The sequence below is a fragment of the Ictidomys tridecemlineatus genome, unplaced genomic scaffold (genome assembly GCF_052094955.1).
Source record: "Ictidomys tridecemlineatus isolate mIctTri1 unplaced genomic scaffold, mIctTri1.hap1 Scaffold_190, whole genome shotgun sequence".
Lineage (NCBI taxonomy): Eukaryota > Metazoa > Chordata > Mammalia > Rodentia > Sciuridae > Ictidomys > Ictidomys tridecemlineatus.
This window is the reverse complement of record NW_027521631.1, coordinates 1-128,907: the sequence shown is the minus strand read 5'-3', so window position 1 is coordinate 128,907 and position 128,907 is coordinate 1. Positions and strand designations below refer to the sequence as shown.

Below are 128,907 nucleotides of genomic sequence, written 5' to 3'. Positions count from 1 at the left end.
GGCATTCGAGGGAGAACAGAAATAAAGTTTGTTCCTTCTTGAGTGGCTCGTGATTTGTGCCCAGCCAGACTGCGGCAGCCACCAAGGCATCCTGACTGAATCTGCAGGACACCTGGGGTCACTAGGGCCATAGGCCAAAGGCTTTAGCTCTTGCTGTGGGTGTTCTCCAAAGTCTGTGGGAAACTGTGGTCCGAGGTGCCCAGCCCTACAGTGTATTTTATAAAACATGAAAATCATTCCTTCCAAAAAAACAACATACGATGTAATAGCCAGCTGTTCTGCTCCGGGGTCAGGATGTGAGGGTGGCCTGCTGTCACCACTAGGCAGCTCTGCACTGGTCCTGGTCTCTGCCTCTTCTCCCCTGCCTGTTATCTGTCATACTCACCTGAGCAAGTGAATGTCAGCAGCAGAAAATTTATGTTGCTCTACCCTAGAGGCAGGGCTCAAGCAGACTCTGTGTCCTTGCCACCTGTGTCCTTGAGTCCCCTGGGGCCAGAGATTTGGGTGCCTGTTCCCTTGCTAAGAAGGGATCTAGAGCGTGGGTGGAACAAGCCTGGTCCTTGAAGAAGCTGGCCGTGCTGCAGCTCAGGATGACCTGCAATTTGTTCCCAAGGCCCCACAGTGACACCCTGAGACAGGCATGGGCTGTCAGAGGCTCTGCAGCCTCCACCTGTGCCTACAGGGGCAAGAATCTGGGTGCTTCCAACCGCCTGAGTGACCATAGAAGCACACACAGAAAACTCAGCCCACATCAGCAAGGTCCAGAGCAAACCTGAAGGACCTTTCCAGAGTCCCCTCCCAGCAGGGTCCCACAGGATGAGCCTCGTTCCTCCAGCAAGGAGCTGTGACCACTTGTGTTCAAGTTGCGTGTCAGGCTGCGCTTCAGAGGCTCAAGGTCCAGGGCTGTCCTGGACGTGGGTCACTCGGGCACCTCTGGAAGCAGGTGCTCAGCATGAACCACATTGTCAGTGACAGCAGTAGGGTGTACTACACCATCCTGCACAGAAGGGGTGCCACACTCTAGAGAACCAAGTCCCACGTGTCATGGAAGCCTCTTTCTGAGAGTGGCAGCCCCAGGCCTGCTCCATTAACTCCTGCACAGGATCCAGCATGGGTAAGTGAGCCATCAGGTCCAGAGAAACCTCAAGGACAAGGTGTCCTGGGAGTGGAGCCACAGCAGGCCTCAAAGTCACCCTGGGGTGGGGAGCATTGTGAGGCTGGGTGGTTCATGGGGAAGACATGTGCTGTAGTGAGCCAGCGGTTCTACTGCGGGGCCAGGACAACAAGGGCAGCAACCCCAGCACCTGCTGGGCAGCCCTGCTGGGCCCCCATGGCAGTTTGCTATGGTCCTGGTGTGTGAACAGCTCAGGACCCTTTGATTCAGGGCTGACCATCGCTCCTCTCAGCTCTTCTCCCCCTCCAGCCTCCTCCAGGGAGGAAGCCACACCTCACAGCAGGCCAGGGACGCTCAGTGGGTACACCTTGCCCCTGAGGCTGAGGGCAGCAACCCCAGCCTGCCTTGCCCTGGGCAGCACTCTCCTCCTTAATTATGGGATTACTGACAGGAAGGTCTGACAACACCCACCTCCATTCTCAGATGGCACCACTGGACTGGAGACAGGGGGGTCCTGTAAGGGGGCCATTAAGAGATGACTGTAATTTAAGATCTCCTTGATCAAGTGTGTCAATCATTTGGAAGGTTCTAGGCCAGGGAATGTTTTGGATTGTAAGGGTCCGGCGGAGCGTCGGAGAAAGAGACCACAAGTGACTGGCTTCATGAAAAACACACAAGGGGATTTTTAAATTTAGGATCCAATTCAGCGCGCTGAGACTCTAGGCCCACTCAAGAAGCAAGAGCAGCCCAAAGCCCAGAGCAGGAGTTGAACAATGCTTAAGTACACTTTTTGGGGAGGACTGGGGGGGGGGGCTTTGCATACATCACAGTCTCCTTTAACAAATCACCTTACACCTCGGGAAAATCAAACAATAATTCTTAGACTTGATTAGTACATTTATTGGCGGAAACAGGGCTGGCTGGAGTGATAGGTCTTTCCTAAGGAGGGGGTTACATTTAAACTGATTGGTTTGGACCCTGAATATCTACGTGAGGAATTGCACAGGACTCCAGGCCATAATTCAACTAAATGGCCAGTGGAGCCTTGTCCTAACTGCCTCAGGAATTAACCCATGCTTTGCAGTTTAGAAACTTTACCCTTTCAGGATTAGCTATCAAAATCTAAAGTTGGGGGCTGGGGCTGAGGCTCAGTGGTAGAGCATTCGCCTGGCAAATGGGAGGCACTGGGTTGGATCCTCAGCACCACATAAAATTAAATAAATAAAATAAAGGTATTGTTTCTGTCTACTACTTAAAAAAAATTAAAAAATCTAAAATTCAGGAATCCTTATAGACCAAATTTTCAGATCCTCCTAATTCAGGCAGAACTGTGCCCTGTGGCCATGCCCCCCAGCTGCCATCCCCGGATAGTAGCAGAATCACCCCAGGGGCACCTGTCTGGCCTGTTCTCCACCAGCCCCTGCTTCCCCGGCTCTGAGGCCCCCTCGAGAGGGAAATGTGGGAAGTGCATTTCTGATCCCTGCTCTTTGGGCCCTCCAGTCCCAGCCTGGGCTGCTGACCCAGCCCTGTGCCACCAGGCTCTCCTTGAGTTTCACAAACCTGCCCCACACCTGCCTTGGCATAAGGGAGCCAGCAGATGATGCCTTCTGAGACCTCTCCTGTCTACTCACACCCATTTCCTTATTACAGGAGTCGGGCTAATGTGATTTCCTGAACATCTATCACATTAATCCACTGGCTGTCACCTTGTTTTTTGAGCCAAATGAAAAACATAAACTAATCTTTAATTTATAACAAACTAGTGACACCTGAATTTCATTAAACCACGTGGGACTGAGGACACCTTTGCCTTCATTCCAAATGCATGGGGGCAGGCCCACGGGGCACCATGTTTTCTCAGCAGGTGGGATGCTGGCCAAGCAGCTGTCACCAAGGGAGGAAAGTTGGTCATGCCCTCTAAAATCTCTCATATACTCCAGCTTTTATTTGAGAAAACTTTTCTCATTTTGGAAAGAAATACCCCAGTAACCTTGGCTCTGGAAATACTGTGACAGCCCTCTGGGAACACCTTCCATCACCAAGTCATCTCTGCCCCTTCTCCTTCCACAAATTATTTCATCCGACTCCGGTAGGTACTAGGAACCATAGTAACACTGCTCACCCACCTGGAGCACAGGTTGTGCATAGCCACTGCCACAGCTGGTCCACCTGCTGACAGGTTCTGCCTCCTCACACTCAATCCTTGGCAGAGACAAAACAAAACCAAAATGCACTTTTGACTTTCTTTTTTGACTTTTTTTGACTTTTTGACTTTCCCTAAACAACGATTTATGTAGCACATGCATCGTAGTGAGTATTATAACTAATCTGATGGTTTGAAGCCCACGGGAGGATTTACACAGGTCCTGTGCAAATACATGGCCACTTTACATAAGTAACTTGAGCAGCCACACATTTGGCTTTCTGAGGGATCCAGAACGTGTCTCCTACAGACACCGAGGTGGCGGGGAGGAATGAAGCCTGAGCTCATGTACCCCTGCGTCTGTCATTGTGCATCACACACACTGGCCTGCATGGCCACAGCTGGGAGGAGCGTGTCTCTGAAAAACTCTAAGCTACTAGAGCCCCATGTCCCCCCAGGTGCAGGTAGATAGAAGGCCTAGAGGGGACATCACCTTGAAAAGGGGAGAAGCTCATCAGTTCAGCTGTGACAACCACTCCAAGCCCATCTGCCAGGGGATGGGGACTAGAATGTCCCAGGCAGGCACTAAGAGCAGGTGACCAGTGGGGGCAGCCGAAGGAAGATGGGGACAAGAACACTGGGCCATTAAGCAGCTGCGGTTGCATGGCCTCCAGCTAGATCCCCAGGGGCATGGCCTGTGTTCCCGCCTGCTGCAGTCACTCAGTGGATCATAGCGTGATGCTGAAGCCAGATTTAAAGTTAGGTAGTCAGTGTAGTTAGGTAAATTGGGTCTAATATCGAGTGAAATCCAAAATGGAGGCCATGCTGGGAATGACTCAGGGAAAACACAGGACAATTCATGGAATGTTAATGAAGTCCCAAAAAGGCCCTATGCCAAAGTCCATCCCAAAGAAGTGATAATGAAGTCCTTCCTGATCAGATTACTTCTTTGGCCCACCTGTGTCCCACCCCTTGGGCCCTCCAACCTACATTCCATCACCAAAACTATAAAAAGGGGAGACAACCGCACTTCCACAGATTCCACCTCTTCGGTCCCCTTCTTCCTCCGGGAGAAGTCTTTTCTGCTGTCCTTTAATAAACTTCTAATTTCTACTCTGACCTTGCCTCGGCGTGCTTCTTTGGTGTTATTCTTCAACATCGGGGAAGCAAGGACTCGTCACCGGCCAATAGTCACCGGTCAACAACACAGGACCTGTATACATATGCACAGGACCACGTGTATACATATGCACAGGACCACCCCTCTGTGTCTGCAGGGCCCCTGAGATGTCAGTGACTGTGAGCTAATCTTATTCTGGGTTCTGAGCACCTTCTCCAGCCATCGCACCTACCATTGTAGTTTCCAATCTGGTGAAGGGAAAAGAAAGACTCCTGTGGGGGTGTGGGTAGCAGAGGGCTCTTGTCATCAAAGACCCTTTGAAACAGCCAGTTATTAAGGCTATGGCAGTCCAGAGGGGGACAGAAGTGTGACTTCAATGCCCCTGCTCAGAGGACCCCTCAAGCCCCTCCTCAGACCTGGGTTCTGTATCATTAATTAGTTGCATAGCTTTGAGACATTTCTCTATGGATTTTAAAAAAATGCATTTGTAAATTAAGGAGCTTGTCACGCTATTTATTTATTTGTTTATTTTATTTTTGGTGGTGCAGGGGATGAACCCAGGGCTTGCTTGCTGCCACTGAACCACATCCCCAGCCCCAGTATCAGACTTCAAGAAAAAGTAGAGCTCTTTTGATTGAAGTCCAGGGTAGGAGCAGGGGCAGTGTCCTTTCTCCACTTTTACATAGTAGCCCTGCCCTTCACAATATCCTGAGGATTCCTGTAGAGCAGGGTTTGAAAACTTTCTTATTTATCTTTTTTTTGTGGCGGAGATGGTACCAGGGATTGAACTCAGGGGCACTCAACCACTAAGCCACATCCCCATCCTTTTTTATATTTTATTTAGAGATAGGGTCTCACTGAGTTGCTTAGCACCTTGCTTTTGCTGAGGCTGATTTTGAACTCATGATCCTCCTGATTCAGCCTCCCAAGCTACTGGGATTACAGGTGTATACCACCAGGCCCAGCTTTATTGTTTATCTTAAGGTACCTATTTATCCACATTCTATCTCTGCAAATAGCCAATTTTTTTCAAGCCTGGATCCTGTCCTAACTCTGAATTTACTTCATTTGTGTTCATTTAGCTAATTCAGCATTTCATTATACATAGCCTTATTTTCTTCTCTGGTTAATTATATAAGTAAAACTTGTCTCAAGAACCTTGAGAGCAGAAACCTGCTTCTAGAGACAGAATAGGCATTTAGGATTAGGGTTAGGTTGGGTTAGGGTTAGGGTTAGGGTTAGGGTAGTTAGGGTTAGGGTTGTTAGGGTTAGGGTTAGGGTTGTTAGGGTGAGGGTTGTTAGGGTTAGGGTTGGGTTGGGTTAGGGTTAGGGTTAGGGTTAGGGTAGTTAGGGTTAGGGTTGTTAGGGTTAGGGTTAGGGTTGTTAGGGTGAGGGTTGTTAGGGTTAGGGTTGTTAGGGTTAGGGTTAGAGTTGGGGTTGGGGTTGGGGTGGTTAGGGTTAGGGGGTTAGGGTTAGGGGGTTAAGGTTTAGGGTTGGGGTTGGGGTTAGGGTTTGGGGTTTAGGGTTAGGATTAGGGTGAGGGTAGGGTTTAGAGTTTAGGGTTAGGGGTTGGGGTTAGGGTTAGGGTTGGGTTAGGGTTAGGGTTTAGGGTTTTGGGTTAGTGTTGGAGGTTAGGGTTAGGGTTAGGGTTAGCATGTATTATGATTTTATTCCTTTTTATTGGTGAATTTACAGTATTACATTGTATGGCTGTCTCATGTTTTATGTGCCTATTCACTCATTAGTTGGTTGACATTTGAATTTTGGTTATTATCAATAAAACTGCATTGAACATTCATGTCAATATTTTATGTGGACACATTCTTCATTTCTCTTGAATAAATACCTATAAGTAGAATTGCTGAGTCATATGTTCAGTTTGTAACTTTTTACAGTAGCTGTCAAATTTTCCAAATTGGGTGTACCATTTTATATCTCTACCAGCAGTATGAAGGGGTTTTCTGTTTCTCTGTATAGCAGCATTTATTATTATTTTTTTGATTGTAGCTATTATCAGTATACTTAACTATAGGTTTAATTTACATTTTTCTAATGTCTAATAATGTTGAATGTCTTTTCATATGCTTATTTTTCCCTCTGTAAATCTTGTTTGTGAAATGTCTGTTCAAATCTTTTACCTATTTTTTAAATTGAATTATCTCTTACCTATTGAGTTGTAGGTGTTCTTTACATTTATGTGGTGCTGAGGATCGAAACCAGTGCCTTGTGCATGCCAGGCGAGCACTCTACCACTGAGCCACAACCCCAGCCCTGATTATTAGTATTTAAACAGGAGTTGAAAGCTATACTTTTTTTTTCCTGACAAAAATCCTGCTTAGGGGCTGGGACTGGAGCTTGGGCTTATTGGTAGAGTACTTGCCTAGCATGTGCAAGGCACTGGGTTCCATCCTCAGCACCACATAGAATAAATACATAAAATAAAAGGTATTGGCTCCAACTACAACTAAAAAAATAACAAAACAAAACTATTTAAAGAAAAAAAAGAATCCTGCTTAGGTTGATAGCCACACTAAGCAAATTATATGTAGAAATATTCAAATAAAGAAACTATTACACTATAACTTCCCTGAACTCAGGGATGTATAGTTGACATTGCTAAGGGTGTATAGACCATGAATTCCTTTAAGAGTCCACATAGGTCAGCAAGAGTTTAAAAAAAAGAAAGCAAATCCAGAAAAAGGACAATGGGCCATATTTATTTGTACCTTCTCCTGCATAAGAATTCATAAAACTGTGAGACTGTGAGTAAGTGAATGACATTTTAGGAAAATATATTGTGTGGTTTCCAGCTTTGGAAGCAAGTAAGTAAATGGATGAAAATTTGACTAAGTAACATGGTGGAGCTATCTTAGCAAATGTTAAGATTTCTTGTAAGAATTTATTGCTTAATGATAAAGGATGCAGACTTTTCATAAAGAGGATAGAGACCATTGAGAATACTACTTGATCTTTAAGGATATGATTGCATAGAGTAGAACTCTTATCTAGTACTTGTTTTTTGGAACTGTGATGAACTCTCTTTTTTAATTGCCTTTTTCTAGCTAGCACTTGCTGCCATTCCTACTCCTATACCTCAACCAAAATAGCAATCTTATTTTCAAAATCTTTTGCTAGCTTTTTTCTTGCATTTTTTTAGCATATACCATAAAACTCACTATTTTAATGTGTACAGTGAAGTGGTCTTTAATGTATTCACAGTGTGTTATAACCATCACTATTGTAATTCCTAAAAATTTCTCCTACTCCCAGAAGAAACTTCATACCTGGTGTCAATCATTCTAAATTTCTCCATATCCTGGCAACCACTCATCTGCTTTCTTTCTCTATGAATTTACCTTTCCTGGACATTTCATGTAAATGGAATCATATAACATGACCATTTACATCTGACTTCTTTTATATAGCATAATCTTTTTGAAGTTCATTCATACTGTAGCTAGCATATTATCTGAGTTTCATTCCTCTTTATGACCGAATAATATTCTACTGAATATATGTACCACGTTTTGTTCATCCATTAATTGATGGACAATTTGGTTGTATGACTTTTTGATTATTACAAATAATGCTGCTATAAACATTTGTGTACATGTGCTTTGTGCGAACATTTATTTTTAGTTTTTTGGATATATCCATCTAGGAGTTGATGGAGCATACAGTTCCTCTGTATTTAACTATATTAAACTTTTCCACAACGGCTGGCACCAATTTACATTCCCATCAGCAATGCATGAGGGTTCCAGTTTTTTCCGTACTCTCCCTACACCTATTATTTTCTTCATCTCTCTCTTTTTTTTTAAATTATATCCATCTGCATGGGTGCTAAGTAATTATTTTATGATTCTGATATGCATTTCCCTGATGTCTAATGATACTGAATATCTTTTCATGTGTTTATTGGCCATTTTTATATCTTGTTTAGAAACATGTCTAATCAAATACTGTGTCTAAAATTGGTCTTTTTTTCCCCTCTTTCTTCATAAGAGTAAATTTTTGCCTTTTACTGTCTCAGAAATAGCTTTGGATCTTCACTGTTGAGCTTGGACTAGCATCATAAATTCATCCTGGAAAACTCACTCAAGGCCTACCTGCCATTTTTAGATATGATGATAACTGGGCAAGCAGTATTTTCTGTTTTTGATTGGTGGACGGCTTTTCTTTATTTTCCATTAAAAATGTTTCAAAAGCATATTTTGATGGAGTTATTGTCATGGCTGTAATTTGGATTTGGGCAAATCTTATTGGGAAATTAATTATGATAGAATGATAACGTATCTATGGTTGATACTCTTATCGGTGCTCACTGGAAGTGTTAAAGTAGAATCTAGAAAACTATTTATTGGTTGTTTATAGAAGAAATTAGTGCATAATAAAGAAAGTTGAATTATGTGCTTTTTGAGATTCTTTTCAGCTTTAAGATTCTGAAATTTGTCCCAGTGAAATGGTATGAAAAGTATCTTATTGCATCATTATTTTGTACAAACTTTTTTTTGTAAAAAGTTTGATTCTCAGGGTAATGTAGATTTGCCTTGAAAATGTGGAATTACTTCAAAAACAGAACGAAGTATTATGTACTTTATTGTTTTTAAGAGATTTAATTTGATTTACTTTGTTGCAGTTGAGATAGTTTGCTTTCAGTCCTTAAAAAAAAGTTTTCTTACAGATTAGCAAGACATCTACAAAAAGAGGCCCAAGCTCAACACAACAATTCTGAATTCACAGAAGAGCAAAAGGTACCATCAAATAATATCTAGATATATTCAATTCCAAATGAAATTGCTCTTGAGTCCATTAAGCAGAAAAATAAACAAAAAACTGTTATATTTAAGTAAAAAAAATCAGATTGATCATGCTTTGCCTAACATTAAGTGAACATTTATACAGATATATAACTTATCACTTAATGAATTTCTTTTCTTAACTATTTAGGCCTTATTTAACTCTAACGGAAGTCATCCACACTTTAGTTGAAAAGCATGGGTAACCCATAGACTGGAGTTTGTTCCGAGTCACTTGGAAAAACAGAAGGATTGGGAATAAGTGCATTCCACCTCAATGCTTAACTCTGAATTTTCATAACTCTTTATGTATCACCTCTCAAACCAAAAAGGAAAACACACACAAAACCCCCAAAACCAAAAAACAAATGGAAAAAAATTAGGTCAAGTCAAGAACTTGGCATACAGATCTGTCAGCTAAATAAACATATAAGATTGCAAAATGTTTCACTACTGTTCTTTCTTCCTTGAATTAAAATTTTTGTATGTCAAGTTGATTCCCTGATAGAGATTATGTAAAAGGGGATACTTTAAAGTAACTTATTCTAAAAGAAGAGAAGAAATGGGAGGAAACAACACCCATTTTCTCCTGGCTCAGAGTAAGTAGTGTTAAGTCAATTTTTAATCTTGTAGATAGTGAAAAATATGTGTTAGTCTTTTCTTCATCTCTTTTTTTTGAATAAATTTTATTTTATTTTTATTTATTTATTTATTTATTATTGGTTGTTCAAAACATTACAAAGCTCTTGACATTTCATATTTCATACATTAGATTCAAGTGGGTTATGAACTCCCATTTTTACCCCAAATACAGATTGCAGAATCACATTGGTTACACAGCCACAATTTTACATAATGCCCTATTAGTAACTGTTGTATTCTGCTACCTTTCCTATCCTCTACTATCCCCCTTTTCCTCATCTCTTAAGAAAAGGCAGTGTGAAAACCCTGGTGACCTAATTCAGTCTTATTAATACTTTTCTTTTTTTGCACAAGGGGAAATGGGAGTAATTTTTTGCATAACTTTTTAATTAAACTTAAGCAAGTTTTTAATCCATAGGCCTGTGTTTATTGATTCTTAGTTCCAGGAGTTTGGGGAGAAAAAGCCCCCAGAGGGTTAGCTGTATTTCTTGCCCAAATATATTTGTATTTTTAAAATATTTAAAATCTACTTAAAAAAAATTATGTTACTACAATTTGAAAGGGTGTTTTTCGTTTTTCCTTAGTAAGTGCTAATATCCACAATAGATTTAAGAGACTTAGGATGTTAGTCCTGGAAAATAATTATCACAAAGGAAATAGCTGATATGCTTAAGGAAAGGAACAAAGACTATACACTATCCCACTTCTGTAAGATTTGTGAAATCTATCTAGGAACTGATTAGGAAGTGATCAGCTGGCATCATTGAATTAAGACTTAAAATATCTAAATCTTGATGAATAGAATCTTAGATATCCAGGTACATAAATTAATAGTTAATGAAGTATGTTATGAATATGAAGACAATAAAAAATGTAAAAAAGTTTTAATGATCCCATATTTTAGTCACCTATTTGCCTTCAATTAGTTAGATTTCTCCAGCATTTGTTGCTCAGGAGTAGAACCTGTGAACCACATGGCCTGAGATTAAAGTCTTTTGACCTCCTAAAACATTTTAAAATTACAAAACAAACAGGTTAATATCAAAAAATGAACCTTGTTAAGTGATGAGGAAAAAATTAACTTTTTCTTCATTTTCTTTATTATTCTGAGACTAGAGTTGTTGTTGATAATGCTATTGATTCTTTAATTTATAGCTGTCCAGCTTGTCTTTGGTTATAAAGACCCCCAGATCTTGTACTCCAAAAGATCCAGGAGGCTGCAAGACCTAGGGGAGAGAGCTGAGACCTAGAGTCAGAAGACTTAAGTCTTGCATCCTGGCTTTGGCTCTGGGGCCTGGTTTTCCTTATATAAGAAATGAGAGATTAGAGAACTCTTAAGTGACTTTAAAAGGTCTTTCCTTCCTAAAACTCCAGTGACCTCTACCTGTGAAGTGGTCTGTACCTCCTCCTTTCCTGGAAGCCTGATTTCTGAGGAACATATTATTTATAATACCTGCCCAGGAGGCATTTCTGGCTGCCAGGTGTAACTGCAGACCATATCTAATTAAATTATATATAATTAAATTATATATAATTAAAATAATATATAATTAAATTATATATAATTAAATCATATCTAGACCTATCACCAAACCAAACTTGATTTAGAATTGGTTGTGGCATATTAGTTTAGAAGAGAATATATACTCATCTCTCTCCCACTTCTCAGCCCTTTGTCTTCTGATTCTCTTCTCTAAAATCTGCAAGGTGCTAGAAAAGGAATAATAATTTATTTAAAGAAGTATAGATCTCTTTTGTAAATTTTTTAAATTGTAGATGGACACTATATCTTTGTTTTATTTATTTTTTTTATGTGGTACTGAGGATTGAGCCCAGTGCCTCACACATGTGAGGCAAGTGTTCAACCACTGAGCTAAAATCCCAGTCCCTATAGATCTCTTATAAATAAAAATTCTTGATTTTAGTAACTGACAGTTAAAATTATCTTGGGATTTATAGCATTTTTTTTCCTACAGAAAACCATAGGCAAAATTGCAACATGCTTGGAATTGCGAAGTGCAGCTTTACAGATAAATGGATTTTTTTAAATGAATTATTCTAAATTGTTCTGATAAGATATTAGACATTCATGCCCAAAGCAATATTATCTCAGAAGGGTTTTATAACAATTGGAATTGATCAGTTGAACTCACACTTAAATGATTTAGTTCATACTTTGTAAACGGTAGAAATAAAAGATATGATTCTAATTTTTTCTGTTTCTATTAGCTTGAATATTCCAAAAATCAGTTTGGAACTTTTTATTTTCTACCTTTAAAACAAGAAATATATTTATTTTAAATATTTTATTCTTGCCATTTAAAAGACATGGGGTGCAGTGAAATCTTTGTAATGAAAAGATATAATATGCATATTTTAAATTTAGTCCACACAGTCCCAGGAAGAATTTAAACTGGAGGACCTGAAGAAGCTAGAACCAAGTAAGTTTTGTTTTATATTTTTTAGTGATTTTTTTTAGGAAGAGAGTTTTATCTGTTGTGAATATTAAGATTGTTTAGCACAGAAAGTGATTGGATTTATTTCTCTTATTTTTTGGTGCTTTTAAAATTCCTACAATATTTGTATTTTTAATTACCATTTGGATTTAATCTTTATTATAGAATATATATGTTGTACTTCATCTAAATATCCAAATTAACCTTTAATTTGTCTTAATGGCTTTAATAAGATTATAATTATTTTGATAAACATTTTCAGTAGAGTCCAGTAGAGAATATAAGGTTACAGTTATTAATGCCCATTCACATTACATGTTATTGAAAACTACAGTCTGAATGTTGGGAATGCATTACAAAGTGTTTTTTTGTTGTCTCCATTTTTTCCCTTCTTCAAAATTTTAAAAAGTAAACAATTCCTTCAGTTATCTTGTTGGTTAGGATATTCCCAAATAAAGCCTTTCTGCTGTTTCAAATGATTGCTCTCTTAGAACTGTCTGCAGTATGGGCAAAGGCACAGTGTGAATAACTGAATGAATGTAAGTTAATGTAGCCTTTTTAAAAAAACTTTTTTAGTTGTAGACAGATACAATACCTTTATTTTATTTGTTTGTTTTTATGTGGTGTTGAGGATCGAATCCAGTACCTCACACATGCAAGGCAAATGCTCTGCCAACTGAACTATAACCCAGCTCCTGTACTCTTTTTTTATTGAGATAAGATTGCACATCTCAGTGCATTTATGTGACTAGGGAATAGTAGATTTTATTTATCCAACTAAGTAAGATTTTTAAGTAGGGAATCATAAAATCAAAGCATTTTCAAACAGAAAGGAGTCTCAGACTTGTGATCACATTCTCTATTGAGGAAAGAAATGAAATGATTTGTTTGTCCTGTTTCACTTCAATCTCCAGTAACTGAGCAGGGCCTAAATCTCAGAACATTTGTCAGTGTATCTCAGTTCACACTAGTGCAATCCTTTTAATGTAAACATGCTTTGAGTAAGAGATAAAATATTAATTTAAGAACTAAAGAGAGCCTTGCACAGTGGCGCATGCCTGTAATCACAGCCGCTCGGGAGGCTGAGGCAGAAGGATATCAAATTCAAAGCCAACCCTAGCAAAGCAAGGCACTAAGCAACTTAGTGAGACCCTGTCTCTAAATAAAATACAAAATAGGGCTGGGGATGTGGCTCAGTGGTCAAGTGCCCCTGAGTTTAATCCCAGTACCCCCTGCCAAAAAAAGAACTAAATAGAATGTTCCTATAAATTCCACAAACTGCCAATATCTAATTCATTATAGCAATTCTAACAAAGACATATATTATTGAGATAGCTGAAATGTGATTGTATTGCAGATCCAGGATAGAAAAAGGATTCTCAGAGTATACTGAAGGGGATCTGATTTTCTGTTGTTTGGGTTGGAAAAGAGAAGTTAACAACAACAACAGACAACAACAAAGGAATGCATAGCAGATTTGTTGTGATTCTGGTGGCTTTTCCACAGTTTTAGATGATCATATTTCATTTCTTCAGAACACCATTCTTCTGAATATGGCAAGAATTCTGTCATTTTAATAGTTTTGGTTTCTTTATGTAATCCAGATCATAAAGTTTTGTTTTCTTTGTGGTTCTGGGGATCAAACCGATGACCTCACACATGCTAGGCAAGTATTTCACCACTGAGCTACATCTCCAGCCCTAGATCATAAGAGTTGGAGATGTTATAAGAGACACAACTTATATTCAGAAATAGTTCTTATGCCTATATCCAATGTATATAAGGATACTAATCAATGTAATATTTCTCACAAATTTTGGGGTTTTTTTATACCTAAAACTTTATTTCTCAAAAGCATTAATAAATACTTTGTATAAGATTGAGATATAATTTATATAAAGCACAATTCACCAATTTAACGTATCACTCAATTTTTTTAGTAAATTGGAAGAGTTATGCAGACATCACCACAATCAATTTTAGGACATTTTCATCACCACAAGAAGAAACCCTATTCCCATGAGCAGTCATTCACTTCTTGCCATCCCCCTAAAATCCCTTCCAATTCCCAGCCCTATGAAACCATTAGTTTGATTTCTGTCTATAAATTGTCCTATTGTAGACATTTTATTTAAATGGACTCATATGATATATGATCTTTTATGACTGGCTACATATAAGATTATTTTGAGAAAAACACATTGATGGCTTTAAATAAAAGATTGCAACAGTTGTTTATATGGTGGTTCTACTGAAAATTATGTTTGTGTGTGAGTGTGTGTGTGTGTGTGTGTGTGTGTGTGTGTGAGAGAGAGAGAGAGAGAGAGAGAGAGAGAGAGAGAGAGAGATGATGCAGGGGATTGAACTAAGGGCTTTGGGCATGTTAGACAAGTGCTTTACCATAAACTATGTCACCAGCCCTCAGTTTTTTATGATAAAAATTATTAGGATTTTGGCTTCTTATTCAGTCACTATTTCCTATTAGTTGTTTGTTTCCAAACAAAATTTAAGAATCTTATAGATACACAAAGTGGCCGTAAAGACTGTGGATGTTTATTTCATATATTTATTATCTCTTCTCTTTCTCTGAGCATACTCAAGTACTTCTATTGCCTCACAAGATCTTTCATTAATTGCCTTTTTTTTTTAGAATAGCATCTATATGCTAAGCACTCGAATCCTCTCAGTAACATTCTGCTAAGGACAACACTGACACTAGCTTGTAAATCCCAGCAATGAGTTTTAGGGTCACCTGGATTGGTTCTTTCACTATGCTGTTAGTAATACCTGTAGTGGTGCTGTACTACATCATTCCTAAGTACAGCTCTCCAGTTCAAATTCCTAAGAAATTATTGACCCATGTATTAGTCGAAGATCAGGTTAAAATCTATTACTTTTTTGGCTTTTTAAAAAAGATTTGGAATAGAAATGGAAAGAGTATTTTGGAGATTCACTTTATTATACTTTATATAATGTTTTTCATTTGTACTTTTCCCTTCTTGATAGTTATCTTTTTAGATGATTTTAATTTGCTGTTGCTTCTCAAAGAAACATAAGTGAGTATTCTGTATTTCAGTAGGGTAGACTCTGTAATTTGGAATTTATCCAAGCAGGGCACTTGTTGTGAGTTAATTATTGAGTTGGAATTAAATATTTTCTACAAATTGGTATTTAGTAATATTTCAGATTAAGTATACTTATTCAAGCTTTCTTTTTAAAATGTTAAGCCTCTTCTAAGGAAAATAGTGAATTCTAACTTTTAATATGTTGAACTTAACTGGTTTCCTTTCTTTTAAAAAAAGTTTTTTTTTTTTTAAATTTAATGCGTGTGTGTGGTGCTGGGGATCAAACCCGGGGCATTTCCCATATAAGGCAAATCCTCTACCACTGAGCTACATCACTAGCTCTTGGCTGGTTTATTAGGCTGATGTATTCTTTACTTGAACATTTTGAAATCTTTTAAATTCTGCTGAAAATACTAAAACTATGATTGTGAAAGTCTGAGCCATTTTTTCTTATGTTAATTGCAGTAATGTACTGCTGCTTACTCAAGCATATCTCCCCACCACCACCCTGCAAAATTCCCTTCTGTTAAGCCACCCTTCAAGGCTTCACAGAAATCCCACCTCTCCCTGAAAGCTTTCTCTGCTGTCTCTATAGAGGCAAAATTAAACTCTGCCTCCTCTCCTGTATAGAATCATTTTAACTATCCATTGTCAGATTCTCACATGTGTTATTTTCACTTGTATTTGTTTTAGTCCTCAAAGAGATTTGAATGAACTCTTCCCCCACCCCAGAGCCTATTGAATGCTTTAAGTGTAGTATGAACTTGGCAAGATTGTGTTGAGTTAAATAGATTTGAATGTTTTGAAGGAATCTTTTCCTATAATTTAAAAAATAACCTTTCAAAATTGAGGCAGCTGCCCATTTTCCTACCACGAAAATGAAACACGTCAGTCACCAAAAGCAAAATGCATTTTGATATTTGCCTGTGTGTCATCTTTTGAGGGTTAGCTTCAGGAGGTTGGTAGGTCTGTGCTCCAAGAGAAAGGCTGGGAGTGCTGAATTTTCCATGGTGGAGTAGCATCAGATGTCTGCCATGTAGTGATCCAAAGTGTGTAAGTCCTACCAAATCAGCCAATGCTTCATACTTATGATAATGTCTTTTGTAAAATTCAAGCTCCTCCTCAATTCCTCCTAAGACATCATTGCTAGTATTGGTAGAAAGAAAACTCTATGTAAAGTTTAAGCTATTTTAAAAGAACAATAGAATCTGTTATTCCATAGTTGTTGAAAATGTAAACCTATAATACAGTTGTATAAAGTAAAACAGAATTTGTTTTAAAGCTATTTAAATTTGTTCTAAAGCTATTCACATAAATTAAATGTTTCATAGTACTTTAACTTGTAAAAATAATATAACAAAGCTATTATTCTAAAGCAAATACTTCCTCTTCAGAGCTTTGATACCAAAGAAATGAAAATACTATTTAATTATTCTGTTACAATACAAATGCAAGATAACCACTGAGCCACATCCCCAGCCCTATTTTGTATTTTATTTAGAGACAGGGTCTCACTGAGTTGCTTATGCCTCACTTTTGCTGAGGCTGGCTTTGAATTCTTAATCCTCCTAAGCCTCTGGGATTACAGGTGTGCACTACCACACTCAGCCAAGATATTCTTAATAACCAAGATATTTTTCAACTTTTTTGTTTGTTTTTGACATACTGGGGATTGAACCCAGGGGTGCTCTACCACTGAGCTATATTTCCAGTCCTTTTTATTTTTATTTTTTAAAACATTTTTAGTTGTAGATGGACACTATACCTTTATTTTATTTATTCATTTCATGTAGTGCTAAGGATTGAACCCATTGCCACATGTGCAAGGCAAGCACTCTACCACTGAACTACAACCCCAGCCCTTTTATTGTTTTATTTTTATTTTGAGACAGGGTCTCCCTACATTGCTTAGGCAGATGAACTTCTAGTCCTCCTGACTCAGGCTTTTGGTACCTGGGATTACAGACACATGCCACCATAACAGGATCAGCTTTTAAAAATTATTGTTATATACATTTTTAATGGTTGATTTTTTTTTGCTCATTTCATTAAACTCTTATTAAAATATGATCATTTCTGTGTGTTTGTTTCTGGTATGAGTGAGACATGATCTTTTTGTTACCTGCTCCCCATTCTTGGTATCTATTCCATTGTTGTGTAAGTGATCAATATTTATTAATATTACTTATTAATATTGAGTTGATTTAATAGTTTAGTAACAATGATCATGCAGAAGTATAGAAAAGATGTTCTTGTATTAAAAAATAAACAGTACTTCTTAGTGAGATAAGAAATATTAGGATTCTAGTCAACTAGATCAAAAAGGTCATGGAGAGAGTGAATGTCCATTTTAGATTTTCCCTTGCCATTTTGTATACATTTATTTAGGCTGTAATTCTCTCAATAGCCTGTAAAGGAAGTAGCATTCTCATTTTAGAACTGGGGAGATTAGAGTATTTATGTAAATGTTCAAGTTATTGTTGTAATTGTAGGGCTAGGTTTTGGTTTAAACCTTCTACTTTGATCTCCTGCTGCTTCCCCTTTGCTTGTCAGACTTAAGTTCCCACAGTCCTTTCTGTGCCTTGAATAAGGCAAACTGTTTCCTACTTGGAACCTTTGTTGTTGCTCCAGCCTGTTCTTTAATACCTGGGAAGCCTTATGCTAGAGCCACTTATGAATGATTCCTCTCATCTCAGGTCTTGGCTCAAATGTCTTCTTACAGTTTAGTTTTGAAAGGCACCCTGTCTACCTTAGCTACTCTACCAGGTTCTCTCTGCTTTTACACAGCATCCTGCTTGTATCCTTCATACCACTAATCACATCTTACATTATCTTGTTTATTTGTTGGCATATTTATTGTTTACTTTTCCTTAGTAAGGTCTAAGGTCCAAATATGAGTTCTTGATTACTGTGTATCTTTAGCACCTAAAACAGTGATTGGAACATTGTGAGTACTCGGTATGCATTTGTTGAGAAGAAGAAAGAGATAAAGGATGAAGAAGAGCTAAAGGGAGAGAGAATAAGAGTGAGTAATGAGAATCTGGGTACAAGTTTCCAACTTCTTTCTCACTGTATGATTGACTCCTATTGGAATAAGTAATGTAATTACAACCTGTTCTTTTTGAATTTCCTTATTTAGGAACCCAATATGCCATACTCCTTTTAACTGAAATCTGCAAGACTCCAAAATTAAAGTCTGAGTAATTAGAGTAAAAACCATGGGTTGCCCAATTAATAATGCTAAATATTCACCTTAAAATAATTGCAGGTAGTCACTAGGAACCCATAAATTGGGAAATGAAACAATAAATTTCATAAAATACTTTTCCAGATACAGATAGAATTGTAGAACATCTGTCTGTAGGCTTACATGCCAGAAAGTAATCAACCAGGACACAAGAAGTGATAGCATTATGTTGTTTGATGACTTCCCTGAGGAGAAAGTCTGCTGTGTGTGTGTGTGTATGTGTATGTGTGTGTACACACGTGTAAATATATATATATATATATATATATATATACAAACACATATATATATATATATGCATGTATATATGTGTGCACACATATACAATAAATTTCATCATAAAAGGAATATTGGAATTATAACCTTGCTGCTACAAACCTTACCAGTGTGATAAGTATTGAGGGAAATCTATTTAGGATAAAGAATAAGATGTGATTATCTATTTCTCTTTAATTAGTCATCTTCAGTATCAATCTTTTAATTAAAATACTTCAGGAGAAGAGGTATTCTCTTTCACTGGTACCCCATATCACCTAGGACCTTGTACATTGGAGAACTATTTTATGGTTCATTTTCTATGAGGGCTCTGAGACTTTCCTTGGAGATCTTACAGTACTCTGAAAATACTGGTACCTGCAGTCCACTATGGACATTTTTATTTTGCTAAGACACTCAGTAGTCAATTGCAGAGTCTTAAAATGATAGTGAAGCTCGGAATTTAAAATACATATATTAATGTGTGCTTAATACACTATAAAATATGATTAAAAGTATCAATTTAAGATATAACATATAAGACTAACTAATATATAAGACTTACATAACATGTAAGACTAAGATATAAGACTAATGTTTGTCTATGTCTTTATTCTAGTCCTAAAAAATATTCTCACATATAATAAAGAATTTCCATTTGATGTTCAGCCTAGCCCATTAAGGTAAATAAATAAGCATCCATATTTTGTCTTCTGATTTTATTATCTATTTTATGCCTGTTTTTCAAATATTTCTGTATTTTTTCCCTATCAAATTTGGTATTGGTGATATGACTGGTAGCAATGAGATGATTGACATTGACATTTATATCAACATCAACCTAATAATCAGCATCTTATCTGGGAAGTTAGTGGCTATGAGGGTTAGCTGGTGTATTAAGTGGAGTAGCTCACTAATTTTTCTGTCCTTTTTTATATAGGAGAATTTTAGCCCCTGGTGAGGAAGAGCATTTGGAATTTGAAGAAGATGAAGAAGAAGGTGGTGCTGGAGCAGGGTCTCCTAATTCTTTTCCTGCTAGAGTGCCTGGTGGGTACAAAAAATGTACACTATATAATTCAAGGTCAGGTGTTTGGAACTTACTTTTGTACTTGTTAGTGGCGGGTAAAACATCTCCAGGTTTGCCAATCTTAAGCAAATTATCATGGCCATTCTGTTAGCGGTAGCTATCGGTTTATTGTGAAAGTATCTTACTATTTGTGTCAGGGATCCTCAAAACATCCCATGTTTAGTGATTGGCTAGGAATACCCACAGGACTCAGCATATAGCTGTACTCACAGTTGTATTCTGAGTCATTACAACAAGAAAACACAAGAACAAAATCAGCAAAGGGTAAAGGCACACAGGCAAATTCCAGAGGAAACCAAACTTCTAAGAGTCCTCTCCCAGCAGAGTCAAATATGTATTTGATTCTCTCAACATTCTTTCACACCTGTGAAATGAAAAAATATTGTCTATTGGGGAAGCACTGTAGAGATTCAGTGCAGAAGACACTTATTGGGGTTAGCATGAACCAAAACTACAGACTCCAGGAAGAAAGCAAGTGTTCAGCACAAACCATATTGTTTGCATGGACGGTTTAGGCACAGTGATCTTCTTAACAGGGCATCATGGGAATCCTGCTGAAATCCAGGTTCCCAGATGCTAGCCATAGACCAACATTGTAAGTAGGCTTTCAAGAGTAACTGTTTGCTATGTTAATTCTTTTCTTTATATATCTAGCTGTTCTTTAAATAATCATATATGATTGTGAAACCTGGACCTGGAGGAATAGATACTAAACAGTTGCCCTTAACAGGGAAATAAAGAATACATAGCAAGTCCTTTTTATTTTTGGAAGATCTTGACAAGGTTGTAAAATACCCTAGTCAAGCACCCTGAGTAAATTATTTGCCTCTTCTACTTCTATACTTTCTTCTGTTCTTATACAGTGCACAGTTTTTACTTCTGATGAATTAGTTCATTTTTGGAAGTGTAGAAATAGCACTGTACTATTGTGATGCATTTTTTAAAAGACTCTATGCTTTATGGTATAATTAAATATAATATACATATCATCCAGAAAACTTCATAATTAAAGTCATATTCCAGTAATTTAAATACTCTTTGGTAGAAGACGTTTGAAATATAAACAGTATAGGCTTAGACCAATAAGATACCTGCGCTTTTGAGTCTAACATCTGCCAATCAGTAGTTAAGTGACTGTACTTAATTCTTTATAAAAGGAGATGTTGACAATGTCTAATTCATAGGGTTACAATGAAAATTAGGCACCACATACAAATCATTTGGCATTATACTTTTCATTTGCTGGGGTAGTGGTGGCTACTGTATTTTCATTATCACCTATAAATGATGCTAACAGTCCTACACCATAGGATTATTAGAAAAATTACAATCACTATAAAATGTTATTGTTAGTGTTTCTTTGGTACAAGGTAATTATTTCCAATCTGCTTGTCTTTATGAATAAAGAGCTATATTTTACTTGTTATATTTGTAGGAAATTCAAGATTGCTGAGATGATGAGGTAAATAAATTTGCTAAAATTTTTCTGCATTTTTTATTTCCTTTTCAAACCACATGCTGTAATTGAAATAGATTCCAGTTCTATAAATTTCTGGGTTTGGTTATTTGTTCACTAGTTATACTTCTGTAGCAAACAAGATCCTTAAAGCAGATGATGTAAGTCATGAAATGGACAGGTCTTTATGGGGTTCAGGTTGCTGAGTTGAAAAGAAACTCTGTAAATTAAGTCTATTTGCTATGAAAGATTAAGCCCAAAGTAATTAGATTTTTTTATTCTGATATAGCATTTTGGTATTTTATTTCAGAGATACAGAAAGCTCACTAAACCTTTCTATTCCATGAATTATTTTCCTCAAAGTAAGAAAGAGTACATATAGTTCAATTGGCTATATTTGATTTTTGATCATATTTTCCAGGGCCTGTGTCATTATAAAATTGAAAATGTCATTGAAGGACAATTTGACCTTTAACTTAATTGTAGAATGGGAAAAAATTGTTATACTGTGGACATCCAAGATTTCATTCGTGATAAGGCTGTTGTGTCTACATTATCATGGCAGGGTGCTTCTAAGAATTATAACATTTTTATTACCTTTATTTTATGTAATTTATATAATTGTAAGTTTGTTGTACTTTTTTTTTTTGGTACTGAGGATTTAACACAGGGGTACTTTACCAGTGAGCCACATCCTCAGCCCTTTTTATTTTTTTATTTTGAGACAGTATTTCACTTAGTTGCTTAGGGCCTCACTTAGTTGCTGAGATTAGTCTTAAACTTGGGATCCTCCTGCCTCAGCCTCCCAAGTCACCTGGATTCCAGGCTTGTGCTATAGCATCTAGCTTATTGTGATCTTTTTAAAAAAAGATTTATTAAGGTGTCCCTTACATATATAAAAGGCATCTTTTTTAATGTACAGCTTTATAAGTTTTGACAAACACACATGGTAAACACTACTACTGTTAAGCTAATGAGATAAAGTATAATATATGAATATGGTATGATCAAGAGTAGTTTATTCCCATTTAAAATCAAAAATGGATTTTTATCCAACCTTTCTTGAAAAGAATAAAAAATTGTTGAACCTTTCTTTGACATTATTATCATTTTCAAAGCCTTCAATTCTCATAAGACAGTAACTTTTTTGTACTGCTTTAAACACTAACTGGCTTAAGTCCAAATAGTAGTTTAATTTTCTTAAGGTAATCTCAGTAGATTTCATTTAAATAGAGGATAAAAATTTATAACCTATTATTTATTACCTGAAAATTTATTTATCATGTTGAATATTAAAGCTTCTAAATGATAAACCAAAGTAATACAAATTAAAAAAAAATAGCTGGCCAGGATTATATGCTTATAATACTAGCTACTTGAGAAATTGAGGCAGGAGGATTGCAAGTTTGAGGCCAGTGGGGGCAACTTAGAGAGACTTTGTCTCAAAATAGAAAGAACTAGGGATGTAGCTCAGTGGTAGGGTGCTTGCCTCACCTGTGTGAAGCCCTACATTCATTTCCTAGTACCACGTGCACAAATAGCCATGTCACAATTTTAGACAAAATTTAAAAAAAACGTTTCTGAGTGACCTAAACATAAGCCTAGCAATCTCAACATTATTCTAGATTTGTATTGGTTATTCATCTTTTATATAGTCTTAGATATGTACAAAAAATGTTTTTTTGAAACTCAAAATGAAGAGTGAATCTTACTTCTTTAATATCAAACCTGTACTTGTTTCTTTCCTGCATAAATATTCAATTCTGAGTTGAACTTGAGAGTTAAGCAAATATGTATTTCATTTTCAGCTAAAGTGCAGTTTTTTTCTTACCCATGCATATAGGAAGTTGAAAACTGCAACAAAATATTCATTGCTGTTCCATGAATATTAGGGCATCCTTATTTCACAGAATTTCAGAATATATTTATGGTTAAACAGTAAATACCACCAAAGTGTGCAGATAGACTCTGGCTCTCCGAGCACATCCTTTCTCTCAAAGTCTCAAATTCTCAGACTGAGCCAAACAGTCAGAGCCAGAGTCCCTCATCCAGTCATGTACTTATATTGAAAGGAAAGGAAAGTACCATTCAATGTTATCTGGTAGTTCTCCTAGCTGTTTTTCAATAGTTTTAAGGCTTGTTAATATTCTATTACTCTCAAGCAGTTTTGAAAGATTTCTTTTTTATAATTTGTTTCTACATGTTTGTTTGTAGTACTGGGGATTGAAGTCAGGGATGCTCTACCACCTAGCTACATCCCCAGCTCTTTGATTTATTTTTTTATTTTGAAACAGGGTTTTGCTAAGTTGCCCACGCTGGCCTCTCTTGCCTTAACTTGCCAAGTTGTTGGGATTACAGGCATGCAGCACTATGTCTGGCTCAGTTTGTTTTGTTTTGTTTGTTTTGTTTTTTAATCCATGAATCTTGTCACTTGAAGTCAAAAGGTTTTCTCCAGAGATTTGCAGAAATTGGTTCAGAGGAAATGTCTATTGAGTAGGCTCTTCATCAAGGCTCTAAGCAACATCTGGCCTGCTTTTTCTTTCTTTTTTTTTAAAGAGAGAGTGAGAGAGGAGAGAGAGAGAATTTTAATATTTATTTTTCAGTTATTGGCGGACACAACATCTTTGTTTGTATGTGGTGCTGAGGATCAAACCCGGGCTGCAGGCATGCCAGGCGAGCGCGCTACCGCTTGAGCCACATCCCCAGCCCCAGGCCTGCTTTTTCTTGAAAGTCCTCTGGCCACTCAAATTTTTAACCCAACACCTGTAGTAACTCTTCCTTGCATGCTAAATGGCATCTGTGTATGAAGCATATACCCACTGATTCATCTTAGGTTTTGTGAGAGTATTTATTATTTTTTTCCAGATATGATGGTGACACTTAAGAATTCAGCCATTATCCAAATCACATATTTCTGAACATAGAAAAATACATATTTCTAGTACCAGTCAATAAAGAAAATAAAAACAAGAATATACTCATATAACCTATATACAAACAACTTTAATAAAGTATAATTTTTGACAGACCTAGAAATATTATTGTTTGAATGCTAATGACCCCTAAGATTTTTATCAAACTTTTAATATAATTTCAAAGTGAATAAACTTCTTATGATTTTACTCTTTATCTTGAAAGGTTGGAGCAGTTCCTCAACTACTAATCAGTTACCAACCAAAAGAAATTGTGCATGTGTTTTCATATTTTCACACAATTTGTATGTGTGTACAAATTGCAGATGTGCAGTACAAATTGCAAAATTTTTCTCTTGCTAGATTTTTAAGACCCATTTCATGTTTTGTGCCATTTACAAAATGTTATGACCAAATAATGATTTGACAATACCATTATTTTAAATTATGTTAAAATTATCCCAAAATAATAGAAAATATTATTTTATATATATCCTTTTTATTGGATTTTAAAATTACAAAGAAATGTGCACTTAAAAATGTGTGTGACAGACTTTGAATTGGTAGTATCAAACATCTGAATTTAATTGCAAGTATGATAAATCTAAAACAAAGAAGACATAAATATATAATCACACACATATGATAATGCTTAGTTTACATTTTAGATATCAGGTCCATCTCTGTCCTAAAAGTATGGACAACAAATTTTGTACTCCTTATTCATGACATTTAATTCACCAAGCACCAAGGCAAAATGAAGACTGACTCACCTCTTATTGAAGTAAATGCCTGTGACAAACATTTGTACAATATCATGTAAAAAGCAAATTCAAATCAGTGTTTTAAAAAAATATAATCTTTGGTAATTTTCCTCTTTTAATGTTCTTACCTAGACAATAATGTACTATTTTGGAACAAAGACTGTCATGCCATTTCCAATTTTGGACTAGAAATTGTCCTTATGGTATGATATGAGATATAAACAATAGAAATTTTTAAAAAGCAAAAATAAAAAGTTGAAAGAAAAGAATGACTTCCTCTTCTGCATGTGAGGACAGGGCCTTAAGGATCCCACGGACCTTCATATCCATGTCACTCCAGACTCATCCTCGGGTTGGTGGTCCTTTTATTGTCTGATTCTCCATGATCTCTATGGCTACACAGAGACTATTGAATGTGAGGCCATCCTACTTGATACTTAGACCTTCATTTTTCTCAGCACCCTCTTGGAACAAAGAAGTTATGGGCGGGGGGGGGTGAGGGGCTTCAGATGTTCTCCCATTGTTTTTCTGTACCTGTTGCAGGTACAGTGGTGTTTCATTGCTCGGTCTGTGTCAGTGCTGTTGGGTGCCCAGCAGAGGCAGAGGCCTTACTTGCACAATTCCCTTTCCTCTCCACAGTGGCAGTTGCTGTAACATTCTTGGCTAGGTCAGATGCTTTTACACAGTTTTTAAAACATTCTTAAACAAACTTGTCTATGTTTAACAAACAGCCATTTGGGGGATCCATAGCTACCTTCATAAATTGTTTTCCACAGATGAAGCACAATGAAATAGAGCAACTTAAGTTTTTACCCAAGTACCACCTGTTAATAAACAGTTTCCATCAACAAGATGGACTTTTTGGTATCCCCTATTACAGTAGTGTGGTAAAATGGTTCCAAACCTTCCAATTCATTGTCATTATTTTATCAGAGTTGTCTTTAGGTTTAGGCTTAGAATCTTCCTCTCACAGAAAATCACACTGAATTCAGTAATTCCTTCCAACTCTTTTTGACACCAGTGAGAGCATGCTTGCTCTGGTTGATGCATAAGAGGTGGTTGGGGGCAGATAAGTCAGAAAAAGACGTGCTTTCTGTGTTCAGTACAACTTGGGGCTCACCAGCTACCAATGGCTTCCTTTGTCTTGCAGTAAAAACTGAAAGTGGAATTAACCAAATGAACACAGTCCTGCTGCTCACTGCTATATGAGTGTTAAAGACCTATCATATTGCTATCTGGGCTACTCGGTCTCTGTCCATTCCTGTGAATGTGCACTGCTCAGTGTACAAAGTTCAAATGTTACTATTTTTTAATCAATCCCTTACTTGGGAGTTCTTAGTGACAGCTCAATAACATCCCTGGGATGTTATTGAAAACTTGGTTTGGACAGCTGTAGCTATTTAGAGTTTTCCATATTTAAAAGTATGAGGCACAAATAGTGGCCTCACAAAAATGTCTATATTCTAATCCTGGGAACCTGTGACTGTTATGTTTACATGGCAAAAGGAACTTTGCAGAAGCTTGAGATGGGGAGGTTCTCCTGCAGTTCCTTTTAAGGCTTTAGGGACAATTAAAATAAAAATGTTAAAATGAGACATGACGGTTAAAAGCATGGACTCTGTAGCAAAACTGCTGTGTGATTATGGATAATTTGTTTTTCTATGCCTCACTTTTCACCTCTGAAAAATAGAACTAAACTATTGTTGTGAGGATTAGATGAGAGGAGTAGGATAGTATGTGGCACAACACAAATACTCACAAGTGTTAGCTATTTCTTATTTACATAGCAGTTCCATGTGGAAGAACATTTCTTCTGATCTTTGCTCTAGATCTGAGAGCAGATGATTTAGCTGGAATAGCACAGTTTACACTGGATTGTGTGTAGTGATTTCTTTCTTATCCTTGTTAGTCTTCGAATTTTATGAATGTAGTTGACTTGTTCTCATATTACACTATGTAATTGGATATGTTAATTCTTCACTTAGAAATCTTCCTTTTAATGCATTGGCTCAATTTACAACTATCATGGTTCTATCTTTGATGCAAAAACATGCACCCTTTTTCATCTACCTGGGAGCTACAGATGGTATGGTATTATTCTAGTATTTGATCTTTTTTTATGTTTATTATTTCTTCACTCATTGATATAGATTCTCTAGCCATTTGTTTACTAGAGCATGATAACCTATAGAACTGGAAATTCATTCATTCATTCAATAAAATATTTCTTCAACAAAGATCTGTTTATTCTTTGTGCATACCACAAAAGGAACAGTTCCCACACCTTTCAGGATGCTTATTGTGTAGTCAGCAAGACAGAGCCAAAAGCACATGATTATGATTAGAGATGTGCACCAATGTCGTAGGTTGGCAAAAAAGAAGGGCTGAGGGAGTTCAATAAATCTGGCCAGATTTAGGACTCACTGAGTATGTAGGAGTTGACCATGTAGAGAGAGCACATCATAGAGCATTCTGAAACACCTTAAATAGGCACCTTTCTATGTAATCTATGATCTTAATTACAGTCAGCTTCCTTCATTATGGAACACAATGTTTGACATTCTACCTTGAATTAAACAAGAAATTCAGACTTGAAATCACTGCCTCCATATTAAATTATCTGAAGCATAATGATTACATTAAACCTTACTGTGTAGTCTCAGGCAAAAAGATTGTTGGTAAGGAATGTAGCATCAGCCCTACCATTTCAACTGAAAGATCTAGATAATGACAGCTTATAAAATTGACTCACCCCAAAGTAACAACAAGTTTAATATCAACTTGGCAAAAAATAATCTTAACATCAAAAAGACTTTTTGAAAGTTGTAAAGCAATCATCTTTTGAATGTCAAAACAGGTAGTAAAGAGGTAATACATAAAAGAGGTAACATTCTTGGGGGTTTTTGGGGGTGGGGTGGGGTGGGTTCTTTTTTGTCTTTTTTAGAACTGGGGTTCGATTCCAGGATTTTGCAAATGCAAGGCAGACACTTTGCCACTGAGCTACATCCCAACCCAACATTCTTAATGTATAAAGAAAAATTTTAATTGTAATAACCAAAGCAGAATACATGAGAGGAACAGACAATATGAGCAAGCGCGTGAGCGTTCACACACACACACACACACACACACACACACACACACACACACATTTTAAAAATACCCGTTAAACATATAAAAAGATACTCAACTTTATTTTTAATAAAAACATAAATTAAAGCTACTGTTGGAGAGTCTTAGGGGAAATAGATACTTATTAATCACTGGTGGGAATAGAAAAATGGTACAGTTCCTTTGGAGGGGAATTGAGCATTCTCTAACAAAATATAAGTACATATTTTTTCCTTAGCAATCCCATTCCTGAGAATTTACTCTGAAGATGCACCCCCAAAATACAGGAAAAAGAGGGGAAAACATATGCATATACACAAGATTCTCTGTTTAGGTGTTTTTTATAATGATAAAAAAATAGAAATAATGTAACTGCCAAATGAAGATTGACTGAATAAACATAGGATGCTGTGGAAAATAATTCAGAAAATCTCCCTGAACTAATGAGTGATTTTTCAAATTATTGTTAGCAGAATTTATCAAGGTAGTTCACATTAGCAAATTAAGGGGAAAGATTTCATAAAGTTGTCAACAATGCAGAAAAAGTTTTCAGTTAAATTTGAAATACAGCCTTGATTTTAAACAATTGTTGGCAAAGAACAGAAAAACATCCTTAACTTGATAAAACATGGCTACATAACATTTACAGCCCAAAATCATTTAATGATGAATTTGAACAAAACAAGATTATCTATTACTTCTTTTCATCAGCATTGTTTTGGAAGCCCTAGCTACTGCACTAGGACAAGAAAATGAAATATAAAAGGGGGATGTTCTTTATTTGCATATTTATGAATATATAGAGAATATATGCAAAAACCTATTCATAACTCATTAATAAGATAATGCGGTTCCTGGATATAAAATCTGTACAGACAAATCAATTCTATCTCAAACAAGTAATAGTTGCTTAGAAAATGAACTATTATAATATTTATAGTAGTATTAAATAATATCAAGGACCTTATTATAAATTCAACAAAAGAAATATAAGAATTTTATGTAGAAAATAAACCTTTGTTGAAAAAATAAAAGAATATCAAAAGAAAATGAAACTGGAGCCATCTTGAAATTAGAGAAAAAGATGGAAGAGTGACTTAATAATTGTTATGGTTTGTGAGATGTTGAATTATACATTCTCTTTTACTTTTTGCATTTCTCTCAATTGAATTGTTTATGAGAATGCATTTTATAAAAACAGTGAAGTCATTATTCTTTTTTTCATTTGTTCATAATAGTTATTCTTGACATTAGATTCATTTGGACTAATTATAAATGCATGGAATATAATTTGCTCCAGTTCAGTCCCTTCACCCTCCTCATCCTCCCTCCCACTGTTCCCTTTCATCCACTTTACTGATCTATTTATTTACATTTTTTAAAATTAGTATCTTATAGATATTCAAAATGATGAGTTTCATTATAGTGTATTCACATATGTGCATTGGAAAGTTAGTTTGGGTTCATTCCACAGTTTTTCTCTACCCACTCCCCATTCCCTTCTTTCTCTTTTATTGATTTTATTTTTTTTAATACACGACAATGGACAATTCTTATTACACATATAGAGCACAATTTTTTTTAACTTTGTATAAAGTATGTTCACGCCAATTCACGTTATTCATGTACTTGTTTTTTTTTGCATTACAATTCTTATTACACATATATACCACAATTTTTCGTATCTCTCTATATAAAGTAGGTTGACACCCAATTTGTGTCTTCAGACATGTTCTTTGGATAATGATGTCCATCACATTCATTAGGAGGCTAATCCCCTGCCTCCTTCCTTTCCCTCACTCCCCTCTTCCCTATCTAGAATCCATCTATTCATCCCATGCTCCTCCTCCCTACCCTATTATGAGTCAGCCTCCTTATATCAGAGAAAACATTTGGCATTTGTTTTTGGGGGATTGACTAACTTCACTTAGCATTATCTTCTCCAATGCCATCCATTTACCTGCAAATGCCATGATTTTATTCTCTTTTAAAAACGTTCATAGTGTATATATGCCACATTTTTTAAAATCCATTCATCCACTTAAGGGCATGTAGGTTGGCTCCACAGTTTAGCTATTGTGAATTGTGCTGCTATAAACATTGATGTGGCTGTGTCCCTGTAGTATGTTGTTTTTAAGTCCTTTGGGTATAGTCCAAGGAGAGAAATAGCTTGGTCAAATGGTGGTTCCATTCCCAGATTTTCAAAGAATCTCCATACTGCTTTCCAGATTGGCTGCACCAATTTGCAGTCCCACCAGCAATGTATGAGTGTGCCTTTTTCCCCACATCCTCTTCAATACTTATTGTTGTTTGTCTTCATAATAGCTGCCATTCTGACTGGAGTTGTATCTTAGTTTTGATTTGCATTTCTCTGATTGCTAGAGATGTTGAAAATTTTTTCATATATTTGTTGATTGATTGTATATCCTCTTCTGAGAAGTGTTTGTTCAAGTCCTTGGCCCATTTTTTGATTGGGTTACTTGTTTTTTCAGTGCTTAGCTTTTTGAGTTTTTATATACCCTAGAGATTAGTGCTCTATCTGATGTGTGAGGGGTAAAAATTTTCTCCCAGGATGTAGGCTCTCTGTTCACCTCACGGATTGTTTTCTTTTGCTGACAAAAAAACTTTTTAGTTTGAATCCATCCCATTTATTGATTCCTGGTTTTAATTCTTGTGCCATAGGGGTCTTATTAAGGAAGTTGTGGTCTAACCCACATGAAGAAGTTTAGGGCCTACTATTTTCTTCTATTAGACGAAGAGTCTCTGGCTTAATTCCTAGGTCCTTGATCCATTTTGAGTTAAGTTTTGTGTATGGTGAGAGTTATGAGTTTAATTTCATTTTGTTGCATATGGATTTCCAGTTTTCTCCAGTGCATGTTTTTGGCACCTTTGTCTAAAATAAGATGATTGTAATTTTGTGGGTTAGTCTCTGTGTCCTCTATTCTGTACCATTGGCCTACTAGTCTGTTTTAGTGCTGAAACCATGCTGTTTTTGTTACTATTTCTGTGTAGTATAGTTTAAGGTCTCATATAGCAATACTCCCTGCTTCACTCTTCCTGCTAAGGATTTCTTTAGCTATTCTTGGTCTCTTATTTTTCCAGATGAATTTCATGATTGCTTTTTCTATTTCTATGAGGAATGCCATTGAGATTTTGATTGGAATTGCATTAAATCTATATAGCACTTTTGGTAGTATGGTCATTTTGATAATATTAATTCTGCCTATCCAAGAGCAAGGTCGATCTTTCCAGAAATAGTAAATGAATTCAGCAAAGGAGCAGGATATAAATCAATACCCATAAATCAAAGGCATTTCTGTATATCAGTGACAAAGCCTCTGAGAAGGAAATGAGGGAAAATACTCCATTCACAATAACCTCAAAAAAAATGATACTTGAGAATCAATGAAAGAAGTCAAAGATCTATACAATGAAAACTACAGAACCCTAAAGAGAGAAATCAAAGAAGATCTTAGAAGATGGAAAGATCTACACATTCCCTTCTTAAAAGGAGAAAGGGAGGAGGAGGGAGAGAGAGAGGGGGAAGGTGGGCAGGGTCAGATCAGAATATGATAGCCCAAAGGGTGAGGTTTTGGCCTGCTGAGAACTTCTAACTGAAGGAGATTGGAATCCCAAAAGCAACCTCAGCAGCAAAGCCTCTGCTCTCCTCCTGCCCTCCTGTCCATTCATTCTTCTCTCCCAAAGCCAGTCATAAAACCTAGAAAGCGCTCTCTCTCTCTTTCTCTTTCCTTCCCTCCCTGCTATTCCCTTACTGTCCCCCTACCCTCCCTTACCCCTCCCTTACAAACCCTCATTCCAGACAGGACCTGCCTTAGGTCCAGTAGGAAAGAAAGCTATACAGAGAGGCCAAGAAGAATCTGACCAGACAGGGCTTGCTGGGACCCTGGCAGCCTTTTACCATTAGCTCACACCCCCTTTTCCAGTCATTTCTACATGGCCATACATTCTTCATGGAACATAAACAAAAAAACAGGAGTTTTCCCTGGATCTGTAGGTCTTTATTTCTGAAGGCTTTTAGGTCAAATAAAATTCTATTAAATAATTGTTATGATTTTTAAAATGTAAAGATATATACTAGTTCATAAATTAGAAGAAGCAGTTTATAAAGATAGACTCTTTCTGAAACTCATCTGAATTTTTATTGCAGTTCCTGGACCTTTTATACAGCTGTAGAATTAAGATACTGTATTAGTGGTAAGAGGATAAACAGTCCGGTAAGACAGAATAGAAAACTCAGAAAGTGATTGCCACATGATTTATGATTGAGGTGGGACTGCAGATCAGTGGTGGAAAATGTCAGTCTTTTTAATGAGTAGTGCTGAGACAATTGAGTATTTATGTGAAATTGAATAAAATTAAAGCTCCTACTATACACCGTAGTCAATAATTCTATGTGACATATAGAATTAAGTGTGAATGGCAAAACTATGCTTTCAAGATAATACCTTTATGATTTTGGAGTGGGGTAAGTTTTCTTAAATATGACATAAAAAGCACTGATTGTAAAGGAAGATATTAAGAAATTTTAATATTACTAGCAGTAAGTATTTATCATAATCAGAAGACACCATGGCAGAGAAAAGTCATTCTTAACATTCAAAACTAACACTTGGTGTTAGAAGTTAGCAATGGTTGCTATCTTTTGAAAGAGTGAATTGGATAGGGTGGGGGGAAGGACACTCCCAGGAGGCTGATCATATCTTTCCTAGATCTGATACTAGTTATACAGGTGTATTCACTTTGTGGAAGTTCAGCAAACTGTACTAACAATTTGCGCATTTTAAAATGTATATGCTCTACTTCAACAAAAAGTCTTTATAAAGGAAAACTACTAAGAAGCTATTTGTAAAACATTTGTCCAGCAAAATAATAGAGACCTCCTACAGCTCAATAAGATAGACATCTCAATAGAAAATCGAGCAAAATAATTGAACACACTTCAGAAAAGAGGAAATCATACATTTGATTTATTCTAAAAGGTGCTCAACCTTATTAATCTTCAGAGGAATGCAAATTAAAATGATTGATCTCTTTATACCAAAATTGGCTAACATGAAGAATCTGAGAAAACAGTACCTAGTGAGGATGTGGAGCAATGGGAACACTACTGCACTTGGGCTAGGAATAAAAGTTGGCACAACCACCTTGGGAAATGGATTGTCATTACATAGTAGGTATGGAGGTAACATGCCAGGTGACTTAGTGATTCCCCTGTTTCAGAAATGGGTGCTTATGGGCACTAGAAGATGTTAGAAGAGTATTTATAATAGCCTGTTAACTATATCCAAACACTTGAAGTAATTCAAATGTCTATCAACACAAGAATGTGTACATAAACTGTAGCATATTTATACAGCCATGTACTACATAATAGAATGAACTTTTCTGCAGAAAAATTCATATATGATATACATACATATGAATATGTATGTATATATATAAATATAAATGTATACATATTCACATTTTTCATAAAATTTCAGAAGTGTTTCTTAATTTTCTGAAGTTCATCCCAGATGTCCAGGTACAAGCCCCTCTTCTAAAAGTACCCTCATTTGTCAATCAAAGAAGATGCATAAAATGTATTATGTATATATTTAATGATATCAGCCTGAGCCCATTTAGGTTTGTTAATGCAACAGTGGAATGCAGCCTCCAGGCCTTCCTATTATTGCATTTGTCTGTATTGTCTTCATATTTGTTTAAATTAGAAAGTAATACATTTTTAACAGCACTGTTGAGGTACAATTTGCATTTCATAACATTTCCCTTCTGTAAGTATAAAATTCATCGATTTTGACACCTCTATAGAGTTTTGCATCTGCCATCACTATACAAGTTCAGAACATTCCCATCACCTCCCAAAATTTCCTCAAGCCACATTTGCCATCAATCAAATGTGTATTTTCAAATGTAGTGTGTTGATTACTTCATGTATTTCAAATAACTCATCATTAAAAGTAGCATAACACATTGTTGAATAGAAACTTGAAAAACATCAACCAAAATCTTTTGTTAAGTGTATTTTGAGGTTCTGTATACATACTTGATTAAAATCAGCTTATTTGCATCTGTTCTCTATTGGTAGTTTCAAAAAAGGGAACATACTGAACAGTTGATTTCTTCCTTCATATGTTCTTGGTGGGTGAATGTTGTCATGTTGTTCTGGGTGGGTTTTAGTTTTAAAAATTTTAGTTGGTTTTGGAAAAAATGTTCAGTTATACAAATGGCCATTTTATATGTCAGTCTGTATAGTACTAATTTCTGAGGGAATAAATCATACAAAATAGAATGAAGAATAGAAGTTAGACTATCTAGTTAAATTAAAACATAAATATCAAATTGTAAATTATTTTCTTTATTAGGAGTAACTAAAGAGAAGAATGTATTGATCAACTGTGATATTAAATGTCTCAGACTTTAGAACAGTATAACAAGTATTTTAAAAGCTTTTCTTGTCTTTGTTCTACCACTTCATATTAAGATGCTGAATATAATATAGAAGTACATATTGAATATAAATATTATGTGAGCATATTATACTATTATGTATCATTGGGCTTCCTCAAGTGATGTTTTTAACATACTTTTATTATACATACTATATACTATTATTATAGAAATTATTATTTCTGCTTAAAGGTGATTGTATGGTTGGAAAATGCAGATATATTATGTGTAAATTTAAATATTTTTCTAAAAATGTATAACATCAGATGTTCATGAATTTTGGAAATAAAAATACATAATGCCTAGCTAGTTCCTAAGAGGTAGGCTATATCTTCTGTTTGTCAAAGTATTTACTCTGCATTATTGGTGGAGCTAACTTTTATTGAGGTTTCTCTGTTGCCAGGTACTTTATTACCAAGGTTGCCATCAGAACCGGGAATGACATTACTCACTATCAGGATTGAGAAAATTGGTCTGAAAGACGCTGGACAGTGCATCGATCCCTATATTACGGTTAGTGTAAAGGGTAAATAACTGGCAAATTGCATTATGTTTTTTCTCATATGGGACAAAGTTTTTGACAGGGGATGATCTTGTATATGTGACAACTTACTTTAATGCATTCTATAATGAGGCAAAATCCTAGAAGAGATCATAACAGAACATAGTTCGAAAGACTTACAAAAAATATTTCCTACTTATACACTCACTTTTGCTTTTGAGTTTGTATAGATTTTTGCTCTTCAGATTCCATCTAACGTGCAGACTAAACATACACATTATCCTTAAAAGCAGCTACAGCCTTCAGGATGTAGATTAACAATAGCACCCCTCACCTTCTCCTACCCAGTCTATATTCATTTCTCTCCACAAAGCCCAATGTCCTGTTTTCCCATCTCTCCTGCTTCAACCCCTTCTTCTTCCTGTGCTACTGAGGTATCTACTTAGGTGAGTCCTACAGAGGCAGATGAAAATCAGGGGACAGGGAAGTAGGGTGCGTCCATAACATCCATGCCCTGAAAGCAATCCCGTGGGATGATGATGTGATTAAGGAATAAATTATACCATTTTACAGAAATAAATATAGTTAGTACAAACGGCTTATTTTAATCTATAGTTTTGCACCAAAGGAACAGATTGGTGCTGAAATTAAATGGAGGAACTTTTATCAATTGACCACAAAGAAAAACATTTATTTAAAGAACAGAATCCACAGCACTAATACTGGTACACTTTTAAATTCCGATGTTACCAGTTATCAAATATATAGTATACTGGAAAATATTTACATTGTTTGATAGGCCATTTGTAAAACTGCATACTCATTCAGAAAGTATACTTAAAACACAAAAATATTTAATGATGTTGTAAATGTTAAATTACCTTTGAATATGTTATACTGAAATATTTTTATGTAAATATTTTTTAATTATTAAATGTACTAAATTGTTTTTGAGCTTTTTGAGACACATAAATGAATAACACATAAACACTGAGGAGTTATTAAATGAGTCCATGTTGCATTTGACTAAACTGAGATTTTAAAAACCAGAAAATTAAAACTATATATAACGTACCATCTGGTTGTTGTAAATTCAGGGTATGTTGTAAACAGTATAACCAGAATTTAGATAATATATATGAAAAATTATTCATTAACAAAAGGGTTTTTGTTGGCTGTTCTCATCCATTTTTGGTTCTTAACAGGGAAATTATGATAAGGTTAGGTTTAAAGGCTTTTCTAAATAAGTCATACTTGATCAAAGTTAGAAATTGGTGGCAGAGCTCCATTGTGGCAAATTAAATACTCCAGATTTTTTTTTTTGCATAGAAAAATATAGTGGGCTATTCCCTAAGAAAAACATGTTTGTTCTTTTTACCACTTCACTATGAAGATCAAGTTTTGTCCACTTGGCCATGTAAAGGCTTCCTTGTCCCCTTCATGAGGTCTCCTATCCAGTCTATATTCATTTCTCTCCACATACCCCATGAACTTCAACAACTGTCACATACTTGCTCACACCAAATAGGAATCTCTTAACCTGAGAATCTCCTCTCAGCTCTTTCCATGCCTCTTTAGGAACTGTAACCTTTGCAGTTTCTATATTTTCCGTCTGTATATGTGAATGCTCATAAGCAGAAACTTTTCTCCAGATCTGAATGGCATAGATTTAACTCCTGTGCAAGATACTCCTGTGGCTTCAAGAAAAGAAGATACATATGTTCATTATAATGTGAACATTGAGCTCCAGAAGCATATTGAAAAATTAACCAAAGGTTTGTAATTATCAGTTACTGACTTCTTAAGGACACAGTACTTATCTGGGTTTGTGTTCATAGTGTACTTAACACAAGATCTTATGTCACATAGTTATGAATATTGACTTAAAGTCAAATCAATTTTTTTTAAAATATGAGAATTAGCAGTTGCATTATCTAGTTGTGTAATAATGTGGTTAAATATTACTTGATAGGGAAGTTTTTCTCATAATACAGAGTTAAGGAAGCAGGTTCCCTAATAATTACCTTAAGTCCTTTTAGGAACCTAATGATTACTTTCTAACAGTTAAATTATTTTTTTTCTTTCAATAAGATGCATTGGGTAAAAAGATAGTATAACTGGCAGTTAGTTTGTAAGAATATGGAAAGAACAATCTGGGCGTGGTTGTTTCAGGAGGGAGAGAAATGATATAAGGTAGAATTTTTTTTTAAAGGAACTCTTAAATTTCTATTCTATCTAATATTGGTGCTTATTGAAACCATTTTTATAGGTACTGCTGATACTTAAGTAACTTCTGTTTTTCTTGTAGTATTTAATATTTTATATTCTTTGGTAGTTTATGATTCTACCTGTGTACATAACTTACATTCTTGCTATAAAATTTTGTTGTACTTTGTAGAATTAAATGATATGGAGAAATGTCACTCAGACATGCTAGTACCAGAGCTTGGAGTGACAGCCACAGTGAGTTATCAACAGTTGTGTCATCAGACTGTTTGACACGTTACTTTGTAAAATCATAGGCTTCTGGTGACACATAAGAAATGTGTGGTCTCTGGCTTATGTTGTTTGTTTTAATTCCTTAGGTGCAGCTATCTTCTTTGAATTCAAACACTACAAGCTTACAAAAAGGTTTACCAGCACCAAATGTTTTGCTTTCATGGAGATGGATGAGATTAAACCTGGGCCAACTGTAATAGAACTGTAAGTGATATACATATAGGATCCATACTGTTCTAATGGTTACTAGTTCATGTTTCTTCTTAGTCCCTCTTATCGAGAATGTAACATTGGAGTAGATCAATCATCAAAGTATTTTAAATCTATTGTGGTTACAGATACAAGAAACCCACTGACTTTAAAAGAAATTGCAGTTATTGACCAAGAAACCACTTTATCTTCATCTACATCAAACTTTGCACAAGGAATGATTCTGACATGAGTAATGTCTAATTTCTGTGAATTTTACCACTCAGTAGAAACCATCATAGCTCTGTATAGCATATTCATCCTTCAGGAGGCAGGAAGTGAGCCGTACCTATAGGCCAGTGAGTCCATTGCAAAGCTGTACCACAGAACTAAAGTCCAGCACCTCATTGTTATGACTCCTTTGGATACAGGTTTATTGTAGATTTTGAAACTTGTTTTTACTTTCCTATTAATTGTGCAATTAATAGTCTATTTCCTAATTTACCACTGTTCCTACCCTGCTTCCTGGAACAATACTGCTGTGGTAGGTATGCTCATCTTCAAACTTAATACAGCAATAAGAATGTGCTAGGATTTACACATTTGCTCACTTTTGCTCCAATATGGTCTTTTGATTTGAATTAACTTCAAATTTTTGAATTGAAGTGGGTAGGATAGTACCAGATTGCTTTGAAAGGAAATTGGATTAGTTATGGTCTGTCTTATAGGCTGTTCCTTAGAGCTGGCCTAAATTCACCCTCATCTGATAGTTCTACTTAGAAATAGTGTGCCTTGATCAGATCAATATCCTATATGGGAGTGTTCCCCAGATTGTAGCTGTGATTTTTTTTCCAGATGACCAGATTGTTTTTCTGAAAGTGAGCACATTTTTAGTCATGTTGATTAGTTGTTCTACATCACATTGCTATTGTTTCTAGGGTTAACATTAATGATTCTAGGGTTAACATTAAAACCATCTCTCTCAGAATAATTACAAATTTTGGAGTGGGTTTACATCTTCTAAATCATGTCATCTAAAAAATTGAGTCAGATGCTAATGAGATACTTTAGGAACAACTGCTGTTTTTCTGACAACTGATTGTGAAACCTTAAAACCTGCATACCTTGTCTTTATAAAGTGATGAGTATGTGTTGAGAGCCACAGCCAAAGGGGCCCCAGCAAACTTCCAGCTGCCAGCAAGCTTCAGACTGCCAGCTGATGATTGGCTCACAGTGGCCCCAGCAACATCTAGCTGATTGGCTCCTCTGCGGTGATGTTCATTGGGCTGTTTCCCTGCCCTTCAGACTGCCAGCTGATGATTGGCTCACAGCGGCCCCAGCAACATCTAGCTGATTGGCTCCTCCACGGAGCTGCTCATTGGTGACTTCTTTGGCTCTGCCCACGCAACCCAGCCAATCGGCCTCAAGAGCAGGAGGATTGTGGGAGGCTGAGAGGCTGGTGTGGGGGTGAGAGGCTTGTGGAAGCCGGTGGTGGCAGTTGGGCTCTGAGGGTTTTTTCCCTGAGGAGCTGTTTTGTTTGGCGTTTGTAGTTCTAAAAATAAAGTTAGTTTCTTTTTGACAAGTGGCTCCTGATTTGTGCCAAGCCAGACTTCGGCAAGTATGAAAAATCTGGAAAGATATTTTATTTTTTTTAATATAGGTAGATATGACTGCCATTTATTTCCTATTTAGATATATTGACATTCATATAAAAATATGCAGGTCATTAGCCTATTATAATTTCACTATTTACATTACTTTTAACTTGATGAGACATAAATAAAACTTTCATAGTACACAAGGTGCATATTTGATACACAGAACATAAAGATTTGTGAGGAGCTTTTTTGTGGGTTACATGTAGAACCCACGTATTTTAATATTCACTATTTTAAATGAACAATGCATGAAGGGAATGCAATACTTGGCCTATTTTTAAAATAGTGTAAACCCTAATCATACCATCCGTTTGCTTTTTAAAACAAATAATAGTTGTTTTAGCCCTTGCACTTCAAGAGATCTAGTCTTTAATTTTTCAGTTGTCTGTTAGGTCAGTTTTGTTTACTAGACTCATAAAACTATATGAGCCTGAAAGAATTATCAACCAAATTTAATCTTTTCTTTCATCTGGATTGGGTTAATTTCACAAGTGCAAAAATAGTTCAGTCTACAGTAGTTCTAGGAAATGAAGAATTTGCCTTAATAAAATGTTCACTCAACTGAAACTCTGAGTAGTCAAAATTTCCAGACTGTAAACTTCTCAAGAGAAGGGCCTCATCTTCTCCATGTCATGTAAACTTTCCAAGGTGCTTGGCAGCAGTCTGTACCCTGTGGAGTACTCAGTACCTTTTTGTTTGATGTTACTGATGTTTGATGTTGCTCCCTTAAAATCTGCTATTAAAATGTAGCAAAACGGATACATTGTTCTTTCTGTTCTCTCATACTATAAAACATGTATATCAAAGTGATAATTTTAAAAAAAAACAAACCTTTTTTTTTTTTGGTTGTAGATGGACACAGTACCTTTATATTTATATGTGGTGCTGAGGATCAAACCCAGTGCCTCACATGCAACCCCAGCCCCTCAAAGTGATAATTTATATGAAGAAACATTTAGCATCCTTCACATAAGAATGCTTTTTTTAAACCTCTATTTATTTATGTGGTGCTGAGGATTAAACCCAGGGCCTTGTCTGTGCTAGGCAAGTACTCTACCACTGAGCCACAACCCCAGCTTCCACCAAAGAATGGGGTTATATGAAAAAAAAAAGAGGATGCTTTGTATGAATGTCTTTCATCAGCATTAAACAAACTTAAATTGAACATTGTCATCAGCTTAGCTTTAATTCAGACCTGAATGACCAAACCTCCCCCCCCAAAAAAAAGGTGATTTTATCTTGAAGCAGTTAACACAAAGCAATCTGTATCTCACAAATTAGTTGTTTAAATTTACTTTCTAGTGTGGGAGGAGATGAGTTACTGGACAATAATTACAACTATAGCAATAATACTTTCAGGTTGAAACACTACTGCTTCACAAATGAAATGATTTTAGTAACTAAATTCAAACACAACTTGCTGGAGAGGACTTCTAAAACTTTTGAGATACAAAAGTATACTTGAATCAAGGGACAGTATTCTCTACACAACCTGTATATGGGCAGCTACCTTGGGCTTTGCTACAGAAGTGGTACAATCAATCAGATGGATGTAAGGAGAGGCAACTATGGGTGGGTTCAGAACTGCTCAGATAAACTACGTAGAACGCATTATAACTTACTAATAGAATAAATACAAAAAAGGCTTTAGAGGGAAAACTACTGTTGCTTTGAATAAAATAATAAATCTGCCTTTTCTTGAAAATCTATCTTCCTAGCTGACATCACCTTTATTTAAATGCTATTTTAAAATTAGAAGTTAAGTAACTTCAGCATTGCCTTGTGTCCTGTAGAGGTTGAAAGATACATTCAAAATGTGTTTGTGACTTAAATTTTATTTTACATGGTTAAAAATGGCATAAGCTATTATATGGTTTTCCTCTTACACACAGCTGCTGCTTCTAATATTAAATGGAGGTTATGTAGATAGAATTTGAGTCCTTTAGGAAGAATTCATTTTTATTCTGAGTTATCTTCAGTAGTTTAGAGATTTTGTTTCACAGAGATTTTGTTTCACACTGAAGCTTTTGCCCCTATTTTGAGAATACTTAGGGGACATAAAAAAACAATGATATGTTATGTTCTAGGTTTCAACAATCCTATTACTTTCTAGAATTTAAAAGAATGGAAGAATATGGTCTAGCAGTAAACAAAAGTATCAGGCTTTTATAATTTTATTTAAATCTTAAACCTCTTAAAATGTACTGTTAAAATTGCCGTAATTAAAATTACAGTTCTGGAGAGCTAGTTCTTAGAAACATTGTTTTAAAGACAGTAGTTACAGATCCAGGACTTGCTTTAATTGTTTTTTAAATAAAATATGTTTGAGTATCTATCAAAAAAAAAAAAGAATTTAATTCAGCCCGTAGTTGCTGAGTAAAGACATTATAGGCCTTAGAGTTTCATTCATTCTTAGAGGATTATACTTTTCTAATTTTTTTTATCATATTCCTTGAAAATCAGTGGGAAGGTATGGGAAAGAGAAGAGTGTGTTGTGTACATTTTTAAAAAGAAATTTCCTTATTTTTTATAGACACAACATACCACCTTATATTTTACTGTTACAATGCAATAATGGCAAAAGCAGTAGCTCTTGCTACTAATGTAAACTCATTCTCAGAAAAGCATTCTCACATGGACAGTGGTTAGAAAAAAGTACATGAATGTGCTACAAAAATAGAGCCACAAGACTTCTCACAAGTAAAAGAAATCCTCTGTAGAAGTCCACAGTTGACCAAGGTCCAGCCTCCTTAACAGTGAGCAACAGGGAATATGCTGCCAAGTCACTATCTTCAGTTCTGAGAGTGCGTTTACATGCTTCCTCAATGGCACAAAATCTCATGACGATCCAATGAATCAACAGACACTTGGGAAATATTAATAAACAATTTTTATGAACTATTACAACAAAGAACTTCAGCAAGAAGGAAAATGATGTTTATGATCTTTGAGTAAACATTTTTAGCCCAACAGTCTCTGCGACCAGATATTGAAAGAGAAAAAATATCAAGCTTATAAAACACCATTTCTCTGTTATCAACTGGAATACACTAATAATAGGATAATGGAAATACATGTTCTTAAAGCATTTCCACAGGAAATGTCCATAATTATGACATTCTAAATCATTTAGCAATTGTATATGCTACATTAACTAAAACAAAGGTATTCCTTATTGCACATTTTTAAATTGGAAGGATACTCTAGCTTAAGTGGGGGATATTTAGGGGGAAAATATTTTGGCTCAAAATGTATACTGCACCAAGGCAGCTTCATTCTGAAAACATAAACCATTTAAAATAAACTTTTATATTTTGAAGCCAATAATCCAATAATCCTTTAACTCTGACTAAGTGTCAGAGGTTAATTTTATGGGCCCTGTTTTTAAGGCCTGTGAACAGCCCTCACTACTCTTGAGAATTAGGTGGAGTTTCATCTTTAAAGCCTGAAGGCATTAAGTCTTTTGCAGCAGGTGGTGGCCCATAGTCTTGGGGACCATGAGTTGGAGGTGGTAATGGGGCACCAGGAATGAAGTACTCTCTTGGGCCAAATGAGCCTAAAGGTCTAAATGGTGCTGGTGCAGGTCCTGGAAAAAAATCACGAGGGTCAAAAGGCAAATCCCATTTTCCAGGTGTAACACCTGGTGCATATTCTCTGAAGCCTATTGGTGGACGCATACCAGGACCTGGAAAATAAAAAGGAAGTTATGTAAATACCAGAAATTTCTGAACTAGGGTGATTTCAAGTATGTTAATATAGTCTTTAATTTCTCCCAAGCCTAGAACATCAGCTGGTGAACATCCTGACTTGCCAGATGAGGCAAACTGAGATGGAACAAGTTTAGGTTATAGCCTTTGACCAACCAGCCATGAAGCAACATATTAAGGATTTAACATGGCTCTACCTAGCTCCAGGCTTGTCTTTTTTCTTTCCCTACTATATAATTGCAGAATTATTTCTATCTCACAAGAGCTCCATTTATATTTGGAAGTATTACCATGACAAGATGATAGATTATGAAATAAGAACTTTACTACATCAAAGAAATTTTGATAAAAGGAAAGCTCACTATCTATTAGTGTATCCATTAAAAATTCATGAAGTATTTCAGCATGGACTTTACACATGCCATCAGAATCAAGGTGCACGCATGCCCTCCTGGAAAAGGCCTTCCACAGCCACCTAATTAAACCAGGAACATTTATTAGGTAACTGTTAAATCCTCTTTAACACTTCCCTCTGACTTTTTTCAAGGTAAGGAGGGTTTGACTTTTCCTTTTCTATATTCTATAACCTACTGCTTATGCTTCCATTATGGGTGATTACAAACTTTATGTTATAGGATTTTCATATCTGTGACAAAATTTTAAGTTATGGCATGCGTCTCATCCACCTTTCCATCTATTGCAGTGCATATCAACAGATTTTCAACAAACATCTGCAGAAGTAATATTTCTGGCTTTTCTGTATATAGCCCCTTATCCTTGTCTATGAGAGATAGCTATTGCCTATCTCAGTATAAGATTATGTAGTGTCCCATATGTCCCAGAAAACTGGAGGAAAAGTTAAAATGTACTCAGCTTTATCCTTTCATTGTTAAGACCTGAGATAGCAACCAACTGTTTTAGCAAGCAATAGAAGTGGAAGATGAATGTGATTTATAAGTCAATCACTACTGTTCAGATCATCATACCAAATGGTGGAGGAATTGGCCGAGGCCCAAAAGGCCCACCGAGCTGAAGTGGCGGTCCATACCAAATGGGAGGTGGTGGAGGCCGTCCCATCGGGGGTCCCATGAAGGGTACCCCTGAGAAAGGAGGGGGCCCTTTCATAGCCATATGAACCTGCAATTTAAGATTTGAAAGCAGTTAAAAGTTTTAAAATTCCTATGTATTAAGACAAAGTACCAATACCTATAAAAGCTAAAACCCAAAACCTGTCCAGAGAACACCATCAGTGCAACAAAACTCTACCCACCCCTCCTGTGTATTCCCACTGACAGCTTACAGAAGTTGGAAGGATGCCACAAGAGGGAGCAGTTTGTTACTGATTATATCTGCACAGGAAAGGGAAAGGCAATAGGACTGGCAGGGGTTATTAACAGAGGTGATTTCTGACCAGTATGTCATGCTGTATTCACTACAATCTATTTCAAAAGGAGTCCCCCCATCCTCATCACTTCCCTTTCATCACAATAGCTCATTACTTCCATATTAAGAATGAACAGAATAAAATGAAAAATCCATTCTCTACTCATGTAATAATAGCTACTATTCTACTATATCTTCAGTAAGTCTTTCATATATTATTCAACCTCTGAGATCTTTAAGTAGACTGTCTTGTTTTAAATAAGAGGGAACAAAAGCAAATGGGATATCATAATTTGTTGAAGGCCACACTGCATATTAAAGAACTCAATCCTAGGTTTGCCTCCAAGCCATGCTTTTCCCACCTCTATTCCTCTCTAACAATGGGTCTTTGCTCTCTTTTAAATCTTCTACTACAAAGGGGTTTGGGGTCTTATCTAAGCTGCCCTTAGATTTCTCCAGAGATGTATATTCCTGGAATATATATACACTGGAACTTGAGAAGTATTTTCCATCACAGTGCTATATACACAAATTAGGAAGACAAGCCTTTAATATTTACTTTCATTTACTGTACACCATTTGAGATATTGATTTATCATTTCCTATGAGTAGTGGGTTTGAAACTAAACAATTAAAAATTTATTTTATTATAGAGCTGCAGAAGACCTACTAGATATAATAGCAACACAGTTACAAGAGAATACACTTATGTGAACAAATGAGACCATTTCTTGGGACTGGCTCAAGAGGTCATTTCAGATGATCATTGTTTCACAGAAAATCTGATACCAATCTAATTCAAATCACTCAAAATAGGGTTTGCACAAATGGAGGAATTCTTAAATAACATTCTTCCAAACAAAAATAAAAATGATGAATTATATAATTTATAATGAATTTACTTTGCCTTAGAACATTCAATACAAAACACCATATAAAGTTAGAGTGATAACTTTTCACATTCTGTAGTTCATTATAGTTGTACACACTTAAGCAACATTCCCAAGTTAAAGAGAAAAGTAAGCTCAATATTGCATGCAGTTTAAAGCAAACAAGATCAGTGTCATGCTCTGAATATCCTTCCCATAAATGCACAGAATAAAACCCAATTCAGTTCTCAACCTCTAAGTACTTACTCCAACTGGATGCTCAGTCAAAGAAGTAAGGGTGGAGACTGAGGGGGTCTCAGGTTCTTGGGGAACAGTTTGCTTTTTAAAAAACAAATGGGATAGTACAAATAGAACACAAAGAAGGATAAAGCAAAGAGCAAGTACTGTAGGAAAGCTACATGTTCCTGCATGACCACATGATTCACAGTAACTACAGAACTTACCTTGCCCTCATTCGTCACCTTAGCTGGAGAAGAACTTCTGGAGCTGCTGTTCATGTGAGCTGGACCACATCCTGAGTCTGTTAGAGATCAAAGAATGGATTCAGACTATTCTAACATGAAAAGAATAAAAATCCTCCATCCACAATTACAGATTCTTTGAAATTACTTGGTCCCTTTACCAGAGGCAACGGGTTTCCCAGATGCCTCAGAAGACCAGTACGAGGTAAAGGTCCATCCATTGACCTTGGGAAAGAAAGATCAGAGCCCTTGTATGTATTTTTCAGAAGAAATAAACCACTGGTGGACAGGTCAGGGTTCAACAATAACTAGAAAGCAACATGAAAAATGGGTTGCCCAGGGGTTGGTGTCATAGCTCAGTTATAGAGTGTTTGCCTAGCATGTGTGAGGCACTGGGTTTGATTCTCAGCACACATTTAAAAAATAAATAAAGATATCATGTCCATCTACAATTAAAAATATTTTTTAAATGGGTTGCCCAATACGTAAATCACAATTTATGAAGAGACTTAAGTAAAATAAAGAACTGCCTTGGGTTGATAGAACAGGAGATTAATAAGTACTGGTCCTAAACTTTAAGCTATAGACTTTAAAGTACGTGTAGGCTGGCTTTTCTTTAGTCTGTATAACCTGACTTCCAATCTTACCAAGACTACAGTCCTATTTAGAATTTGAAATAAGATTCAGTATTTCATGTTGGAAATATGTATGCTACATAAAGTTTAAGGCTACTTTTATAATATTTGGGAAAGGAACACCATAGAGATTTAATTTAAAGATAAAGGTTTACACTTCGCAGTGTAAAATTTAAAAGAAAAAAACAATACAGGGACCTCCAGGAAAAAAAAATGTTTTCTATTCTAGAACAGATTTTCCAGAAAACATTCACTAAGATAAAGTAAGAAATTATCTTCTATATATTGTACAGGCCCAAATTCAATGTTTTCATTAGAATATTCAAAAGGGGAAAAAAAAACCTTGAAGCAGTTTACTATAAAGCAACATGTGAATGCTCACCAAATCCGTTTCTAGGCATATCTTTTTGATTAAGAGTAGCAGAAGGAGGTCTCCCAGCTGGCTCTGCTGTCAGTGGAGGGGAACATTCTCCACCACTCATGGGGGATGGACCAAAAGAGCCATTATGGCTCAGTGGACCTAAAGACCTTACTACTTTAAGGCAGCCTTCTCCCTGACACCAACCCTCATCTCCTGCTTTAGCAAATCATTCAGATTATTTCATAACCATTACACACAGAAATAAAAAGTAATTTACATACATTCTGCACCAAGAAATAAAATAGCTCCTTTTACAAAGTGCCCCCTACCTCTCTGAGGAGGATTTTGTAAATCTGGTCTTCCCAGCATAGGTTTTACAATCCCGGGTTCATCTTGACGCACTGCGATCTTTTGGGTCATTTCCAATAGTCTTGAATATTGAGAAAGAATGGACTGAATTATGAAACAGCAATCTATTCCTTCATAGATAATATCTAGCATAACCTTAAAACACTATAAAACATAGGAAGATACCAAAATCACATACTTCTGTCTCAAATTAGCAACTTCCCTTTTCTCTTCAGCTATAGCTCTTTCTGCAGAACGAGCTTTGAGCTATTAAAGAGAAAATATTCAAATTCAGTAGCAGTAGGCTATGCACAAAATAAAGAAAAGGGGGAAAAAATCTTACCCAATTATCATGAGCTTTCTTCTCATGCATAGCAATCTGAAAAAGACAATACATTAAAAAATATGTTTTTAGGGACTCATTATAATAGCCTATAATTGTCTGTATTAGATATCAAGAAATTCTGCAACTACAGGACAGTATTAATGACTACCTGGTTTTTAAACGAGTGCTTGGTTTTCTGTAATGCTTCTTCCATCTCTTCAATTCTCCGCCTAAGAATTACAACAATTGAATAACATTTGAAACATTTCTGACCATTTTCCCTTTATTCCATCAGCTATACGTTTAAAGACTTTATCATACATAAGAAAAACATTTCTATAGTTATATGAATCCAGTGTGATCAAAACTAATACTACAGGCCAGGTGCAATGCCACATGCCAGTAATCCCAATGATTGGGAAGCTGAGGCAGGAGGATCACAAGTTCGAGGTCAGTCTCAGCAATTAAGTGGGAACCTATGCAACTGAGACCCTGTCTCAAAGTAAAAAAAAAAAAAAAAAAGGTCTAAGGATGTAGCTTAGTAGTAAAGCACCAAAAATAAATAAATAAATAAATAAATAAATAAAATAAAGACCCAATACTAATAACTTCTTTATCATTTAATTGCTAGAGATTCTGAATGATAAATTATAATTTCCTTAACTGTTCATCAGTGTGTTCTCAAGTAATTCTGCTAGAAATATCTTCCTCCTTAAAACTTTTTTTCTTTTTTTCAAATTATATCCATAAAAGATTTCCAAGGTCTATCAAATGCCACACTTTTGTGGGTCTTGATACATCACACAGCAAACTGATTTCTTAAAGAATTACTACAACATACAAAACCCCCAGAACTGTTTGCATTGACCAAGTTCCCTATGGTCTTGCCCATTGGGTATAAGTAAATTTTTGTTAACATTTTTCATTTGTAAAGTTGAAATTTATTTTTTCTCCTGTGTGAATTGAATGTATTCATATCCTCTCTTTATTTATACTTCCATGCTATTTTCTTCTATCTACATAATGTAAAAAAAGATTAAAAAAGAAAGCCACCACTAGTTTATTAGACATTGACACCCTCCTTTAGAAACTGAACTCACTTGTAATTTTTAACTTCCTGTACAGCGGAAACCACCTTTTCATCTGCAGCTGACAGCTGCTGCTCTTTTTCTAGTCTCTCATATTCTTCTTGGCTCACTTTCCTAAAATAAAGCCAGTTATCAAATCAAAAGTTTCTCTCTGTGAATATCACTTCCCACAATTCTATAAAATGCTTAGGCACATAAAATAGGAATTCAAACCTGCAATTTCGTAAATCAAACTCTGGCAAATCACTTACATTTTCTAATTTTTCCTCTTAATTCTCTAATTACCAGTAAATAAAATAAACGTGAAAACAACATGTGCCCCAAGGGCAAGTCTCCTGTGTGTAAGATAATAAAAACTCACTTTACTTCAATGTGGAAGATCAGGACTGATAAACCTAACATAATTAAACATATTAGGATAAAGCAAGGGATAATTCTTTTCTCGTTTCTGCCATGGGTAGGACACTAAGTATATCTTTGTCATGGAGGAACTCTTTTCTCAATCCAAGACTGGTACCATAATAAAGATATAGTCAATCAAAGAAAAAATCTTCTAGAATATGTCTTTTAGCTATGCAATTAGCCACAGAACATTTTTCACACTTTAGATATATATTTCAAAAGAATTGCAATTAAGCAAAAAGACAAATCTGAGTTTTGATAATGTCTGTCAACCAGAAAAAGAAGCCAAACTGACCCACGATCAGAGTATTATCTACTGACAAGTTTTAACTCTGATCATGAAACTCAAGATGTTCATCTACTGAGACAAAGGTAGCCACATTTAATGATTTTAAAAATACTATTTTCTGCTATCCTTGTACTACTTTAGCCATAGTTCCAATTCAAAAGATAATTAACTTGAAACTTAATTTTCCATAAATCAGAAGAACTATAGTAAAAAAGGATTATTGATACCAAATAGAAAAAGGGGATTATATATTCTTATATAGCTTCGCATTTAATTCTTCAGCAAGTATTTTATGAGTGGCTATAATATACTAGTTACCTTGTAAGATGCTAAAGAATAAAAGAGCTCACTGTTTCAGGTATAAATGACGCCTAAAGGAATATAATAATTTTCCCCACTGGCTTAAGAAGGAATATGGAGAAAACTGAATCTTGAAGGACAGAGAGAATTTTGTTTCCAATTACCAAAGAGTTAGTCTGAGAGCACTAAGAACAATCAAAACATCTTTATAAGAATATAAAATTGTGTTTGAAAGGATACAAGCTAAAAAGGCAGTGAAGATATATGTATGTGGCCAAGATCCATTAGAAAAAGGAATCTCAGAATTACAAGTAAAGCTGGCACTTTAAGGTACTTTTCTCCTAGGTTTACCCACATATTGAAGATAACCCAAAGATACAATGAGTCTGAACTAAGCCTTCATCAAATTCCTGGGCTTAGAGGAAAAAAGAAGTGTTTGGGGCTACAAATAAAGGGACCCTTAATAAAAGCCCTAGCCTTTGAGTTTAGATTAGAAAGTACTGCACACTTAAGTGATGAACAGGCAAAAAATCCAAAAGTAACAATACTGAAACATTGAAAAGACAAGTCATTTTTGAATTATCTTAATTGCTGACTAAGTTTGAAGTGACAATCTTACTCAAGTAACCTCAACACTTTTCTATAAGAAGATAACTTCATCTTAGTCCTCAAATTTCATGTATAATTATCACAACAATGTTAGCCAATCAAAACTGACCAGGCACTCCATAAGACAAAATTCTGTGAGAAAAAATCCCACAGAAAAGGAAACCACCTAATGGGGTTAACCGCACATGTTTTAAAATCACTGTGCTTTATATAGTCAAAAAAGTAAAGTCAAGATTATGAATTTCAGGTCTGGGAATATAGTTTAGTTGGTAGAGTGCTGCCTTGCATGCACAAGGCTCTGAGTTCAAACCCCAGCACCACAAAAGAGGAAAAAAAAGATTATGAATTTTGTCAAAGGATTAGAAACTATAAAACCAAGAAATAGTTGGGTGTGGTGACCTACATACAGTCGAAGATACTTGGAGGCAGAGGCAGAATGATGAGATTAAAGATAGCTTGGAAAGCAGTAAGACACTAGTCCCTTATGAGAAAGAGCAAGGAGTCTGGGGAGGTAGCTCAATAGTAGAGCACATGGCTCAAGGTCCTGGGTTTGAGCTGTAGTACTGAAATAGGACTGGGGTTGTGGCTCAGTGGTGAAGCACGTGCCCCACATGTGTGGGGCACTGGGATCAGTCCTCAACACCACATAAAATAAATAAAATATTGTGTCGGGCTGGGGATGTGGCTCAAGCAGTAAGGCGCTCGTCTGGCATGTGTGCAGCCTGGGTTCAATCCTCAGCACCACATACAAACAAAGATGTTGTGTCCGCCAAAAACTAAAAAATAAATATTAAAATTATCTTTCTCTCTCTCTTAAAAAAATCCTATAAAAAAATAAAATAAAATATTATGTCCATCTACAACTAAAATAATATTTTAAACCCTGAACTTTTTAAAATCCTAAACTCAATGAATGATTTTAACATCAGATTTGGGAAGTAAAATAAATCCTACCGCTTTTAAGACAGGTCAGAAGAAAATATCCAGAAGAAGTAAATCCAGAATGTAGGAGGCAGGGGAAATCAAATTCTAATATGCATTATTATAATCAGAAGAGAGAATGAGGTAAAATCAACATTTAGAAAAAGACTCGAAAATTCAAGAAATGTTTAATGGTCCCAAGCAACATAACTGCAAGAGGAAAAAGTGGGTGGGGTGGGGAAAACTACACCTAGGCACTTCCCAATACAACTGTTAAAAAAAGAGAGAAATGACTACAGGAACTAGGGGAGGGAGATAAGACCAAACAACAATGATAATGGACTCCTTAAAGAAAAAAAATTAAAACAGATGGTAATTAATTGGATATTTTCAAATTGCTAAAACTAAGTAACAGTCAAAATTCAGTAGCCAAAAGAAAGATCCTTTAAAAATGGAAACTGGTTTTAACTCTAATCATGAAGTTCATGTCAACCTAATACAGAATATAAAGGTAGCAATATTTAGTGGATAAAATACTATTCTCTGTTTATCCTTGTACTACTTTGATACACTAATCAAATCTATCATTAAAGGACAATGTTCAAATAGGATGAAAATAATTTCAAATAAGAAACCAACAGTGTAGAATGCAGAACTACAGAAACTTTAAATATGTGTATAAATTGAATGAATGTCTTGTGGAGTTCACAGTATATGAAGTACTAACATACGATGCCACAACAGTTATCTGATTCAGGAGCTACTTAAAGCCCATAAAAACAAGTAATAAACCTATTAATCTATGTCAGGTTTTTATTAAATCCAGAATATATACCAAGGCCTTTAAATTATGAGAAGATGAATAAAATTATAATTATAATTATATAATTATAATTCCATTATAATTTATGATTATATCAAGCTTATACAGGTGATGAGGAAAATAATTAAAAATATTTAAACTATTAAAAAGATACAAGGAAGAAAAAAAGAACAGGTCATCAAATAGAAAGCAAATTCTTCATAAACCACAGGTACATATTGACATGGACAGACTTATATTTTAGAAAGTCCACTCAAGCGGCTATAGAGAAAATTACTAAGAATTTGAAATAAATTATATAAAAATATAAATAATGGAGAATGAAGACAGATGACCTAGGTTAGAAACAGAAAAGATGACACAGGCATGAACTAACATAGTACCTGGGGATGAGAAAAAAAGAGTACAAACCACAGATGATGACTGAATGAATTTTGGAGGAGTTGAGGAAAATAGTGCTACAATTTAACTGCATTACAAAGAAAATTAATTGCCATTTAGGTCATTCATATTACTAGTAGGGACAGAGAAAACAAGTGTTCTTTTGAAAAAAAAAGTGATAAAATGAGAAATGTTTCTTTGAAACAGGCCAGGCATTTAGAACTGGCCTGAACAAAAATTTGAGATTCTAAAAAGGTCGCTTGGAGATCACAGAATTTTAGAAAAGTTAATGGAAAGGTTTCAATATTTAATGCATTAATTAGGCAACAGAAGTCAAAATACCTAAAAATAGTTAGGTCTATAAGAAGGTCTGTATATACATATATATATATATATATATATATATATATATATATCTTGTTAATAAATCAGGTGCAAACAAATAAAATCTGACACAAAAAAACTATTTTTAGAGAATTCAAGTATTTTTGTGGATTAAAAACTACAAATGAACTTCCAAAAAATAACTAGCTCCACACTGAGAAGATTAATATATAAATATATACTACAAACAAGTACTTCTGTAATCGTAACTCCTAAAATCCTTGCCACAGTTCAATTTTTAGTGTGAACATCTGAGATACTCAAGTCCAAAACTTGTACCATCAATAAGTAAATATTATTCCTTTTTGAAGTTTTTATTCTACTAAAACATGTCATTCCAAAACACTCAGTATTTTTAAAGGTCCAGAGTTAGAGATACAAGTTCAAAATATTAGAATTACATAACTGATCACAATGAAAGGAAATTAAAATAGTGGGATCATAGAAAGGGTCTAGATCTTTGAGAGGTATTTCCACATCAGTGACTGTTAATACCAGTTTACCACTTCTTGCCTTCATATGAATTTGACAATTGATTACGATGTCCTCACAGCCTTAGTTTATGGTTCCAACTACCTCAGGACTCTTAAGACTGATGACGGAAAGAAAAATGCAACTTATAGGAAACAAAACACAAAGGAAAAAAGACAAATCTCTACTAGATAAAATTATCTGTTAGTTCACACAATGATAACAATAACAAACAATGGAAATCTTACTTTTTTAGTGCCATCTCATTTTGCTGGTAGAGTTCATTTAAAATCTCCACTTTCTGCCTAAGAGTTTTGCATTCCTCTTCCAGTCCAACTTTAGAAGACCGTAGTGAATTGCAGTCACTTTCTAATTTCTTTATTTGGTCTGTAAAGGATAAAACAGCTTATCTCTATATGTGTACAAGGACTTAAGAACTTGTTTGAGGGAGTAGTGCCAAGAAAAGTAAAAAGCATGAAAGCAAGAAGCCATTCTTTATCTTTCCAATAAATTTTTAAGTCTTTCCAACATGGCAATTTCTTCTCAAGAAGAACCCACCTTCTAGATTACATTTTGTGGACATCGAGGCTCTTAGCTTAAGTTGTAAAAGTTTTAGATCCTCTTCAACTACTGATATTGTAGTTTTTGTCTAAAAATTGCAGAAATGAGAGGTATTCTTAAAAGTGAGGCACAGGAAGAATTCACAGGTACTATGGGACTCTTACAAAGAACTATACCTGAGAGACATCCATCATCTGCTTAATTTGATCTTTGATCTTCTCGTTCCGATCACCTAAAAAACAAAAGACTTTAGCTTTTTCTTTCCTTACTTTTAACTCTATATTCTCCTAACTTCCCTAAACTAAAGAATGATTGTGTTCAAATACTGGAAGAAAAAAATCAATTAAATAATTATACTGATTAGACTAATGACTTTTAAGAGAATTGCAAGCTTAGATTTAAAAAAAAAAAGAGAGAGAGGTGAATTTCAGACTGGGGTTGTGGCTCAGTGGTAGAGTGCTCACCTAGAATGTGTGAGGCACTGAGTTTGATCCTCAGCATAAAAATAAATAAAAGTACTGTGTCTGTCTTAATAAAAAAGGTGAATTTCTAGTTTGCACAACTAAAATGTTATCTATGCTATTCTTGTAAGATAAAAGCTTTTCTTCTCTCTCAGATCTATCTTCACCTGGGCAATAAGTGTCTTGTTTAGAAAGATTCAATCCTCTATTTTCTCCCTGAATCTACTACCAGGTGTGGTTTGAAATACTTGCTATGTAAGCAATATCCAACTTGGGAGAAAACATCTGGAAATATTTTCCTCATCAGTAAACACTGTTACACTCCCTCTCTAGCTTTCTGATAGTCTCTAGCCTCTGTTCTCACAGCCTTAGTTTATGGTTCCAACTGCCTCCGGACTGACTGTGGACCTTAAAACCACAGAGCCATAGAGATGATGAGTATCAAAATCAAGTATCATCTGCATAAGTTAAGAAATAAATTTCTCTTACTGTATAATGTTCAATACTTAGAGGTATAGGATATGACTATTGTAGCTGCAGTGTACTTACTAGTTTTCAATAGGATAGAAAAAGTCAGTGTTCTTCACATGCCTATTGCTACATTATACCCCAACAACCCACCTCTGCCAATGCAACAGACATATCTATAGATCCAGTGATATGTGTCTACAACCCTGAAGCTTAAGAAAAAATTAAGCCAGCTGAAAAGTGGCATCTGTAAGACAGGAAAGCAAAAAAGGATTCAACCTCCCTGAGACTGATCTTACCTGCTAACTCTCCATTGGTTAATTCATCTGACTCATCTCGACTTTGATCCTCAGATTCAGATTCACATTGAATCCGATTCAACTGTGTAATGTGATTAGTCAAAGCCTAGGAAAAGAAGCAAAAGGTTGGAAGACTCTCGATTTTAATTCAGAAGATTTCAGGAGAATTCATGAGATGAAACATGTATTTGGAGTATAAACTTACATTAATAGTATCATCTTTTTGACTAAGAGCTACTTGTAAATCTTTCTGGGTCTTCTCAAATGATTTCATTTGTTCACTGAGCTCAGCGTGTGATGTACTCCAGTCTTTTACTTCCTGCTGCAACTGAAAAGTCAAAACACATGAATTCCTATGGGTTAGGGAGGGGTTTCTGCACTGGATATATCAGGACTACAAGACTTAGACAAAGAAATAGAGAGCCATACTCCTCGGTGGCCTGCCTCAATCGAGGGGGTTGAGACCTTGGTTAAGGAAGAGGGCAGAGTGGCCCCAACTCTCACAGCTGCAGTAAGAACATCAGAGCTATCAGGAAGTTGAGCCTGTTTATTGCATTCCCCAGAAAATTGCTGCCAATTCAAATAATTTATCTCCAGCAGGAATGGCTGGGCACATATGACTGTCTCCTAAATTTAGATTCCTTATCATGTAATCTTCCCTTGGCCGGTGAATCAGTAACTATTCAAAAGAGGATCATAAAATACTTAATTTTCTGGTTTAAAAATTTTCTTTGAGGCTATGCAAGTTAATAACTGATTGACATTTGATAAGAAAAGCAATAATCCAAAAATCCAAAACAGATGGAGACCATATATATGCACTCAATTTGGGGAGCATTGTTTAAACTTTGCATATCTAGAAAAGGTCCTGCATGAAAATTCCTTACCTCAGAAACAGATCCAAGAAAGATACAAGATAATGATATTCACTTCTCTAGTTTACATTATGTATGACATCAAATTTTCTTTACCTGCTCTTTCTCCTTCTTAAGCATGGTATTTTCTTTCTGAAGCTGACAGCATTTCAACTTCACCTTCTCTTCACGAAGCTTAGCTTCAGTAAGGAGAATTTGAAGCTAATGAAAAACACTACAGTTAGTGAATTAATTCCAAAGAAGAAACAAAGTTATACTTTCCCAAACAAGACATCATATAGTTCTCATTTTTTGCACATTTTAGCACACCTCAAATTTTTGGTCCGCAACAAAACTAAGATGTAGTACTAATATCCGTTAGCAATAGTTGGCAGCTTTACCTCTGAAAGTTCAGAAGTATTTACTGAAATGACATCTTTAAGCTTCTCTATAGATTTCTTATTTTCCATTATCTGCCAGGTGAAAACAGAACACAAAATATGCATTAGGATTTCAGTAGAAATACTGATATATATGTGTGTGTGTGTGTGTGTGTACGTACACATACATATATATACTAAAAAAGATAAACACAACAAAATTTTTGTCAAGCCATCCCATTACATATCAGGTAAATGCAGGGGATCCAGCTTTGGACTAAGCAAAAAATCAAAAACTGAAAGAGATGAGGGAAAATGAAGTCATAAATATTTCATGGCATCCACAACCTTACTGTTTATGAGATAACCAGAAAAAAAGTTCAAAGTATAGAAAATCATAATGCAATAAGTAAATAAAATGTTTTAAAGCATAGAAAATTAACTAATTAATTACTGTTTCAAGTAAACCAGTTCAAATTAGTAATTTTTTTCTAGTGATAGAGAAAAAAATTTCCCAAGATCATTTTTAAAATTTTCTTATTTGAAGTAAAAAATGATAAAATTTAAGGAAGAATAGACTAATCTCACATACAGAAGAATTCCAAAAAAATTATAAAGATACTTGCTCCTTAAGGAAGTGGACATAAATCTGCAATCTTTGTTTGCAATGCCTGGGATTGAATCCTGGGCCTCATGCATGCTAGGCAAGTGCTCTACCATGAGCTGCATCCTGAGCTTGTAACTCTTCATACTTTAACTGTGGGCTGTGCATGGTAACTTCCAAAGAATACAATATGAAAAGGATTGGAAAGAATTTTTACAGTGGAGAAATCTGATAAATACTACCTCAGCTAGGTGATCAAGCTTACTTGGGGGTAGGATATTTCAGAACACACTCTCTACCATCTTTTGCAACTTTTATGTAATTACAGAAACTTATAGAAATTGAAAATGAAATATGTAAGTAAAAATTTTTTAAGTTGTTGTATCAGTACTTAAAAGTTCCACAAAATGGGCAGAAGTGGGTTCAACTTCCTTGACTCCTAATCTTACTTTAGTTAACAGCTGGACTAAGTTCAACTTAACCAATTTTACAAAATATTTCAAAAGCCAAATTGCAGTAATACTTAGCAGCAAAACTCTTACCAAGTCCTGATTCTTAGCTTTCTGTTCTCTCTCAGATTCTAACATAACATGAAGACTTTTACCTCCCTCATCCAGAAGTTCTTTAGCTTTTTCAAGAAGCTTCATTTTATCCTGGAAAAAAAAGGTGTCAAGATTACTCACTCATTACATTTACTTTTGAGTTTAGAATGTAATTCCCCCCAAAGAAGGGATTTTTACCTTATAATTAGTTGCTTCATCAGAAAGAATCATATTTTGTTTCATGGTCTCTTGGACCTGTTTCTTTGATTCCTTCATCTATGTAAATAAAGCATTCAGAATTAAGATACACAAATTATAGTGCTACCATACAAGTTACTTCCAGACAAGTGACCCTTTCCAGAAGAAAGCAGTACTTAATACATATGACTGTTTAGAATTTGGATGATTTGTAGGAAATAATGAAACAAAAATTTTAAAATATGATTTTTAAATTAAAACAGGTAGGAATGATTCAAGCTAGAACCAAGGGAGAAAGAAAGAAAAAAATAATTATACCTTCTGTTCATAATTTGACAATTTCTGCATTAGTTCTTCATTTTCTTTCATGAAATTGTTCACCTTTTTGGAAATTTGCTGTTCATTGACTAAAAGGGGGAAATACACAAGATTATTACAATCACTAAATGAAATTCAATTACTCAATCTACTAAAAGCAAAGACATGTTATATGGTACTATGAGGAAATACTTCTTAGCATAACTATTATGCTTTTAAAAAGCAATCTATGCTTATTAGCAATAAGAGTATAAAAATTATTAGAATTTAAGAAAAATATAAGAACAATGATATTTTGCTGGGTGCAGTGGTGCACACCTGTAATCCCAGTGGCTCAGGAGGCTGAGCTAGAAGGATTCCAAGTTCAAAGCCAGCCTCAGCAAGAGCGAGACACTAAGCAACTAAGTGAGACTTGGTCTCTAAATATAGGGGGTTGGCGATGTGGCTCAGTAGAGTGCCCCAGAGTTCAATCCCAGGAACCCCTCTCATCCAAAATGATATTTCAATTTAAGCTTATTTCACAGATGGGAAATACAGTAAAGTGTTGTAGCTTGATATTCCCCCCTTCTCAAAACACTTTCTTTTCCGAAAATGGAATCATTTAATTCTTTGCAAAGAAAAACAGAAATGAAAACATACTGATTCACATTACCATTCTTCAAATTATCTACTCAATTACTTAATGCATGATTAAATCATTAGCATAGAAATACTCTTCAAATGTAATACATCTGCATTACATCAATATTCAAAGTTAATCTGCCCCAAATTAAAACTTATCATCATCTCCCTATCCACAATTTGTTCCTCCTCTTTATCTCCTATCTCAGAGTTGGAACCATCATCATCTACTCTATTATCCATGCTAGCAACCTAGGAATAGTAAAATTTTCAGGAGGTAAAAAAGATAATAGACATTAAAAGTCACTGTATCTACTTCTAACATAAATAAAACACACATCAAACACCAATACAAAGGGTTATTACAAGTTTAAGAAACCTAAAAATTTACCTTGATATACTCTATCTTTTACCTAGAAGAGAGAAAAAAGATTAAATTTGATGTCAAACATCTGCTCAATAGAAACAGCATTCCTAAAACAATAGTCAGAATCATAACCAAGTGAGAATTTAATAACATTCTGGTTCAGGATAATAATTTATAGGATTAAAAATAAGTAAAGGTTAACAAGCCTTTTAAATTTAATTGGTAGTGATATTTCATAAATAGCCTCTGACATAAAAACACTAAGATATGTACCTTATTTCACAGCAAAGATGTGTGTATGTGTGTGTGTGTGTGTGTGTGTGTGTGTGTGTGTGTGTGTGTATACTCAAAATCATTTACTTGACAATTCTAAATAACCAGGATAAAGTCTAGAAACAATGACTATTCAAAATAAATCTGAGGAAACAATATTAAATGCATAATCTTTGTACTAAGATATGCCACTTTCACTCACCAGAAAACATCTTAGAACTCCAATTTAAATTTGGCTATTGGCTGAATTTAGAAACTAAGAGGCTACATCATCTTATTTCTGCAAACCACTAAATATATAGCAAGAAATCTGAAAGGAAAGACTGCTTGAAGAAAATGCACAAGCAATAAGAAAAATGACAATTAACATATTCTGGAAAGGACAAAAACAATCGTTTCCAAAAAACAGCAATAAACTACCTGATAATAAAACCTAAGCAGAAATTTTTTTAAAACATCACTAAATTTCTTTGTAACTTAGCATATTACTTGTCCTTTCAAATGTTATAAATGGTGATGGGATATTCAGATGTGTCCACAGATCATCCAGGGGATCTTCGTAACAGGAAATTGCATTCAGAAAACTCCAACACAGAAAAAAATGAACATTTCTTTAATGTCATAGCCTTGCTAACCTTTTACTCAAAATGACAACAGAGGAAAATGGGAAGTAGCATAAAAGCAGTCATCTAAGGTAGGGAGACTAAAGTTTTAAAGTCAAATGCTGAAACTGAGGAGCAACAAGCTAGGAACCACATCCCACATAACCTAGTGAAAAGAGAAACAGGTACCAGGGTTCTTGAAATGAAAGAAACAAGAGAGAGAAATATAAAATGTTTTCATGTTTTTCCCTTCTCTTTATCCTTCTATTTCCTTTTTACTTTTAGCTGAGAAAAAGTTCAATGAGATTAGAAAATTCCTCACAGGAATCCAGGCAAACAATTCTTCTATTTAAGAAGGGAATACTTTTTAAGAGATTTTACACTCAATTGTACAAGGAGAGGAAACTTATCTTAACAATGATATGTCTGAAATAATTAAGAAATCAGAAAAAGAACACTCAGATTTGAAAAGATTTGTATCCAATGTTTTTGGCCTCTTTAACTGTTAGGCTTTTCATATGCAAAGTCCATTTACCTAAAATAATTTTCTTCCAATTATGTTAAATAACTATGAAACAGAATGACCTACAGTACAAACATAAGTATGTATAAGCGCATATATATATATATATATATACACACACATATATATATACACACACACACACACACACACACACACACACTTATACATATATGTACACACATACACAGAGATAGACTAATTCTGCTCAGGAAAAAAAAAACCTTAATGAACAAAACATTTAATGGATTTTGGACAACACATAATCTATACTTCCAAATAAAAAGGTATTTTCTGTACATATGATCAAATCATAAAATCTGGGAAAAATTTATATAAAAGACTGGAAAAATTATATCATCTCCTTTTTCTCATTTTACTGTATTTCTTTGCAGCATTTCCCCCTGTTTGTATGTTTATATTAACATACAGTTCATCAACATTTAAATCTTAGTTTCTGCTTTTTTTTCCCACTTCACATTTAATTGTGAGCATTTTCTGTACCTCAAAGCTTTGAAATAAATAAATCTGCCTACTATTCCACTAATCGAACATACAATAACCCCTAAATGAATTATGTTGTGCTAAGTCTTCAATCTAATACACTGTTCCATTGAAAAACATTACCAAAAATCTTCAAAGCATAGTTATTTCTTTAAGATAGATTACTAGACATATATGCTACATAAAAGGATATTTATCTAACCTATCCCATCTTTTATCCCACTTTTAAGACTTCTGATACATATGAAACTACTGGTCAGGATGGCTGTAAGAATTACCAGTTCTACCAACTGCACCCACACTAAATTATTTTATAATGTTAGTTTGACTTAAACCACTATTTTGTGTTTTAGCAATTGAAAAAGAAAAAAAAGGGGGGGGGCAGTGACTATATAAAATAATCCTTGTGCTTATGTGCTAAGGTATAAGTAAGTTAATTTACTCACAAGAGCAGTTCTCCAAAAGAAAATGACAAAGGATACAATCCCAAAGAAAACAGTGAATACTACAGGCTTCCATGGTAGTCCATAAAAATCAGGCCCAGGTTGAGTATCATCAGGCAATGTAGTAAACAGCTTAAACAGACAAATTAGAAGAAATGGGAAACCTTAAATTTATAACAAAACAGTCACAAAGAATCATGGCAATTCTAAACCAACTTCCTCATCAGAAATCCACCTCCTCAATATTTTCCAATAGCTTCTTCAAGAGAGAGGATACTGGCAGTCTCATATTTTTTGTTTGCTTCCAGTGTTTTCAAGTATAATGAATCTAAATACTTTTTAAAAATATTTATTTATGTATCTTTAGTTTTAGGGTGGACACATTGTTTTGTTTTTATATGGTGCTGAGGATCGAACCCAGTGCCTCATGTATGCTAGGCAAGCGCTCTACTGAACCACAACCCCAGCCCGAATCTAAATACTTTAAATTGAGCATACATTTCCACTTTGTAACAGGCCCTATATCATCACATTGTCTAACACCTGGCTAGAATCCCTCTGGATCATTCTTTTCTCTTAGATAATCTGGTTTTTATAATTTAAAATATTCTTTTAAGACAAAACTTAAATATATGAAAGAACTAATTAATTTTATGGCAACAAATAAAAACAATGACGATATATGTATAAGATTTTAAATCTTACTTCCATTCCACTCTTATATACAGATACGTGACATGTAATTTCAGACAACTCTTGAAAACTGGCTTAGATAAACTTCTCTGAATTTAACATCCTTCTATAAAATTCAGAGCCTAATTTTAAATGGTTGCTCAAAGGCAGTGCAGTAAACACCTGCCTACTCTTCCCTGTTTTCACCGCCCTCTACACGTAATAGGAGATAACTGTCACTTGGGCCCAATTCCCCAGCAGTCTCCTTAGGGAAAAGACCTGTAGTAACATTAGCTGTTTGGATTGTTGGCTGCATTTCAGAACATACCATGAGGTTGTCACCTCTATTCCGTCAAAAAAAAAAAAAGTGCAAGTGGGGAAAGCTCAAGTACACTCTCACCGGCCTCGCTTAACCATACAGTCATGTCCTGCCTGCCTTGGGCCTGACACACTCCATTTCTCCGTCGCCACGACAGTCAGTGCACCCACTCTGCCAGAACTCAGCCACCCGACAGGGGTCCCAGGAGCTCTGGGTCCCCCAGGGAAACAGTGACAGAAGGCACAGTGGCAGGTACTGAGTCCATGGTTTAGGGACAGCTGAGTGGAAGCGACGCTTCCCTGCAGAACAGCACAGGACCCTCTCTTTCACCGTTTCCTACTTCAGTAGGACCCAGCGCAGGGGGCGGGTACTGGGAGTGAACTTTGCCTTCCTCCACCACAGGCACTTTCCGCCCAAGGCACGTGAAACCCGTCATCAGAGGAAGCCCCTGGGTGGACTGCAGTGAGCAGACAGAGGATGCTGAGGGGCGTGGCGGGGAGCGGGAAGAACCAACTGCGGAGCCCGGCGGGGGACAGCGCCAGTAGAGCCAAGCGGAAGAGTCCAAATGAAAGGACTCCAGAAGGAAAGAGGCTCACCTGTCCCCGGAACTAGGAGAGGACCGGCGATTTAGAAGGCCCTGGAGGAAGCCAGGGAAGTAGCAGAAGGGGATTATAGGCAGAGACTAGGAAAAAGGAGAAAGTAAGGCCTCCCAGCCCCTCCCAGAGCAAAACCCTTTTGTCAACGTGTTGAGACACCAGGTACCTACCTGCCCCAAAAGTGCAGACAGAAGAGGAGAAGCTTCTCCTGCTCCCTTCTAAAAGACTACTGCTGGGCTTTCCTTCCCTGCTCACTCGTGGATGACACTCTTTTTAAAAAAGCCTAACCCTAAGGAATCATGTCATTATCACCCCACGCCGGTGGCTTCATTTCTGGATGCCACATTTTAGGGTTGCATGACTTGTGGAAAAGAACAGAATCATGAATAGCCCGAAAAGCACGTGCTAAAAATTGAAGAAACTGGGGACATTTAACTTGGGGAGGAAATGAACATCTGTGGATCTTTAAAAATCTGTCGTCAAGTTGAATATATTCAATTCAAAAGAACAAGAATAAGCAGGAAAGCACTGAAAAAGAAGAGCAATGAAGGGTACAGGGAGGGCAGACTATATAATTAATTCATGTACCCTCGTCCAAGCCCAGGAATACATAGAGATTGTGGGACAGAATAGAGAATCCAGAAACAGAACCAACTGGACATTTGGGGTACAATAAAAGTTAGTTTGGGGAAAATAGACTTTCTAATAAGTAGCGTTACCACATGGAAAATTATAAAATTGGATTTTTCTCTACTTATTCAAAAGATAAACTACAAATGGATAAGAAACATGAATGTAAAAATAGAAAATAAACAAGTACTAGAAAATATTAAGTGAAATTTTCTATGTATTATGAGTGGGCAAAACCTGCCTCATTGAAAAAATCTTTCCTGGCTGTATCTAAACCTGCTACACACACACACACACACACACACACACACACACACACATGCAGTTTGACAATGACAAACTGAGAAAAAATATTTGCAACATATTATTGTCCAAAGAATCATGTTCCTGAAATATAAAGAACATTATAAATAAAATGGCCAGCAAACCTATACAAAAATGGGCTGAAGAAATAAACAGATCTCAGGAAAAGAAATGCAAATAGCTATAACATATGGAAACATGCTCTGCTTAGCTCATAATGAACAAAATACAAATTAAACCACACCAAGACACCATTTCTCACTTGCATTGGCAAGATCCAAACGTTTGAAAACATACTCAGTAGGTGAGAGAATGTGGGGGAATACAAATTCTCAGACACTGCTAATAAGTATACAAAATGATACAACCCTTATGAATGAGATTTGGCAACATCTCCCAAAACTGCTTATATATTTACCTATTAACTCAACAATCCCACTTTTTTTTTTAACTTTTTCAGTGCTGGGGAAGGGTATCTTGGGCAAGTGCTCTACTGCTGAGCTATAGTCCACCAGCCCTAATTTCTAAAGATACTGGGAATACAACAACAAATGTTTAAAACTTGTATTTACAAAACTATGTTATTCAAGCATTAATCATAACAATACAAGATGGTCACAAAAGGCTGAAACAACCGTCATCAATGAAAGTTGTTGAATAAACCAAAGAAGAAAGAAAATAATTTTAAATACTGCTAAGAGCTGGTTTCCGGAATACATTTTTTAAAAATGAAGTAGAGAAAAATATTTATAGAATACTATTTGTATCTTAGAAAATGAAAAAAGATGAATATATTATTTCTTATAGCTTTGAGGTAAAACTGACATGCAATAAATTACATGTATTTAAAGTGTGCAATTTGATGAATTTTAACATGAAATTATGAAATCACCATTATAATCAAGATAATATACACATCCTTTACTTCCAAAATTATTCTCATTCTCTAGGTAATTTTGCCCTTTGTCACCCCTCTTTCTTGCCCCCCACTTTCCCATTCCTCCAGCAAAATGTCTTATCTTAATAGATTGCTTTGTATTCCTCAAGTTTTATGTGTATGGGATAATATATTGTATTTTCTATGGCTTCTCTTATTCAGCATAATTTGAGATTCATCTACATCAGTTTATCTATCATCTATTTTTATTGCTGAGTAGCATTTCATTACATGTACATACCACAATTTGTCTATCATCTATTGATAGACATTTGGATTTTTTTCCAGTTTGGGGCTTTTACAAATAAAATAGCCAAGAACACTGATATAAAATTCCTCCTATTGCTATATAACTTATCTTTTCTTTGGAAAAGAATGGTTGGATATGACTGGTGTATGTTTACCTTTTTAAGAAGGTGATTCTACCACTTTATATCCCCACCAGATGTGTACCCATCCAGTTCCTCCATCTCTTCTCCAACCACTCAGCACAATTGTCTTTAATATTAGATATTTAATAAGTGTGTAGTGGTAACTCTTATGCTTCAAAATTGCATTTCCCTGATAATTATGTCAAGCATTTTTAATGTATTTACTATCTGTTTATCTTCTTTGATGAAGTGTTATTTTACAGGACTATATTTTTTTCTAATGCGTTCTAAGAGTTCTTCATATATCCTTGATGCAAGTCTTGATAAATGCTTTACAGTAATTTCCTCCCAGCTTGTGTTTTGTCTATTTCATTGACTTCAAAGTGTATTTTGAATTACAGAGGTTTTAGTTTGATGAATCCCACATTGTCAAATCCTTTTTAATGCTTTTGTTCTCAAATTTAAGAAATCTTTGCCAAACCTAAGTTCAACAAAATTTTTTCTCTTACTTTTTTTCCTAGAGGTTTTGTAGTTTTGAGTTTAATATTTAAGTCTGTGAGTTAATTCAGGTGTCTAATGCAAGGCATGGATCAATATTTTGCATATAAATATGCAGTAATTTCAGTACCATTTGCTGAAAAAACTTTCCATTCTCTACTTGTCTTTCCATCTTTGTCAATGACTGTTGCCATATATATTGTGTATCTATCTCTGAATTCTTGATGTTTTGTCTGCAATCCTGATTACTGTAGCTTTAGAATATTTTTTTTTCCTCTTTGTATGGTACTAGGGATTGAACACAGGACCTTGCATATGCTAGGCAAGTCCTCTACCACTGAGCTACATCCCCAGCCCTAGATTAAGTCTTGAAGCCACGTTGCAATCAGCTTGTCATTTTCTACAAAACTCTGCAGGGATTTTGATTGGAATAATGTTGACTCTGGTGATTAAACTGGGATGAATGGACACCTTAGTCTTCTGACTCATAAATTAGGTATATCTCTCCATTTAGGTTCTCTTTAAATTCTATCAGCAATATTTTATAGTTTTTAATATATACATTTTAGTTTTTGCCACGTTTATGTTTAAATACTTCATATTTTTATTCTATTGTACATGGAAATCTTTAAAATTTCAATTTCTAATTATTCATTGTTAATATATAGAAAATATAATTGCTTTTAGATGTAAATTTTATCTGTCAACCTTACAATAGCTTTTTTCTAGATCATACCAGATTGTATCTATATATATATTCAAGTTATCTGAAAAGAAAAGAGAATTTTATTTCTTCCTTTCCAATCTGAGTGCATTTTATTTCTTTTTCTTGCCTTAGTATACTAGCTATTTCCTTACTGCACCCCAGTACAATGCTGAATAGATGTAATGAGAGTAGACATCTCTGTTTGGTTTCTGATCTTGGGGAAAAGTATTCAATTATCAACCATTAAGTATGAGGTTAGCTGCATTTTTTCAGAGGATGTTTTAAGCTCCCTTCTATTCCTAGTTTGTTGTTTGTTTTTCTACATCAATAATCAATGCTGAGGGGCTGGGGTTGATACTCAGTGGTAGAGCACTTGCCTAGCATGTGTGAGGCAATGGGTTCAAATCTCAGCACCGCATATAAATAAGTGAATAAAATGAAAGTTAATCAACATCTAAAAAATTTTTTTAATTAATAATCAGGGCTGATTTTTTTTTACATGTCGATGCGATTTATTGTCACCTACTTGTACATGCACACAAAATAACAATATAATTTGGCCAATATTACTCCCCAACATTTCCCCCCTCTGCTATATTTTTAAAATGCTTGTTTTGTATCTCTCGAGCTAAACACAAAGATTGTGCTTTTAGGTACATCAATGTGGTAAATTTCATTGATTTTCAAATGTTAAATAAATTTTGGATTCTTGACATAAATCCCCATCATCCGTCTAGTTTTTGTCTATGATGTATTTTCCTTTTACATATTGTTGTATTTGACTTAAATTTTTGTTTAGAATTTCTGTACAGATTCATTGGAGATCCCATGAGAGGTATGTGGTTTTCTTTTCTTATTATATCTTTGTCTTGGTTTGGTGTAGTGATAACACTGGATTCATAGGAGAACTATTTCCTTGCTTTAATATTCTACAAGGGTTTAGTATTACTACTACTATTAGGAATTAATATCATTTCTTCCTTACAGGTTTAATTGGATCACCAATAAAGCTATCTTGGTCTTATATTTTTTTCTTTGAAGAAAGGTTTTTACCTATACCTTCAATTTCTTTAATAGTCAACAAGGTTTATGAAATTGTCTGTTTTTCTTGAGTGAACTTTTGCAATTTGTGGCTTAAATAAAATTTCTTCATTTCATCTAAATTGTCAAGTTAATTAACATAAACTGTTCATAATATCCCCATTATCAGTCTAGTATCTGTGAAATCTGTAGTGATATCCCTTCTCTGATTGCGAATATTGGTAACCCGTGTCTCCTCTTTTATTTCCCTCACTAGATGTTGATCAATTTTATTCATCTTAAAGAACTAGCTTTGGGTTTCATTGATTTTCTCTTATTTTCCTTTTTTTTAAAATTTTACTGACTTATGGTCTTTATTATATCTTTTTTTCTTGCTTACTTGGAGATTAACTTATTTTTCCTTTTCTAGTTTCTCATAGTAGGAACTAAGTCAATGACTGGAGACTTATTTTTTAATAAAGCTATCTTGGGCCTGGTAGTGCTATAAGTTTTCCAATAACACTTTAGTGACATTGCACAAATGGATATGTTGTTTTCAGTTTTATTCAACTCAAAATATGAATTTCTTCTCTGATTTATTTGACTCAAAAATTATTTAGCAGTGGGGGCTAAGGTTGTAGCTCAGTGGTAAAGTGCTTGCCTCACATGTGTGAGGCACTGGGTTCGATCCCCAACACCACATAAAAATAAATGTACTGTGTTGTTCATTTATACCAAATATATATATATGATAGATAGATACAGATATACATATAGATATAGATAGATAGCAGATAGCAGCCTGGCACTTAAGTTTTCAAATATTTGAGAATTTTCCAGATTTTTCCATTATTGATTTATCATTTTATTGTGTTCAGAGAATAAGCTTTGCCTGACTTTGAATACTTTTATATTTACTGATAATTTTTTTAAGATCCAGAATATAGTTTATCTTGGTAAATGTTCCATGTGCACTAAGCTCCTTGGGGGTTTTCTATAAATGTCAATTAATTTCAAATGGATGGATTGATTATGTCATTCACACTTTCTACAACCTTACTTTTATTTTTCGTTTTCTGCCAATTGCTGAGGAGAGGATATTGAAATCTCTAAATGTAATCTATAGGATTCATCATTTTCCTCATAATTCTATCAATTTTGATACTTCATGTATTTTGAAGGTCTAATATTAAAAGTACAAGCATTTAGGTTTATTATATAATCTTGACTGATTCGTTTATCATTAGGAAATAACTTTCTTTAGTCCTGATGATATATTTTGCCCCACAACCTCTTTTGGTTTAATGTAGCTACTCCAGATTTCCTTTGACTAGTGTTTAACATGAGATACCTTGTTCAATCATTTTAATTTTGACTTCTTTGTGTCTTTCTATTTACAGTGTTATTCCCTTAGACATCTATTTGGGTCTTGCTTCTTTAGGCAATATGACAATCTCTGTTTTTAACTGATGTATTTAGATACTTTCCACTTAATAGGATTACTGCCGTGCATAGGTGTAAGCTTAATATAATCTTCTATTTGTTCCTTCTGTTCTTTGTTCTTTTTCTTTTCTTTCTGTCTTCTTTTGCAGAAATACCACTATCGGTATTTTTAGTGATTCCTCTATTGGCTTATTAAGCTATAACTCTGTTTTCTAATCTTAGTGCTTCAGGGTTTAGAATATACATCTTTAATTTGTCACAATCTACCTTCAGATGATACTATATTACTTCACATATTCAATAAGAACGTTACAATAGTTACTACCCTTCTGAGATTTATACTGTTGTCATGTATTTTACTTTACATGTTTTCTAAGTCCCATACTACACTGATATTTGTCTTTAAACAGTCAATGACTTTTTAAAATGTTCAAATAAGAAAAATTATTTTAAATATTTATGCACACAGTCACCATTTTCAGTGTTCTTTACTCCTTTATTCCATTATTTCCATCTGCTGTCTTGGTGCAAGTGTAGGTGAATTCTTTCAGCTTGTATGTCAGTACAAGTCTTCATTTTAGAAAGATATTTCACTGGGCATGATATTATTGGCCAACATTATTACTCTTCAAATATATTAAAGGTATCACTCCACTATATTCTCTTATGCCTAATTTCTGACAAGAAATCTGATGTCATCCTTAGTTCTTCTCTACATAAATGTCTTCTCTAACTGCTAAGATTGCTCTTTATCACTGGTTTTGAGCAATTTATTTATGATATAATATACCTTGATATAGCTTTATTCATGCTTTTTGTATTGTAGTCCCATTTAATATCTTGGATCGGCAGATGTACAGTTTCCACAAATTTTTGGCCATCATTTCTTAAAATATTTTTCTGAATACCTCTCATAGCTCAACTTGAAACTGTCCCACAGCTCACTGATGCTCTGGTTCACTTTTCTTTAACAGAAGAAATTTTCCCTGTTTCATTTGGGGTACTTCTCCTGCTATGTCCTCAAGTTCACTAACAATTTCATCACAATGCTTATTCTGGCATTAATCCCATCCACTGTGTTTATCATATATTTTCAACTCTAAAAGTCTGATTTTCTTAAAATATATCTTCTATATCTCTTTTTACCTTTTTAACACACGAAATATAGTAGTAATGACTTTTTAAAAAATGCCATTACCTCATTCTAACATCTCCGATAGTTCTCAGTTGGCTTTGATTGGATGATTCTTCTCCTCATCATTGTGGATTGTATTTTTCTTGCTTCTTTGCATGCCTGGTAAGCTTTGATTCGATGCCATACATTACGAATTACTATTCTTAATATTTCGTATACAATTAAATTACTGGAAACAATTTGATTCTCTTGGGTCTGAATATTTGTTAGGTATGACATAAATTGTAATAGTCAGTCCGAGGTAACACCCTTCTGATTATTCTACCCAACTTCCTTAGATACTTTTTTCCAGGTGCTATTCTGGTCCCTGTGTTAAGACCTGTTCCTTCTAATCACTTAAGATGGTTTCTCTGACTTGCTAAGCAGTTTCATCACACTTATGTGCAGATCAATACCCTGCTGAACACTCAGAGAGCCTTTCACAGATTTCCAGAATTGTCTCTCAATGTAGCAACCTTCTTTTGGTACTCCACCCTGTGAATTCTAGTCACTTTGGTTTTCCTGGAATCTCAGCACCATCTCTCAATTCATGGTATCCTCTGGTTCTGCCTGACTTCCCCTTCTTTGTCATGGCTTGGGAATCTCTTAACATAGTAAAAGCTGGGGCAACTAAAGAGCTCATAGCATTTGTTCTTTATGTTTCCAGAATCATTCTTTGTTGCTTGATCTTCAATGTTACTGGATCTTAAAATTTTATATGTTTGTGGGTTTTTTTTCATATTTATTTTAGTTGTTTCAGTTGGGAAGGTGAAGCCAGTACCTATATAAAGCTATCATAGCTAGATGTAAAAATCATTTGCTTTTCTTTTTCTTTTTATGGTGCTGGGGATTGAACACATGGCCTCCTGTGTGGTAGGCAAGTGCTCTACCACTGAGCTGCATATCCCTTTTCTCATTTGCTTATTTTTTTAATAGCAGAATGCATAATGAAATAAATTTTAAAAGTTAACTATAAAAGAGAGTAATATCAGGATAGACAGAACTGGGACAAAAGCTAGAGTTCTTTCAAAATCAGGCAGGAGAATCACAAGTTCAAAGCTAGCCTCAGCAACTTAGCAAGTCCCTACGCAACTTAGTGAGAACTATCTCTAAATAAAAAAATAAAGAGCCTAGGTATGTGGCTCAGTGGATAGGAGCCCTGGGTTCAATCACCAGTACCAGAAAACAGAAACAACTTATTTTCACAAATTAACTTTGGCTCTTCTAAATATTTAAATAATTGTAAAATAAATAAAAAAAATCTTTAAAAATTAACACCTAAATATTGAAAGCAAGAATGAAACAACCTGTGATATCATGTTGGTGACAAACCACAGAAATGAATTATTTCAAACATACCTTAGTGGGATATAGCTTAAAGACAAGAGAATTTCATTTCATTTCAGGAATACATTCCTGAAAGTATTTTAAACAACATAAATATAGTCGTGTGTTGCTTAATAATGGGAATAAATTCTGAGAAACACATCTTAGGCAATTTCAGTGTGTAAACATCATTGAGTATACTTATACAAACCTAGAAAATATAGCCATTTCCACACGTAGGTATTCATATATGGTATATCATCGCTTTGGGGATAAAAACCTATAAGATATTATTATACTGAATTCTGTAGACAATTGTAACATTGTAAATGTTTATATATCTAAACATATCAAAACACAAAAAAGATTAAAAATACTAGGTGTCAAGAATTTTTTAGCTCCATTATTATGCACTAATGACCAAAATGTCATTAAGTGGCACAAGACTGTAAACAATTATATTTATGTCATTGAAAACTGGAACTCCAACATCAGAGAAAGAAAACACAAATCTAAGATAGATGAAGTGAAGTAAAATCTCTCTAACATCCTGAATTTTCATGGGAATTATCTAAATGACATGATCAAAAATCCCCACATATTTCTGAGCTTTGTTCACTAAAATGGCTTACAAATGACAGTCAATTTGAGCAATAAGCAATCCTAGTACTTGGAATGTAGCCTCTAAATATCATTTCCTATTGAAAGAAACCAAAGTTCTTTTAGAGAAATAGTTCCTTCAAGGTCTGGATAGGAAATGTTTAAGATGAACTTGGAACATCTCATAGTTCAAAAGCAAGGGAAACAGGTAACAATGACCACTAGGTGGTGGCAAAGGGTCCCAGGAGCCAAGATAAAGAGGCTTCTACAAGGAAAAAGGGGGAGAAATTGAGCATCAGATAAGAACAATTACTATTCCTAACTGGATTAAACACACCAAATATTTTTAAATGCATGACATCATATTGACTCTTAAATAAAAGTTAAAAAGATTTCAAAAGCCACTTTGGGTATCATTTGATAATGCTAGAATAATACCTTACTATTCTGAAAAGTGTTTAAATGAAGAAAAGGAATCAAATGTTTATCTCCTGCCTTAACTATACAAACCGAATATCTGTGTAAAGAATAATCAATCATAGCCAGGCGCTGTGGCACACACTTGCAATCCCAGTAGCTTGGGAGACTGAGGAGGGAAGATAGCAAGTTCAAAGTCAGCCTCAGCAAAAGTGAATTGCTAAAGCAACTCAGTGAGACCCTGTATATAAATAAAATACAAAATAGGGCTGAGGATATGGCTCATTAGCCAAGTGCCCCTGAGTTTAATCCCCAGTACCAAAAAAAAGAAAGAATAATCAATCATAAATTTTTATTTGTATAGGCATCCCAGCCTTTAAATGAAGAAAGAAAAATCCCAGCAATTCAGACCATTGCTATTTTGCAACCTGTAATATATTAGCAAATCTCACCAAGGTCACTGTTGACTAGTAGTCAACATCAAAGGAGAGGACATGCAGATGTCAATGCAATATTTCCTATTAAATTTTCATAAGAAACAGAATTGAACCTAAACCTGACTACCAATTTCCAAGAAATATAAAGCAACAGAGAGAGACTGAGGTTGTTAGCTCAGCACTTGCCTAGAATGCATGGAGCCCGAGGTTCAATCCCCAGCACCACCAAAAAAAAAGGCAATAGAGAAAACAGGTTAAATTGTTGTACCAGGGGGATGTCATTTATTCACCCAAACTACAATATATCCTAGAAGTCCCACAAACATATTTTTTTCAATTATTGCAAAAAGTTACAACAAAAGGAGAAATCAATAGAGAGTAACTTATATGAGACTTGTTCTCCCACTGAAAGCAACCAGAAAGTTGGAATATATATATTGGTACCAGGGATTGAACTCAGGAGCACTTGATCACTGAGCCACATTCCCAGTCTCAGCCCCATTTTGTATTTTATTTAGAGACAGGGTCTCACTGAGTTACTTAGCACCTCACTTTTGGCTTTGAACTTGTGATCCTCCTGTCTCAGCCTCCCGAGCCACTAGGATTAAGGCATGTGCCATCATGCCCAGTCAAAAAAGATTTTTAAAGAGCTATTTTTCAGATAGAAAGCCACAAGGAACATGCAACTGTCACCCCTAAGAGCAGGAGAACAAATAGGTGAGCATTCTACCTGGAGGCACCCTCTAGACCTCAGTTTGAAAAGGGGAACACAAATGGGGCACAACAGTCTCACTGAGGAGAGAGAGACCAGAGTTCCAGGAGATTAAGCAGCCAAAAATATGTAGAGAAAACTACCAGAAACATGGGAGCCACAAAGAAAAAGAGTTACAGAAATCTGCATGGAGGTGGTCTTCAGTTTGGGGCTACATTCTAAGCAGTACCTGTGAGTGCCAAGAACAACTATAAGCTAACCAATCCCACAGTTGGCACTGAGCTGGGAGAAGTCTGGATTCCAGCTAGCCAGAGAGAGTTGACGTACAAAAACAGTATGGTCAACAAGCTCATGAAGAAGTATTTGATCCTGGCATCATGGCACATATCTGTAATCCCAGCAATCAATCCCAGGTTGAGGCAGGAAGATCCCAAGTGTGAGGCTGGCAACTTATCAAGGGCCTAAGGAAGTTAGTGAGACCCTATCTCAAAAGAAAAAAAAAGGTCACTCAATATCATTAATTATCAGGAAATACACTCACAAAGACATACCCACTAAAATGGCCCAAGTGCTAGTGAAGATGAAGTCAAGTGGAAGTCTCCTAAATTGCTGGTGGAAGTATAAAATGATTGTGGTCATTTTTTAGCATGGCTTGACAGTATCACATAAGACAAAAACATACATTAAACGTAGGAGGCAATTGCACTCCTAGATATGAGTCCACTTATAGTGGCATATATATGAAACAGTACTGTAGGAAAAATGAATCTATAGTTTAAAAAAAAAAGTTATCAATGGTTGCCTGGAACAGGTGGTGAAGGCACTCACTGGGAAGGATCCCAAGGAAACCCCTTTTCTAGTGAAAAAAAAAACTGTTCTATATCTTTATTATGGTAGTTTTTACATGGGTATCTACATTTGTTAAAACTCAGAGTGTGCTTGCTTTGGCAGCACATATACTAAAATTGGAACAATACAGAAAAAATCAGCATAGTCCCCGAGCAAGGATGAAACCCACATTTGTGAAGTATTCCATAGTTTTGTGGAACCAACCCTTCAGCAGATGAATGGATAAAGAAACTGTGGTACATATATGAAATGGAATATTACTTATAGCATTAAAAGAGAAAAAAATTATGGCATCTGCGGGTGAATGGGAATATCAGGTTAAGGGAAGTAAGCCAATCCCCAAAACCAAAAGCTGTATGTTCTCTCTGAAAGTGGATGCTGACCCATAATGGGGGTGAGGTGGGTGGTAAGGGGCATGGAAAGAATGGAGGAATTTGGGCAAAGGGGAGGTAGGACAGGTGAGGGGGAAGAGGGATAGGAAAGATGGTGGAATGAGATGAACCACATTACCCGAGGTACATGTAGGACTACACGTGTTGTGTACAACTAGGAAAAGTTTTGTTCCATTTATATACAATGAATTGAAATGCATTCTGCTATCATGTATAACCAATTAGAACAAATTTTAAAAACTCACTGATATTGGCTATCAAGGAATTACTGTTAAGTTGTGTGATGGCCCGTGGGTTCATTATACTATTCTCTATGCTTTTCTTTAAAGCTTTTCTAATTAAATTTATTTTTTAACTAGTACATAGAAACAAACATTATAATTATTGAAGTAGGTAACATGACATTTTGATGCATGTATACACTATGTAATGTTTAAATCAGTTAAATATATCTACCTCCTCAAACATCATTTCTTTATGGTAAAACTTTCACAATCTTTTTTTCTAGTATTCTAAAATATACAGTATGTTATGGTTACCTATAGTTCCCTACTATTCTCTCTGCTCTTATTTGAAAGTTTCCATGATAAAAATACTAAAAATAATTTTTAAATTAAGATATAACTTCAAATATTTAAAGGATTTCTATGTAGAAAAGAATTCAATTTTATAGAGGAAATCATGTGGAGGAAAATTTGGAGTCAATACAAGGATGAACTAGACAACAGAAGAACATATAGCCTTGTAAGAGAGTGACTCATGCTAGGAAATACTGGTGTACAGGCCTCATAACTATTCGTCAGGGCCACAGTAAAGAAAATAACAGCAATGAGTGAGAAACTAGACTAACAGCCTTCCAAGGTTTCTTCTAACACTAAGATTCTGCTAAGATTCCATTGATCAATGAATCTGATTGGTGCACATCTCCCAAACACATCAGAGCCTATTACTCTCCAGTCCTATCAGATATCATACTACTTGTTTAAGATTTTACATTGACTTGTTCATAATTTTTGCATATATTTGTTAAGTCCTTTTCTTAAGGCTTTCAAAAATCACAATCATACCTTAAACCTGTTAGACTCTTTTAGTCCTCACACAATGTCCTGTACATACTGGGCCATCAAAATGCCTTTTTGAAATCTCCTTTCAAATCAGTCTCCTAACATTGTGCCTCTTCTTTGCCACTCACGTCTATGTCTTACCTATCACCGTACAATCACTGACCATACCTGCACCACATTCATGTCCCCTGACCTAGACCTAGAGGAGGGCTCTGTGCATACCTAAAAAATATGAATAAAGAAATCCTTCCCATATCATGAGGCTGTTAACTTTCCAAGTGATGCTGATTCATTCTGATAATCAAATTATGACTGTAGAAGACTGCTTTAATCACTGGAAATATAATTATTCTAACTGCCTGGCTCGTACATACCCCTTACCCAGGTGGCTGCCACCATCATGAACAAACATGGAGCCAACTGAAAAATGATTTGTTTCTCCCCACCACATCTTTTCCACCCTGGTGGTCTTTCCTCCCCAGGTATTCATTGTCTTTATATCACCTTCTGACTGTCTACATGAGAATTAGGGCATGTGTAGGGGTAAAACCCTTCAAAATGCCAGACACCTCACCAGACATTTTACCTTGTCAAATCATTTAATTCTTATGATTGGAGTAAGCATTATCTACATTTTTCAGATGAGGAAAACTTTTTTCAAAAGTTTAGTTATTTGCCCACACGTCTAAATGATAACCTTGGGATTTGAAACCAGATCTACCTGGCTTCAAAATCTACACATTTTACAAGGAAAACAACAACATCATCTTTCTTACACAAGCCTTGAAATAACACAACCTACAGGAAACAACTTCAGTTGAGGAGGATTACTGTCACAATGGCCCTAGGGCCATCTTATCCTCCAACCTCTAAAAGCTTTCTCATTCCTATAATTAAACTCTAAAAGTCCAATATCAACAAATACCAATAGGGGGGAGGTAAGTCCTAAAATGCTTAGATAAGCTTCTAGACAGATTAAATGTCTTGTTTGGATCATGATTTTCTTTAGAAAGATCAGCCTTAAGTGACTCTTTCTAAGAAACAGATCTAACCTAATTCCTTTCATTCTTAAAACTTTCTAAGGATCCCCACTATTAATGGTCTGCTACTTTGGCTCATGACTTCCTTTAAGATTTGCTGGCCTCTCCAACAGGCCCATCCCCCTCCAACTTCACACTTTACAACACCAACTATTCACATTCTCCTTCCCTCCCCAAATATCCTTTCTTCATGTTTCCATTTCTCTGAACACATTTCTTCTGACTGCCAGCTTCCCCCACCACCCCAGCCTGTCTAATCAACAACAAACCACATGTCAGACTCCTGTTTGCCTTTTGCCTGTGCTTCAATCACATCTCAACCACTTTCTGACCTTACTGATCACCCTTCCAACCATAATAAATGCATTTATGGACAATAATGTTCTACCATCGAATAAATACCTCTCTTTCTGCCATTATCTTACTGTGTTTCAAGTGAATGCTGTTATCTCCCTGCCAGAATGAAAGGTTCTGAGGGGAAGAACCAAGTTTTTACAGGTGTGCAAATGTCCAGTCTTGGTAAACAGCAAATCTTCCTCATGTGCTAAACCAAGTAGCCATTAAAGCCACACCCCTATGGCTTTTGTTTCAGGAGCTATCTACTCAAAGGGTCAAGAGTCATTTTCATAAAGACATTTTAAGTTTTTCACTTCATGACCAGAAGCCACTTAAAAACTAATAAATAATCAACATTCTAATTGAAGAAACTATGTCAAACTTACCATCTTAGACAAATAAAGCAAGAATGAATATAACAAGAAAAGTATGTTGTCCAAAAGGGTGGCATCTGCTGGCTCTTCGACCTTTATCTCTAGTTGGTTTTCTGTATCAGCAGCATCAACAGGAGTACCTTCTGTTATAAGTAGCTCTAAAATTGAAAGGGGAAATTGCTATTTTATTTTATGCTATAGAATAAGAATTGTCTCTCTTCAGTTTCAATATTCATCGAGTGTTTCACTAAATATATGAGTCACAGTGCCTGGAATATGTGGCTCTCCTAAAGACAATTAACACAACAGAGAAGAAAACTTCAAAATCCTAATTAGAGCTGTCAAACCCTTCAATTATAAAATGAACAATCTCCAGTCTACTCTCCACTACTTCCATGGCCATACAACTGCTACCAGAACAATATTTACTCAAGGAAAATTTTTAAAACCAGAGATATATAGACAGGGTCACATTCAAAAAACATGGATTTAGTGCTGGTGAAACTTTGTGTTTAAAATTTTAGGAAAGCTGAAAGAGAGGGAGTCTTGGTTTGCAGATTTGCAGGTGGAATGGGCCAAGGCTTAACACAGTATCTGGCACCTGGCAGAGATACTCAACAATTATTTATTGAATGGACAGATGACAACTATTTAAAAAGAACACAGTAGTACCAAGAGAGACTAAAGGGAATTGGGTACAGACCTGCATTGAGGCTCTGTGAATGAGGTAGAATTCCAGTTAGACTTGAGAGCTTGTAGGGGTGGAATTTCAGTATGAGTTACATGAGCCTGGGGTATGTTTGATTAAACAGCAGGAGTCCAGCATGCAGTTATTAAGAAGTTGGACCAGTTGCCTCTAAGGTCTTTCTCAACCCTGAGATTCTATTCACTACTATTTTTTTAAGCTTTTGCCTAATTTTTTTTTTTTAGTTTTTGATGGACCTTTATTTTATTTATTTGTATGCAGTGCTGAGAATCAAACTCAGTGCCTCATATGTTAGACAAGCGCTCTACCACTGAGCTACAACCCCAGGCCCTCCATTCACTATTGGTCTATGAATTTGACTGCTGGTGAAGTCTGCCCCATTGGCTCAGCATCTCAGCACCTGAGACACATTAAATGACATTAGAGAAGATTTTACCTATTAAAGGTCATTGACATCATTTTGTGGTGGAACTTAAAAGGCCAGGGAAATAATTCATTCTTAATTTTGTAAGTCAAGTTTTCCCTATTCTTGAAAGTTTTGGAGCATGAAAATAACAAATTGTAATGGTGCGTGATTCATTTTCATAACCTTATAGAGTTAAAGACAGTTCAGAAGTCAGTAGTGTTCATATATGGATGCAATGTCTTCTGGAAAATGGGAGATCTCATATGTTATTCCTTCTCAAATTAACTGAATCCCCCCTTGCTATGAGTTCTCCTACACTCTGTGTGTGCAGATGGTGGGGGGGAGGTTCAGATCAGTGCTGCCAAGCCCTGCACTGGTGCAGGATAATGCTTATAGCTATGCTTACAGACCAGAACCTTTAAAAACACAAAATACAGTAATTATGGCTTCATAGCACCATACTGGATGGATTAAAATAAACAATTAGTCATCATCTAATTTACTGATAAAATGAGAGTGAGCAACACAAAAGTAGAATGCTGTTGATGCCATTATTGGGGATTTTTTTGAAAAATTGTTTCTCATCTCCCACTGGATACTGTGCACTATGATGAAGTATTCGTAAGTGTCAATCTAAAATCGATTGCAGTTCTGTACTGTTTGCTGTAAGTATATAGTATAAAGATCTGGACCATTGACTGCATTTGAAAAAGTTTAATTACCATGTCCAGGAAGCAAGTCAAAACAGGACTTGAGCTATATTATATTCCATTTAGAAGAAAAGGGAAGAAAAACACAGAATTTATGAGACTATGAACAGTGATTATTCAAGCTAACTTGTACTAGGCCAGACTTTCCTGGAAGGCCTGCTAAACACAGATTGTGGGTCCCACCCCTAGAGTTTCTGGTGCTGTTGGTCTGGTTGAAAACTACAGTTTTAGAGCATAAGGCCTTTGAAGAAAAATATTTTAGTTGTAAATGGTTTACACAAGCTAGTCATACCTAAACATTTGCTTTTAGGTGAGTTACAGTCTCTGGCCTATTTTTGATTTCTAGTCATCTTTATTCTTGCTTTTCTCTCACTTAAGATATTTTTTTTTGAACTCACATGTACCTATATCACTCTCTGCTCTATTTCGTACCTTTGGCAACAAATATCCTTGAAAGCCTTTATTATGGTAATGCCTCTACTTTGTAGAGAAAAATTGGCAAGCTTTACCTGGGTCTACTTTCTCAGTATTTGGGATCTGAGACACTTCTGAAACACCCATGTCCTCAGTCACAGGTTGATTCAAGAGGCTGGGCTCTTCAGGATGGTTCATATTAAAATGATGACGCAGGAGGTTTGGCTCTTCATGAAGATTTCTATTAAGACGATTTGTGTTCTCTTTAGGAAAATCATCTTCATGGGATGGCTGCATCTCTACAAGGGAGAAGAATGCATTGAGCCAGATGGATGACACTATCTACCCCCACTTAAGCCCAATGATCAGCACTCCCCCTCAGCACACAGTTCCAGATACGTCAACACTGCCCTCCATGTCCTGGCATGAGCCCATGAGAACAACTGGGCAAGGATACGGGAGGGTTAATTGTTTTCATCCCATTTAAAGGATGACTGAACTATACAGTCAAATTTATAAAGAAGCCTCATCTGCCAGAGGACTTTCCTCCTTTCCCATTTCCATATCACCTCGTTCCTTGTCCATCATGTCTACCCTTTTGGCTGTGGTTTCAGTTTTCTTTAAAATCTTCCAAATTATACTCATTTCTTGTTTGTTTTCTTTGGTTTCTAGATAAGGATTGATTTCTTTTTTCAAAAGTTTATAAGCATCAGTCTTCTCCTGTTCGTTTGAGACCTGAGAAATGTCTACCCTTTTGGCTGTGGTTTCAGTTTTCTTTAAAATCTTCCAAATTATATTCATTTCTTGTTTGTTTTCTTTGGTTTCTAGATAAGGATTGATTTCTTTTTTCAAAAGTTTATAAGCATCAGTCTTCTCCTGTTCGTTTGAGACCTGAGAAATGTTGCTGGTTTTGTTTTTTTCACTTTCTGGCACTTTCAATTTATCTGGTAGTATTTCTTCAAAAAGTTCAAGTGAAGTTTGTTCACCCTGAGCATTATCTGTTTGACTATCTGCATGAGGATGGTTCTTCTGAGCCAAAAATTGTTCCTCAAGATCCACAGTGTTTTCTGAGAATGCACTTTCAATTTGTTGTGAGTTTGCTACTACTGGTTTAGGTTCAGGTTCAACATCCTGGGAGACTTCAGGAAATTGTCCCACTTTTTCTATAGGTTTCTCAGAATCTTCATTTGCAGAATCATACAATTCCCAAAATCCTAGAAGTTCTTCTACGTTATAATTATCAAAATCATCTCCTCCAACATCAAAACAAACAAAATCTGTCTCCTGTAAGGAAAAGAAAACCATTAATGTGTCAATAACAAAGTATCACAAAAGCAAACTCATCCATGCTCCCAAATTCAGGATTGGTTCTAAAGAATCTTTGAGGTCAACCAGATTACCCTCCTCCAACCCCCACTGCCTAACTCCATCTATGGCTGAGTAAATCTGTCTTTTTCTAGTCTACAGTGTTAGAAAGTCTATTCTTTCTTTCTTTTTTTAACATGGGTCATATTCTTTAAAAAGCATAATGAGTAAAAATGGTGACAATTTGGTCTCCAACTGCCTGACTCTTGGGTCTCTCTCAATTTGCTCTGAACATAAGTAGGGAAAGGCAAGGTATCCCTTATAGGATCCTCCAGCTCTTAATATCTACACCTATGTTTCAGAAATTTAACTCTTAATCATTTACTCAGGAGAAGCTGGAAGATCCTGCAGCATTGAGAAAAATGAATCAGTTTTAAAGTATCTTACTGAGATACAAGTACATTGAATGGAATAAAGAATGATATTAAGGAGGCTCCTCACATTATTATTACCACAAGAACAAACTGAAAACAAAATTCAACAAGGTATACACCTTTCTCTTCATCAGGGTTTCACAGTCACTAAGATCTCTCTCAGGATTATGTGTATATTATCTAGTCTTCCTTCTTGCTACTAGTAAGCAAATTGATATAAAAGGAGCCATAGTATGAATGGACATGTTTTTAAAAAATTTCCATTCCTAATTAAATCTTCATAATATTCTGCGGGGGTTCCGGGGGTGGGGGAGGCAGTTCAATGTAGTAGGGATGAGTGATTTCCTCTCCTCATCACATGCATTTCTAAGCCATGAGGGATGCATGTAATGGGAAATACAATGAGAAGGCAGAGTTCAAAACAAATAGTTCTCTGTAATCAGTGAACTGCTGTCACAGCTTAAATCCCAAGAACTCTCTTTACCAACAATGAAGTCCAACAAGCAACAGAAGTGATTTTATGGCCCCTGAGATTATAAAGAAATTTTAGGAACAGCAACAACAAACAGGATGACTTTATCCATTCAGTCCATCTAATCTAAGAACTGTCCTAGCCTAGCAGTTTGCATATTCTACAGCCACTACAAAGAGCTGCCCAAAGATGTTTCAGTGTTGGTGGGCATCAATTACTATACAATTTAAAACTCTAGAAAATAATCAGCTGAAGTGAGAATTCTAGAACACGAAATCCTTTCAGTCACAAAATCAATTTAAGTCAGAGCACCATACAGGAATGTTGTATAAAGGAAGCAGTTGGGGCCTTAAAAGATCTGAGACTGAACATCACCTGAAACGCTCAGGTCCCCTTTTCCAAATCTATAACATGACTATGATCCCGTATATGACTAAGAATAAGAAAACCTTTGTAAGTACATATTTCTAGCCTAGTATAAAAGTTAGAGTTTATTAATTTAACCTAAATATACTTAAAATGTCTAATAACTATCCAATGAGTTTTGCCTGTAAAATGAAATTATTTGCCTCTTAGAATATCTGTTTCAATATATTAGACAACTCTCAGATTATAATATAATCACCCTAGAATGCCTTTCAAACTTTTTTTTTACAGGTAGTCTGATTTCAAATGAAAATCTGACACACAAATGTTAGATTGCCCCCCAAACACATTATAAAACATTCAGAAGCAGTTAACTGAATATAACTGATGGATTTATAAGCCAGTTTACAATTGAGAACAAAAAAGAAATCCATAACTTACATCTGTTGGAATTTGTAGCTCTTCTTTAGTATGTTCACGAACTACCTTGATGAAATCTTTTGGAAAGTATCCAAACATATGGCCAACCTATAGTGCAAAAGAGACAAATATCAGATACATTCTGTACAAGGAATACAGAAGTGGCAGGAAATATACACATAATAGATAGATATAAGGTATAACCAAGAAAGAAAGTTGCTATAACAATTACACTGAGATTATTATTTCAAATAAAAATTAAGTACAGAACTATTAAAGCAACATTTCCAACCACTGAAGTTTTCTTTTTTACATTTAGCTTAATTCTCAACACAGAGCATATAAAGTTAAGACTTCTGAAGTAAATAAAAGATCTGCATAGAAGATTATTGGATACTATATGGTTAAAACTATGTAAATCAAAGCTGGTTATAAATGCAATTCCAAATAACCTCTAGCAAGAATTTACCTGTACATTTTGTAGCATTGCTCATAAACCAATATTTATGTCTTTCTTAACCAATACACAACAGTCATAAAAATTAATAAGTAAAAACAATACAAAAATCTCTAAAATGTATTACCACTATAGCAGATGTATTGATAGTATATGCTTTCCTAGCTTTGTCCAAATCTACTTTTATAAGCACTTGGGGAGTGCTGAGGGCCATTGTCAAGTAGGAATGAAGCTTCAAAATTTCCTTGCCAGCGTACCCCATGTTAAATGGATTTATCTGTTGACATTGCATGTAAGGTGACTTTGCTCAAGGACCAAGGCAGATCCGGGTTTAGAGCTGATCAGGTTTGAGGAAGTATCCCACTCCTTAGGGTGTTCCCGGTTTAAGACAAAAGGAGTTTTAGGGAAGTTGGAGGTTGAAGATTATTGCTGCTGGGAGTAGGGCGTGCCTGCAGCCTGAGTTCCTGCTGAGTTCTCCTGGAGAAAAAGTTTTTAGGAGGTGAATTGTTTGGGAGATTGGATTGCCCCTGAACCTGTGTGGAGGTGGTGTGAGTCGGGAATAAAGAATTGCTGTTTCAATCTACAAGGCTGTGAGTGCCTCCTGATTCTGTGCCCAGCCAAGACTGCGGCATTATGGTGGCCCGTACGTGGGATGTCTGAAGCTTGGGGGTAAGTGAATTTGCTTGCTCCTGAAGGAGAGCAAAAAAATGGGTGACCATTTCAAAAAACAATGTGTTCTTGTTTTGATTTATTTTTTTTTTCATTTCAAGTGGCCTGTTCCTAGAACTTTCTCAGGCAAACTAAGGAAAATGGTTGACTCAAGGTTTGAAGTTGTTCGCCTCCGAGGAAGAAAAATTGTTAGAGGAAGGAGGTACCCCAGTAAGACCAAGAAAAACTATGGCATATGTTGATACAATACAAAAATGTAGCCCATGGCTTTATAAAGATGAGTTATTAAGTGTATCAATGGGACCATTATGGTATCCTGTAGAAGGATTTTTCTTCAACAAGTAAGAGATGGCTAGTTCTGTTCACTATACTTGTCTTGGTTTTTACAGACAGCTAATTCATTTACAAAGCTAAAATGTTAAAATATCAACCACTAAATATGAAATCAAGTACTCTTTACTTATTAAGTTCCATAAGGTAATATATTTAAACATTATGTGTGTTTTCATAAATTGGCAAATGGAAAAATGTTTAATATTGCTTTGGTCTGTGTCTTTGCTGAAACAAGGTTACTAAGTGTTAAGATTCTATCATGTGTAATTTATATACAGAGAGTATAAGAAGTTTCAGCTGGGTTTCAATTACAGTATAACAGTACCTTAAAAAACATGAAAGTATTTCATCTTATTAAAGTGGAGTAATTTTATAAGGGTTGTTTTAGAATGTGAATTTATAAAAAGGGTTAATGGTTAAAAAAGAGATATAAAAAGATTCAAGATGTGGAAATATATTTTAATATAAAAGGTTAAAGGAAAAAGAAATGTTTCTAGTTGAGATAATCTCTGTGTGGTAAAGTGAAAAGTTGTAAAATGCCATTTAAAAAGATTTTGAGGAAACTAGATTTAATTTAAAAGCTTGAGAAAGGTAGAAAGAAAAAAAGGTATTTGTACATGGCAGATTGAGACAAAGCTTCCTAATGGAGTAAAAAAGAGCCTTTGGTTAAAGGGCAGCCATGTAAACTAATATTAAGCGATTTAAACAAAATCTAAGCCTCGTTTAAAAGAGTGAAGCTGTAGGTGGTGAAAAAGTACATTTAAAAGTACAGTATAGATGATAAATGAAATGCTTTAAAAGGTTAAATTGAAGGTTGTTGAGATACCTTCATGGCGAGAAAAAAGATTGCTTTACTCATCAAAGTATTGTACTTATTAAACTAAAAAGAGGGAGATGAGATAATCTTTGTTTGGTAAAGTAAAAAGTTGTAAAATGTCTAAGTACATTGCAAAAAGCTTTAAAAGGTTAAATTGAAGGTGGTTAAGATGCCTTCATGATGGAGTAAAAAAAAATATAACCCATGAAAATGGGAAGATAATAAGATAAAAGATTAGATAAAGAAGATTAAAAATTTGAAGTGGAAAACTTCAAAAACAGAAGTACAAAAAGGTAAAAAAAAAAAGAGAGAAGATGTAGAAAGATAAAGATATAGGAAGATAAAAAGATGTAGAAAGACAAGAATTTTATACCCACAAAATAGGAAACGAAAGAAAACTAGGAGAGAAGAAAGCAACTAAGGGTAAATATAAAAACCTTAGAAGAAAACTAGAAGATAGAAATAAGATAGAAAATAGTTAAAAATGTCAAGTAAAGGTATTTCAGATAGAAAATACAAAGGGCTAAGACAACTATGGTTTCAAACCACATCTAAAAATTAAAAGGTCTAAAGTAATTCTAAAAACTAAGGCAAAATGCTTTTGAAAGACTTAAATTTAAAAGGATCTTAAAGGGGTATATATCCCCCAAAGATAAACTTAAAATAACCCTTTTTTTACTCTAAACTTTTTAAATTTGGATTCATCAGGACTTAATGCTGCGGAAAGACATGTATCCAAAAAATGTACATAAGCCTAAGGTACTTTGGAAAGATATTCTAACAGGACATTGGAAAGCTCCTGATCCAGTGTTTTTCTGGAGTCGGGGTTCTGTTTTTGTGTTTCCACAGGGAGAACAGCAGCCGATTTAGATTCCAGAGACACTAACTAAAACAATTTCTACAGACCAAAAAGAAGATAATTTGACTCAAAACCATAACAGCTGATATCCAGAGCTCCAGCTTGGCTATTCTTACATCTGCGACAGTGATTAACCAAGGTGCCTTTTTTCAATATCTATTTTATTATTGCATTTTTCCCACATCATAAAGTTCTATTTTATTTTTTGAGCTCATACAAACCTAGGTTAATGTTTTTCTGATCAGCTTTGTTTTTTGACTGTGTTTTTTGACTGTGGAGTTTCTAAACATTGCAATGGAGATTTTACCTAGGTAACTAAGCTACAAGGCTGTTATTATTGTCTTACGTGTTGTATGTTATGAGTGCACTGTTTTGTGTTGCATGTCAGTATGTGTGTATGTCCATATTTTTATATGAGGAGCGCTCATGAAAAAATGGATCCGAATTTTCTTTTTTTTTTATTCACGTGATTTAAGTGGTTTAATCTAAATTAGGTAAACAGCTGTTAATGATTGTTTTCAAAGGTGGTTAACAGATCTGTTTGCTTACTATTGTTTTTAAAGGTGATTAACAGATCTGTTTGTTTACTTTCACTTTTCCTTTTCATTATATTTAATAATTCTGTTCAGGATAATGTCTCTTTAACATCATTGCCAGAATTCCCATCTCCATCCCAGTGCCAGTGAAGACTAAGAAAACCAAACTACAGCTATCACAGTAAACTGTATAAACTGATGCATCAATGAATATAACTCAACAAGTAATGCTCAATCAAGGACTTGATTTACTTTGGGAGGAAATGAACATATTGATAGACTCCTCCGATTTGAACTGCTTGCAGAACTTGCTTGGACTATATATGAGTTGCATGCATTGTGAACTATCGTCTGGTGCAGCGAATTGTGGTACTGCTGGCATATCCTTGCTGATGGTGTCACTAGTGATGCAATTTCCTTGCCAGCGCACCCCATGTTAATTGTGGTAATGCTGGCATCTTTGCTGATGGTGTCACCAGTGACACAATTTTTCCAAAGGAGCCGTCAATTGGCTTGGTGTCGTGGCATTTCTGTATCCTCCTCCCTTCTACTAGTGATGGTCTAAAATTTGGGGGCCAACAGAGGTGAGGCAAGAACCTCACCCCCCCACTGGCACCAAGGTTAAATTTGGGGGCCAACAGATGTGAGGCAAGAACCTCACCCACCCACACTGGTTCTTAGGCCTATCCACAGCATGGCTGAATGCTGGACCGGTAGTCAGTGACGGGTTGATCTGGTTGCAGTGGATTCAACCCAAGACAGGAAACTGACGTCTAAAGGTCAGTTCTCCCATGACGGGTAAGAACCATATGTTGAATTGGACAACCTACCAGGCACGGTCCTTTAGCCACATTGCTTGTTGTTTAATTAATCAGAAGGGGGGAGATAATTAATGCTGCAGTCTTGGCTGGGCACAGAATCAGGAGGCACTCACAGCCTTGTAGATTCAAACAGAAATTCTTTATTCCCGACTCACACCGCCTCCACACATGTTCGGGGGCAATCCAATCTCCCGAACAATTCACCTCCTAAAAACTTTTTCTCCAGGAGAACTCAGCAGGAACTCAGGCTGCAGGCACGCCCTACTCCCAGCAGCAATAATCTTCAACCTCCAACTTCCCTAAAACTCCTTTTGTCTTAAACCGGGAACACCCTAAGGAGTGGGATACTTCTTCAAACCTGATCAGCTCTAAACCCGGATCCGCCTTGGTCCTTGAGCAAGGTCACCTTACATGCAATGTCAACAGTGAAATCCATTTAACATGGGGTACGCTAGCAAAGAAATTTTGAAGCTTCATTCCTAATGGCCCTCAGCAAGGGAGAAAATTACAATATAATGCATATGAAACCACATATCAAACTTCAGTTTCACCCAAAATAAATCCTCTGCAGAAAAGAACCCCATTTATTTTCAGCACCAACAGTTAAAATATATGAAGTTACATAAAGTGTACAAAAGGTATATAAAGTTCCCCTTGAGAAAGACACTCCTATTACTAACTACTGACTAAAAGGAACAGAAGATTCTTGCCAATAATTAAAGGAAACTGATAGGCAAATCAAATGCACAAAAAAGAAAATTAAAAAGGCATCTTATCACTACCTCTAAAATATCCCCATTCATGAATGTTCTTGTTATATCTAGAAACCATCTGAGAGCCAGTATTAGTGGTAGAATACTGCCATGAAGATTAGATAAGACGGAGCAATTAAAAGTTTCATCACTGCAGATAAAGTCTGAGACTCTAGAAAACCAACAACAGTGCAGAATGAAAACTGAAAACTCAAAAGGAGAATCATTTTGAAAACTAAAGAGTTTTTAATTTCTTAAGTATAACACTTATGACATGAGAGGCGAGTCTGAGGGGAAATACACTTTTCCCTTCTGATGAAAATTCTATTAAGGTTAAATTTGGAAAAGGGAAAGAAACCAGAGATGTATGGAGAAAGGGAACACATTTATCTCTTCTTAATCTGTGTCAAATGAGACCATAGATTATATAAAGCTCCATAATTACACACTGGGTGGTATCCCATTTCTTGTGATATGAAAAAAATGATGCAGAATCATGGAGGCTCATGACTGGAAATAATTTTTATATCTAATTTTGCTTCCATACATCATCCCTGCTAAGGTGCTGTTGATTTGATTTGTGGGTGGGGAGCCAAGAACTGCCACAAGAGAACAAATTCTGCATAAGCTACTATCAGAACAAATGTACTTAAGTGCCACTGCCCTGAAAGGAAATATTCAAAAGGAAGATGGATTAGACAGGGGTCCTTTCCTAACTGAGTTTTTCATTTTATAGGGAGCTAAGATGAAACACAACCTAACTGAAGGCAAAGAGGACAAATGAATGCCAGAGGAGCAATGCAAACAAGGTGCCACCCAAACACTCATCAGTCGGCAAAGATCCTTTCTGGTCAGGTGCTGAAAGCAGGGCTCCTCAGGAAGACAGGATGAGTGCTGCCACCCAGAATGGCAAGAGTCCTAGGGATGAACAGAGTTAACAGGCTAGAATGTGAGAGGAGAAAATGCAAATCAAGCCCATTTATCCAAAAGCTCAAAGAAGGAAAGAAAGACGACTACTACATGAAAAATGCCACTTAGGTACATGGAAAAACAGTTCCAAGTTTAAAGGTTACCAATCCTATTTGGTATACTTGAAAGAAACAATAGATGGTTCTTTATATGGAGTACTGCAACTGGGACTCTGTCTAAATATAAAGTTTGTACCTAGAGGCACCATGTTTCAAGATCATTCCCTAAGAGTCAGAAATGGCAACAAAATGAAACTAGTTTTCCATAGGGATTACTCTTATTTTCTGTCTCATTTTCTGCTGTGTGGTGTTTTATTTAGGGTGAGAACTTTCAAGGATGCAACCCGGAATGTCTCTAAACTGGAACATTCCTACAGTCATCAAAGACCCTTGCTACTATTTTACGTAAACAATCCACATATCACATTTTTTTTAAATGAAAAGGACAATACTCATAAGCCACTAGGAGGACACTCCTAGTGAATCTCCCCATTTAAAATATCAAAGCATGATATAAACAATGTCATGTCTTTCATCAGAAGATCCATACAACTGGCTGGAAGTAGAAGCCCTGGGGGAACCTTCAGGCATAGAATATAGGAAAAGCAGGAAATGGATGACCCAGAAATTGCAAAAAAGAAAAAAAGGGGGGAAAAAAAGCACACAATGGACATAATATTCTGCTTTTTTAGAGTAAAAACAGCACAATTGATTAGGTAAAATACACAAAAAATCAACTTTAAATATGCATGCCTGAGTTACTATCTCAGACTTAATTTACAGGATTAACTCTAATGTCCATGAATCCTTCCCTTTTGAAACAGCAAAGCTAAGAATTGTCATGTTTTCACCATGACGACCTTTATGATGTGTAGAGCCTTCTGGAACTTGATGTGAGGGGTAGCAACCACAACCAGTTCAGTTCTGTTTCAGAAAGTCTCCTGACTTTCTATGCTGTGCCAGGCCTTAGGTGTGTTAGGAGCACAGGGCCTGGCAAAGAGGTCAGGTTAACTCTACAAAGACCCCAAGAAATCAGTCATTTAAATCTACACTGCTACCCATCAAAATTAAGAATATAACACTTGTCAAACTTTTACTTACACTTCCGGCCCAAAGTTCTGGTGATACCTCTGCAAGTTTATAGTAGACAAATACAGGGTCACCTTTTTTAAAATTTACAAAACGACAATCTGGTCCTGTGAAATCTTCAACAGCTTCACCTCGATACATTAACACTGTATATAAACATTGAAAAAAGAAAAAAACAAACATTAGGATTTGATTTTTCACAGTCCATATTGACTCATCAGGAAATATGAATCCCACTATGAACAAAAATCAAGTTTTTCCAGTACTCTCTGGAATCACTTTTAATTCACCTGCTCAAAGTATCTAAAATCCTTAGAGATTTTATTGCTATAAAATACAATATTCCCTGCAATTAGACGAGGGAAAAGGAAGCTTCTCTATTTTTCTCTGTGCTGAGAAATAAAAAGCAAAGTGGCTATCACCAACCATAGCTGGTTTCAGTGAAACTCTTGGTTCTTGCAGGCCTCCTCAATTTTTTTCTGTTTCATAATCATAGAAAGCTTCATTTTGCAAATATGTAAATCCAAGTGTAGACATGGACAGGCTTAAGTATGGCTTCATGCAGAGGTAATAGGGAAGAGGTTAGAATATCCAGGAACCCCCAAGGGGTTAATTAACTTGAACTAACTGCTAAAAGACATTACCTTTAAGTGGCTGCAAGTACTATCATGCAGCCGTAAACACTGTCAATTTCATTTGCAGCAGAGTTGCTGTCTCTGGGTTCAGGATCTGGGTAAATAACCAGGAAATATATTTTCTCTGAGCAAATATTGTTGACTATATCCAACATTAAGATTGTTTCAAAACATCCTCATTCGTATTTTTTTAATAAACAAAATCAAAAGTGGGTATCCTATCTGACAAGGAACAAGTTTAACCACGAGAAAAGGTCAGGCAATACCTTCATGCTTAAAATGCAGGACTAGGATCACAATTGATCTAGAAACTGGTAGAAGCAACATTTTTCTTTTGGTTGACCAAATAGACAGTTTCTGATTTAAGATGAAATGGACAATAGATGTATGTAAAAAGCACAAAGAAATGGAAATAACACTTTTTCTAAAAGCCAATTAGCAGTAAAATACACGAGAATGTTTGTTTTATAAAAATATATGTCTGAGGAACAAACACAGATTTGGAGAGGGTAACTTGTTTTTTTGAAGCTAAAATAGGACTATTTTCAGAACTGTCAGCATCCTAATTCATATGTAATTAAGAGGCCAAGTTGAAGGTGAGAGACACTTTAAGGTGGGGAATTCTCATCACAAGTGGAAATGGCAATGTTTCTCTTGTTCCCCCTTAGGTCATAGAGGATTTATAAATCAGTAATATATTAGGTGACAACATAATGCATACTATGGAGCACCTATTTAGTTCTTTTTTTTTTTTTTTGGAGCACTTATTTGGAAGGCACACAAGGACACCTTACATACACACCTCACTACTTCCTACAACGCAACACAGACCCACCTGTTGTTTTTGGTCACATCTGTTTGGACACAGGCCATTTCTCAAGTTATGTTACCCCACTGAACCTAACCAATACCATGTCTTAGTACTGACGAAGCATCAGTGATGAGATTGTCCAGGTATCCCACGTAGGATAGCGCTCAATAGCAAAGAATAGCAAAAATGAAAGAAAATATCATGGCAGCTGCTTTGCTTCTCTGAGTGTTTATTTATTCCAGCCTTAGGGTTACCTCTAGGAACTTCTTAACATATATTGGAGACATCTTTTTTCTTTATTGGAGTGGAACAAACAATTCAAATTACAAAATTTGGTTTTGGTAACACCAATTTAGACATAAAGAGCTCAATGGTAAACTTCTTGGCCTTTTTAGCATGAATATTTTAAAATATGTACTGCTTACAATTTATGGACAACACGGTCATCAAGTTGCAAGGTTACTAGAAACCAAGCGGGAGTCCATAAGAAGTATTCTGGGCCAGTAAATATATAGAGGAAAGAGGTTCCAACAATACTAGTGACTGAGTCTAAAACTGAATTGGCTTATAAAAATCTTGGAGTATTTTTTATTGTTATTGCAACAAACCTCTTCATCTGAATCTGAATGGCTACATCCTCCCCACTGCCCACCTCCAATCCAGGAATTCTGTCCGCTTCCTGCGCACAGAAGAGGCTGCAGTTCCCAGGTGGCTGGTGTAGATCCTTGACCTCTTTCAAAAGCAAAAGATTATTGGCCCACCTGCTACCCTACCTCAAATATGAAGGGAGGCTTCTATGCACAGAAATGACAGGATTGAAGCAGAGTCGGGGCCGAGACCTCGGAACACATTGCGTGCCTGGACTCGGTGCTCTTCCCAAGCCTAAACTCTAGTCCCTGTTAAAAGGCAAAACCAGGCCAATCCCCAGTGCAGCAAAAGGACAAAGGGGCCAGTGAGCCTTTCCCAAGGAGCCCCACCATCAACCTGCGGCGGGAATTAGGGCCACCGAGCCCTGGAGAGCATCTGCCCTGATACTGCACCGGCCCAGGTCCCTGTAGAGGGGGCAGAAAAGCGCTCTGCTACAGCGTGGGCACAACCCCATCACCCACTGAGATCCTAGGCGAATCCTGGAAGGGAATAAACTGAGAGCTGTCCCTGGGGAATAGTGTTTCCCAACCCCCGCCTCAGTCAGTAGAGAAAAATAAAACGCTGGCAACAAGTGGGAGTCGAAACCCCCCACAACCCGAGCGGGCTGGCTGGGGCGCCAGCAGAGCCAGAGGGGACACACGCAGAGTCCCGAGGCTCTGTCACTCCTGCTCCCCACCCGTCATCCTGCGACCCTCCTCACCCAGCCCTCGGGGCTGGGGACCGGGAGATCGGAGCCCCATGCAGCCCCAAAGAGCCACAGTGGAGACCCTGAGCTGCCCACCCGCCTGCGCACTCACTGCTGCATTTGTCGTCTGCACAGAGTTTGTGTTTCGACCAGCGCTGGCCGGTGTTCGGGTCCGGTTGGCCCGGCACTCGCCAGTTCGGCCGCAGCACGAACAGCCAGAAGAGCACCATGAACAGCCAGAAGACCAGCACCTGCGCCACAGCCATGTTGTGGTCACCTGGGTGAGCCGGTGAAGTAGGCTGCGGCGGGCGTCTGTGGGCGCGTAGGAGGTGGGGCTCAGGGGGCGTGTGGGTAGCCAAGCGCAGAGGGGTGGCGCCAGGGAAGGCTTACGCCTTTCCCGGGTGACACTTCAGCAGGGATATCTGGGGGTCAGTCCACAGACTCTACTGGAGAACACACGGAGCTGGAGCTCCGTCCTTCTCTAGTCCAGACCTTCTCCTCAACTGAAGACCTTCTCCTCTAGTCGCTGCCTTGGCAACTAGGACTCTCCTTCTCGTCCAATCACCTGCCTTTGCTTCTGTGCCCTCACAAGCGACCCTCCACATGATTCTAGTAGTCACCCACCCATCCCCCCCCCCCCCCCCCCCGCCAACTGGTCCTTTCTGGCTTTCCTCAACGTCTCATTTCTGGTTCATCCTGAACTAGCCCACTCCACCATCACTCCCATCCCCCATTCCTGGTCTGGTACCTCCTTTTCTGAACTACCAAATCCCACCCCTGACTTGTCACAGCTAGTCTATGGTTCCAGGCTCCCTCCCCTTCAAACTCCTAGAGGTTCCTTGAAGCCCCACCCCAAGATCCCTCTGATTAGGAAAGGGGAAGGTGAATGGAACTGTGAGTGAGGGTGTAAACTGGAGACAGTGGCCTGCTTTTTTTTAAGGCGGGGACAGGTGGGGGCAGAGAGATGGACATTAGTCTTCAGGCTAAGATCTTGAGATTCTTATCTTTATCCGTAAGGGAAGAAATTATTTAATTCAAAAGCATATTTTTAACTCTCATTTTGTGCTACCATTCATGCCAGACGCTGGACAAAGCCCTAGCATGGTGTGGGAGTGAATGAAAATCAAAAGACAAGATATCTGGTCCTGGTCCAAAAAAGTCCACAACTTAGTGGGAACCAACTGACAAAACCGATTGTCAGAGAAGAAAGCTAGTAGCTAACATTTCTTGAATGCTTTCTTTATGTCCAGTTGTTATTCTGAAGGTTTTATACATATCAATTCATTTAATCTTCATAACAATAGTACCTTACAGTAGTAGTAGGTCCTATTCCAATCCTTATTTTAGAGTAAATTGAGGCAGCCACACATCCAGTGAGTAATGGAGCTAAGTATCAAGCCCAAGGAGTAGACTCCTTTTCATCACAACCTATCAACTAACAAGCAATTGTACTTTCTGAGAAGAGGAGCAAAATCTGATTTAAACCATAATATAGCTGAATTACTGATATGTACAGTTAAGGGGGGAAAGGCACAAGCTAGCCAGCCCAAGGAAGAGTGTCTGCAATGCTCCCATCCTGGGTGGAGCCATTCTCGTTTGTCTGTGACCAAGGGCTTGTTACTATAGTCTCTGCTAAGGTTATTCATCAACCTCCAACAATGAACCCATCAGTTGTTTCTCCAAATTAACTGAATCTTTAAAACTTAGAAAAAAGAATGTAGTCCACCATGTTCACAATGTTAAATAAAGAAAACGATGGGAAAAAAAGGTGTGCACAAACATTTGTCTACAGGGGCCATGAGAGGTCCCCGTTGGTCCAGTGTACTTCTGCGCTTTCTGGAGAACCAGTGGATCATACAGAGAAACTGTCTATCTGAGTCATTCTTCATTTCTTTTCTACCATGTATTTATTATGTTATAAAATGTATCTAGTAGGCATCTCTAACAACATGTTGAAAACTGAACTCATTTTTCTCTCAAAATCTGCTTTCAGTCTTCCCTATCTCAGAAATAAGAATGACAATTTAATTCCCATTATCCAGGTGCTCAAAGCCCAAAACTTACAAACCATCTTTTCTCTCACATTCCAACTCCAGTCCATTAGACAATATTATGTCTTTATTTTTATAATTTTATTGAGATATAGTTGACCTACAATAAATTGCACATTTAAGGTGTACGATTTGATAAGTTTTGACATGAATATACCCATGAGACTATCACCAAAATCAAAAAAGTATTTCATCCTTCTTTGTAATCCCTCCCCTCTCCTTTTCTGGGCTGTCTCCAAACATCTCCTGTCATCATAGATTGTTTTGCATTTTCTAGAATTTGATATAAATTATAAAGCATTTTATTTATTTATTTTTCTGACTTCCTTCTTTCCAAATAAACATTTGAAACATGCCCAGAATCTGACCACTCCTCTGCATCTGCTAAGCCAATATACAGGCCAAACCCACATCATAAGTCAACTGAATGATTCCCATAGCCTTCTTCTGTCCTTGCTTCTGCCCTCATTTTCCCCAATATCTATTGTCCTGATGGCAACTAGAGTGATATTCTTAAATATAAATTTGATTGTGTCTCTCTGCTCAAAATCTTCCTATAGCTTCCCATTTCCAAATAAAAGGCAATGACTTTAACCAGGCCTGGTCGTACTCATCTGTAATCCCAGCAGCTCAGGAGGCTGTCAGGAGGATCCTGAGTTCAAAGCCAGCCTCAGAAATGTAGTGAGTCCCTAAGAAACTCAGTGAGACCCTATCTCTAAATAAAATATTTTAAAAAGGACTGTGGGTGTTGCTCAGTGTTTAAGTGCCCCTGGGGGTTCAATCTCTGGTATCAGGAAAAAAAAAGAAAAAAAAGCCATGACTTTATTATGGATTGCCCTGCCTTATTATGGACTGTTCTTATTCAATGCGACTCCCCTCATCCTCTTCTCCCCATTTCCTAACATTCTTCTCTTGTCTGTTAGTTCCATTTAAATACACCAATCCCACCCCTGCTTCAGAGCATTTACACTTGCAACTTTGCCTCAACCTTAACTGCCCAAATCATCTAACTAGCTAACTACCCCCTCACTTTATCATGTCTCTGTAACAGTGGCATTTCATGTGATAAAGGCTTTTCCTGGCCATCCTACACAAAATAGAGCCTCTTGCCATGACTATCAAGCCCATTACCCTGCCTTTCTTTCTCTTCAGACTTGCCTTACCACTTTAGACTTCTCTTACCACTTGCCTTACATTTGTTTATCTACTTGACTGCTCTGACCCAACCTCAAACACAATTTCCAACAGGAGCAGGAAATTAGTTGTTTTGTTCACTACTGTTACATCAGTGACTAGGGAAATGCCTAGAATGTATGAGAGAGTTAACAAATGATTTGTTGGATAAACTCATGGTTCCAATAATATTATAAATATACTACACTATTAACCTAAACACATATATTAACTATTAAGCCCCCATATATAAATAGTACTGAGAGGAAATAAGCTATGAGAACAAGGCATTTAAGGTCCACCTCTCAGCAGCATGCATCCTCAACTCCAGGAATGTACCCCTGAATGTGTTTGTTGAATAAAAACATACTTGTGTGGAGAGTAGTTGTTTGGTTACATGATACTGGAATATTTAAGTAGATCTTTTAAAACTAGTTTTAATTTTTTCTTATTTTTCTTATTATAGAATATGGTATGTTTTAGATTTTTTCTTATTGTAGAATAGAAATTAATGATAATTCATTGGTGGAAAAATCAGAAGAGCAAAATGATCTAATTGCATATTACCTTCTTGATATTTACTTTGACTCATAATCAGATATACTTTTATATGCATAGTCAGTGCTTCCAGGTACTGAAGAACTAGCTGCTTAGTTTGTAAAGTTTTCAATATTTTGATTTATCAGTATTATTTTTTAAACTTATTGCCTTAAAGACATATTAACTAGTTTGGTGGATAATGAGAAGAAAATTTCTCAACTGGCCACAATAAGGTAGTGGTAGTTCTTTCTACCAGGATACATACAATTAGTGGATGAATCAGCATTCACTTTTACTCATAGCATTTAAATATGTGGCATTGATGTTTAACATGTTTAATATAAGGTTATATTAAAAACCTTCAGAAAAGGAACAGGATAGAATGTGGTGGTGATTGTTGGCATGGAGATAAATAATCTCAAGTGAATTATTCTTTAATACCTCAAAGGGAATTCTTACGGGGTAAGGGTTGAGTAATTGTTAAAGATAAATGTGACCAGTTTGGGTGGAGGGGACATAAAATTCTAAGATATGAAGGGTTCCTAATGTCAGAGTACAATCTAAATGAGACAAGAAAAACATATCTGAAACAAATAATTGGCAGGATAATAACATATACCATTGGAAATTTGTGAAGGCACTTGCCTAGGAGCATTCAGTAGGCCTACCGCTGCTGTTACCAGGAAGAACCTCATATATTGTAAATGATGTGCCAGAGAATAGTGTTAAACATTTATGGAAGACTAAATCTCTCCAAGAGGGGCAACAGATTTACCCTCGCATATGAAACATTGGAAAAAAAAGTGGACAAAATACAAACAACAGTTCTCAGATATTAGATAATAAGCAGCATAAGAGTGACCTCTAAGATAAAGTTAGGCATGAGAGATGAGTGCTAGGATTATCCCAATTTACTCCCTGGAAAGAATTTTTCAGGCCACATCCAGAGAAGGGAAACTCAAATAGAAAATCTCCTGAGTTGAAGAGATGGATTTTAAAGTCTGAAAAGACCGATGCAGCTAGAAGTCCCAGAGCAGAATAAAGGAAACAGTAGAGAACTGCACAGGCAGGGAGAGTGTGTACATGCACTAGCTCTCTAGACATCTATGGAGGGTTCTCCTGAAGTCTGCGGCTATGTAACAGTGGGCTCACATGTAAGGCCAGAGAAAGAACCTTCAGAAAGGAACAGAATGGAAGGTGGTGGTGATTGTTGGCATGCAGATCAATTTTTGTAATCACCAGCTAGAATGGAAAATCTATAATAAAAGGGCATCAAGTAACATAGTCAGTAAAAGGGACAAAATAGCCCAAGATTTAAGGTAACTCCTGTCTAGCCGAATCTTAAAAAGATAAAAATGTTTCCAAGATAGTTCAGAAAAAAAGCTGTACACAGCTCAAGAATATTTAAAAGAATACAAAATGTTTCCAAGATAGTTCAGCAAAAAGCTGTACACAGCTCAAGAATATTTAAAAGAATACAAAATATCCAGTACTGAACAAGGTAAATTCACAATCTTTGGAATCCAATAAAAATGTATGAGGCATGCAAAGAGCGAGGAAAATATAACCCATGTTGAAAAGAAAATTAATAAAAATGATCACTAATTACACTGTGATAGAGTTATTATACAAGGACATTAATACAGTTGTATACCATATGTTCAAGATGCTATGGAAAAGCATAAGCATGTAAAGGAGAAAAAGAAGATATAAAAATGTCTGAATTAGATAAAATTAGATAAAATCAGATAAAACAATGGCTAAGGTGAAAATTACACTGAATGAGATTAACAGCAGATTCAACATTGAAGAAGTCAATATCAGCAAACTGAATATGCAGTGATAAAGACTCCAAAATCAAACACGGAGAAAGAGACTGAATTGAACAAAGCATCAGTATGCACAGCTTCAACCAGTCCAATATATATGTTACGGTAGTTCCTAAAAGAGGTGGGAAAAACACATTTGAAGAAATAATAAATAAAAATGTTCTATATCTGATGAACACTCAGATTCAAAAAGCTCAATGAATAAGAAAAATGATAAAGATGACACAAATTTACACTAAATGCTTAAAACCAGTGCTAAGAAAAAAATTGAAAAGCATCTACAGAAAACAGATACCATTATGTACAAAGGAGTGAAACTAAAATGTCAAAATTCATTCAAGAACCATGCAAACCAGAAAACAGTACATCAACATTTTCAAGTTCTGAAAGAAAAAAAACTGATATCCTAGAATTGCATTCCAAATGAAAATATATTTCAAAATGATATAGTCTTTAATGCAAAAGAATTAAGTTAAGCCCTACCCCACATAAAAATTACCTCAAAATGGACCACAGACATAAATGTAAGAATTCAAAATGGACAACACATATATATGTAAGAACCAAAACTAAATGTAAGAAAGCATAGGTAAGTCTTGGGGTAGACAATGACTTTGTATTTAAAACACCAAAGGCCCAAGCACCAAAAGAAAAAATAATAAAGTAATGAACTTCATCAAATTTAAAACTTTTAAAGGCTACCATCGAAGAAAGTGAAAACACAATCATAGAAGAAAACATTTACAATTCATGTAGTTAGAATATAACTACCTAGAATATACAAGCAATTCTTATTGTTCAATATGAAAAGACAAATGGCAAGAAATTAGAATAGACATTTCTCCAAAGAAAATATTCAAAAGCAAATAAGCAAATGAAAGTATACCCAGCACCATTAGGGAAATGTACAACCTCAGTGAGATACTACTTCACATCTATCAAGATGGTTATAATCAAAAAGATAATAATAAGTTGGCAAGGATGTGGATCAATGGGAGCCCTCACACACTACTGGTAGGAATAGACTACAGACCTAAATGTAGCAGCTAAACCTATACAACTTCTGGAAGAAAATATAAAAAGCTGCTTGGCAGAGGCTTTTAAAACTAACTAGCTCTCTCTGCCTCATGCTCTCTTTTTTCCTCTCTCTCCTCAAAAACTTTGTCTCATGCTGGGCGTGGTGGTGCATATCTGTAATACCAGTGGCTCAAAAGGCTGAGGCAGGGGGATTGCAAGTTCAAAGCCAACCTCAGCAAAAGTGAGGCACTAAGCAACTCAGTGAGACCCTGTCTCTAAATAAAATACTAAATAGGACTGGGGATGTGGCTCAGTGGTGGTATGACCCTGAGTTCAATCCCCAGTACCAAAAACAACAACAACAACAAACTTTGTCTATTGTATATTCATTGTTATGGAAATGGAAAGGTAAGCTGACAGACTAGGAAAAAGTATTGGCAAAACATATCTCTCTCAAGAGAATGATATCTAGGATATACAAATGATTCTTACAACTTATTAATAAGAAAAATCACCCAATTTGAAAAGATGGGCAGAAGACTTTTTTTCTTCACCAAAGTAGACACAAATATGGTGAATGTGCACATGAAAGGATATCCAACATAAGTTGAAATGTAAATCAAAACTGCAATGTTATTACACATACAGTAGGATGGACAAAATTTAAGACTCATCATAACAAATGTTGACAAAGATGAAGACTATGGTATCTCTCTTAGAACTGCAGACTATAACATGTAGTATAAACAATGGCACAAACTGTTAGAAAACTGTTTGGCAGTTGCTTTAAAAATTAAATCACATCTGTCGAGATATTTACTCCAGAGAAATAAAAGCATACATCTACACTGAGACTTGTGCACAACTATTCATGGTGGTTTTATTTGTAATAGTCAAAAAATCCCCAATGTTGGACTGTGGGAACATGTCTGTCTTACATGCCTCAGAACCCTTATACTCATATTAACCATATAGTAGACATTTGATTACTAACTATTACATGAATGTAGAGATTGATTTTTTTACTGTTAATAGAGCTTCTCTTTTATTAAATATAACAGACAAAAGAAAATCACGTATAGCACAATGAATTATCACAAAGTAAACATATCCACTGAACCCTAACCCAGGTCAAGAAATTGGACATCAAATGCACTTTCATGAGCCCTTTCTCATTGCTCCCCTAATTATTCCCTCCGCTCCCCCAGAGTTAGGCACTATTTTAACTTCTAATAACAAGGATTAGTTTTGGCTGTTTTGTTACTTTATACAGTGTAATCATACACATGTGTTCTTTGGTATGTGGCTTTTTTAGCTCCATATGTATTTTTATAAGATTTATCCAAGTTGTTGAATGTGAATGTACTTCTTATTTTCATTGCTTAATAATTTTCCACTGTATAAATATAACCTGGTTTACTTAAAAAAAAATCCCCAATGTATATCAATAGGAAAATAGATAATAAATTTTGGAAACATACTTAGCAAGAATAAAGAACTATTGATAATAGCAAAAACAGGGAGATTCTGAGTGAAATAAACTAGACAAAAAGTAATATGTATTGAAAATTCTTTTTTTTTGTACTCCCTAGTACAAATATCCAGGGGTGCTCTACTGCTGAGCTACATCCCCAGCCCTTTTTATTTTATTTATTCATTTATTATTAATTTTTTTTTTGCTATCAGAGATGAAACTCTTGGGAACTAAACCACTGAGCCACATCCCCAGCCCTCTTTTGTATTTTATTTAGAGATAGGTCCCAATGAGTTACTCAGGGCTTCATTAAGTTGCTAAGGTTGGCTTTGAAATCCCAATTCTCCTGTTTCACAATTCTGAGCCACTGGGATTACAGATGTGTGCCACCATGCCCAGTTTAGTTTTTATTTTGAAACAGAGTCTGGCTCAGTTCCCCAAGATTACCTCAAACTTGCGATCCTCCAGCCTCAGCCTCCTGAATATCTGGGATTACAGACTCTGCCACCACCTTCCAGCAGATTCAGTTATATTTAAAATTAGAAAGTTATAAACCAGGTGAATCCTAGTAAAGGTCTTAGTAGAAAAATAAAATAATAGCACTATGCTTGGTCACAATATGGTAAGTCAGAAAATGACAAGAAATATCCATTTTCTGTGAGGTTGACCAGAACAGTATCATTTCTCAATGGATTTCAAAGGGTCTCCTTCCTTCTTTCCCCCCCGCCCGCCCACCTTTCTTTCTTTCCTTCCTTCCTGCCCTCCCTTCCTTCCTTCCTTCCTTCCTTCCTTCCTGAGTTTTGGCGTGTGTGTGTATGTGTGTGTGTGTGTACATCATCCTCTGTGCCAATGTAAGAGATTTAGGCAATGGATCAACCTTTACACCTGTGCCGAAGGACCCCAATCTTGGATCTATCTCCAAGGGTGGAGGTGACTCTAGATCCTCATTATAATCTCGAGAATGGGAACTCCTAAATTATAAACAGGTCTTTCTTGGTAACACCAGTTTCCTCCTTGGTAAAAGTTAGTGTAGTGGGAGGGTGGCAAGGGCCCTACCCTGCCACAAAATAAATACTAAAATGTATTTTGGTACAAATTGTAAACACTAAAGAGTTAAAAGTAAGGGATGAGTCTTGGGATTTGAGCTAGACCTGGATAAGTACATAGGATTCAGATTCTAAAAAGAGAATAAAAGGCAAGTGAATTAAACAGCATAAAAGACTCAGCAGAAAGAAGTATGTTTAAAGGACAGTAAGGACACCTCATTTTGCTAAGAGGAAAGGATTCTATAAAGGATGACATATTTGTGTGCTTAGGTCAGATTATGAAATTCCTTGAAAATCAAGCATAAGGATTTAGACTTAATAAAAATGAATAAAATATTAGACTTTAAGTAAAGGGATCATATAACTTAAGTGGAATTTAAACAAGTATCTTGTCCTTAAATCCAGGGAAGATGGAGGTTTAGGCTGGGCATGATGAGTAGGGCTGAGGCACAAGCACAATTAGTCCTAAATTGACATTCACTAATTGTATATTAGAGTTTCAAGGAAAACAATGAAGAGTTAGTGACTATCATAATGATTGAGATGTGTTTTGACATCAGTAATTATTATTATTTTTAAGATGGGGGTCTTGCTATTTTGCCTAACCTGATCTCCAACTCCTGGACTCAAGCAATCCTCCTGGCTTGGCCTTCTGAGTAGTTAGGACTACAAGTCACCATACCAGCCCAGTAATTATTGTTTAGTAGATCTCTTTTTGGACACTAAAATCACTACTAATATGATTGTATATGTTTGAAATTGGTTTTATGAGCAACATACAGATTTGATGCAATTCCCATCAAAATACCCACGAATTGGTGTGAATATACTTTGTATACAAAGAGAAATATGAAAAATTGTGCTCTATATATGTAATATAAATTGTAATGCATTCTGTTGTCATATATAAATTTAAAATAATAATAATAATAATAATAAATGTCATTTTTCCAGACCTAGAAAAAACAGTCCTGAAATCCATTTGGAAGAATAAAATATTCAGAATAGCCAAAACAATTCTAATTCAATAAGCAAGCTGGAGGCATCATCACAATACCTGACTTCAAATTATAGTACAAAGCTATTGAAATAACCACTGCATGGCTCTGTCATAAAACCAGATACATAGACCAATGGGAAAGAAGAGAAGACACAGAAAAAGATCCAACATAGTTAACAGTCATCTGATTCTTGACAAAGATGCCAAAAATATATTGGGAGAAAAGACAGGCTTTAAACAAATGGTGCCAGGAAAATTGGTTATCTATATGTAGACAAATAAGACTAGACCCTGTACAAACTTGAAAGAGATCAAAAGCCCAGGAATCAGACCAGAAACTATGCAAATCCTTGGAAGAAAATATAGGTTTGAGACTCCAGCATATAGGTACAGGCAATGACTTTCTTATTAGAACTCCTAAAGCTCAGAAAATAATGACAAAAGTTAATAAACAGAATGGCATCAAATTAAAAAGCTTCTACACAGCAAAGGAAACAATTAGTAACATGAAGAAAGAACCTAAGGAATGGGAGAAAATATATTTGCTAACTACTCTTTTTTTTTTAAAAAAGAGAGAGAGACAATTTTTTAATATTTATTTTTTAGTTTTCGGCGGACACAACATCTTTGTTTGTATGTGGTGCTGAGGGTTGAACCTGCACTGCATGCATGCCAGGCGAGCGTGTTACCGCTTGAGCCACATCCCCAGCCCTGCTAACTACTCTTTGACACAGGATTAATATCCAGACTATATAAGAAACTTTAAAAAACTTAATACCAAAACCTCAAATAACCTAGCTTAATTGGGCAAATGAATTAAACAGACTCTTCTCAAAAGAAGAAATAAAAATGGACAACAAATGTATGAAAATGTTCAACATCATTAGCAATTAGGGAAATGCAAATCAAAACTACAGTGAGCTTTCATCTCACTCTAGTCAGAATAGCAGCCACCAAGAATATGAACAATATGGGGCTGGGGTTGTGGCTCAACAGCAGATTGCTGGGGCTGGGGATGTGGCTCAGGTGGTAGCGCGCCCGTCTGGCATGCGCGCGGCCCAGGTTCGATCCTCAGCACCACATACAAACAAAGATGTTGTGTCTGCCGAAAACTAAGAAATAAAAAAAATGTTAAAATTCCCTCTCTCTCTCTCTTTCTCTCTCTCTCTCTCTCTCTCTCTCTCTCCCCCCCCGCCCTTAAAAACAAACAAACAAAAAAAACCCCAGCAGATTGCTTGTCTAGCACGTTCGAGGCCCGGGGTTCGATCCTCAGCACCACATTAAAAATAAATAAATAAAAATAAAGGTATTGTGTCCAACTACTTAAAAAAAAGAATATGAACAATAATAAATGCTAAAGAGAATGTGAAGAAGGGACACTTTTTTCTCTGTTGATAGGATTGTAAATGAATATAACCACTATTGAAATCAGTATGGAGGTTCCTCAAAAGACTAGGCAGGAAACCACCATATAACCCAGCTATACAACTACTCAATGTTTATCCTAAAGAATTAAAGTCATAATACTAGAGTAGTACATGCATACCCATGTTTATAGCAGCATAATTCACAGTTGCCAAACTATGGAACCAAACTAGGTGCTTATCAAGGATGAATAAATAAAGAAAATGTGGCATATACACACAATGGAGCTTTATTCAGTCATAAAGATGAATTATGTCATTTGCTGGAAAACGGATGAAACTTGAGAACATTCTGTTACACAAAATAAGCTAAACTCATAAGATCAAGGGAGCATATGTTTTCTCTCGGATGTGGAAGCAAGAGAGGAAAAAGGAAAAGAAAGTGAATATCAAAAGGAGATCAGTAGAGTGTAGGAAAGGGACCAGGAGATGGAGGAGTGAAGGGAAAATACTGGGGAATGATATAGGCCAAACTGGAGTGTTATATTGTGCATGTGGAAATATGTAACAACAAATACTGCCATGATTTAAAACTATAATGTATCAACAAAAAAATGGAAAAAATAAAAGAAAGCAAACAAAAGAACAGAATTGCTTTCATGTATGCATGTATGTATGTATGTATACAGCCTAGCCAAACATCTATTGTGAGCATAAACATTAATACTCTGGAACAGTGATGAGCCTGACAGTTTTTTTTTAATTGTTCTCTTTATTCCTTTTTTCCCTCCCTCCCTCCCTCCCTTCCTTCCTTCCTTCCTTCTTTCCTTCTTTCATTCTTTCCCCTCTCTCTCTCTCTCCCTCCCTCTCTCTCCTCTCTCTTCTCTCCCCTCCCTCCCCCCTCTCTCTCTCTTATTTCCCAGGCTGGCCTAAACTCCTAGGCTCAAGTAATCTTCCTGCCTCAGCTTTCTGAGTAGCTGTGACTGTTGGAGCACACCACGATGTCCAACAATAACACTTGCTTTTGTAAACAAAGTTTTATTAGAACACAGAAACTTATATTATTTACCCACAGTCTAGGCTGTTTTGTGCTACACTGGCACTTGAGTGGCAATGAAGACTTGCCTACAAAGTCTAATATATTTATTATCAGTCTCTTTTCAGGAAAAGTTTGTTGATCCCTGATTAGATTATAGATTAAAGTCAGCAGAATAAATACATAAACATTTCTTTTCTTACGACTAAAATTGGCTGTATGAAATGAGATAAATGATCTATTAATTGCCAAGATAAAAGTCTCTTCCCTATAGAAAGTGTGTATTCAGGAATAGAAATCTTGGCACTGTGTCATGTCAAATGTAGGAAAAAACCTGGCAGTTCATTTTGATGAGACTTAAGAAATTTCTTTTCCAGGGCATTTTTAGGTTTATCTAAACTTTGTAGATAATACAAGGAAGAACATTTTAATCTTCAAATAGATTATATTCATTATTAGTTTGTAATCATTTCACAACTATCATATAATATTAAAGCATCATAAGAGACTGCCTATCATAATAGAAACTTTTATGACTCTAGCCATTAACATGTATTTTTCTAGTTATTGTAGACTCATACATTTAAGCTAGTGCTATTGGTGAAATATATGATTATTTAAGTCTGATTGCCTTACTAATTTTGACCAGTTTATTTTTCAGATATCCATTTTGGGTTTACTCTTTCAATTAATTTTTCGTTCCATGGACAATGAAATTGTTGTTGTGACCTAATTGTCTCTACCACTATTGATGGGCAAAGATATAAGTTAGTATTTTTACTTGAAACTGTTATAGATCTAATGTACTTGATTTGTTTTCCTGACACAAAAGAGTATAAAACTAGAAAAACTAAACATTTTCAGGTATTAATTTCAGACATGACTGTAGGCCTGGTGCACAAAACACAATTAGGGAGATGAAGCTCAAGTAAGATGGTGGTCATACTGAGTTAAGGAGAAAATTATCAAAGTGCAAGATTATCATAGTGGTTGGAATTTTGTGGACAAGAATGTCTGAGCTATTTATGGTGGGTGCAATGTAATTATGTGTGTGTTAGAGAGAGAATACTAAAAGCCTGGAGGAAATTCATTTTTGATAGGAATGTACCAGATGAGACTCTTTAAGGCTTAGCAGAGTTTGACTGCTATAAAGGAGACTGAAGATGATGCTAAATGGCAATGTTGGAAGAAATGGTTTCCAGCAGAGTCAGGTTGCAACAGCTTCACTAATATATCAGGTACTTAATTAAGAGTTCAGGAATAAGCCTTAGCAAAAAGAACCACACACAAAAGAGTAAGGGAAAATGGTAGACCTAAATTTGAAATCAAAATTGATTCATGCTGAAAATGTATGTGGCAGCCAGAAAGGAAAAAAGAAAAGAAAGGTGTGTGTGTGTGTGTGAAAGGAATCTGATGACAATCAAAGGGAGATCAGTAGAATAGAGGAAAGGGATCAGGGGAGAGAGGAAAGCAGGTAAAAGAGAAATACTCAAGAATGATATTGGCTAAGTTTTATCACTATATTGTACATATGTATGAAAACATAACAACAAATCCCACCATTATGTACAAGTATAATGCACCATGAAATATGGAAATAAAGAAAAATACCAAACCTAGTGAGGCGAGGTGGAATATGCTTATAATCCCAGTGACTCAGGTGGATGAAGCAAGAGGATCACGAGCTCAAAGCCAGCCTTAGTAAATCGAGGTGCTAAAGCAGCTCAGCAAGACCCTGTCTCTCAATAAAATACAAAACAGGATATGGCTCAGTAATTGAGTACCCTGAGTTCAATCTCTGGTACCAAATAATAATAATAATAATAATAATAATAATAATAATAATAATAATAATAATAATACCAAATCTAATATGATCAAAACAATTCACCAGTAATTAGCCTGCATGACACATAAAACAGAATATCCTTTATAGGAAGACAATATAATCCAGACTTCTTATGATATATTATCTATAAATGACCAGAATATAATTTAAAATTTTTTTGGTACCATAGATTGAACCCAGGTGTGCTTAACCATTGAGCCACAACCTCAGCCCTTTTTTTGCATTTTATTTAGATACAGGGTCTCATTGAGTTGCTAAGTGCATCCCTTAGTTGCTGAGGCTAGCTTTGAACTCTTTTTTTTTTAACAATTTCAATTTTTAATAATGGAAACATTTTGCTATACCAGAAAAAATTTCAGGGGAGAAAAATCTTCCCTATAAAAATAAACTCATCAAAATTATAAATATTATAACTTTTTTACTTCTTCAATATAAAATGCTCCCCTGCAATACCACCCCTTCATATAACACCTTTCCTGTACCATCACATTTTGAAGAGAAAACAGTATTACAGCAAAGCTCAGTTTTAATTTAACATAACATTTGTAAAATGACTTTTTAAAATCTTTGGCCTTCAGAGCCTTTATTCTTATTTTACAATATTAAAAATGCTGCTGTAGTAACCAGTGTTTGGGAGAGAACATCACTCTTCTAGAACCATGAACAGACAGAATTTTAATACAGTAACTTCCAAATTGTAACTTGTAGTGCACATGACAGGGAGGTTTGGATAAACACAGAGGAGAATATGCCTGTTTCAGACAATCTACTACAAGTAAAAAAAAAAAAAAAAAGAATTCACAGATACCCATTAGCTACTACTTCAGGTTCTAACAGTGTCATGAATCTGAGAAACAAATGCTTCACAAACTATAAGTTTACTGGGATGAGTAATTAAAAGACCAGGTGGTTGATAACAGTATATTCAAACCCAATCCACAGTCTGAATAGGAAAACCAGTATTAAAATCATGAAGGCATTCCCTGAACAACAAAGGCCAAGTGTTGGATGACAATGTCACTAAAACCTCATTGATGCACTAAAAAGAAGTTACATGCAAAATTAAACAATGTGTGCCATGCATAATTTATTAGCTTTGAACTCTTGATCCTCCTGCCTTAGCCTCCTGAGTCGATGGGATTATAGGCATGTAGAATATCATTAAATTTTGCCAGAATGCAAAGAAGATAGAAAAATGAGAACCACGAGAGAAAATGTCACATATAAAAAAAGTTCCGTGAGCTGACCCAGATGTTAGGATTAGCAGAAAAAAATTTATAAAGTTTTTATAACTAATTTCAAGGAATTAAAGAAAAGCTTAATCATAATGAATAAGAAGATATGGGTGTCAACATATAAATGAAAAATTTCTTTTAAAAGAAATATAGTATTTGAAATGAAAAATTCATGAAACAAATCTATCATCAGATTATATAGTGCAAAAACAGCAAAAAGTTAACTTGGAGATAGACCAATAAAAATTATCTGGTCTAAAAATCAGAAAGAAAAAAATAGAGACTTGGTTACTATCAGGACAAAGTGACCTAACATACATATAATTAGATTTCTAGAAGAATAGAGGCATAAATTGTACAGAAAAAATATTTAAGACAATGATGGCTAAAATTATCTCAAATTAACAAAAAAGATGTTAACAGATTTAGGAAACTCAGTGAATACTAAAGTTAGTTACAAAGCAAATCACATCTAGATGCATCAGAGTCAACTGTAAATAATCAATTAGGAAGAAAAAGGTCTTGAAGGCAATTAGAAAAAAGTGGTGTGTTACACATAGGTAAAAATGACTAAAATGATAGCTGACTTCTTATCAGAAATGAGAGATTAAAGTTAACGGAAAGGTTTAAGGTGCTAGAAGACAAAAACTGCTAATCCAGGATAAATACTCTTCAAAACTGAAAGCAGAATAGACATTTTCAAATAAATAAAAAGTAAGAAAATTCAATACCAATAGATCTCTACTATTAACAATGCTAAAAGAACCTCTTCAGGATAAAAGGAGATGATCCATCAGGTAGAAACAGATGCACTGTGTGTTTTAGTTCACTGTGTAATAAACTTAATGGTTTAAAATAAAAATTCTTTGTTATTTCTCCTTATTCTATGATTTGGCTTTACATAACCTGATGGGTCCTTTGCTCTAGGTATTTATTAGTGCTTATGTGGTTTCCTTTAGCAGGGATTGTTTAACCAAAGGTAGAACTGACAAAATAGCTTTGTTTACATGTCTGCTAGCTCAACTGGTTGGGTAAGGCTTATCTCCTCAAATGCTTTTAGTCATTCAGTCATTCTAAAATTTTTTATTTGTTGATTAGATTTCTAGAGGATAAAAGTAGAAGGTATACACCTTCCCAAGGTGTTAGGTCTAGGATTGGCATGGCATCACTTTCACCAAAAATATATTTTGTTCATTAAAACAAGACAAAAGACCAGCCCAGACTCAGCGGGTGGGAAAATAGATATTACTTCATAATGAGAGAAGCAACATGATACAGGAATGTGGAGAATTTGGGGTAGATATTTTTAAAGACAATGCACCATAAACAGAAATGAAAAGTACTAGAAATACTAAAATGTAGGTAAATATAAAAGTCAATATGTATACATATTTATTCTTTTAATTTCTTGGAAACATGACTATGGTAAAAAACATAGGGTACACAGCTGTAATATGTATGACAACAAAGCACAAAGGACTTGGGGAGATGTGAGAAAGTAACACAATTTAAATTATGAAAACTGTGATAAATTAAAGAATGCATTTCATAATTCCTGGAAACATTGCTAAAACAATAATGAAAAGCAATAAAGCTAAAAGCTAATGGATAAATTAAAAAAAATTTAATTTTTATTTAATGTAATTTTATTTAATTACATTAAATAAAAATATGAATAGAACGAAAACAAGAAATAGATAAAAATACATCATGAATAGTAAGCCAAGAAGAATGCAGAGGCTATACTAACATCAGATGAATTTAATTCAAGATAAAGAGTTTTATAAGAGATAAGAAAGACATTTCATAATACCATAATGTGTTTTTAAGAACACAGAAACATGACACCATACAACCAAACATTTATATGCCCCAAATATATGAAAGCTGACAAAACTGAAGAGACAAATCTATACTTTGAATTTTTAACACCCTTTTAACAACTGATAGTAACACTATAAAAAAATCACTAATGATACACAAGAGTCTGAACAAAACTATCAACCACCTTAACCTTATTGACATTGACTGACAATGCCCAACAACTCCAGAATATATATTCTTTTCTAGTCCTCATGGAAATTTGCAAGATAGGTTATATTCCTGGCAAAAAATTTTAAATATTGAATTTCAGTTTGTTTGCTGATCACAGTAGAAATAAATGGGGTATTCTTTAATAAAACTGGTCATTAAATAAAAGCCCTACAAATCATCAATAAACAGTGTTTTAGTTATCTATTGTTATATTTTTTAAAATTCCAAAATTTAGTGGCTTTAAAAAATAACCATTTGCCGGGAGTGGTGGTGCACACCTGTAATTCCAGTGGCTCAGGAGGCTGAGGTTGGAGGATCGAGAGTTCAAAGCCAGCTTCAGTAATGGCGAGGCACTAAGCAACTCAGTGACACCCTGTCTCTAAATAAAATACAAAATAGGGCTAGGGATGTGGCTCAGTGGTCGAGAGCCTCTGAATTCAATCCCCACTACCAAACAACCATTTTATTTCTCATACTTTTGTAAGTCAAGACTTTAACCAAGGTTCTGCTCCAGTGTCACCTAGGCTCACCCATACAGCATACGCCTGATTTAGACTACAAGGTCTGAGATGGCTTTGTATGTCCGGAACTAAGGTGCTGACTGTTGGCTTTCTGTAGTCTCCCTTTCCATGTGGTCTTTCATATGTCAGGGGCTTTCTTCAAATGGACTCTCCCTCCAGCAAGATAGCCTGGGCTTCTTTACAGTGTGGTACAGGGTACCACAGAGAAGAAAAAATCAGTTTGTGCCTTTAAAGGATACAGTCAGTCCTTCCTCAAGTCTCAATCTTGGGTAGGATCTTGGTCCACGCATTTTGGGGGAATTTATAGTTGTATATACGACATTTTAATCTACATTACTATGTGAAATGTCTTTGTTTTTATGATTTCATTTTTGCTACATTGTTTCTTTTCCATACGATTAACTACAATATAGGATAATCTATTAACAATAATGTCTCTTCAATTGGTTGTGTGAAGCTTGCTCTATAATAATTTATATAGAAAGAAGTTATGGGAATAATATTCTCTAAATGACAATTTCCTGATTTAAAAACATAATTTGTAGCCAGTACAATAGTGCATGCCTATAATCCTAGCTACTCAGGAGGTTGACAAGTAGGAGAATGGTAAGTTTGAGGAGAGCCTGGGCAACTTGGTGAGACTCTGTCTCAAGAAAAATAAAAACAAAACAAACATTAATGACTGCAGACGTAGCTCAGTGGTAGAGGACTCCTCAGTTCAATCCTCAGTGCTGGGGGTTAAAAAAGGTCATTCATCACCATACTAAGACACTCCTTAGAGAAAAGTAATTGCAAGAACATTGTTCTCCTTCCTTGGGATATGTTTTTTTTTTTCTAGATTGGAATCTAGAAAGCCTTTTGTGTGCTTTGTGCTCTCAGTATGGTTATGTGGCTTTTTAAATCTTGTTCATACCATTGGATGTAATATCAGATTTTGGTTTTTTTTTGGTAGTGCTGGGGATTGAACCCAGAGCCTTGTGCGTGTGAGGCAAGTACTCTTCCAACTAAGCTATATCCCCAGCCCCAGTGGATTTTTTTTTGGAGGGGAATCTCTTCTCAACACATTTTGTGCCAGATTGTACTTGAGAAAGGGAAGTGATATGTACAGCATGGAATGATATTAGTTTCTGATTTTCCCACTTTTTAAAATCTTTTTTAAAAATTTATTTATTTTAATTCTAATTTGTTATATATGACAGCAGAATGCATTATAATTCATATTACACATATGGTACACAATTTTTCATATCTCTGGTTGTATACAGAGTCACATCAGTTGTGTCTTTTTTTAAGAGAGAGAGAGAGAGAGGGAGGGAGGGAGGGAGGGAGGGGAGAGAGAGATTTTTAAATATTTATTTTTTAGTTCTCGGCGGACACAACATCTTTTTTTGTATGTGGTGCTGAGCATCGAACCCGGGCTGCATGCATGCCAGGCAAGCGCACTACTGCTTGAGCCACATCCCCAACCCCTAGTTGTGTCTTTATATGTGTACTTAGGGTAATGATGGTAATCTCATTCCACTGTCTTTTCTATCTAGTATTTAGATGTATTTGAAAACTTTAAGAAAAATCAGAAATACTCTTTCCTATTTTCATGAAAGCATAAATTTTTAGCCATATAAAATGTGTCCTGATGGGTTTTGGTTATATTTTTATACCTCATGAAAAGAGAAGAAATGTTCGCCAGGACAAGCCTCTAAACTGGAAGCTAATAGCCATGTTATCTTGTGTGCTCTCTTCCTCCACATCATCACTTAGGTTTGAGTGAGGCCAAGAACTAATGACACAAAGAACAGAAGGAACTTTTCTTGTGATTACTGTATATTGTTTAAAGACAGCAAAGAATCAACTATTTGTAGCATTTTGAAAAATCCACATATAAATTTTTACTAGACTTTAAAATTTCTTCTTTGATACTCTGGTTCTACTCAAATGGTCCACTCTCAGAGGGGAAATTCAGAGAATCCTGGGAGAGTCATTATTTGTGAAGTCATAGTTATGAACAAAATCCTTTCTTGCAAAGACTTTCAAGCTGCCTCCCTTTAGCTTTCACTCATTAGTGCTGGTTGATACCTGATGCTATTAAAAAAAATCTGATCCTTATCTCACACATCCCTCTCACAAATATTGTAGAAGTACATTGTGATCCCACTAATCTTTGTCCATTGCCATCTTTCCCAGAATTCCCCAACTGTCTCTCATTTCACAGGGTTTAATCAACCTCCTTCCATCCTATTTCATATAAAGTAATCAACATTCCTTATAAAAGCTGACAGCACTTGGGTCCCCAGAACAATCCTTGTTGAGAAGGAAAAAAAGAAATTCATGACCAAATAGTAGAGAAGGCAGCTGAGTCACTTAAAAGTTAAAATTGTAATAAAAGAGAAAAGAATGATCAAGGAACCAATTAAAAGACTATTCATGTATTTTTCTCCTAAGAACCATCAGCCATGCTTCCGTTTGCACAGGGCGTTGGAAAGCAAAGCAAAATCCAAAGGACCACCAGGAAAAGTAACATCTTACTCCCCTAGTCCAGCTGCTGACCCCTCTCCACAATCTCTATTTGCAATGGAAATCTTACACCTTCTGGATGAGACAGAATGATGTAAACCGCTGGCCAAACAAATGGGAAGGCAGCAGCCTATTGTTAGTTCCTGGTTCACTTCCATTAACCAGTACCGGCTCAAGGGGAGGGCAACTCCATTTCCACCTTCAAAGGAGGAGTTGGGCGGGGCTAGGTTTTGCGTATGCTCCCAAGGCAGGTTTCTGGGAATGCTCAGCTTACCATATAACTGTGCTTTTTAAAAAACTTGGCATTAAAGATAAAGCAACCTTACTTTATACTTAATTGTGAATGGGCTGCTCTAACTACTCCTCTTTCATATTCATTTGTTATTTTTAACCATGCTTTATGTCTTCACTCTGTTTCGAAGAGGCAGCTGGAGCCCACAGGTCTAGACCCTCATCTGGGTCCTGCCAGAGGAACCATCTACCACAAAGAGAATCAAGACAGTCATCGAAGACAACATTCCAAATTTTTATCCAAGTAGAGAATCCAACAGTTAAACTGTCTGCAAAAATGTAACTTGTTTTGTAGGTAGACTGAGATACATAATTATCTTTCTGAAAACACTGCAATTTTATTTTGTTCTAGTAAATAAAGTCAATCTAGATGAGTACAGAAAAGGGTGGAAACTTGGTACTAAGGTAACCAAATACAACTTAAAAATATGACCACACACATCTATTTTTTCTCTCACCTGAAACAGCTAAAGGACAATACACAGATTTCTAAAATGATATATGAGGCAATGGTAGATGAAACAGTGCACGAATTCTTTGGAAGATAAAAAGTGCATAAGAAGAGGACAACAGATTCAAAAGAGCTGTGGAACCAAAACACTGGTATCTAGCTGGGGCTGACTGCAGGAACTGAAACCCTTTCAGTCCTCCAAAAACTCAGATGCACAAGCACAGGCACCACAGTATGGAGGAACTGAGAGGATCAGCACACCAAACACCAAGAGCACCATGTGCCCTCAGCTCCCTGTCTTTCCAATTTAAACCACCAATTTCACTGTAATGGTATAGGACTCGTCTTAGGATACAATGAGTTGTCCAGTGAAATCTTCAAATCTGACTCCCCCAGTGCAAGAGCTGGCTTGCCAACCAGTGCTGTTGGCATGAGGCCCAAAGGCCACCCACCTGTTCACAACAGAGCTGCCTGTCAGCTTTGGGATGATCAGAGGACACCAGATGTTTCAGATAAACTGCTAACAAGAACGAGAGACTCCAAAACAAAACTTTTAAAAAGAGGAGGAAGAAGGAAAAGCAAATAGAGGAAAAAGAGATAATACAGTGGGCAGGGTAACACTTTCTGAAAAGATATAATAAATATCCTCCCTGAGATATATTTTAAAAAGCTATAATAAATGTCCTCGGGGAGGATATTATATCCTTGAAATGGGAATAGGATACGATTAAAACAACAAGCTGAGAACAAGAAAGAGTTCTTGAAGAATATAAATGTGATAGTATCATAACAAATTTTAAAGATAAAACACAAGAAAAGTCCAAGAACTGTGTTCTGTAATATAATGCCAATTGCCTAGATTTTGAATTCTCCATATATTCCATAAAAACCACACCAGTCAACAAGGATAATGAAACCACCCCTAATCTAAGCCTACCACAAAATTAGGAGTCGGGAACTACTATAAACTTCCACTTGAGGTAAACAGAGAATGAACATCCCAAACCAGCTGAGCTCTGAAGCCCTCACTGGTCTGGGGAGGCAGACAGAGACTGCACAGGAGCAGGACAGTGGGGCTCTAGCAGTGCCAGACAGATGAAGTTCATCTTCCAGAATGAGGTCACCCCAGGATGACTGAGATTGGTAGTTCAGAGCAGTGGCTGCTTAGGAATTCAAAGGAAGGGCTGGAAGGAGACGCAGTCAGACATCTAGGGACGCTCTGCCCTCGGGTGAGAAAGGGGTAATGCAGACAGCCTTCGATAGTCTATGGCAGGGAGAAAGAGAGAAGCAATGGGAGAAAATTCAGAAGGACAAAACCAAAAGCCTCACCCAGCCCTTTCCCTACCAGTAAAGGAAGCACCCTACTGAAGCCACTGTGCTTCTCTGTATTGATGAGAGAAAGAACTCTTTTTTGTGGTGGGTGGGATGGGGTGGGGAGGGAGGTACTGGGAATTGAACTCAGGGGCATGAACCACTGAGCCACATCCCCAGCCCTATTTTGTATTTAATAGAGACAGGTTCTCACTGAATGCCTCGCTTTTGCTGAGGCTGGCTTTGAACTCATGATCCTCAGCTTCTGGAGTCACCGGGATTACAGGTGTGCACCACTGTGCCAGGCTAGAAGGAACTCTTGAATTAAGAATCTCAGTAAGGGTGAAAAATCTATATAATGAAAATTACAGAACCTTAAAGAAAGAAATCAAAAAAAGACCTTAGAAGATAGAAAGATCTACCTTGCTCTTGGATAGGCAGAATTAATATTATCAAAATGACCATACTTCCAAAAGCGCTATACAGACTTAATGCAATTCCAATCAAAATCCCAATGACATTCCTCATAGAAATAGAAAAACAATCATGAAATTCATCTGGAAAAATAAGAGACCCAGAATAGCTAAAGCAATCCTTAGCAAGAAGAGTGAAGCAGGGGGCATCACTATATCAGACCTTAAACTATACTACAGAGCAACAGTAACAAAAACAGCATGGTATTGGCACCAAAACAGACTGGTAGACCAATGGCACAGAACAGAGGATACAGAGACTAACCCACAAAACTACAATTATCTTATATTAGACAAAGGTACCAAAAACATGCACTAGAGAAAAGATTGCATCTTCAACAAATGGTGCTGGGAGAACTGGAAATCCATATGCAACAAAATGAAATTAAACCCCTATCTCTCACCATGCACAAAACTCGAGTCAAAATGTATCAAGGACCTGGGAATAAAACCAGAGACTCTGCGTTTAATAGAAAAAAAAGTAGACCCTAATCTCCATCATGTGGGATTAGGCTCCAACTTCCTTAATAAGACTCTTTTGGTGCCAGAATTAAAATCAAGAATCAATAAATGGGATGGACTCAAACTAAAAAGTTTCTTTCTTCTCAGCAAAAGAAACAAATCTGTGAGGTGAATAGAAAGCCTACATCTTGGGAGCAAATCTTTACCCCTCACACATCAGATATAGCACTAATCTCTAGGGTATATAAAGAACCTCAAAAGCTAAACACCAAAAAAAAAAATAACCCAATCAATAAATGGGCCAAGGACCTGAACAGACACTTCTCAGAAGATAATATACAATCAGTCAACAAATACATGAAAAATGTTCATCATTACTAGCTATTAGAGAAGTGCAAATCAAAACCACTCTAAGATTTCATCTCACTCGTCAGAATGGCAGCTATTATGGATACAAACCACAATAAGTGTTGGCGAGGATGTGGGAGAAAAAGGCACACTCATACACTGCTGATAGGACTGCAAATTGGTGCAGCCAATATGGAAAGCAGTATGGAGATTCCTTGGAAAATTGAGAATGGAACCACCGTCTGACCCAGCTGTCCATCTCCTCAATCTATATCCAAAGGACTTAAAAACAGTATACTACAGGACACAGATGCATCAATGTTTACAGCAGCACAATTCACAATAGCTAAACTCTGGGACCAACCTAGATGCCCTTCAATAGATGAATGGATTAAAAACTGTGGGGTGTGTGTGTGTGTGTGTATGTGTGTATACACACACATACACACACACACACACACATACAATGGAATATTACTCAGCAATAGAAGAAAATAAAATCATGGCATTTGCAGGTAAATGGATGGAGTTAGAAAAGATAATGCTAAGTTAGCCAATCCCAAAAAACCAAATGCTGAATGTTTTCTTTGATATAAGGAGGCTGATTTATAGTGGGATAGAGAGTGGGAGATGGGAGGAACAACAAGCTCTAGATAGGGCAGAGGGGTTGGAGGGGAAGGGAGGAGGCATGAGGTTATTAATGATGGTGGAATGTGATAATTATTATCCAAAGTACAGGTATGAATACAGGAACTGGGTGTGAATATACTGTGTATACAATCAGAGATATGAAAAATTGTGCTCTATATGTATAAGAATTATAATGCTTTCTGCTGTCATATATGAATAAAAATGTTTTAAAAGGTCCGTAAAACCCTCTCACACCAGCCCATACTGACTCCCTCTTGCTGATACAGGAGAACAGTCATTTTAAAAATAATCACGAGAAACAAAAAAAAACCCTTTCAAGTCTGAAATTCAAATATTTCAGAACAGAAAATGGACAAAAAGATAAATATTGGGGCTAGGGTTGTAGTTCAGTGGCAGAGTGCTTACTCAGCATGTGTGAGGCACTGGGCTCGATCCTTAGCCACCACATTAAAAAAATAAAATAAGGGCATGCTGTCTATCTACAACTAAATTATATATATATTTATATATGAGAGAGAGAGAGAGAGAGAGAGAGAGAGAGAGAAGGGGGAGACACCAAATTTGAGAAAAAAGAAAAAGGAAGACAAAATGATCTCCTACACCTCATGGGTCTTTTTTTCTTAATATGTATTTTTTTAGTTGAAGTTGGACACAATGCCTTTATTTTTATTTTTGTTTTTATGTGGTGCTGAGGATTGAACCCAGGCCCTTGCACGTGCGAGGTGAGTGCTCTACCGCTGAGCCACCACCCCAGCCCCCCACCTCATGGGTCTTAAACGACCTAAAGCACATGACATAGTCAGTACTGTTGATGAACACAATAAATGTCCATAAATATCAGTTGCAATTTAAAAAACATTCTACTATTGAGAAGAGGAATCACTGTGCAAAGCACCATCATAAAGATAGGAGGTTTACCAAATAAACTCCAGAGAAGATGTCTGCGTCAAGGGAGAAAAGGTTCAAATTTAATCCTTGAGACTGACAGGACCATAAACATTAATACCATCACTTGGATTCAAAGTCCAGCTTCAAGGGAACAAGGATTACTCTGGCAGTTCTTGGACCAGGAAGCCTCCTTAAGAATGTCATCAGATGACTACAGGGCTGGGTAGGAAAGAAAGGTCCCAGACTTCCCGTGGGGACGCATCTCACTCACACCCTACCTTGAGGTGATGGAGTCACTGGCTCACCTAACCCCAACTCACTTCCTTCCTCCTGCTCTCTGATCCCTCCTCCAGCTGCAGGCAGGGCATCAGAGGCCCACTGGCTATTCTCTGTCTCTCCCAGGATGGACTCCAGGTCTCCCTCCTCCAGGGTGCTCCCCTCAGAGGACAGCAGTTTATCCAAGCCAAATTTCAGTATGTCACTCAACTTGAATGAAGAAAACGAGAGACCCAGTTAGTTCTCATGAAAACACAGATGAGGATGTGTGACTTGCTAAGTGTCTAAATGATACCAGGTAATTCTTTCCCTGATGGACTTTCTTCTCTTCCATCACAAATGACACCTGCCAGGCTGTTTTGAAGTTGGATGAGGAATAAGCAGAGAGGTGATAAATGATGATCAGAGATGTTGACTTTGACAATTATTTACAATACCAAAAAAAATTTGGGCCTCCAATTTTTTTGAGGAGTGGGGGCAGATAAAATGATTCCAGCATCTTCTATAGCACTTCTCACCAGCATTTTTTACAGGCACTTCCAGCAGTCCTGAGAGAACTCAGAGAACCTGTTGGCTACCTTCTTACCTCTCCCACTGCCAAACTCTTATAAAGAGAAGGTGCCACTGAATACCTCATCTCACCATGAGCTGCCACCTGTCCTTGCCAAGCCGCTTTGATACTACAGTGGTTTATGAGACCCACTTTGGCAAAACCATAACCACCCTGATCACCAGACCCAAAAGCCCTTTCTCAATTTCAGTCTCCCTGGATAATCCTGCGGCACTCCCCATCCTGCCCTCTTGCTCCCCCTAGGGGATATACTCAGCCTACTTCCTATGGCTACAGGAACCAGAATCTTAGATAATGCTACTTGCAACTCTCCACCTCCCTAAGTACTATCTCTTAGGAATTCTGAACCAATTGGGATCCACATCATGGGACTTCATTTTCATTTTGCCCTTTTAGATTTGGTTAATTATCTCTAGATTGCCTATTCTGTAACTTGGAAACTTTAGCTTGAAAATACCTGAGATGAAAACTATGACAAAAACTAAGCAAAACCATACCTGTTATATTTATATTTAACTTTGGTGTACATATATATAACCAAGCCAAATGGCTTTGGCATTTAGTACCCAAAACAGAAGAAAGCCAAGTATTTATGATGAGGCTCAGTCCATACTGGGACCCTTCCCTCTTCCACTCCTTGGACTATGTCTCCTGGCTTCCCTCGCTACTGCTCACTCACAACATGTCTTTAAGGAACTACCCATTTTTTAAATGAAAACCACTTTATTATAGTAACTAAGAGCATGTAGTTGGAAGTTAAAGAGTGCTCGGATTAGAGTCATGAATCTGATGTTTGGAAAATTTCTTAAGATGGAGGTAAAGACAACGTCTATCTCATTTTTTTGTTATTCTTCTTCTAAAACAACTGGAAAAAGTGCACGACACACAATGCTTAGCACACAGTACGCATTCAATAAGTGTTCACCGCATCTTTATCTGTTCTCTGTTTCTGTTGTGTTCTCCTTCTAAAACAAGGAACCTGCTTTCCTTTTTCAGGACTTCACTGCTCTATACTGCTTAGATTTATCAAACCAGAACCACGTCTTTTACTATTAGATTCTTTTAATAACTTAAAAAAATGTACTGCTGTATTTTGAGACAAGGCAGTGAGTTATCACCCTTGTTCCTGGCAACCATAAATAACTCACAGTCTGGTGGGGAGGAAAGAATCAAGACAGAACCAGAGTGTGATTTCTTGCCATGGCTTGGGCAGGAAGTCCCACCGAGGTCCTCTCCACCAGCCCATAGTTTGTACTGGCCCCAGGATCTGGTCCCATGGCAGAGTTTGTGCCTGTGCATTTCACAATGATGTGCTAGCAGCTAATGCCACAGGGAAACCCCTGACTGAATGCCTGGAGCTCCCTCCACTGGGGAAGCATCTCCTCTAACTCCTGACGCCTGTGCCTTCACAACAGCCCATGATGAGCTCCTCTCCCAAGGTCCTGTAAAGAAGTATATTTAGACACCTACAGTGTACACGCACCTCTCTCTCAAGCTTTCACCTTCCATTTGAAATTGCCTCTTCAATAGTGTGAAAATAAAATGCACAGCCTGCCCGGCCACCATGACAGATGAGCATGCAGAAGACTCAAAACACAAAAGGCCAAAGACTCCAGTTACTCTCTAAGATAAACTAAAGTCAAGCAAACAAACAAAACCTAGGGTTCTTCTTTCGGGTTCTAGTACCCCCAAATCTGTGACCCTTTCCTGCAGGTGAGTGACTCCCTAACAAAAACAGCGCCTTCCCTGTCTGCAATGCTGATGTGTAAAGATACAGATGTGAGAAAACTGCCATTTTTAAACTCATGCTTGGGCTAGTTGTAAATTTGATGATTCTGCTTGTAATACTGTGTAATTTTTTCCCTTTCATATACGTCTTGAATTTTTTGTTTGATAAGCTGATCCTTTTAAAGCCTGGTTTTTCTTGCAAATTTTTCTAATTCCTTTCTTTTCTGAGTCTCCCTCTAACAATAATGTATATTGATTTTTACTACAAATTCTGTTGACTAAAGCCTACATTATCTTCATCTTTCTAATTTCTATCCCTATCTTCCTACTTTCTACTCTCATCTTTCAGGCTTAAAGGCTTAAAGCCATCTTGGAACTTGCTCTCTCTCACTGCCTGCCTCAAAACAATAGCCAACTCGTGTCATTTCTCTGCAGTTTCCTACAGCAGACTTTCCCACAGCTACTACCTTTTCTCAGACATTTTTTACTCTCTTCATGCTTGAATCATACTAGATACTAGGGGTTGATCTCTCTGCATCTAATCCCTCAGAAGGACTTGGGGTATATTATAATATAGGTTCAATTTTATCTCAAAGGCTGCTGCTAAGGAATAACTCTAAACCTCCTACCAAAAGAGAGTTCTCTAGGATATTCTAAGACAGCATTTGACTCCCATCTAATTTTTCCTTCTTCAACAAATTAACTCTAGTGCTTTCATCCCTATATCCTATGGCATAATTTTGAATTCCTAATCTTGTTCACTCATCTCTGAGTATGGAATGAGTACTGTAAGTCACTACTCAAAGCGTCTGGGATTAAAGAGGAGCTATGGAACTAATCATCACTGATTTAAAAATAAGGAAGAAAAATTTTTTTCTTCCTTTTTTTTAACTTAAACAAATTCTCTCTGAGGTAACTCGTGGCACACTCATCTTTAGAAGCCATAAAGAGATTAGATTCTTGATGTTCAGTTACATGCTCAAAGTCATACATCCAATAAGGGATAAGATGTGAATTTCAATCCAAGTTAGATGGTTCAAAGTTCATTCTCTTTATTCTATTTTCTCTGCCTTTAAATGCCACCCTCATTTTTAGCTTGTATGGCACCTTGCATGTAGTTAGGTACTGAGAGGGTAAGAATTAGGCCAATGAAAAAAATGTGTAATTTGCAACAATGGGTGGTTAATGCTTTTATTTTATTCTCATCTTTTATTTGCATTCTCATCCAAAGATAGTACTGGTTATAAATCATGAGACTCTAAAAAGAACACATTTTACCTGGAGGTCAGGATCAGCCAAAGGTTTCTGGGCTCCCAGAGTAAAATGGTCTCTTTTTATGATTGTGTTGGTGAGCTGCAGTTTGGAGGCTGCTTTCCTATAAACTATTTCTTCCACAGTGTCTCGGCCAATCAGCTGGATCACTTTTACAGCCCTGTACGGGAGTCAAATGAGAGCAGTGTTAGAAGTCTGCAAAGCTGGGGAAAAAAGCATGCCAGGAAAATACACCCAAAAGGAAGCAAAACCAAATGACACATTCAGGGAACAATGAAAAGGACACTGCTCATTGGGACCTGAGCATTTGTTAGAGAAATCTGGCCTCAACTTCTGTCTGAACTTTTCCCCAAAAGAGGAAGAGGAAGGAAGATGAAGTGACCATTATTGGGCCTTCATCCGTAGCCAGGATAACCCCTGGCAGGCATGTTACCTCAAGTCAAAGGGTAGCTGAACACAACTTTGTTTCCTCTTTGTGATACTGGGAACCCAACCTAGGAGAGCTTTACCATGAAGTTATAATCCTAGCCTTAAAAAAAAGTTTTGAGACAGGGTTTAGGTAAGTTGCAAGGTTGGCTTTAAACTTGATCTTCCTGCTTGAGTCTCCCATGCTGATAATGATTACAGGCATGTGCACCCACTGGCTTTAACTTCATTTTTAAACTGAATTAGGATCTAACGTGAGAAACATGAACTAAATAAATTCTAAGTTTCTTCTAATCATTTTGGAATTTAACTGTTCTTTTCAACAAAGTGAGTCTGAACTGATCATGGGACCACTGATCCCCCAACATGATTCTACAAGCCAGCAGCACAACAGGGTTCAAACCCAGTGGACTCTAACTCCAACGTGGCACTGTTGTCAGGACTACATGGTCCACCTTCCTCCCCAATCCACAGCTGCAAGCCAACAGAGCAGAAAGGTGCCAATGACTAACTCACTCACTTGTTCTGGCCAATTCGGTGAGCTCTGGCAGCTGCCCACAAGTCATTTTGAGGATTAAAATCACTGTCAGAAAAAATAACAGTATCTGCTGCTTTTAAGTTCATGCCAACTCCACCTGAAAACCATACAAAAAAGGAGCATGATCAGCAACACACAAATAAGGAACTAGAAAACACACAAGGCAGGACTGGGTCCTACTGAAAATCTGAAATCAGTCCAACTGACTGGTTTCATCCTTCAAACTGAAATTTCTGCCCCAAACTTCAGGTTTTGACCACCCTACAGTGGTCAAAAGTGCTACCTCACCTTTCATTGCGTGAACTGGGAAAATTTAATTATCAAATATAACAGAATGAGAAGTAAGCAGAAGAAAAGGATGCTTAAGTTAATTGCATGAAGACATTTAATATTTGTTTGAAAACCTTGATTGGATTTTGCTTCAAACAGTCTGTGAATAAGGACACAAGTTCTTTCAGAAAACAGCTACAAAAATAAGAGGTCTGGGGGCTGCAGTTGTAGCTCAGTGATAAAACACAAGTGATAGAACACGTGAGGCACTGGGTTCCTTCCTCATCACCACATAAAAATAAATAAAATAAAGGTATCATCTGTTATGGTTTAGATGTGGTGTCCTCCAAAAGCTCGCATGTGACACAATGCAAGAAGGTTTGGAGGAGAAATGACTGGGATATAGCTTTAACCTAATCAGTGAATGAATTGCTAATGGGATTAACTGAGTGGTAACTGGGGCAGGTGCGTGTGGCTGGAAAAAGGGGTTCAGCAGGCAAATGGATAAGGGGTATATATTTTGTATCTGGACAGTGGAGTCTCTCTCTCTCTGCTTTCTGATCATGATGTGAGCTGCTACCCTCAGTCACACTCTCCAGCCATGATGCTGCCTCCCCTGGAGCTCCAAGGAATGGAGTCGGCCTTCTATGGACTAAGACCTCTGAAACCATGAACCCTCCAATAAACATTCCTCCTCCACAGTTGGTTCTGGTCACAGAGGTGAAAAAGCTGACTAAAACAGTGCCCATCTACAACTAAAAATGTATCTTAAAACAACGAGAGGTCTGCAGTGGGCAGTAAGAAACACACATGACCACACTTGCAGCTTCAACAAGGTAGGAAGACCTGACACTAGCTATGATTAGAGCAGATGATACCTGCCTCTGAGTGGAGAAAACCTGAGAGTGTCTTCCTGTACTGGTTTCCACACTGATCAAAGAAGATGTCGTAAAATCAGTTCAAGACAAGAACACTCAATGCAACAACTCTCTGGTCTTTCTCCAATGGTGCAGGAAAAGGCCAAAAGAGCACTTTGGGTTCAGGAATTTAGAGTACTAAGAAGCAAACCACAGGCTTCTCTTTGATAAATGTGGAAACTGTACAGAACACACTCTAGCCAGGGTCGTTGGAGCTCATTGCTAAAACAGGCCTAAAAGGGCTTGTTCCAAGAACTGAATGAAGGGTTCCTTTCTACAGGACTACTAACTCCTGGCTGGATGTAAGACAAGCCAGGCAGGAACGTTCTCATTGAAGTCTTCCTATAAAATCAAAGTTGGAATAAAGAAATACTAATGACTGAATACGGAGAAAGGCTAAGTTATACCCAATAATAAGAGCTACACTTCTATTTTACTACTGCCAAGCACTTTACATGTGTTGACTCTTTTAACCCTCACAACAACCCTGTGTCCTTGCTAGCACTATTCTCATTTTGCAGATGCTGAAATGGAAACAGCTACATTAAGGGATTTATTTGAAGTTGCACCACTAGAAGATAAAACAGTCAGGATTCCATCCCATATTCCAGAATCTGAGGTCATTACTCCTGGGACAGAGACAGGGTCTCACAGTGTTGCCCAGGCCGGCCTTGAACTCCTGGGCTCAAGCCAGCCTCCTGAGTAGCTGGAACTGTAGGCATGCACTAATGTGCCAGGCTCCAGAACCTTTTTGTCCACTGTATGCTAATTATCAAGGCAGTCATATCATTTGAAAATGTGTTTGTGTTCCATAAGAATTATCTTTCTTGGGCTGGGGATGTGGCTCAAGCGGTAGCATGCTCGCCTGGCATGCGTGTGGCTCGGGTTCGATACTCAGCACCACATACAAAGATGTTGTGCTCGCTGAAAACTAAAAAAAATAAATAATTCTCACTCTCTCTCTCTAAAAAAATAATAATAATAATAATAAAGTTGCTTTGTCATCACTAAAAAAGTTAAAAAAAAATTATCTTTCTCTTGAGTTAATAGTGGCTAGTGCAGCCCTTCCTCACCAAAGATATTTTAAGCTGCATTTAGTTGTTTGGGACATATTCCTAAGCTATCGCTGCCATCTGCCGGCAATATGTGGTAACAACCCCGTGGAAAGCTGGAAGGAAACATTAAATGAAAACGCGGCACAGGTATAGCTACAACACGATGGCACGTATGACAGTTAGTGCGTGAAAAAGGCTAATGTCCAGGACTGCTTCAGCTTCTAGATAATCTACTCTGAGGCCTCCAAGGAGATTAACTAATTTTAGATGTTTCAAACATTATTTGCTCTCTAAATATGAAAAATAAAATCTTAAAACGCGGGGCTGGGGATGTGGCTCAAGCGGTAGCGTGCTCGCCTGGCATGCGTGTGGCCTGGGTTCGATCCTCAGCACCACATACAAACAATGATGTTGTATCTGCCGATAACTAAAAAATAAATATTAAAAAAATTCTCTCTCTTCCTCTAAAAAAAAAAAATCTTAAACACATAAATGGAATTCCTCTCCCAACACTGACCATGCCTTTGACCACATCCTTTGAGCTTCCCCAAAGAATAATCATGAGACAATGGGACTGAATGACAGGGTGTGGTATATGACCTGGGAAGAGACTGGACCAAAGGAATCTGATTGTATCTTATTATTGGCTTTAAGACACACACTAGAGAAATGATCTCCTGATACTCAAGGGTCATATCTAACACTTCTTTTATAGACCCATATAGTACAAAGCACTTACTAAGTGCTTTCTACATAAGGATGACCTTTCATTCCATAAAGACATTAATCTCTTTATCATCAAGGACACAATTCCTGTTTGTGTTCCTATATCTATTCCTTAAGGATTACCATCAAAAAAATAAGATCATGAAACCCAGACTATGAATTCAAAATTAATTTAGGGTTTTTTGATTCAGAATGTAAGAAAAATTCCATTTCCCCAAACCGATTTCAAATTATTTAATACTATGTGAAAGCAACTGGCAAAACCACAAGTGTCATTTATTTATGATTAAGTCATATGGACAATACCATAATAATTATAAATAGCTGTCAGTTTCACTCTAGTCATATTTTAAACAAATCTTTATTAAACTTTATAACACTCTTTCAGAGGTACTCCTGGAGGAAGGGAAACTAGAAAAGAGATTATCTTATTTTCCAAATTCATGGCTAGAAAGGAGAATGAATGAATGTGAATAAAACTTTCCCCCAAATTAAAAACAAAACAAAACAGGACGTTCCTGGTCAGTGGTCTAAGTGGATTAGAATTACTTTCCAACAGGCCCAGGTTTCAGCCTCCCTTCTCACGATCACAGCTTCACAGGTTGAACAGAAAAGAGCTCCACACCGAGAAGTCCAGTACTAGGCTACGTAAGTGCTTCGATTCTCTCTTTTTTCAATACTCCTTGGTAAGAACCTCTCCTTTCAGAGAATTAGGGGAAAATGTACCAGTGGTGGGATGACTGTCTGCTTCCTCAACACCCATAGGCTTACCTGCCCTGGTGCTCAGGAGAAAAACAAAGATGGGCTGCTGTCCAAAGCTTTTGATGGCCACGTGTCTCTCTTCGCCTCTCACAGAACCGTCCACACGCTCATAGCTGTAGCCTTTACGTAGAGAAGACAACAACCACACACAGGTCCTTACTCTTTGCAAGGACTCTTAGGAAATAAAATAATCGAGTCATCCCTAAGCCAATGCCTATTTGTCCTTTCCACACCCAAGCCTGCCCTACTTTCAATAAAGCCCAAAGGAAAAATCTCAATTGTTTTATAACTTGATCTTGTTTCTTATTTTATGTGGTACTGAGGATTCAAACCATTGTCTCTCACATGCCAGGTAAGGGCTCTACCACTGAGCCACAACCCCAGTCTGAAAGATCTAAATTTAGGGGAACAATTCATCACTTCAGTCAAGAGCTTTGTAACGTTGTGAACAACCAATAAAAAAAAAAAATTCATCACTTCACCAAAAAAATCACCATAACACACTATCCTGGGTTTTAAAACCACAGGCAGCCAAAGTCTTTGGCATTTGCATAGGTAATATTTGGTTTTGACTCTTCCCAGGCCACTCTAAATATCCACACACTGGCAGTTGGTGACTACTGAGACACAATCCTGACTTAGGCAAGCAGTAAGACAAGCGCTTGGGAGCCTACCTGATGACCCAGCACCTGCTTTTTAGTGAAGCTCTAGGGCTCTCCACTTGTCACCACGCATCAGGTCAGGAAGGGGAATTATAATCTCAATTCATGTTTTGGTACTCGAGATTCCTCAATGTGCCAGTAGCTGAAGTGTCCAGTTACTGCAGTACTTGGGGGGCATCAAGTAGATCTGAGAGACCACTCCCAACTAAACTTTAAAACAGTTATTTCTGCGGCTGATACTCTCCCACAGGCTCAAAAATCAACCCCTGTTCAAGCTTTGTCCCATTATCCCACATCAATTTTATTATATATTAAGCAGAGTTCTCAAGTAACTGCCTACATCCCCTATTGTCACAGAAATAACTGCTCTCACCCTCCCTCTGCTTGATTTGTGGGATCTCCATACTATCTATCTTCCCTTTCTTACTAATCCTGCATAAGTACACAACTGCTGAGCTGTCGAGAGACACTGCAAGTGTTTGTCGCTGAAACTCGACTCACACATTTTTGAAGCCACTCAGCATTTTCACAATGTCTGCTCCATACCCATCACCTACATCACCTGGTGAGAATGTGGGTGTTACTTCTGCCCATGCGTCTCTACCCTGCTGTTGATCTTGCTTCACACACCACTGTCCCCTCTCCTCAGCCTTTTCACCTTCTTTAACTTTTTCCTCGGTAACCTTCCCACACCCCTTATGACTCTCAGATGATGTAGTGGCCAAGGGGAGTCACCTTTGCAGTCCATATAGTCCTGGAGAATATCCAACATCTGGGTCATCTGAGAGAAGAGTAAGACGCAATGACCCCTGGCAAGAAGAAGAAAAGGAGAAACTGCCAACTCTAGTAGTGTTTACGGGGAGTGACCCTCAGGCAACATGACCAAAGGGGATAACTTTACACATAAGGGAAATGCTAAAGTAGAAATATCAATGTCCTGTAACTTTCTCAGAAACTCTGAATACTTTATACAAGAAGACAAAGTGCCTCCACATGTAGCTGCATCCCTCAGAGCAGTCCCAGGGCACCTGTCAATTCACCAGGGAGTGTGGAAGCCCTGTCGTAACCAAGGATCCTCTTTCCGGAATATCACTTCACTCAATGAAGACAGAAGTTTCATTTCAATAGTAAAATAAATATACATGTGAAGAGTAAAGGCAAGGTACAAATGTGTGTGCACCCACTCCCCAAGATCCTGAAGAGCTATGGAAGGCTATCTACTGCTATTCCCACTTGGCGGTACAAGTCATTACCATCTAGAAAAGTCGAAAAGCATCATGTTAGAGAAGCAATCCCCCATGGTACACAAGAAACTTACATATAGAGTGTGAATA

General features: G+C 36.5%; 1 protein-coding gene, 1 long non-coding RNA gene and 1 other non-coding gene across 4 annotated transcripts; 2 read left to right on the top strand and 1 right to left on the bottom strand.

The window, feature by feature from the left end:
* Positions 1-9,081: 9,081 nt before the first annotated feature.
* On the top strand, positions 9,082-35,187 carry LOC144372920 (uncharacterized). 2 transcript variants are annotated; one of them, XR_013432735.1, is made up of 4 exons: positions 9,082-9,131; positions 19,461-19,524; positions 19,782-19,888; positions 35,046-35,187. It is a non-coding gene; the product is annotated as an uncharacterized LOC144372920 (long non-coding RNA). The 2 variants fall into 2 exon arrangements; XR_013432736.1 differs by lacking the exon at positions 19,461-19,524 and having other exon boundaries at positions 9,111-9,131.
* Positions 35,188-42,362: 7,175 nt separating this feature from the next.
* Positions 42,363-128,841, bottom strand: LOC144372921 (transport and Golgi organization protein 1 homolog). The gene is made up of 30 exons (XM_078036124.1): positions 128,309-128,841; positions 126,921-127,031; positions 123,164-123,278; positions 122,224-122,377; positions 118,691-118,856; positions 90,049-90,182; positions 82,757-82,843; positions 80,308-81,022; positions 79,834-80,037; positions 77,515-77,660; positions 61,290-61,418; positions 58,966-58,987; positions 57,954-58,042; positions 57,636-57,713; positions 57,438-57,548; positions 56,313-56,384; positions 56,029-56,133; positions 55,263-55,385; positions 55,058-55,163; positions 54,006-54,061; positions 53,827-53,917; positions 53,517-53,655; positions 48,701-48,802; positions 47,770-47,830; positions 47,619-47,654; positions 47,475-47,542; positions 47,257-47,357; positions 45,914-45,990; positions 44,184-44,334; positions 42,363-43,175 (listed from the first exon to the last, which is right to left on the bottom strand). Exons 1-30 carry the CDS (start codon positions 128,352-128,354, stop codon positions 42,898-42,900), a joined length of 3,873 nt encoding a protein of 1,290 aa, XP_077892250.1. The 5' UTR covers positions 128,355-128,841; the 3' UTR covers positions 42,363-42,897.
* LOC144372924 (U6 spliceosomal RNA) lies at positions 74,383-74,489 on the top strand. Its single transcript, XR_013432741.1, has one exon. It is a non-coding gene; the product is annotated as a U6 spliceosomal RNA (small nuclear RNA).
* Positions 128,842-128,907: the final 66 nt, after the last annotated feature.

Excerpts from the sequence above, each read along its gene's own strand:
- LOC144372921 (XM_078036124.1), bottom strand. The coding sequence starts at position 128,354 with ATGACCCAGATGTTGGATATTCTCCAGGACTATATGGACTGCAAAG. Across the intron at positions 57,714-57,953 it reads TGTCAAATTATGAACAGAAG|ATGAAGGAATCAAAGAAACA; the intron begins GTATAATTATTT and ends TTATTTACATAG. Across the intron at positions 47,655-47,769 it reads AGCACTCGTTTAAAAACCAG|ATTGCTATGCATGAGAAGAA; the intron begins GTAGTCATTAAT and ends TGTCTTTTTCAG.